Source organism: Phycodurus eques, chromosome 12 (assembly GCF_024500275.1).
Source record: "Phycodurus eques isolate BA_2022a chromosome 12, UOR_Pequ_1.1, whole genome shotgun sequence".
Taxonomy (NCBI): domain Eukaryota; kingdom Metazoa; phylum Chordata; class Actinopteri; order Syngnathiformes; family Syngnathidae; genus Phycodurus; species Phycodurus eques.
Genome location: NC_084536.1, coordinates 22,624,891 through 22,737,972, shown reverse-complemented (window position 1 = coordinate 22,737,972; position 113,082 = coordinate 22,624,891). Strand labels below are relative to the sequence as shown.

The following is a 113,082-nucleotide window of genomic DNA, read 5'->3' as shown; positions in this document are numbered from 1 at the left end:
TCTAATGTGGCCATTGAACACAAGTCCCCCCCCCCTTACAAACTACTGAACTTTAGATTCAAACCACAAAATCTTGGCAATAATCTGTCTTATGCTCTACATTGTTAAGTAAATATTTTCCTTCCTGTGTTGAGGAAATGTTCTGTTTTGATTGAGCAATTCCATCGAAGGTAGTTAGTGTAGCTTGACAATATGTTTAACAACATAAAAGCCCCACACAAAAAACACACTAATACATATTATTACATATATTTTGAAAAACAATATAACAGGAGTAACATAAACAGTGTGTAGTGGGAGAAGAAACTTTTTTTTTCCCCTCCTGCAGGCCTAGCATCAGCTAGAACTAGTGTTGAATTAGGTGAACATTGTTCAAGTTGAAACTATTTTAGCATTTAACTATGTTAGCTCGTTGAGAAACATTAGCATCAGCACTTACCTTTTTTAAATGCTCCTGCAGATACAGTAGCTGCCAACTGCTTTTCTGGCACTGTTGTTCTTCCTGATAATTTTGTACATAACATAGGTGTTGTTTTATCTTACAATTCTAATTTAACTAGCTTGTTTTTATTTGCCCTTCTGTTCAGCTCACTGGATTACATCACTTCCTGTGTGGACAGGAAGAAAGATTTGCCATTTTGTAGGCAATCCTTACATCTGTTGGAGTTCACTTGATTCTCCCGTGGAAGCAACGTATGCAAGTCTATTTTTTGTTTTATTTAATTGTTGTGGTGGAGTCAACCTTTAGTTTAAGATAAGACACTGAGAGGATATTTGTTCTATTTGAATCATCAGAATCTGTCATGAACGGAACAGAGGATAGGACCCAAAAATGCACGGCTCCAAAAACAAATGGACAGTTTCCAAAAAGAGAGGTTTAATAGACGGGCATAGGTTGGTACACAGGCAGGCAATCCAAGAAAGGCAACAGTATCCAAAAACATGAGGCAAAGTCGATAATCGGAACAGGGTCAAGTCTTACTGCGAGTCTGTGACGTGGAAACAAGGAATGCCGGAACGCGACGACAAGGTTCAACGGACTGGGGACGAGAGGGAATGAGACACGAGGTGAAATACAAGGGGTAATTAGGGTGAACGAGGCACAGGTGTGTGTGAAACAGGGGGAAGACAAAACCCGGCACACACACACACATGACAGAATCAGAATCAGAATCAGAATCATCTTTATTTGCCAAGTATGTCCAAAAACACACAAGGAATTTGTCTCCGGTAGTTGGAGCCGCTCTAGTACGACAACAGACAGTCACTTGACAGAGAACACTTTGGAGACATAAAGACATTGACAAAAAAAAACAGTCACTGAGCAGTAAAGGGTTGCTAGTGTGCATGTGTTGAGGCTTGAGGCCTTGTCAGTTTTGCCTGCACAATGCACAATATTTTGTCGTTCATACAGTCAGGACCACATCCTAAAAGGACACAATGGATTAGAAATGAAACTTTCAGCCTTAGTTTAAGAAGTTTAAAAATATATTTACCACTAAGGATTCATTGTATGCAGAGGACCACTATTTCCAGGGGCTCACGTGTTATTTATTGTCTAAGCACTTGTGGACCTTACTGTAAAGACATTTTTTTTCACCCTTCCATCCTCTACAATGTTTCTTCTCTTGTGGGTGACGGGTGAGCTGGTACCTATCCCAGCTGACTTTGAGCAAGTGACGGTCTACACCGTGTACTGGTCGCCACCCAATCGCAGGGCACAGATAGACTAACAACCATTCACATTCATTGTCTCCAATATGTTTGCATTTTCTCTCTCCCATATTCCAAACAAACATGCATGTTAGGTGAATTGAAGATTGTACATCGGCCATAAGTGTCCATAGGTTTGTATTTCTCCTCTCGATTGACTGGCGACCTGTCCAGGGACTCCATCTCCGCCTAAAACTCAGCTGGGATACACTCCAGTTCACCAAAGACCCAAATGAAGACAAGCACTATAGAAAATGGATGGATGTATTTCTGTATGCTGTTTCCTGATTTGTGTTTGAACAAAGTTTGCCCAACTCGAGCTGAAGTTTGAACACCTCACTGAACCATACAAAGTTTTTTCAGCGCAAATATATCTTATGCTTGGGGGGGAAAAACAAAACAAAAAAAAACCTGTCTTTGTGTCAAGGCTACATACGAAATATTGTTTTCCCGTTGGATCTTTGATATAAAAACCTACAATTTGGTCTTTACTGCATCCGTTCAGCACCATGGACAGACCGTTTCTGAGAAGCAGTGAGATTCAGTTTGTTTTTGTTTTCTGTTGTCATGTTCTTGCATCTCTGCACGCCCCTCTCAGCAGTCTAGTTGCACACTTCATAGGCTTGTCAGTTCTTTATTCGAACAAGCTGCCTGTCAACGTGTCGGGCTTACGTACCCTCGCCCGTTCACTTGCAGGGCTCGCCGCAATTCTCTTTTTGAGCATCCCGCCTGCCTTGCATTGTCTGATGGAGGATTAAAGCCAATCCAAACACAAATTTACTTGCTTCAACCAGGTCGACGGCGAGACCACCAGTGGGGAGCAGCTCACTCGGATACAGTAGGACATCAGATCGCCTCCTTTTTATGCGTTTGCCTTCCTGAGAGGGCACTCTTTGTGGCATTTCTCATAAACCATTTATTCATTTTATTGCACTGAGAAACTGAACATTAACTGATTTGTTTTGGTACTTCGAATATAATTTTCCTTGGCTTGACTTAGTTGTCACTCCAACTGATGGCGGGGCGTTCTTCTATATTTGTTGAGCTCACGCGAGGGCATTCTATGGCAACACACAGCAATTATATCATCATTGGTTAGATCTATGGCTAACTTTGAGAGGTTGCTGAATTTTGCAAGAATACAGGTAGGATTTTCTTAGTAGCTGAAGGCCTTTATTTACTCAACTGCAGAGAGGCATTTATTTGAATGAAGAGGAGGCCTTTATTAGTAGTGTTTGTTTAAGGGTGGAGCGGTTCTCCATTGATTGCCAAATCGTAAAGTATACCAACAGAGGTGTGTAGAAGAGCTAAAAATTGTACTTACTAAGTTTACTATTAATTTAGAATAATATGACTCCACTAAAAGTATAAAGTAATCCTCCAAATGATTGATCAAGAGAGTGTTTCTGATTTATTTTTTTTAAATAGCGCATGAATGTCAAATGGTGATTCAAATATTTCCCAACAGTATAACTTTTAAAACAATATTTTCTTTTCATAAAATAACATAAAGGTAAAATCATCCACCATAAACGTAAAACCAGCCCAATTACCACACAGAAATGATTATTTAATTATATCTAATTGGATTATTTTCAGCTTGGACTAGTGGAGTCACACATACAGTATTTATCAGCAATGTTGACATCTGTTTCATTATTCTTTTTCTTATTTATTTATTTGTGTTCACTTTTACTTTGTGTTGTTTTACTCTGCTGTCTGCAGTCCAGTCGGCATTGTAAATGATAATCTGTTGTCAGTGGCCTTACTGTACCTAGTTATATAAAGGTTAAATAAATAAATAAAAAATATAATCAATTTAAAAAGAATGTAAGTTTGGCCAACTTACATCTTTATCCTCAGACAGCGCTGTGGAAAAATAGCCTTTTCTCCCCGCTCCTTTTGAATGTGCATAACCGCTTCTACAGCGAAGAACAAAGGGCTCAAACTGGTCTGATTGGGTCGGACGCACCGCATTTGCTGAAATGCCAACATTCTAGGCAGACCCATTTGGCAGTGCATGACATATCTTTTCTTTTTCGAAGTTCCTCCATCCATTTTCTGTCACTCACGGGTGACCTGCAGCCTATCTGGAAAGTAAATATGGACTCCTGCCATGTTGCATGTAAATGTGTCACTGAAATGTTTGCTTGATTTGTTAAATGAAGTCACACGTTACTATTGGTTATATTGGATTGGTGAAACATGACATGACATGTGACCCGTCTCTCTGATGAACTAAAGTAGATCGCCCAAGCAACAGTAAATACACATACATAAAAATTCTGTACATGTAGTGAGCGGAATCTAGCTTGATGTAAGGGATTAAAAGTAGCGTTTCTTCTTAACAAAAATTATAAAGTGAAAGTAAAAAAAAAATTGTATTGAAACTACTCTAAGTACAATTTATCCAACAAGGTACTTAAGTAAATGTAATGGAGTAAATTGAGCTTGTAGCTTACAGTATCCTTTACTACCCACCTCTGCATAACAATCTACATGGCAATATTAAGTTGCAAAGTTTGGAGTTGCGGCAAGGCCGTAAGACCATGCAGTTTTGTTGTTACTGTTTTTGTGCCATTAATGGTCGCTAGAGAATCGGAGGCCCAATTTGAAGCTCCTAGAGCACCAGATGTAACTGAACAGGATTAGTTTTCATTAAAAGGGACACAAGGAAGAACACTGAAGGCTTTTCTTGATGTAAAGGATGTCCATTCTTCGCCTCGCTGGCTACTTGACAAGATAAGGAGGTAGCAGTAGTTGTACGATGTCTTCCGTTTAAACTGCCATGTCGACTCCTCTGGAACCAAATGAAATAAACTATTAGTATCTTGTCCTAATGGATATTTTAGTTCCTAATCATGTCCAAGCGCACATGTCCAAACAGTAAACAGGTTCTTCACCCCAAAAGCTATGGAAGATACTTTCCAAAAATAGATCCGTAATTTTAGGACGCAGATGCAGCTGCTTATGATTTTCATGGCAATCCAATGTCGCCGAAACACAATGTACAACATCATTTACATGAAAGTGAAAAGTTACCAAAGCAAGATGTACTCTGTTATGTGGGTGGTGCAGTTTGAATGTCCAAATGCTCTCCATATGTCTGGCATCTCCCCTGACCCCTGATTTCAACAGGCTGGAGTAGATAGTGCGTATTATTTTGAGTATTACAACAGGAAGGCCGCCTGTGAAACCGAAACAAAGAGAGATGAGCATCTCAGAAGATTTCAGCGTTACTGCCAACAGAAGACTTGTTGATGTATTGTTCTTAGAATGATGCTTATTGTTATTGTGGAAAGCACTCCCACCGTTAAGGCTTCCTCTCTAAGAGATTGACGACACCACCTTTGTTATAATCTCAAAGGTTTGCTTGCGAAGAGTTGTCGTATGGACGACAATGTTGTCAAGACCACCCCACTTCCCATGCCCCTGCACAGGAAACAAACACTAATAATATGCATGCCACGGCTGTAGGTGGCCATTCCACTTTGATAAGAAACGGCAATTGCTTGCCGTTGTCTTGTCTGTCAGCTCAGTAGTAGCACTGCAACCATGCCGCATTGAATTCTGCAGTTTGAATTCTAACAAACAACACCGATGGAGGAGAACAATGTTAATCTTGTATTTACTTCTCTGCATGTGCATGTTGCTCATGATGAGAAAATACATTTTGTTTCAAGAGGAAACTCAAGACAGTAAGAAAAAAAGAGACAGTGGACACAAGCCCAGCAGCAGGTGAATGTTGGCATTTGTTTGGATTCATTCATTTCAATACTGCTTGTCCTCATTAGGGTCGCTGGTGGAGAGACTTCGTGGTACACCCTGGACTGTCACCAGTCAATTGTAGGGCACAAACAACCATCCACACTAACCGACATGCATACCGATGGGCAATTTAGAGGCTTCAATGAACCCAACATGCATATTTTCTAAATGTGGGAGGAAGCTAGAGTAACCGCAGAAAAGCCATGCAAGCACAGGGACAACTTGCAAACTCCATACAGAAGGGTCTGAGCCGAGATTCGAACCCAGAACCTCCCTAACGCGCTGACAGCATGTGTTTATTTTTGTCGATTCTAGCAAAAATGTTGTCTGAGCAAAATGCTACCATGATGGAACTATGGCGAATCTGCTCAACCAAAGAGTAACCAGTAGTGGTTTATGTTACCCATATAATATCAGCTCAGTTGGCTGTTCTTACCCAATGATCATTAATAAAAACAGATCTGTGTCAAGCCAAGTGGGTATAGCATTAGTCCTCAAATGTATGCATCCCTCGGCTCCAAAAACAACACTGTTGTAATCAGTTTTTAATTGAAAATGGTGTCGCGTAAAGATCCCCTAAAGTTACATTATAAGAGTGGGACAGCCAAATGGTTTGTGTCTGCTCAGCTTGACAGCGTTGTCACTTCTGTTTCCCCACTCTGGTGGCAAGGGAGTGATTCATGTTGACAGCAACGCAGCTTGGATCATCGATTAACGCAAAAAGCCTAGGTGAGATTTTATGTCCGCTTGAATGTTTACAGTACGAGTCTATGTGTGCACCAGAACGTTTGTGTCTGCATTTACTTTAGGATCTGGCTTTCCACCCTTGGTGGGCCTCTCTCAGCCAGATGGATGGTCTCAGCCATGTGTCAGAGAGGTGACAGCTGGCTGGCCTGGCCTCCCCCGGCCGAGGTTCTGGATCCTGTCTTCTGACAGCCCCTGACAGCTCCTGATGTGTGACACATCTACTGCTCCTCCCCTTCCAAAACCCCACCCATGAGCTTGCATCACGGAAACTCCTGGTTTGCTGAAAAATCAATGATGTCTCATGTTGGGACGAAATGAAATGTAAAGGATATGATGAGCCACACCCTGGTGGGATGGCGCCTGTATTCAGAAGTGTGCTAAAAGAAGTAGCCAGCCTACCGATTAGGGCATATTTAATATTGAAAAAAAAAAAACAGCGTGTGATTTAAAAAAAAAACAAAAGCTTTCAACAAGCTCTCTTGTGAAAGTCATAAATTAGACCAGTGCTTCTTGTTTCACTGAACCCTCCAAAGCCTTGTTCCTGGGCTGTATCATAAATGGATTTAACTTTTTAGAGAGGTGCTGAAGCTGCATTAACCTGGAGAGTTAGTGGTGCAGAAACTGGGGGTTGTGCATGGTGGCTTTGTAATGTGTGAGTCATTAGTTTCAGCTCCCATGCAGCAAGTAGGATGCTTGAGCCCGGACAGAGATGCGGCTGTGCCTTAGCAAGTCTGCTGGACTCCGTGTTAATGAGACAGCTCTGCGGGGATGAGGGGGAACACACACAGAGCGACTCGGGAGATGTCTGCCGGCCTCCCGAAGGTAATTCCATTAAATGAAAAGCAGACTGCGTGCTAGTCATTGTTGAATCAACGGGCTGAGTATGAATAGTGACAGGGTTGCATTTCAAATCAACGCGCCTTCCCGTGCTCTTATTATGGTGCTGAAATGAGAAGAGGCGCTGGTACCTTGTTCAGATGCTCCCTGCCGATGCTCCCTCTCCGCCAATTATCCTAGATGGGAATGATTTGTGTCACACCGGCGACATCACGCAGCTTAGGAATGGATGTTTGGTCTTATCAAGGCCTTTTTCATTTTTTCTAATTAGGAGTTACTCTTGCTTCCAAATGCCAACATGGCCCAAGTAGGCCTACATCTGGGAAACATTAGGACACAGGGAGGGACCCATTTCAGGCTTTCGCTTGCTCACCTGGCACTTTAAGGGAAGATCATTTGTACAGATCTGTTTAAAATGCACACAACCCAGGCTCAAACATCAGATTGTGAGCGTGCCGATCCTGGGTTTGCGTCAGCCGTTGCTATCAAGCTGGTCCATGCTGGGATTTGGAGCTAATAGGCTTTCCAGATGTTCTCCCATGTATTTGATTGAATCCAACACCTTTTTCAGGCCACTGTCCAGCCATAAATCATAGTCCATGTGCTGCACGAAGAGAATGGGGCCGGATGCATAGGTTATATGCTTGATTCATGAGCTCACTGCGATTATATCGAGGACTCACACGGAACAATTAGCTGTTACCCTAACCCAAAGGCCACGGATCTCTTAAAGGGGTTTTAAGTATTCCCTTTATAAGAGCTGAAGCCCCAACACAAGCCTTGGGGACAGCAGAGCTTTATTAGAATGATTTTGTTTTATGTGGTATTTTTGGATGACAGTCACTGTGCAGTGTTAGAAACAGTTCATGGCTTTATTTGGTCGTGCAAAATGAGCACAGTTCCAACCGTCCAACTGTGGGCTGAACAGATGTTCTGATAAAATGCTGTCATCCATCTAGTGTGAATGTACTGTGTGACCAAGGTTGTTAATCTCTTTACTACATCAGCCAATGGCCTCTGTCCAATTGCCAAGGCAGAATGAGGTCTCACAGACAACCTATCGTCTTCTTCTTTTCCTTTCAGCTTGTACCTTTAGTGGTCACCACAGCGCGTCATCCTTTTCCATGTAAGCCTATCTCCTGCATCGTCCTCTCGAACACCAACTGCCCTCATGTCTTCCCACACGACATCCATCAACCTTCTCTTTGGTCTTCCTCTAGCTCTCTTGCCAGGCAGCTCCATCCTCATCATCCTTCTACCAATATACTGACTCTCTCTCCTCTGGATGTGTCCAAACCATCGAAGTCTGCTCTCTCTAACTTTGTCTCCAAAACATCGAACCTTGGCTGTCCCTCTGATGAGCTCATTTCTAATTTGATCCAACCTAGTCCCTCCGAGAGCGAACCTCAACATCTTCATTTCCGCCACCTCCAGCTCTGCTTCCTGTTGTCTCTTCAGTGCCACTGTCTCTAATCCGTACATCATGGCTGGCCTCACCACTGTTTTATAAACTTTGCCCTTCATCCAAGCAGAGACTCTTCTGTCACATAACACACCTGACACCTTCCTCCACCCGTTCCAAACTGCTTGGACCCGTTTCTTCACTTCCTGACCACACTCACCATTGCTCTGGACTGTTGACCCCAAGTATTTGAAGTCCTCCACCCTTGCTATCTATTCTCCCTGTAGCCTCACTAGTCCCCACTACTCTTTCCCATAACTTCATTGTGTGGCTCATCAACTTTATTCCTCTATAGTTCCCACAGCTCTGCACATCACCTTTGTTGAACAGGGGCGTCCCCCTGTAACTAACCTTTAGATTGTATTTATTCCCCAATTCTTGTTGAGCCAGAAGCTTCCCTGGACACCCTGTGGAGCCAGCAGTCCAAGGCCTTTGACGAGACGTGACGTTGAACACCACAAACAGCCTCTTGCTCCCACTTCCACTGGATAGTGCTTTGTGGTCCATCCACTTTCCCTGCACTCTGTCATCAGGTCAGTGTACTTTGCCCGTTTCCTTTCGTGAGCAGCCTTCAACCACTCTCCTTTCATTTCTTTACACAGAACAGCTTTATGTCATTAGCCATGTTGCAATTTCTGTCAACATAATAATACATTTGTCATCAAATGATACCAACCTCAATTCTGCTGTCAGCTCGATCTGTCCAAACTGGTACTAATTTGTGTTTGGAAAAGAAAGATATTCTGTCTCATTCAATTTTCTAGTATAGGCTAAATGTGACATTAAACAACATGAGGCATTGAAGGCATTGAAGTTATAGCAAAAGGCTGTTCATTAATTATTCATACAAACCTCAAATATTGAGTGTTTGTAGCACACACAATTATTTACTTGCATGAACATACTGTATTAAAGCAAGCTGACCAAATATATTGTGCTGTTTCCTTTTGTTTGCTTTCAGTGTCGATATTTGTTATTAGTGATTTTGGTGTTATTTATAAAAGATATTTATCATTTGTCCAGGTTTTTGTTTTTTGGGATGTGGCTCCATAGTCCTTCTTACCTGGGGCCTCCAGGTGGTCTAGAAACACCCTGCTCCTGCTCTGATCTCCCACTACTAAAGTGCAACTCATACAGCTATTGGCCTTCTGCCCACACACTGGCAGTGGAAACGCTAACCAAATTAGGATGTAGTGTATCCAACTGTACTGCTTGGTGGACATAGCTGTATTAAAGATAATTAAAACTGCCTGTATTTTTTCCTTTTTTTTTTCTTTTCTTTCTTGAGAACAAAAAAAGAGGCATCATCATTGGTGGGGTGAGGTGATATAAATTACAGTATCATGTTGTACTTTGATCCATGAACACCTATAGATCATTTTTTCCCCCTCATAATTCCATTGCTCAACAAGTTGATACGCCTTGGGTGTGCCAGAAAGTGAGCACTTTAACCTTCAGCTGTATCAAGCTTTTAGCGTAAAAAGCCCTCATTATCTAAAATGTCATGAATTCATTTGCAGAACAAAGCATAACAGACAAGTCAAGTCTCTACTTTGCCACCTTTGGGAAATCAGGCACTTTTTGAATTGCTCTCTCTCTTGAATGGATTTTGCCATGATCAGACTTGAAATCACCTAATATGAAATCCATCTGCTTTTGGCTCCCATGGAGGAAGTGAGCAGATTACTAATCTGTATCTGTACTGACATGATGACACGATTGATCAATCTGTCGCTCAGCAGCTTTCTGTTCAGTGCACGTGGTTGAGGGGAGTTTTGGGGGTGCAAGGATATCACATGGTGCTTTTATTACACGCACTCCCTCAATGTTATGAATCACCGAAGATCGTAAAAAGAGGGGGGGAAATGCTTCTAGAGACACTAAAGTTTACGAGACGTCGGTCACACACATTTTTCCCGAATAGCTCCCCGCCTCTCATGTGATGGTGTGTGAATTTGAAGTCCAGTTTAACAGTGTGGCTATTTTGACACCCAGCTCTTAACGTTTGCGGGCCGCTCTGATGCCATTTCTTGAGACTTCTCCTCTGAGATTGGAAATTTGTTGTTTGCATTATCCCATTCCTCCAACATATTGTACAAACTTCCCCACTCATTTTTTTAATAATTTGTTTTTAAGTAATTATTTTAGATTTATAACTTTTTCAGACATTAGCCAGACAAGTTGGCTGGTTTAATTTTCGGCTACCCAGACAGGAGGTTGCGGCAGTAATTGCCCTGTTTACTTTACTCTTCCAACATTATATAATGTATCTTAATGCACTCATCTTTGTTTGTGGGATTTAATGACATATATCTACTTCGGCCTAAAAAACAAAAGAACACGAAAGTCGAGGAAAAACATTCAAAGGGTGGGTGTCAAGAGCACACGTCTGTAGGGCATTCTCAGAAGCATTTGTGGAAAAGGCCACATAAAAACATGTGAGTGCGCTTGTAAGCGCACTCACATGAGTCTTTGAGTGCCATGCTTTAGCCTACGTGACACCTCAAGTCCAGATTGTTTGACTAGCATTACTACTACTACAGAAAAATTGAAGAAATGCAGTGCCACAAAATAAATGTATTTCAAGAATAAAATATTTTTGGAGTGAGATGTTAAAGTTCTGGGGGCAAAATGACCTAAATTCAGCCTTGTCGAAGTAAACGTGCTGAAGCACAGATGAGTGGAGCACAGTTTGAAAGCAAGTGAGGCACCGAGCCAAAGTATTGTGCGACAGAGCTTGACCAATGTGAGTACGGCCTTTTATATATCCATCCATTTTCTGAGCCGCTTCTCCTCACTAGGGTCGCGGGCGTGCTGGAGCCTATCCCAGCTATCATCGGGCAGGAGGCGGGGTACACCCTGAACTGGTTGCCAGCCAATCGCAGGGCACATACAAACAAACAACCAGTCGCACTCCCATTCACACCTATGGGCAATTTAGAGTCGTCAATTAATCTAGCGTGCATGTTTTTGGGATGTGGGAGGAAACCGGAGAGCCCGGAGAAAACCCACGCAGGCACGGGGAGAACATGCAAACTCCACACAGGCGGGGCCGGGGCTTGAACCCCAGTCCTCAGAACTGTGAGGCAAACGCTCTAACCAGTCGTCCACCGTGCCCCCTCCTTTTATATAAAATAGCAAATATAAAACAGAATTTAAGGAGACAAGCTAAAAAACACACCATTCCTAATCCAAACTAAGAATAGGAAAGTATTTACTCTGTTTGGATTTATTCAATAAGTCTATTCAGAGAGCTAAAATTGAGCTTGTGTTTGAGTAAAATGTCAAAATGCATAGGGAAAACAAAAATATGTTTTGTATCTGTGGCTGGTTTGTCTCGAAGCATTCTTGTCGTCGAACTGAACATTGTTTTCTTTCGTTTTTTAGTCATTTGGTCTTTGTTTCCAAATCTCAATGCATTCTGAATTTTTGTCCATATGGTTTGGGTTAGTGTATGGATGATCTGGACACCCCAACTTGATCAGGAGCATTCTTGTCTGCAACAAGGAGTCCAGTCTTCACCATCTTGTGTTTTTAGAAAATGGGCGAATATAAAGGATCGCAATTCAGCCGGTCTTTGTTCTCAGGGTTGCCCTGTGATTGACTGATGACCAGTCCAGGGAGTAGTCTGCCTTTCTCCCAAAGTCAGTTGAGATAGGCTCCAGATCCATGCCACCCTGAACAGGATAATCGGTGTATATAATGGTTTACCTGGACGTCACCACACAGTAATCACCTTGCATGATACCAAAACAAAATCACTTGAAATAAGACACAGTCAGAAAAGTTACAGTAATTATATTAAAAATAATAATAATAAATCAACATTGGGAGTTTGTGTGGTGGGAGATGGATGGATCCCAGTTTGTCCGTCATGCCAATACTGTATCCCGTCTTGAAGAACACTTGTCGAATGCCAATTTAACATAAATTATTCCTTATGGTCAATTTTATTTCTGTGTATTGTCAAGGCACCTGCAAGCGTCTTTGCCCATTTGTTAGCTGCCATAGTAAAGAACAAAGTCTTCTCCAAAGAGCTGGACAAGCTTACTTTTTCCATCATAAAATGGTGCAAAAAAAAAAAAAAAGATACATTTATGATGCCCGCAGAGTTGAAAGATGTGCATGGTCAGTGCTGAAAAGAATTTTCCATATTTTGATGATGTGTGCATAAGTACATACATGTGTGCATGCATGAAAGTGACACACTTGCATGTATTGGTTTAGGATTTGGATAGCGGACACTTTGAGGACATAGTGTAGTTAAATAATGGCTCTCGGTATTGGACTTACATGATGGCTGTAAGAGTGATGATAAATTATGTGTAGTACAAGCTAGAAGATAGAAATGAGGTCATATGTTGCTCTTTCTTCATCGATATGGAAACTCTAAGACTTGCCGGAGGGTTTCGAGCTCACGGGAAGACTCAATAACAACTTTTAGGCAGCAGTTTCAGAGGCACATGGCAGCGATCAGGCTGTGCTCCTGATATGCAAACGATACGCGTTTGTGGCTCATATTAGCCGGGCTGCGAGCCACCAAGGTTTTCAACACATGTAAGCTGAATGTGGACCGTAGCAAATCGAATAAGGTAACGCGAAGAGAAGTTAGATGTGCGCTCACCGCAATGAGAACGACTCTTGGGAATGACGCATAGTCGCTCTCACTTGAAACAGCAGATTTTTGAATGCTTGATTTCTGCGCCTCATAACCGAAGGGTGAACCGCATCGGTTGCTTGCGAAGACAATAATAAAGGAATACAGTGAGAATTTGGAACAAACACCAAAGAAAAACTTGACTAAAGTCTGTGGGTTTCAGCAAGACAACTTGGGAAATGTTTCATGACTAAAAGTATTCTGCAAAATGATACTTTGCCATATTTTCTGGTCAAACAGACTCAAAGCCGTTGTGCGAAGAACTAAAACAATTAAGGCACCCGTCATCGAAGCTAATCAATCACAGTGTCCAGTTATTTGTTAGCAGTCATAGTAAAATGTTCAAGCCATTAATAAAATAATAATAATTCATAAACTCAACCTTTATACCGTGGGAGTGCTGATAGGGCAAAGGTGCATGGCCATATAAAAAGGTAGTTTTATCACTAGATATGCATCTACTGTACTGTATATGGATTGTCCTTTTTGTTTTACTTGGACATTTGCAACTAATTGCTTTCATTTGCTGACTAACCGATACTGAACGACTATAAAACGGCAATGAGCGGTTTATATTAGCGTAATAATTCTTGGAGCTAGCCAGCAGTTGACAGTCCATCATTGACTCACTTCATCGGGTCAAACTGTTTTAGGGAATCCAAAACAATGGCGCGCTCATTTGCCCATGATCCTCTGGACATGGGCCTAGTCTATCCCTTGTAGCATTCCTGTCTCAAACAGTACATTGTGTGCCTGTTTTAAAACTTTATACAATATATCTCAATGCATTCGTAGTGTTTGTCCTTGGTTTACCTTGAAATCCCAGTTTGAACAGAAGCATTCCTGCATTTCAAAATCATACATGGTTGTTTAATTAAAGGCTATAAATATATATAATGGTCAATGGTTGTTTTTCTTTGTGTCTTGTGATTGACTGGCAACCAGTCCAGGATGTACACAGCCTCTCACCCTAAAGTCTGCTGGGGCAGACTTCAGCTCACCTGTGACCCTGAACAGAATAAGTGGCTGCCGTACTCGAAAGATTACCGGGCTTCTAGTAGGGTTGAGGCGTTTATACTGGCGGAGGTCTTTAGAAATTGGGCAGCACGATGCGATGGTGTACACCTAACATGTCTATAGGTGTTAATGTTAGTGTGAATGGTTGTTTGCCTATACTGTATGTGCCCTGGGATTGGCTGGTGACAAGTCCAGGGTGTAGGTCACCTCTCGCCCAGTCAAGGTCCAGGTCACTCGTGACTCTTTATGAGGGCAACCACAATTACAAAAAAATATTCGACTACAAATTGTCCATACTTTGCAGCTTTACAGATGCTACTTCTGCTCTGTGTGTGTTGTGTTAAAGACCTTTAAGGCGGCATGTGATAGCACTCATCATAAAGGCAATTACAGCTTCTTAGTGCCACCTGTCATTTTTTTTCCAGAGGGGAACGAAGGTGCTTATTGTAAGGTATGCCATTTACAGTATTTGTTCAATTGGACAAGACAGTGATTATTTGCGGCATGGCATGTATTCGAGCAGTGGATACCATTTAGGATATGCAGTGACTTCATTATTAAACAGTTTTGATACTGTGTGGTTCTTTGTGAGTCCTCTGTTGTTCGGAATCTTTTTCGACATGTTTAAACTGTGTTGTTTGTGTTTCTACTTCAGTCCTTGTCTTTGTTCTATCCCGATGAGATTGTTAACACGCTTTTTGCACCCCTGTCACTGCTTAACAACACTTCATCCGCTCTGTAGCCTCGTTAGCGTCCTAGCATTGGCTCTTTGGAAGGTGTCTCTGATGAAAACAAGGCCCCGTTTACTGTCATCTGCAGGCTTTCTCGGAATAAAGCTGACCTTTTTTTTTTTTTTTTTCTTCTTCAATAACAAATGCACTGTATCTCCTTAACTCTAACTCTGCTTGTGGTCCCGCCAGCACATGTGCTTCCAAGATGTGAGCGCCTCTTTTTGTCTTCCTCTCGCTATTCATTCCTCCCTGTCCTTGTCGCTGTGTATAAGGCTTCTCTGCAAAAGGACCCATTCTGTCTTCCATCTAAGGTCTCCATGGTGACAGGAGGTAGCATTGCCAAGGTCTTATCTGTTTGGCTGCAGCTTGAAGTTACTTGACATCTTCCATGTCCCATTATATATGTGTTCTGGAATAAATTTATCTATGAGATTGTGATAATGTTTTTCCATTAAGCCAGGTATCAAACTGGTGGCCCGGGGGCCAGATCCGGCCCGCCACAGCATTTTATGTGGCCCGCAAAAGCAAATCAAAATCCCTTATTGTGTTCTGGTGTAATACCATTGAAATATTTCCAAGCATTTCTTTGTTACCAATCCCCCTTTGAAAAGAAATTTAATCGTTGAAAAACATGTTTTTATAGGCTTCTGATTTCAAAACCGGTTATTCATCAATGTGTTGTGTTGACTGTAATTACAGTATATGAGGTAATCTTTCATTCATATAGGTCCACAGTCGTACGACCCTCCGAGGGAAGTGAGAACTGCGATGTGGCCCGTGACAAAAATGAGTTTGATTCCCCTGCATTAAGCCATCTTAGTCTATTCTGCACTCACAGCCTCTGTTGCTTTTTGTCCATGCAGCAGTGGTAGACTAAATGAAGATGTTATGTTAGAGGTCATGTCATGGGCTTTAACCCCAGAGAAGCCATTTACGAAATCTAAATTAGTTTAGCTTAAGTTTAAATGAAAGTAAAAGGATTGAAACCAACTACATTGTGTATATATAACAGAAAATTTTATTTTCTGTGAAGTTATGCATCCTAGCTTCTTGTCATTAGTATATGCCAGAAATATGCTGTTCTTAATTCCTTGACATTCTGCCTAATAACTATAAAGTTTAGTCAGAGTTTACTTTCAAGTCTTAATATGAGTAGGCTTATAGTAGCAACGTGACAAGTGGCTGCTGTCTTTGTGAAATTTTATAAAAACTAAACATGGAATGAACACTTATAACACCTAAAATTCTACCGAACAATTAAATTCACGGGAAAAAAAACTAAACTCCATGACCCATTCGGCTGCCCACACTGCTCTCACCTGTTCCACATATGAAATTCTGAGCTGGGACTCGAACCCAGAACCTCTTAAATGTGTGGCACATGTGCGCACCTAAAATAAGATCATTATGTTAAAAAAAAAACATGTAAAATATAATTTTTCTCAAAATTCAACTTTTTTTGTACAACCCCAATTCCAATTAAGTTGGGACCTTGTGTTAAACAGAAATAAAAACAGAATACAATGATTTGCAAATCATGTTCAACCTATATTTAAAGATATTTAATGTTCAAACTGATAAACTTGATTGTTTTTAGCAAATAATCAATAACTTGGAATTTTATGGCCGCAACACGTTCCAAAAAAGCTGGGACAGATGGCAAAAAAGACTGAGAAAGTTGAGGAATGCTAATTAAACACCTGTTTGGAACATACCACAGGTGAACAGGCTTATTGGGAGCACGTGGGTGCCATGATTGGGTATAAAAGGAGCTTCCCTGAATTGCTCAGTCATTCACAAGCAAAGATGGTGCGAGGTTCACCTCTTTGTGAACAAGTGCGTGAGAAATTAGTCGAACAGTTTAAGGACAATGTTCTTCAACGTACAATTGAAAGGAATATAGGGATTTCATCATCCACGGTCCATAATATCATCAAAAGGTTCAGAGAATCTGGAGAAATCACTGCACGTAAGCGGCAAGGCCGAAAATCACCATTGAATGCCCGTGACCTTCGATCCCTCAGGCGACACTGTCTCAAGAACCGACATCAATGTGTAAAGGATATCATCACATGGGCTTGGAACAAAACAAAAAAACAATGTCAGTAAATACAGTTCGGCGTTACATCCGTAAGTGCAACTTGAAACTGTACTATGCAAAGCAAAAGCCATTTATCAACAACACCCAGAAACGGTGCCAGCTTCTCTGGGCCCGAGCTCATCTAAGATGGACTGATGCAAAGTGTATAAGTGTTCTGTGGTCCGACGAGTCCACATTTCAAATTGTTTTTGGAAATTTTGGACGTCGTGTCCTCCGGGCCAAAGAGGAAAATAACCATCCGGACTTTTATGGACGCAAAGTTCAAAAGCCTGCATCTGTAATGGTATGGGGCTGTGTTAGTGCCAATAGCTTGGGCAACCTACACATCTGTGAAGGCACCATTAATGCTGAAAGGTGCATACAGGTTTTGGAGAAACATATGCTGTCATCCAAGCAACGTCTTTTTCACGGACATATGTAGCCCTCACTGGCAGTACTCACAAAACTGTTGAACCCTCAGTTCACTGGGGAAAAGAAACCCAAACCCAGTTCCGTAGGAACACGCCCTCAAAACGCTTCAGTAGGCACAGCGACTGGATCCCGTAGCGTCAAAGCGGCAGCCCGGTGGCGTTGAGCAGGCAGTACCCGCAGCGTCGAAGCGGCAGCCCGGTGGCGTTTAAAGAGTAAATCCGTTCGCGTTGAAACTGTCAATCCATTCGCGTGGAAACAGTCAATCCGTTCGCGTTCCAAAACCAGGTCCCGACCCCCCCCCCCAAAAAACAACTATTTTCCTCCCGCCGCATCTCCCGCTCTCCCTCCACGACCCACCTCCTTCTTCGAATCCCATTGGACCCACCGCCCCTTCAATCAATCATTAAAAAAACAAAATCCTGACATGTTCACAGACCCCTCGGAACGCAGGACACCCCAGTATCCATCCACACAAAGAACCAAACAAACTTTTAACTAGTTTTCACAACAGCAATTCAAACAAATACAGTTCAACACATTTTAGTCAGTACACTACACATGCCAAACCACATTCTGCACGTGTTACAACAGCGTGGCTTCTTAGTAAAAGAGTGCGGGTACTAGACTGGCCTGCAGTCCATTGAAAATGTGCGGCGCATTATGAAGTGTAAAATACAACAACGGAGACCCCGGACTGTTGAACAGCTGAAGCTGTACATCAAGCAAGAATGGGAAAGAATTGCACCTACAAAGCTTCAACAATTAGTGTCCTCAGTTCCCAAACGTTTATTGTATGGTGTTAAAAGAAAAGGTGATGTAACACAGTGGTAAACATGACCCTGTCATCAGCTTTTTTGGAACATGTTGCAGCCATAAAAGTCTAAGTTAATGATTATTTGCTAAAAACAATAGTTTATCAGTTTGAACATTAAATATCTTGTCTTTGTAGTGTATTCAATGAAATATAGGTTGAACATGATTTGCAAATCATTGTATTCTGTTTTTATTTATGTTTAACACAACGTCCCAACGTCATTGGAATTGGGGTTGTACATTGTTCCTCTAAATTCCTACTTTACCCAATCGCATGGTGTATCATAACCGTTACACCTGATGGCTAGCAGGTGTTAATGATCAGTGACGAATAATGAATACGTTAAGATATAACCAGGCTCAGTCTGATCTCCTAATGTGCCGCTCGTGGACCTCACATTTGACGCCTAACAGCTTGGCACAGTTACCTCGACAGCTCTTCCGAGCCAACAGCGAAGCCCAGAGCAGCTGACAATCATAAGATCATACCGCTATTTATTCTATACAAATTACTTGCACATGTTGAGCGCTGCCTCGCCCTCGGGGTTAAGCTCTCATCGGAGCCCGAAGTGGGACTGGTTGGTTGAGTAATAGATCTACTTTCAGTTAGCCGCCACTTCGTTACTTGCTATTTCTCCCGTGTGCCGTCTGTTGTGTTATCTCCCGGCGAGGTCTGGACACTGAGCCAAATGATTTCCAGAGATGGGCCATGTGTAATGTTTCTGCTTATTCTTTTGTCTGGTTTTGAGCACACCTTTAATGTCGGATTACAGTCAAAGCAAGAGTAACTGGACAGAGCACACTCACATGGCAAACAATTACATTCAATGTCATTTTGTCGACTTTGAGCTCAAGGGGAACCGCTGATAAATTGCGTTGTTTCCATATCAAAAGCGAGGCCTTGGTTTCAGGATCACTGCACATCAATGGTGTGTGTTGGAAGTGTGACTGATTAATGGGGAAACTGATAGGGGGAAATATTCCTGTGGCGCTACAAGGACACTCAAGCTCAAGGTCCAGATGTCTTTCTTGTTGCTGACACTTCAGGGGTGGGGTGCAAGACGCCGGACGGGCTTACACTGTGGCCTCCGCGGCACCCAGTGTGTGAGAAGATAAAACCTGCAGCAGCCATCCGCATTCATCACTGGCCTTGTAAATGTCAACGCAGGAACTCCTTGAGGCGTTCGGTGAGGTGAATTCAAGCAAAGAACAGGTCGTAACCCAGTGTCTCGCCTCATGCATCAGCAACTGGGCTGTTGTGTACTTGAGCACACATAATCCTTGTTCTAACAGCCCATGAATTCACAATATTACGGCCATTAGCAGGACGTGAATCACCTTCACTTTGGCTCGGTGACCACTTCATCGTGAACAATAGCATACACTTGGACTATGATCATGAGGAATATCAATGGAAAGTTGTATCGACAGTGGAAGCTCTAAATTTGAATACTCCCTGAGGCTATACAATTTGGAATCTGACAAACATCCTGGAGAAAGTACACATGTAAAGTCACACAAAAATCCAGGACATTTTTGTTTTAAACTCTCTGCATGCTTTGTCTTTATCAGAAAATAAGAAAAAATATGACAACTGTAGAAATGAAAAAGAAATGTATTGCCACGTAAGAAAGATACATACAGGTACATGTCTCCGTCCTGGCTTCTCAGTATAATATGGCTGAGACTAAACGCAGCTAACAAAGTGGTGTATGATCCATTCTTCTTTTATTATTGTCAACTAACTGTACTGAGCAGAAAGGATACAAACTGGTGTATCTCTTTCCTACGTCTCAATAAGTTTCAAATTTCCTGCCCTATGTTCTGTTTCCTCCGTGTGCTTGTGCAGGTTTAAGAAGTGACTACATGAAAATTGCATGCAATTGGTGCCTTGTTAGCGGGCGTATGTCAGATTTGTGGTCTATGTGACTGCACTCATTATATTTGCGGTATGTTGGAAAATAATTGGTGGCAAAAAAGTGTCTTAGTTTCTTTGGAGGAAAAGGTACATTCTCAAAAATACATCAAATATTTGGATTGTGGCCATTCAACTGGAGCCCATTCTTATTTTGAGTAGGCCATTTACTTTTTAACAAGCGTTCTGAGACACAATAATAATTTATCCAAAGGTTCTTTCAACTTTCTTCTCTCTCTGAATGCAGTAAAACGAAACAAATAGCCTCGTGAGACTTGTTTTACTGTGAAGCAACTATGAATGTGTGCTCATTCATATCCATCTGTCTTATTGCTAAATCCCGCCATCCTTTCATGTTGTTTAGCTCATTTCCTACGCGTAACGAGATTCCAGAATTCCAAGATGTAACGATCGACGATCAACACTTTGATGTTTTCTTTTTTGTTTGGAAATCCAGATCCATTATAAATGGACATCAGACAAACAAACACATGGCAGGCTTCCCCAGACGTCCTTGGAGGCTCACAGAGCTCTGACGGAGACAATGCTTCAGCCTTCATGAAAGGGAATCACAAATCCAAGAGCGTGTCATGTGCTCGCATCAGATCCACAGGCTTGGAATGGGTGAACGAAATACACATTTCCCAGCATTCGGACATGGAATAATTTAAGGCACTGCAGAGGACATAAATCCAACCCCATTCTAATCCTGCGATGACTTGTAAACAGTCTACCTCTCAGATGGCCTGCCTTGTAAATTGCTTTAAAAAAATATCCTTCCCTATAATCCTAAACTGTCCGTAGATTATTTTTCTTCCGCTGCACGGCGATTTTCACGTGTTGAGTGCCGCTTTGAGAGATGATTTCATGTGTGTGGGCTGTCCAGACAGCCTGGCTCGCACCTCCACTCGTTGCATTTGAATTATATTGTTATTTGATGAGAACTACGAGTAACAGACCTACTGGCCATGTGCTTAAAGAAAAAACCTTAAAGGAGTAACCTCCTTTCCCCACACCTCAGTAAATAACAATGGAAAGAGAAATACCGGTAATAATTTCCAAGGTCAAACTTAGGCTGTCATCAAACTTTTAATTGTACAGGCAATATTTTTCATAACATTCTTAGCAGTCATACAAGCATACAAATGTGTTAAACACTGTCAAGTAAAAAAAAACAACACAAAAAAAAGTGACAACACTTACACATACATACATATTCTCAGTATATTAAATGAGACACAGCAGCTAACGTTAACAGCAGTAAAATTTTAACATTATTTACACTCATACAAGTTTAAAAATAAATTAACCAGTGTAAAGGTATATAAAAAAAAAAAGCAGTATCTGCCAATAATTGAAGACACGTACACTAGAAGTCAAACGTTTAGACACACCTTCTCAAACCAACTTTTTCACATTTTTGAATGCTACGGTTTTGCAGCTCCCCACTTGACAACGAGCGAGCTTGTGCTAGCAGCTAATGTTAGCGGTTGACGACAGGGGCTCCTACGGCGGAGTTGCATTTCTACGGCAGCGGCGTAACCTAAAATGTGTCACAAATCTGAAATGCACCATAGTCACAAACCTATGCTAATATAGTTGAGAAGTCATCATAACATTGACACAAAAAGGTCAAGAAAAAGCAAAACATGCTCATTGTATCCATCTAGCGTACTACAAAACGACTCGGTAACGACATTGAGACACATTGTGAACTGCTTTACATGTGATTTTCTTTACTTCACATAACTTTGTGTGTGTTTTCTTCTCATGTCACATTCTTCTTCTCTTAACACTCCTTGTTGAAGCTGCTTCTTTTGGAATATGTTTAAAAAAAAAAAAAAAAACGAAGAAAAAACACTGGGACTCCATGGTAAACACCATTAGGACATGTTTGGAGTTTTACTATGTTGAATCTTCATGTAACTTCCTGTGTATATTCTTTGATTCTCATGATCTTCTTCTCTTAACACTCAAGGCTGCGCGCTCTTAAATATCCATCCATCCATTTTCTGAGCCGCTTCTCCTCACTAGGGTCGCGGGGGTGCTGGAGCCTATCCCAGCTGTCATCGGGCAGGAGGCGGGGTACACCCTGAACTGGTTGCCAGCCAATCGCAGCGCTCTTAAATATTTAAAAAAAATAAAATAAAATAAAATAAAATAAGCAAGCAATACTTGGTAACACCATTGGGACACACTAGAGTCTGAATCTTCATGCATTGTAACTTCCTGTGTATATTCTTCTTCCTTCCTGTATTCTTCTCTTGACACCCTTTGTTAAAGTTGCTCCTTCTTTTGGAATATGTCACAAAAAGCCAAAGGATAAGCACTTGGACTACTTGGTAACCATTGGGACACCCTGAAGTCTTCCTACATTGAATCTTGGTAAAACATTTTAAAATCTCTTAACACTGCTTGTTGAGGCTGTTCCTACTTTTAAAATGTCACAAAAAGCCAAACAGTTAATCATTTGAAGATGGCTCAACTTACGCCACACCAAATTTGGTAAGACATTTGGAGCACATTGTTCCTGAAAGTTCAGGTTGGTTTCCAAATTACATGATATTTGAGGCATTTACGTTCTGATGTTTTTGTGTATAACAGCTTGGTGGAATCATGGTTACCAGCCCAGGGTTTCAATTTATCCATGACCTGAATGTGCGCCATAGAAAATGGATGTATGACTGTTCCTGTATTTTCTCCATTTTCGTCTCAGGTACATCTGGAGAATACCTACAAATGACGATAAGTCTACAACATGAAAGCAGTCACAGACAGACATTCCGCTCGGTAGACTCTCACGATCTTTGACAACAAACTAACAAAAATAAAAGCGTCTTCCATACAATGACGACGGCACAATGTCACTTCGGGCACGCTGGTAGTGTTCTTCCTCTTTATATTTTCACAGCCGTCACAGCCGCGGCTCCTCCGCCCTCATAAACGCACCCAGAAGGGAATGATTACTTCTCAAGATGTGGAGAAGCATTTTTTTATTTTATTTTAGAAGCATGAAAGCCTGTTTGTTCTGTCTCATAGTCCTCTCGATGTTGTGAGCCTTCTCTATCACCTTGAAGCATCGTGCTGGTGCACCCCCATTGGTGCTCACACCCTCTCAATAGATCAGGTGTCCCCCGCCCCACACACCCGTAATTAGTGCTTGGGGTCCACGGTGACATGGCCATGCACACATTCCCTCGTGTTGCAACATCAGGAATGCATTTTCTTCCATCATAAGAGCATTTTCGCTGCGTTCATACATTTTTCAACAAGCCAATTTGTCCTCGGATTGTGAAACGTTGAGGATCTAATAAATCAGGACATTTTTGTGTTGATATTATTAGCGGTACCAAGCATGGGCTTTTGGGAAAGGATTTGAAAAAAGATTTATGAGGTCAATCAAAAGAAATAGTTTTATTTTCTATTTTGTGGTCATATCCTCTGGAAAAAAAGAAATGGTCCAAGATGCAGGTTTTCATTAAAAAGACATGACTCAACTGATTTGCTCTATGGCTTAAGAAAGCCTCAAAATCAGTCACCGTTGAATACTTTTATCTTACCTTGGTGCTATATCTATTGTAATGCATCCAACTTCCTAATATGGTATGGTAACGACTGAATGTCACAAGAGTGGATATGATGTGTACAGCTGCAGGGAGCAACAGTAAATAAGCATTTAATGTTAAATCGAAAAGGCATGCAAAGAACTTGCAAAGAACTTGACAGTGATCCAGTGCCTCGAAGAATTTCTCTTAAAGTCATTCCAGTTGTCATTGAGCTTGAAAACATTGGACCAGTGTGTTTTTTTTTTTTTATTCGTCTACCACAAATATATTGCAGTGGACGCCATTCAAAATCAATTGCTTTCTGGCTCTGACAAGGCATGGGCGTAGTAATCCATTAATTGGTCATTAAGAATTCAGTCACTTGTGCGGGACGGACTCTGGATTAATTGTTTCTTGACGCAATTGAGATCAAATGGAACACACTGCTGGGCTGCAACCAGCAGAGGCGCTGTTGATTCCTTCTCAATTAGTTTGCAGTCGAAATAAGTCAAATAACATCAAATTATTTTTTATTTATTGGGAAACTTGAGCTACAACCATGCAAAACTCAGAAGAGGAACGACTCCTTGTAGCATTGTTCTGATCAATATGACACTGGTGTGGAATCAGGAGTTTTGACATGCAGAGACAGCGTTTCACATCCCATTAAAAATAATATAAAAAAATATACAAATATATTAATCGATTAAATGAATTTAGTTGTGCAAATAAAAGTTGTCAGTCGCAGCCGACAACGAGGCGCTCTAAAGCAGCCAAGCCAGCGAAATATATGAAGAGAAGATGTATTTTTAAATCACAAATGCGCCTGATAACAGCTGATGCAAACGAAGGCACTCAGTTCTTAAACAGTGGGGAACAGGCGACTGATGCTGGCCAAGTGTGTTGTCGGTCTGTATTTTAGCCACACTAAAAAAAAAAAATCAGGAAAACCGAAATGGTGAAAATCGTTATACATTATTTCTACAGTTGAGTACTGCTACACAGTTCTTTGTACGTTTTCACGAATTATCTTCAAACATCGAAAAAAAATCCCAAAATTCACTTAACAGAGTCTTTACGGGTTAAGAGATAATGAACCAATTAGAAAACGGAGGGGAATGAGCAGCCACACACACTGTACGCACACATCACTATATCGCATCAAAACGAATGTCTGTACGTTTTACATAGGCGTTGCAACAAGCAAAGCAAAACATTTATCTTCAATCTATTTTGGGGATCCTTCCACGATGCACTCCTGTCAGCTTTGGGGAGGAATGCCTTGGATTCACGGGTACAGACCTCATGAGTTAAAACATGACAAATCACTCGCAGCGGTAAGAAAAATGTTCAACGATGGGACTGCGAACATGCCAAAGGTTTTATTTGATTGTTGTGCCGTCTCCAGGACTCCTCGAACAAACTCACACACTTGCTGGGTGATATCCATCATTCGGTAAGTGTTTGTGGAAAGAAAGATGAGATATCCCGTGCAGGAAAACTCACTTTAGCAGACAATTCAGGGACCTTTATTTTCTCAGCGTGGGCCGCAACCCAGATTGCGTTGGTGTTGTTTGGCTTAAAAGGAGGGTGAGTTTTGTTTCCAACAATGGAGTTTTTCTTTCCTGCAAAGAGGCTCCAGTGTTTTTTTTTTCCACACTTACCAGCTCCAATTGAAGCAGTGACCCGCTTTATACCAGCAAGTAAAATGCTAAATAAATCGTCCAGTGTTTCATACTTGAGTTTAAAGTCAGACTCGATGATCACAATTGCAACACAGTTTAGTAGTACAGTGGTACAGTTGAAATGGTTTTCTCGTGAAAAAATATAAAATTTTATCTGTGTTTTCGAGGAAATATTTTCTGAAAATTGAGTCCAGAACCCAAACTACTAGGGTTTATAGGACAATTTGATATGATTTTCCTGACTCCCTTGTCTCCAGTCCATAGTTTCTGTTTTCTATTTCTGTGTGTGTGCGTGATTGCGTGCGTGCATGTGTGCGTGTTCTCACAAGCGTACCATGATAAGCCAAAGAGGAAAATGATAATATAGCGGCGAAAGAACGAAAATCGACATACACAAACATTTATTACATTTCTTTTTGATGGCAAAAGTACAACCTTTGGTGCGTTCCATTAAAATAAAAAACACAGCTTGGTCAAAGGCCAAAGGATAGCCAGGCAATGGGTTGGGTATGGGCTCCAAGATTATTCGCTGTATTCCCATTCAGGGATGGGAATCGAAAAGTGGTTCTTTTGAGATCCACTTCCCAGTAATTTGATTCCTAGGAATTGTTTGCTTGCCTGACAATTCCGTTTATCAATACCTCCTATGTCCAAAAAAGTGATGACGTCACACGCAAGAAATGTATTTTGGTTCTGAACTTTTCCAACATGTTGTCAAGGCAGAAGCACACTAAAATTGGCTGGGGCTGTTCAACAGTCCCGGTCTCCATTGTCGTATTTTATGCTTCATAATGCGCCACACATTTTCAATGGGAGACAGGTCTGGACTGCAGGCAGGCTAGTTTAGTACCCGCACTCTTTTACTACGAAGCTGCACTGTTGTAACACGCGCAGAACGTGGCTTGGCATGGTTTTGCTGAAATAAGCAGGGGCGTCCATGAAAAAGAGGTTGCTTGGATGGCAGCATATGTTTCTCCAAAACCTGTCGGTACCTTTCAGCATTAATGGTCCCTTCAAAGAATGTGTAAGTTATCCATGGCATTGGCACTAACACAGTCCCATACCATCACAGATTGGCTTTTCAACTTTGCGTCCATAACAGTCCAGATGGTTCTTTTCCTCTTTGACCCGGAGGACACGACATCCACAATTTTCAAAAACAATTTGAAATGGTGACTCGTCGGACCACAGAACACTTTTCCACTTTACAGCAGTCCATCTTAGATGAGCTTGAGCTCAGAGAAGCCGGCGGCGTTTCTGGGTTTTGTTGATAAATGGCTTTTGCTTTGCATAGTAGAGTTTCAAGTTGCACTTACGGATGTAACGCCAAACTGTATTTACTGACATTGGTTTTCTGAAGTTTTCCTGAACCCATGTGGTGATATCCTTTACACATTGATGTCGGTTTTTGATGCAGTGCCGCCTGAAGGATCCAAGGTCACGGGCATTCAATGTTGGTTTTCGACCTTGCCGCTTACATTCAGTGATTTCTTCAGATTCTCTGAACCTTTTGATGATATTATGGACAGTAGATGATGAAATCCATGAATTCGTTGCAATTGTACGTTGAGGAACATTGTCCTTAAACTGTTCGACTATTTTCTCACACACTTGTTCACAAAGAGGTGAACCTCGCCCCATCTTTGCTTGTGAATGACTGAGCAATTCAGGGAAGTTCCTTTTATACCAAATCATGGCACCCAACTATTCCCAATTAGCCTGTTCCAAACAGGTGTTTGATGAGCATACCTCAACATTCTCAGTCTTTTTTGCTACCTGTCCCAGCTTTTTTTGGAACGTGTTGCAGCCATAAGATTCTTAGTTAATGATTATTTGCTAAAAACAATAAAGTTTATCAGTTTGAACATTATATATCTTGTCTTTGTAGTGTATTCAATTAAATATAGGTTGAACGTGATTCGCAAATCATTGCATTCTGTTTTTATTTATGTTTAACACAGCGTCCCAACTTCGTTGGAATTGGGGTTGTATTTAAGTGCAACTGCTTGCCTCAGACAAAGAACAACAACACCTTTAACTAGTCCGCTGAAGGTGAACTTAAATTTACTATCGGTTGCGTGCTATACACATGGGAATTGAATGTGTACAGAGATAAATTGGTACCTTTCATGCAGCAAGTACGGAATTGGTTCCTGACCAATACCATGAAACCAAGCCACTGCAAATCTTCGTATTCCATCAGCACTGGCGTCCCCCCAAGGATGTGTCCACTCTTTGCTGCTCTTCTCTCTCTACGCGAACGACTGCACCTCAACACACCCAGCTGTCAAACTTCAGAACTTTGCAGACGACACCACAGTCATCGGCCTCATCAACACCGGTGATGAATCTGTATCTCAACAGGATGTGGAGCAGCTGGTGCTCCGGTGCAGCCAACACAACCTGGAGATGAACACGCTCAAGACTGCAGAGATAATCATGGACTTCATGAAACATTCTTTGTCACAGCTGCCCCTCATGCAAATCAACTGCCCTTTGTCAACCGTCGAGACCTTCAAGTTCCAGGGAATTAATCTCTCAGGACCAGAAGTGGCAGGCCAACATCATCTCTCAGCAGCATTACCGCACTACTGGACTCTCAGCATCATTTTCACAATTGTCGTATCAGTATTACAGCAACTTCAACTAAACTTCTATTGAAAAGGAGATACCATTGGACAAAGGCTGAATTTACACTGCAGGTCCAAGTGCCAAATTCAATTAATTTTAATGCCTGTATCCATTCTTTTGGATAATTTCCATGTACATTTCAAGTGACACATAGCCAATATGGCTACGCTTATATTGACGAAACACATGAAACAACCCACATGCGCAGAAGACCAAATTGCATATACAATACTCCACAAGCATCAACACCAGTAAGTGATAACATGGAAGTAAACAATAATACGTAAACCATACAAGATTAATCGCAACATAGCATTTAGCTGGCCTGGGCTGACTCTTTCCCCCATTAAATGACGGTGTTAATCCACTGGCTACCATTGGTTATTACTTTGCTTAATGAGCGATCGTCATGCCTCTACTGTAGCATGTTTACACCATGTTTAATTTAGATGGGTGTGTATACGTCACCGATCGGTGTATTTGGATGATGTCAAGCTTGCATTTCCGGGGACTATCCGATCTGAGGCAGTTCTACACAGCAGTCACCAAATCAGTCCTGTGTTCATCCAGCACAGTCTGGTTTGGTGCTGCCACAAAAAAAGGACAAACTCCGACTGCAACGGGCAATTAGGACTGCCGGAAAAATTGTTGGTATCCCCCTCTACTTGTGAAAAATTGTTGGTATCCCCCTCTCTTGAAAAGGTGACCTATACGCAATGGCGGATTGAAGTGAAGTGAATTTTCCGGCTTCCACGGTAGGATTGGCAGCAGCCGGGTGAAAGGGGATATTTGAAAACTGGGACCAAAGTGTGAAGTTTAATAGCTGACACTCAACTCTCGTCTCCTGTTGTGTTGAATGTGATTGTCACTGTCCAAGTCCAAGTATTTTATACATCCCACCAGACACTGACACTGACGTTTTGGTGAATTCTGTCTGAAAAGCGCAGGCGAATAAATGATGGCTCTATTTTTACATCTCTGATCTGAATCCACGTTAAAATGTGTTGGTTTCTTCCTTTCATCTTGTGGGATTCTGAGTTATTAGGGCTGGAACAGGATCGCAGATCCTCAGATCGGAATCAGGCCTGTTCCAAAAGTACTGTTGTGTCTGTTATGTGCCAATTTGGATGGTTGTCCATCTCTTGTGTCAGTCCTGTGATTGAAAGGTAGTCCAGGGAGTACCCCGCCTCTTGCACCAAAGTGAGCTGGGATAGAATCCAGCTTCCCTGTGACCTGGCAGGGGTAAATGGTATAGAATTGGATGACTTGTGCTTTATTGCGCAGGGTTTACTGTCCTGTAGAATTGACAGTCCTGCTTTGATTGACACTTTTCAAGAGGGATTTGAATGACGCAAAGGAGAAACAGAGCCAAAGGCAACACAGCAACATGGGTTGCATGTTTCAAATGACACAGCATTAAAGTGATTTCTCTGAGAGGTGGCGAGGTAAAGTCCATAGAAAATTGAGTCATACTTCCACATGCTGTCAGTCAGGTCTTTATTTACCAAAAGAGTGATCTGATGGGAAATGTGTCTTTTCATTCCATGCGTGTAAGCTTGTCCTCACAAGCCAAACACACTTGGTGAGGTGGAGGTAGGAATGCAGGAGGCATGGTAGCTGCAAGAGCATACTTACTGTAATGAGAAGCAGACAGGAGGAACTCTTAGCCACCATTGTTTTCCACCAGATTCCCGTCTCAACCCCTGCAGGTTACAGAGCCATGAATTTATAAATAAGGACAGCACCTCCTCTCTACATCAGTTAACTCCCCTATCTGTTCAATTAGTGGTGATGTTCTACCTAGCACCTGAGAAGCTTACCCAGTTCCAATATTCCAACCATGTGGACAATGAGGTGAATAAAAAAAAGTAAGAAAGATGATAAATACAGCACACAATTCCCAGTAAAGAAATCAAATCCTGCTGCCTTGTGGAAAAAGAATGAAACTTTATTTCAATAGGTCAGCTCAGATTTAAGGCTTTATCTTATCCTAAACCTGCGACCCTATCATAACCCTATCCCTACCCTAGCTTATAAAGCCATAAACCTAATCCCTAAACCTATTCGTTAACCTGAAACATTAATCCTAAACCTTAATCTGTAAACATACCCCTTAATCATAGTCCCTTACCCTAAACCTGAAGTCAAACCCTACCCTAACCTCAAACCCTAGTCCCTAACCCACATCCCTAACCATAAAGGAAAAGTCAAAGAAAAACAAGACTGTCAGAAAGGTTTAGCAGTGTGTCATTTAGACAATCAGTGAGCGATGATGTGTTTTTTTTTTTTTTTCAAACCCCAACAGCATCAAGAGGCAGAGAGCGAGAGAGTGTGTTTGACGCTGACCTATCTGCTGCAAACATAAACCAGACGCATCAGACATCAGACTGCTATTCTTGGCGGTCCATGCTGGTCAGTGCTGAAGAGCAAATCACGCAGCAGTTCTTAGTCACTGCAAAGATTGCTTTTTGAATTGTGGACTGCGGCTTCCTGTTCATACTTTGACAGAAAATACCAGTAGTTGTTTCATATGTGAAAGGTGCTTGACTCATAGCACCTGTCTACTGTAGGGGAGTCTTCTCAACGATAAATTATCCTGGATGCAAAATTCAGATCCCTGTTAACATTTGTTGGTTTCATCCTTTCATTTTGTGTGGGATTCAAAGTCATTCAGGATGGATTTACACATTTTGGATTCCAGCTTTGTTTTCTCCAATCTGGCCCAATTCATACATGAATGACAGCAGCATGAAGAGGAAAAAACACGTAGAATCAGATATCCTCGGATTGGAATCAGGCCTGTTCCAAAAGTGGATAAACAGATCGGCAAGACCCTTTCAACGAGAGCCTTACGCAATCGAAATACACCGATCAATTATCTCCAAGCACATTCTTAATGTGCTTTCTTAGCTGTGGTAAAGCATAATTATTGCATAAAGTTATGAAAGTGCATTCATGATGCTGCACATCTGTTATGTTTCAATGCATCATATGCCTCCTGATGACACTAAATTTGACAGTGATCAAAAATTAATGTACAACTTGGCACAGTGATCAAAAGCATATTTATCAGCTCATGTTACTTTAACTATTTTTTCTGTGTGCATAAATTATAAGAAAGGCAAGAAGATGGCCGACAGGTAAGCACATCTGCCTCACAGTTCTGAGGACCCGGGTTCAAATCCGACCTCCCCTGTGTGGAGTTTGCATGTTCTCCCCGTGCCTGCGTGGGTTTTCTCCAGGTACTCCGGTACTCCCAAAAACATGTGTGGTAGGTTAATTGAGGACTCTAAATTTCCCGTAGGTGTGAATGGTTTTGGTTGAAGTTTTTTGCCAGTTCTGACGTTCTGAGGGTTCTTCCCCAAAATATTGCATGAATTCCGAATTGAGGAAGTCACTGCTGTATAAATGTGAATGGTTGTCTCTATATATGATTGATTGCTTGACCAGTAGCATTCTTGGCTTCAACAAGAAGGCCAACCGATCAACCATGTCCATTTATCATTGTCATCATTATTTATTTTTATAGGAGAAAAAAAAAAACACGGTTTGCAATTGATAGTCCACAAAAAATGAAAAACTGCAAGTAATTTGTCGATCATAATTATCTATATTTGACACAAGTCCAGCACACCAAACAACCATAGTAGTTTCCACTGACTTTAAAGCTCCCATATTTTGGCTATTTAGACCTCTCTAGTGTGACTCACTAACATGGATTTAAGTGTCAATTTCATTTCATACAACACCTTGGTTTTGTCATACAAGTGTCCAGAAAAGCCCCCTCTGAAAGCTACTTGTATTTGACCCAGTTTTGTATCTGCTTCATCCTTATTTGGCTAAGAGCCCCCCCCTTTTTCTCTGATAGGTTGCCTCTGTGTAGTAGACCCACTTGTGAGAGCATGCTGGCTTGGGAGCGGAAAGGGAAGGCAGACATCTTCCCTAGTGATGTAGATAAGGTAGAGAAATTCAAATTACTTGATTTAAGTCCTCTCGGCAGACAAGCGTCTGGAACTCAGGAATGCGTGGATGACTTTAATTCATATTTCACATGTTTACTGAGGCACGATAGAGACGATATTACATCCCAAATACTAGAAAAAGTTGGTTTGGCAAAATATGTTCCCTTTAATAACTACTTGAACATTAACTGTGACAGGTCACTTCAAAGTCAGGATACATAGCTGTCAACTTCACAGTCGAGAGGGTAATACTTTGAAGATTGGGAATATGTGTTGGGCCAAAGTCATGTAATGCTCACTAATCTATAGATAAAGACCAGGGATTCTAAGACTTCATTGTTGTCTTAATCGACAAGTCATAGAGAGCAGGATGGGGAAACTCACACTTCTACTTCTTTGTCTTTTTAGCAGAATCCCCAACAGCCATGGGGAGAGGCTCACAAACATGCTAAGGCAGAACTCGTGTTCGGAGGCAGAATGCTTGGCAAACAGCCACAGGAACTGGCTAACGTGATATGGCAGAACTCGTGGTTGTAGGCAGAAAGTTGAGCGGATTCATGGGGTAGTATTGTAGTGTCTTGCATAGATGACTGTCAAACAATTTGACAACGAGTGAGTCATCAACAAAGCCTTAAATAGCGGGTGTGGCTCACTGCGCAATACAATTCAAACTCACGAAGTATGGAGGATCCTGACCATTAGGGTTTCTGTAAGGGGCTGTATTGTACTTGTGGTTAGTCACCTTTGCCTGAAATAAGGCTTCTTCTTTGTCTGTCTTGACTTTTTCTTCTCGTTCTCATAATAAATAACATTGTTTGGCATGCTCTTATCTGCTTCTTAATGCACCTGCAGTCTTGTGTAACATTAGCCACATTAATGAGGCTTCGTTTTCCCATGATCTGGGTCATCCTGTTGCTCTCTCTTTCACGGCTTTTGTGCAGTCTGTCTTTCAAAGGCATAAATCATCACGTAAAAGCATTTGAAAGCCAATCCGGCGAGCCACTAAAACGATGACGGTAAAATATCGTCGGAGCTGCAAAGGAATCTGCAAAGCATTAAGGCGCTCCGGCTCGCTCAGAGGCGCAGATGAAAGACGTTGGCCCCATATTGAAAGAACTGCCAGGGAGGTGAAGGATTCTTCTTGGGAGAAATCAAAACCACTCTTTGGCCTCTGGCACACTGACAGTAACTCACCAGGCCGTCAATCGCTTTTAATCAAATTACTATGATCTATTTTAAAAAAACGTGATGACATAAATCTGAGGAATGGCTTGTTCCCGTGCTACGAGGGCTGGTTTCAATCTGTACAGGATCTCATTGTCTTCGTACCGTCACTTTATTTACTGTGAACGCAACGCTTGGATGCATTGTGGTGGGAGGGGGGGAAAGTTGGCACATCAAGTAATTAGAGAGGAAACGCATGTAGCTCAGCGCTAATTAAATTAATTAAGCAGTCATTTCCGCCTGATGAGCTACGTCTATCTGAAAGGAATGGTGTGGTTTCGCAGAAATGATTCCACTTTTTTTTTTCAAATTCTCTTGTGTGGAGTCATCAAACATCGATCAATAACACACACAAAAAAACACCCAGTTATGTCAGTACATTAAATACACTGAGTGAAAAAAACTGTATTCAATCAATTGAAACCAGACTTTTTAAGTACATGGAAACACTTCAGCGTGACGCCCCGACTGTTCGATTGGAAAAAACAAATTACTCTTGCATGTATACAATATCGAGCTATTTGTCTCCGTGGAGGACTAACATTCAATTCACAAATCATTTTTGGATGGGCGAGGATACAAATACACGGCAGCATCTGAATGAAATACATAATTTCAAATGCAGTGGTGCCTTGAGATTGACTCGATTTACGGGTTTTTCGAGATAAAAACCGTCGTTCAGACAATTTTTTTTGCTTTGACTTGAGATACAAGCGCTGTATGGTGGCAATGAATTCAACTCGACTCCCTTCACATTAAGCAGCACATTGGCAAATACTAAACAATTCTTCAAAAAGAGGCTCCAAGCTGTTCCTTGCTACGCTCAGTTGAAGTTTACTGTCAAACTAAACATAAAACAAACAAACAAAATGACACCTTGTGTATTTAAAACAATCACCTAGCCTTTCAGTCTGCTTGCTTAAAGCTGGAATCCACAACGTTTTTGTAAAAAATATATATTTTCACCCGAACCAATATTAGAGGAGATGACAAAATGCCGATTAAGCCTGTCAGGTCCTCTAACATCTTGCTGTATTCTTCAATAGTTTATGTTTTTATATTTAGTGAATGCCCGATTAATTTCCCGCGCTGGCCCAGTTGGTGGCGCACCGAAAATGACGGAGAGGGAAATGACGGCACGGAAATGAGGCATTTTGGCGAGCAATGGTCAGAGCGTAGTTTTAAAGCGCTCACTAAAAATATTATTTCGGGTTTCTGTAGCATAAAATAGTCACACAACAATTACTGTGTAAACGAAAACAATTATAAAAATTGCCACAGATGAACAGCTACCTCTTTTTGAGCAGTGGTGTGGATGGTCACGACTCAGCACTCGTCTCGTCCTTACTGATCTGTTTTTATTTATCTTGCCGATTTCATTTATTTTAATGTTTGTGGAAGTAAACTTGCTAGTGACCCAGCGATGTGGTTTGCGAGAACTTATGTCCACTAGATTGTAGCTTTGAGCTGCTGCCGCTTCACCGCCTGTCATGTCGTGGAGAGGTTCTCCCAGGCGGCTACCGCGATTTCTCGAATCGCCCTACAGACATCGATCACCGGTGACATACAGCTGAGGTCCGGGGACGTGACACGAAAAGCATGACCAAGATGGGAAAAGAGGAAGAAGAGCAGGACGACAGGCGAAAAGGGTCTCCCGGAAATGTCTCCACATTAACAGGTACTGTAAAACCACAGTGGTTAGATAGCGTATACGTATGATGGATATTGAACTATTGACAGTTTCTCTCACCTGTTTTAGTTTAGTTAGGTTTCAACAGCTCTATTATACACTATGGGGGGGGGGGGGGGGGTTGGGAGAGGGGGAGACGGGGACAGTTGGACTCGGCATGGCCTGAGTCATATCAAAGCGATGGACCGCTTTGTCGTAATGTTGAATTCCAGCGGTAGGGGACGCAAAAAATATCAGATTATATTTTTAATAGTATATTGCGGTTCTATAATCCTTTAGGCAATGAATTGGACGCAAATGGTTATTTTGTGACTTTATCCTATAGTTTTGTCACTATTATCAGATAGTTCTTATTATTAGTTCTTGAACAGTATGGAAAGAGGGAACTTATAGCCGAGGCCAAAAAATCAGGAACACAAACGTTCGTACCGGAGACCCTTCAGTCACTGCAGGACCCGCTCTACCAAGTGAACCATAGCTGCCATGTATTTAGAAACATGTAATAAGAATTGACTTTAAAGGCAGCTCAAAGATTTGTTTGACTTGAGGCCTATTATTTTATGATGGTTATCATCACATCTTGTCTCTCTTTCATCACTGTTACCCTATGTTGTCGTATCACAATAAAACTGAAAAAACAAGCTAGGTTAAGATTTTATCTGCATCCTGTTCTATTCTTCTGCATCACTTTCATATCTGGTACCATCTACCAAAAAGAAAAAGAAAAAAAAAAAGCAACATTTTAAAGATTTGCTGACATCACGAATAATGACAATTTGAAATCCCAGGTTTTGTTTGACTTTTGAGACTTATTTTTCTCAAGCATTTTGGTTGAACTCCAAATTGTATCACTTTGGGGGCCTTCAACCTTTTAGGTTCCACCATAGACTGAAAATAATGTGTTTTTATTATGTTAACCCATGATAACTAGGCAACGGTACTCGACATGTAACCGATGCATTCAAAATAATGGCCTTCGCATGTTTAACAGTAGCACATAGCCAAACAGTGCAAGAAGGACCTCACTGTGATCTATGTCTGTAACTGGATTCATGTGTGCATGCAAGGTAGTGAGTGAAACAAGGAGCCTTTAAAGTATGAGCCACGTTTGTGTCACACATGATGAAAAGCAGACTGTCCTCAAAAAGTATCAGATAATTAGCTGATAATGTCATTCATCCCGAAGACTGGGTGGTGCTTAACAGCCACTGGCCCTCAAAGTTGGCTCAAAGAAGAGGATCGTCCCAGTTTTTACACGCACGCCACATGTTTTTGCACCTCTTGAGTGTCATAAATTGTGTTACGGGGCATGCGTGGTCACAGTGGCCTACTCGGAATCGCCAGAGCCGTCCCCCGGCTCACCTAAATCTCAGAAGCACTCAACACCTCCGTGCAAACGGAACCGTTTGTTTATAAAACTGGGGGAAAAAGCCACACTTGCAGTGGCGCAATGGAATTTATAATGGGATGTTTCCCTGACTCTGCTTTGTGTTTGTGTATTCACGCTGTGCAGGTGGAACGCTAAATGCATTTACATGTGTTCAGACTCACTCGCAGGAACATAAAAGTATCCCTGTTGTCCCAGCAAGCATCACCGCTCACATAACGTTACAAGATTTATTCCTCCTCAATACATGATGTCTTCATAAGTATGAACTTATAACATTATTGATGCATTAAATCAAACGGAGACTCTTAAAAAGATGTAGAGATGGAAAAAAATAAAAAATAAAAAACTTTTGCAGTAGTTTGGCTTAAGGTTTCGGGATTTTTGGACAGGACAGAACATTTATTTGAATGTGTTTCAGCAACCACACCTGAAAAACACTGAAGGGGATAGCGGGTTGAAGACTCAGTAGGAACAAATGCAGCAGAAACTTTGTTTGGCCTCAGATTTGTTCAGCTTCAGAAGCAATTTTAAAACCAATCATACAAGTCGTAGCATTATGGTACTAACAAAAATAATAACAATAAGAGAACAAAAAGTAGAAATCATACATGAAACAAAATAAGACACAATCACACCCATAAATATCCAAACAGCCATGAGGAAGATAGCAAGAGTCACAGGATCTATTATGAAACCGATTGAGGAACCCAGGCAATGCAAGACCCCAACAGACCCAACTAAGTCCAGGGCTGATGTGAGATGGTAATAATGAGTAAATACATTTTAAAACACCAATAATTAAATAATACAATTATTTGAAAAAGATGTTTGGCTCCCGCTCTTTGGGATCTTAGTAAATCGGGGCCCAAGTATCGGTTGATAACAATAGAATAGTCCAAGGTGTCAAAAGCTGCACTGAGATCCAGCAGAATAAGGATCGAGCCCTGTAGCTCCTGTTAAAAGCAGGTCATTTTCACTTTTAGTGACCGGCTCTACAACCAGACTGTGAAGAACAGAATTCTTGTTTTGATATGTACCAATGACCTCTCAAATTTTGATGAACACTGCTATTAAAATTAGTGGGATGAGCATATCCAGTTTTACCTTTAATCTCAGCTATTTAGACCACCAAGTGTCTATCCATCCAGTCACACTTTCCTTTAACAGTAAATGAGGTGAATTGTTGCTTTGAAATACACAAGTGCCCAGATGCTTGAGTTAGTATTAACATTAAGACTGGTAAAGGCACATACTGTAAATAGAACCTCAAGCATCTCAAGTTCTTTCAACATATACACTGTCAGAATCATTCAAAATGAATAGGGCCCTTGCTTTGACAAATCCAAATAATGTTTAAAGATTGGAAAGTGCAGCGCTAACAAGAAACCAAATCCTATGCAGTCACTTTGCGGGGACTAGAATCACTTGCTCACATCCATTTTTGGACGCGAGTAAGAAGTTACAAAGCAGCATGACTCACAAATGTGAAAATGAAATAAGGTGAACTCTTAATCCGCAAAGGTTACTATTTATGGTTTTAGGGGTTAAGTGTGCGAAATTTAACTGTTGAATGACTCACACGCTTTTATTTTTGACTCTTTTTGCTGAAATCTTCCCAAATGATGGAGTGCAGCGAGCTGTCGCTGGCAAACACCAGAGGCTTCCACGCTTTCACTGTGTTTGACATCATGTTTGTTTTTAATGAGAACCACATGCCCACTGCATCGGCATTCGTCTTCATACCAGCATTAAATAAAAGAAAATATGAAAAAAAACATGAAAGTTAGTGCTTTAAACATGTCCAGACCCCTCGGAATGCCATGGGCAGAACGGGTCTAGTCGTCACCGTTACAATCAATGGGGCCTGTGATCTTCAGGCCTGGAAATCAGCTCTTACCCTTCTACTAGACCCTCACACACATACACATGAACAATTATAGATTATATATTCATCAGCCACAATATCAAATACATCTCTGTACGAGAGAGACGCAGGACTTTCTGTGGAACCATCAAAATTGAGACAACATTTTTGTTGTTGTTGTTGTTACTTTTATCTGTAAACTTCGAAACAGGCCTCGGGAGAATTGTATTTTTTATTGTATGTCATGCAACTTCGGAGCATGATGCTGAAACACAATCAGCATCAAATAGTCATAGCTTGCCGTCTTTACAGCCCCTTCGGACGGCAGGTGCGTTCTTTTATGAACATTCGCACTTGCAGATGCGTTCGCTGACAGGAAGTATCGATGATGAAAATGTCTATCGTGGATTCCCTGTGAACTCAACCCCTTGACCTTTCCCTCTTTCCTAAGGCCTCGAGCTGGCCCCTCGCACCATTGGCCATCTCCCCGCGGCGTGCAGGGTGAACTTTGAACTTTGTCTTGCCTCGGAGTCTTCGCTACCAGTCCCTGCAAACCACTACGAGAAATTAGATGCCTCATATTGACGCCTCGTTTTCCCAAAGAAGGCCAAGTTTTGTCAGTTAGTTAGTTAGTATGAAGCTACGGTATGTTGTGTTCATCGTTAGAAGAAAGCATTCAGTATTTGGTGAAGGTGCAGGTGCGGATTAAAGGATGTATTTTTGCTGTTACACTCTGCTTTCATTTAGGACAAGTGAGGCAGTTTGTCGCCGTGATTGAGCGCGACGAAACGGCTACCATACACCCTAGTTTGCCGTGGGAACCTAGACAAAACGTGGCAAAATGGGACAAAACACAGACCAAACGCAGCAGAACTTGACAAAACTTGAAAGGACTATGAGATGCGGGGAAATACATTCGCCTATGATGTGCTGTCAGGGTTAGCTGCATTCACCCTGTTTTACTACAGCCGACTGGGTTTCTCTTCCGCACCGTGACTGCTGTGGCAAATTTTCTGACTCTTTCAAAATCTGGTTTGCCAAATTATAGGATATCAAGTAGGTGACACTTAATACAGCACAAGGAAAGCATATGGCTGTAGAGAGGTCCTAACTTCATTAATTAGGGGCAGGTCACATGGGTCAAAGTGTGTTTTTTTCTCAGGAAAGGCACATTAAATGGATTAACACTAATCCGAGGGGATTATAAAGCATTACCAACCAGACTTTCCTGGCGGATCACCTCACTTTGTACGCCTGTGGTGTGGGATGTTTGCTTTGGAATCAGGGATTTGGATAACAGCTCCTCTTGTGTCGTTTTCTTTGTAAACACAAACATGGTGGACCTCTTGCTTACCTTTGACCTGCGCTCCTAAACCACAAGTGAGGAAACGTTTTCCTCTCAGGGACCAGTTCAGTTTGTGTAAAGTCCTCAGAAAGGCCCATAATAATGCTAATCAGATTCATTTGTTTGTTATGATATATGATGAGCATTAGTAAGTCAACGGTTTAGGGGATATTTCTCTGAATTATTTTTATCCGATATTTTTGCTTTTTCAAATTGCACGGCATGCTGTATCAAATGCTCGGTGGCCCACGGGTCATAGGTTTCCAACGCATGTTCCACATTGATGGATTGTGCGGTTGACTCTTTCACCGCAGATTTGTGCAACTGCTTTTATGCGACACTTACTCAAGGCTGTGGTTTTTCGAATTGCGGTTTTAATCCCTAAGTGATGATTATAAGTAATGTAATTAACATTCAACAATTTGAGGTTGTCTTTTACCCTTCTGCTTGTCAGTGGAAAGTAATTTGATTGTAATTCATTCATTCAATTCATCGTAATTAATTAGTGCTACGTAATTCAAACATTGTATAATTTGTACAATTAATTTATTGAATTTCAGTACCTCCACCAAAACACCAAAATACTGCTGATGAGTACACAAATGATAACACATCCATATAATAATTGTAATTAATCAAATCAGCTTTTCTGCAAGGGATATTTTAGGGAAATACAAAAACACCAATAACAATATGTATAATTAATAGTAATTATTTTTGTAATTTATGCAATTGTATTCTTTAACATAGTTGTGTTTATTTTATATTATTTACCAATTTATCCACAGGAAATCTTTATTTTTTTTTTTTAACACTACATTTATAGTATACCATTTAATAAACATTCACTGGCCACTTTTTTGGGTACAATAGCACAAACATCCACGAGCTGTAGTACTCATACTAAAATGTGTTTTAGACTGAAAGGTACAGCATTTAGCTACACGAGACAGATAATGTCTCAATATGTTTGATATAGTAGTCTTGTGCAGCTATTTCTCTGACAGCAACAGTCTTTGTAAAGGCTATTTTTTTTTTTTATTCCTCAATCGGATCTCATTAGATTTTGCGTTCCATAGAATTTTTAAGCATTTTAATGTACACTATCTATTTTAAGAGCATTCTTATGACAGTTTTCCTTCACATTTTTAACAGCAGAATTTCCGAACAAGAGAAGCATGATGTCGTGATTTTCTGCCTCCCACGTAACAGCAAAACACCTCTTTTCCTGCAGTGCAGTCCAACTTTATCTTCGCTGCCAAGAATCAACACCTCCAACAAGCTGTCTCTGGGAAAGAACGCTTGTACTGGAAAAATGCTGCCTTTAGTTCCATCACAGTCCAATGGAGTAGAGCATTTTTTGCCTAAAATGAGTGTTGTACAGTATGTTTTGCCTTTCATCCACTGCACAAATGCAGAAAAACAAACAAGCCTTTGCATTATGTATGTGTTTTGGGGGATTGTTTTTTTGTTTTTTTGTCTCTTTTATATTAATATTTATTTAAGTGTGATATTCAGGAGTAACTCCACTTTAATATCATCAGTCCACATGTACGATACCAAAGTTCCTCGATTACCCCCTTGTTGTTATTGGACTCACATAAGAAGTTAGAGGGCCACCTGTCACTGTACATTGGCATGGATGCCTTCCATCCATCCATCGTTCCATCCATCCCTCCATCCTTCCATCCACCCCTCCATCCACTTTCACTTATCTAAGGCCGGGTCGTGGCGGCAGCAGCTTTAGCAGGGAAACCTTGCCTTGCCTCTCCCCAGCCACTTCGTCCAGCTGTTCCAGGGCGATCCTGAGGCGTTCCCAAGCCAACAGGGAGAAATGGTCTCTCCAGTGTCCTGGGTTTCCTCCCAGTGAGACGTGCCCTCAACACTTCACCGGTGAGGCATCCCAATGAGATGCCCAAGCCACCTCATCTGGCTCCTGACCGAGCTTCTCACACTATCTCTAAGAGAAAACCCGGACACCTGTCTATAAAAATTAGAGCCCTCGGTCGGCAAATTGTTTCACGCGCCGGGCGGATTTCGAAAAACACACCCACGTTGCGTCGGTACGCCCATCTTGGAGCAGGCCGGTCTGCCAAATTGGCAAACGCTCCAGCGACCTTGCGCTTGCATACAAATAAAGATAGGCCAGGCCACCATTTACACAGTCTACGAAAATAGCGCACATTGTGTTGTGTGCTACGTTGTGTTACAATACGTTGTCTTGCATTGTAATATCCAGGAGCAAGAAAAAAAACTTTCACAACTGCGTTTTTCCCCCCATGAAAACACAATACAGATCAGACAACATCCTTTTGTGATCCAGTGGAGCCAAGAGATAACGATATTTATTTTGTTTGCCGTAGCTCTAATGACCGAGTCCAGCTTTAAGGAACAAAACGGAACATGAACACTAATCTTTTTGACAGTAATGCGTTGCAGAATGACGTGTCAAGCGCGTGCTCAGGTCGGTCCACGAGCTCTCTGGTCTTGATTAGACTTGCACCGAACATCTTTGCGGGCCAACACAGAGCACCTTTCATGTTGTCGCCCCGCCTGGTCCCACTCAACAGAGCCTAAGCAGAAACACGCTGGCGCCCCGGGCAAGGTCAGATTTCTCACCCAACCGCAGCATTAAAGGTACATTGCTTTCCCTAATGGTGGCAGGGGAGGAGGAGGAGGGGGAAAACATTGCGGTTATTTTTCATCAATCTCACAGACAATATATTCCATCTCATCACACCCAGAGAGGATGGCAAATGGATGGAGTCCATGTGGTTGTAATCTGCCGGGAACGTCTGGCTCTGCTTTATGACCTTAGAGTCACATCAGCGTTTCAAATCATTCAGGTTATGATCAGTGTCAAGAAAAAAAAAAAAAAAAAAAAAAAAGCAAACGTCCACCAAGGCTAAACAAATCCTAATTTGGATAAGCACCTAGTTCCGTGCCTATTGTTGTATCTTGTCATTAATCCTAATTGAACATTTTATTTGCTGCTTCCTTCCTTTTTTTAAGTAGCAGCATACTTACAACATTTGCACGTTTGGAAACACTTAACAATAATGCATCCCTTAGACCATATTTCAAAATTACATGAATGGGTTATTAATATCATAAGTCATTTGCAAATCATTTATAAACTACAATAAACTGTTGGCTCAATATTTGGCATGTTTAAGCTACAGACTTTATAATTACCCTATTTCCGCAAAGTCTATCAGGGGTAAGGCATACTTCGATGGGGAGACATTTATTTCTACAAATGCATGTTTTATCGTAATCTTTTATACTCTATTTATACAAACACAAATATATACACTGAAATAATGTGAATGTGGGCTCACTTTTTAATAAGCATGTGGTCACTCCCGTATTTGTAGTGACGTTCCCTTTTTTCCATTATAATTACTGTGTATATAAATAAAATGTATTATTGTTTATAATTGCTGAAAATTGCTTGGCATGCCATGTGGGGGGGGGGGGGGGGGGGCAGGGGGCAAATTTAGTACATTTTTTGAAAGCCGAAGTACTTTTATTATAATCCCCGTATCTAACAAGCAAATAAAAGGCAATGAAAACATGTCACAAATTTTCATTTTAGCCTCGTTTTCTTCACTTCTGTCTGTCATCAAATGTAAATTCACTCAGTATGAAGTTGAGTCACATAAACTCAATTTTGCATGACATGACGCAAATATTTGAGCTCAAGACACTGTTTCATTTATTGGACTTCCATTTGAGTCGCGTTACAGTCACAGTGCGCTATAGGCTGGCCCGTGTCTGGCCAACGGGAATGCACGGCTCATTGCAATGCTAATCTGCAGAAATGGCTGCTGGAGTGTGGTGTGTGTGTGTGTGTGTGTGTGGCGGGGGGGGGGTTACGTGTGGGAGAAACAGCGTACCTTTTGTTAAACACCGCTGAAAGAACTGGCTGCCTCTGTTCTCTTTATAAAACAAGCAGAATGGATGGATGTGCGTGGCCAATCCGCAACATGATGTGTTTAATTTCGAAAGCTGTATGCCCTGACTGACTCGTCCAATAGGAATGCAATGTCATGTAAAGTGAACAAAACCAGGTAACATCACACACAAAGCGTTTGCATTCACTGACCTATTATGGAGTTGTTGCACTTCTCCCCACTACCACTAACACCTCCTCCTCCTCTTTCTCTTAAAACTTCTGAGACTTGGACGTCTTGCAAGGTGCCTCAAAACAGGCTGGAGGCCCTTTTTGTTTTGAGCTTTTCACATTTGAAGGCCGTGCTGTGTGCTGTGGGGGGACTATGTGACAACGCTGAAAAGAGAGCGAGGCAGGATTGGCTCACACGGTCGGGGGGGGGGGGGAGCCTTGGCTAAATATTGGTCCCGCTCCGAGAAAAGAGAACGGGATTAGCATACGACGACCAAGTAGAACTAATCTTCTGTGACATAATAGAAGTGTACATAAACAAGATCCCAGGCGACAGAGTGGCACCGCCCAAAAACATTCATTGGAACACCATGTGACCTCTGATTTGATGAAATTTACAAACAATTTTGCCCATATAAAATAATATAAAGTGAATTAATCTGTTCAAGGGTCAAACTCTGGCCAGATTTCCTGAGCCCTCAGCTCCGCAAACATCTCAAGGATTGACTCCGCAAGTGTTTTGCTTATAGAAAGGACGGGGTCTTTAGGAAAACACTGGAAGCTAATTATAGTGACTCGCTCTGGTGCAAAGAAGCACACCGCAATGTTCTTTTGAGCCATTTGTTAAAAGTATTCCTCATATTGTATTGGCATTTCTTTCAGCCACTTAAAATCCTCAAGTTTTTGACTCCGTTCGTTTTCATGTTTTGAATGGAGAAGAAGGCAGAGTTGTATTTTTAATCACTTGTTTTTATTTGTTTCTATGCCTTTCCATCAACATATGTCTTTATGTGAAACCGGTTTGTGGTTGCCCAAAAAAGGTTGGGGGGTGGGGGGTGGGGGGTAAATATCAACGGACTATTCGACTGACTCGCCTTTCATCACATTACAAGTCCACCGCAAAATGTCTTTAGTCATTCATCCCGCATGGCTGACCTGAGCTTTCACAAACTACGTTCTAGGTTTTGCGTAATGCGTCCGATCTACACGCTCGTTGTATGAATATTGCAACTTTAACAGGTTCCACTGAAATACGGAGACCGATAATAAAAACAGACACCAATATGTGGTCCCTTGAACATACATTCATAAAAAAAAATTTTTAAAAATAAATTTAAAAAAAAAACACACCTTGGGGTCTTTCATATGTGCACAAACCTCTGCAGGCCACATGGAGTTGAATGCCAGTAGAATAATAGTCATTGGTTAGAAAATGTAAAGAACATTGGAAATGAAGGCTCACCAGGAAAAACTCCAAATGCAGCGTTTGGATACTTTCTACATGATTGCAAAGGATTCTGCGTAACGTCATCGTAGCGCTCCGTCGTTCTCGGAAGCTTCGTTTGGCTCCAGTTAAAGTCCTTCTTGGTTCACGGTTTGGCGCCGCTGTTGCGATGTTTGGACGCGTGTCTAATCGTTGTCACTTGGATTGATTTCTTGTGTCGACGGACTGTATATTTGTTGAAATATTCTAGCGCATTCTAGGTCGCACAACAAAGAAAAAAAAAACAAGGCGTCCTCCTCATGACCCAAATTCAGGTGCAGTGGATTTAACCCCGTATTTGCCAATTAAAGCTCCTTTTAGGCAATTCCTGAATTATTAGTTCATGATGCAAAGTGACGTCTCCATGGAGGTTGAATACAAAGCTTGTTCAGGAGCGTTGTGTAAAGAAAGCAGATTACATTACATGTCATGTAAACACGTTGATTACCGAAAGGTTGGGACACGACATGTTCAATCGAGTGCAAATATATTTCACGTTCAAATTGCTTAACCTCACTGTTATTGTGTAACTGCTCTCATTTTTAATGCATTCAATGAAGGTTGATGGGTTTAACAGTGCAACGGTGGGTCATCACCCTCAGTTAGCCTAAGAACTCTTACCATTATAGAGTGAATTTCTTTTTTTTCCATTTCCCAGCTCTCTGTTTATGTTGCCGTTTTTAATGGGGAGTCGATAAGGAAAATTGACTTTTTATTGTTTGTATACAAATAATTAATGAGGTCTCTGGAGTGCCTGCCCACCCGTCAAGTGTGAAATGAAACAACCACGTACTATATATCTCTGCTGAGCTTTTCCTACCTGTGTCGTCCATTGTCTGTTGTGTTTTTGTTTCTAGTCATCTTCAATGTATGAAAATGCAATGTTGTAGCATTCAAAGCAAATTTCCCTTGAGAATAATAAAGCTCATCCTTATCCATATCCTTATCTGCCTGTTTCTGAAAATGTGTCCATGAGCGAGCGGTTCTGCACTTCTATCGCCCTGTTACATAACAGTGGGGCTAATTTACATAATAAATTAGCATTGTGCTCCTACATAAGCGGCACTGAAGTTTAAAAAAAAAAAAATGGTCCCGGAAAATTCAACCCGTTTAGGACCTTATAATCAGGACAAATCCACTCTTAACACACCTCAGACCTAAGGATAATCTTATAGGATAATCTTAGAAGACTTGAAGATGGGCTGGCATTGGAAGTCCTTGGTCGGGAAGGGGCAAAATCGGGACAAAAACACGCTGATTGTCTTTCTGTGTGTACCGGGCCTAACCCGATACGACTTTGAATACAGGTATATAAGGACATGGCAATTGCAGTGCACCTTTTCTGATGGTTACATCTGCTTCTTTTTCTGAGCATACCGCAACCAGCTGTCAACTTGTGGCCGTTCCACCGTTGAGAGGGTCTTGTTCACAAACCACTGTTGTGAAACATCTTACCATTTTTACACCGAAAAGTCAGCCACACTACTCGTGCTCTGTCTGTCATAGCCGTCAATTGGGCCAAATGCTAACACTGACACAATTTGTTCCCGTATACACTACACGTACAAATATTTTAATCACGTCTCAATAACGTCCAGGGGAAACAACACACGATCGTGCAATGACTAAATTGGAGTACTGTACATACACCGTGCCGACATGAGCCTAATTATTTTTTCACCCCGATCAAAGTCATCGCAGGTCCAATTGTTGGAAATCTCTGATAATCCTAAACGATTATCCTGTGGTGTGGGGTGTGTCAAGAGTGACTTTTTTTCCCCCTGCGTAATATGCTTGAAAAACGGTCAAGGCCGACAATCCAAAATGTTGGAACCTGTTCAATTTTACGATAACGAATCTTTATGTCACCAACACTGAGTTTGACCCAGCCTCGGACTCCATGATTGTAATGTGAAACAGAATGATAGCCAATTAGGCAAATTAGGTGCTAATGCCTTATGGCACCATGCTGCCTCTCACCGGTCTGTCTTGGTACGACATCTGGTTAAGGAGAGGAGACTCACGATTGTCTGTGGCGATATCATTATATGTCTGGTGTGCTGTGATGATCATCTTGAGTACACCCCACACTATAAAAGCAGTATAATCACAATTTTTCTTTTTTTTTCTAATTGTGTGTGGGGTCCCTGACATTTAAAAATCGTTTAAGTTGCTAAAGATTGGTATGCGTTCGGTATTGGTATCGGATATGTCCCCCACTGTACTTTGGTTCATAAACTATTCCGGTCCCAACTCTCCTTGTATTGACCTCTGCAGTTGTCAACAATCGCAGTTTCCTTGAGAACCGTTTGTTGTCTTGTTTCTTCTGTTGATAAGATGTGTTAGGAAACCTGTTGAGTTGTGGTCATTTATGAGATTCATTTAGCATGTAGGATTCTGGCTCCATGAGTATCGTGGAAATAAGGTTTAGGCTAGATTGAATGCCTGTCTGTGAAGTAATCTGCCGTTATATTGCCTTCCTGTATCTCGCCACAATGGTGTGAGTAAAAGGCATTACAATTGAAAACCTGTTTGTGAAATGGCCACCATAGCAACAGGGTCAAAAAAATATCAAAATAGTACATTTTTGACAGGTGAGCATGAGAGTTGGGTATGAACTTGATACTTTTTATAGTAATGTGTTTATTGTTTTTTTTTTTTATATTTAATAACCCAAGAGTTTGGGGAATTTGACATATCAAAAGGCCCAGGTAAGCGCTGAAAACCAACAATAGATCTCCTGCTATCCGTCACGCAACACCGTATTAAAACTAGTCACGAGTGTATTCAGGATATTATTGCCTGGGCGCAGGAGCATGTTGGAAAAATGATGTCAGTAAAAAAAGGTTTGTTGCCGTATCTACAAACGTAAGCGAAGACGCCACCATCCAAGGCGAAGGCCATAAATCATCAGCGTCCACAAACGCTGTCGACGTCTCTCTGAGCCTGAGCTCATCTGAGATCCTCTGACACAAAATGGAAAAGTGTGCCTTGGCCTGAAGAGCTTACGTTTCAAATTGTTTTAGTGAGAGGTTAAATCAGGGTTGTCAAATGCTACAGGCGAATGGGGAAAAGGTGCATCCAGGTTATCCAGGCAACATTTTATCGTGTATCCAAGAGGTAAAGTCATGTTCCCAGTCGTCATCTTGGCAATAACAAATAACTGCAGTAAGACAAGGGAGTCTTCGTCACATTAATGTATCCCACACATGAAATACGTTGAACTAATTATTTGTTTTGCACCTCTCGAGAGATTATTTTTGTGCGCCAAATGCAGGTGATGGTTAGCCATAAGACCATTCCTGGGTTGCCCTGGTTCGGGGGAAGTGTGACGTTACGATGATTGCTCTTTGGTGTTGTGATCAGTGTACAGCATTTTCAACCCAGTAAACCTGGATTCAAATCAGCGGAGGGTTTTTACTCTTCAGACCTCCATGACAAATGTGATGTTGTAGAGGGAGGAGTGTGCAGGTTTTTCCACCCCAAAAATTCAGATGGTTTGAGGCTATTAATCCTCGGAGTTCCGTCACAAACGGGGGTATGGGTGAGCTCCAAAATAGACCCCGGAGGTAGGTGAAGCACAAGTGTGACTGGAATGGGGAATCTGTGTAAGACATGGGCTCGCCTGCAGAGGGGGTGTGAGAAGTGGGACAGCGAATCCACCATGTAAATACTATATTGATGTAACAGATAAACATGCTCCTGATGAAACATTGTATGCACCGTCTACAAACAAGTTTGATAGCGGGTCTGAGAATTTAAAACCCTCCTATGTTACTTGAGCAGAACTTTTCAGAAGAATTAGTCACATTAAATGTGAATGTTATAAAGGCACGATTCTGCATTCACTTCTGTGCTAAGGAGTCGCTATCATAAGGCACAGAATAATCTACAAATGGTGATTTAAATGCTTCGATCATACACGCACACACACACACACACAGACCAAATTAAAGTTTCTTGTAAACATTTCCACTCTCCAGGTTTACGAGGGCGACAGGCTGCCGAGCGTAGGCGGCCTTTAGCGCTTTTCAAACACACGTGATGTGAGAAGCGGGGGCATTTTGATGAAGGGGTGCCGGACCTCGGCGGCGCTAACTGCGCTCGGTTTGTTGGGCTGGATGACCTGTTTATTTGGACTTGGAGGGCACACGTCCTCGGGTCCTGGACCTATCTGTTAATAAGCTGCCATGGTGGGGGTTTTCGGTGAGCCAAAATAAGCATCAGCACCGGCCAAAAAGTTCAGCGCGGCGGGGTGGCGTGTGCTTATTTACCGCTCACACACTCCGACTGAACAAACAGCACCGAAGATCTGGTTGAGGATTATTTTATTACTTCGCAGTTTGTACAGTTTCTACCATGGAAAAATAACATGTAACATAAGACCGTATTTACAATTCCATTTTTACAAAGTGTCTTTACAAGATTTGAGTTGCTTCCAATAAAAAACAAAAGTGATACTAAAACACACACAACATCCACATCCACACACATCCAAATCAAATTGGACTACACACATAAATAAATATAGACATTCACTGACTGTTCCACGACAAACATTTCTACAGCCAAGAAGATGTACAATGCATTATTTCCACACGTTATGATTTAATTAATAAACATTACATAGTATTCCCAGTATAATTCTTTGTTAATCCATTAATGGAATATCGCTAACATATCGAAAAGGACCATTTAATTTTTTTTTCTTTCATGCCAACAGAATGCGAACAGTTGTCATGCAAAAAAAAAAAAACACTGAAGGCTCTCCAATTGAAGCACATTTTTTTTTTTTTTTTTTTTTTTTTTTTTTTTTAAGTCAAATGGACTACATGCAACGGAACTATGTGACTGACATATTCTGGGTTAGACAACCGTGACATCATCCATCGGTCAAAATAAATAGATCTTGTACCTTTCTTCAAGAATCGCCGACTTTTATCTTGTTTCTTTGTGTTGCGTGTTCTCTCGGCTCATCAAACTATACTTTGTTGCTGCTGTTTGTTGAGATTTTGGTACTGGCAAAAGCACAACAGTAGACGTAGGAAAACAGTCAGATGAAAACCGTACACACCAATCTGACGAAGTGAGTCAGAGGGGTTCTGAAGGGCTGACTTGCGGTGCCTTGAGGGAAGAGGACAGTTATTTCATAAATGGAAGGGGAGGTGGGCGGCGGTGTTGGCTTTTGGGACAGTGCACGATTCCACACTTTCTTCCCGGATAGTCTCTGACAGATACGGGGGAGGGAAAGAGCGACTAGATTTGCCTCACTTTGCGACTCAGTGTCTTTCGAGTGACGGTTTCTGATGATGGGTATGGGTATGGTGCTGCCGGAGTCTGGGCCCTGGGAAAAAAAAACAATACAAGCAAAAATTAAAGCTGTGAACTGCGACCAAAGTTGGGAGGTACGGAAGACAGAGGACCCTTTTATACCGAGTTTGAAGGACATTTGACTCGAGTCACAAACAGTCACTGCACTTATGCATATCTGCTATGAATTTCTTCAAGGCGGCCATTTTATTATACACAAAACGTCCGGTCCAGCTCTGAACTTGAGGAGTTATTAGTTCGTGTTTTATGGAACCATTGAATTTCACTATCATGCACCAGCATCGCACATTATTTTCACAAGTTAGCATTGTCCGTCTGTCTCTTAGAAGTTAAGAGTCAGTATACTGTCGAAAAACCTTTGAAGCTTTCATTCATTCGACAATTACGATATATTGTAGTTAGCGCGTCATGCTGCAGACTGATATGTGTAAAAAGTGTGACAACATCACAGATTTTTGGCATCTAAGCGGACTTGCTGTTCTTGTGTTTGAATTTTATATGACAGCTTGGAGTCATAGGGGAAAGCACTGTAGTTGATACGCACATGAAAATATGGATGTGCATTGTAATGTTTGCCTCTTTTTTTAGATAAACATTCTACATTATCTATCTATATGTATATACGATATAAAAAGTCTAAACACCCCTGTTAAAAGGCCAGGTGATAAGGGACAAAGATTAAAAAAAAAAAAAAAAGAAAAAGTTTTCCACAATTAATGTGATGTACAACCTGTACTCAGAATATTTTATTTTTTTTTTTACTTTTTCAAGAAGGGAAGTAAAAAAAATTACTGATAATGTTGTTGCACAAGTGTGCACACCCTATTATAAATGGGATGTGGCTGGGAATACCTCAAATAAATAAATACATTTCAGTTGTTCTAGAAGTCAAATAAATAAATAAATTTCAGTTATCCTAGAAGGCTTTTCCTGACAGTTAGTTTTTTCTAACATAAGCCTCAAGGGTTTGTGCTAACGCAGGTATTCTGAACTGTTCATAATTCCCTCCACCTTGTCGAAGGCCCCAGTTCCAGGTGAAGGGGGGGGGGGGCACCCAAAGCATGTGACCACCATGCCTCACCGTATGTATGGTGTTCTTTTGGCGATGAGCGGTGTAGTGTGTGGGAATTATTGTCCAAAGGTTTCATCAGCCAATAACACATTTTCCCACAAGTGTTTGGGAGCGTTTGTACAGAAAATGTGATGGCTGGAGGGTTCAATAAAGGGTATTGTAGTGCGTCATTGATCTGCTAATGTTGAAACAGCTTGAAAAGTTAATGACGAGAAGAGCCTCATGTGATTAAACCAGTGAGAATCGAGTCCAGAGTGACCTCATACTTACGGTGTTGATTGACTGGTAATAGTTCAGGAGTCTGGAAGGTCTTGACAGTGGCGGGGCCTTCCCCTCCGGTCGTCATTACTTGCACCTCGAGTCTGTAGTAGGTGGACGGGCGCAGGTTGGACACGACCAGCAGATTGTGATCCTGCCGAGGGACGACAGACTCACGCAATCAGATGAAATCCTAGCGAAAGTCGACTTTACCGTGTGAACGGGCTGCGAGCGGAGGGGACTGTCTCTGCACAAGACTCAGACAAAAACAAATCGCGGCTTTCATAAGACTGCCTCGCTCTTGTCTCTTCTGCTGATGTGATAGCGTGTAGTGGGTGGCGTTATTTATAGTCGTGCTCCAGAGGCTGGGAGGTGCAGATAGGCGCACAGTGTTGTTGATGGAATAGATGATGTCAAAAAGCTGTTTCCTTTTCTTCGCAAAGGATAAAAGGGAAAGTCGACGCAAAGGCAGATGAAACGATACCGCAGTGTGAGAGCAACGCCGTCTCGGAGCTTTTCCCCGAGTGTCTGTCTGCATGCAAGGTTCGTGCAAGGAGCATTAACCTAAAACCAGCCTCAGCACTGAGAAATAAAACATGAGAGATGGAGCTTTCATCTCAAGGAAACACAAGCGACCTGTAGAACAATTCATCATATGTTTTTATGCTGTAGGAATTTTAAACAACATAGTGAAAGACAATGAAAACAGCTCTTGGTTAATTGTATTCAGCAAAGGCATATATTTGAGCCATAGTCTCTGATGCTGGTCATAATTTTGCATCATGTACAAATTGTGTATGTTTTTAACAGTACTTCTCAACATGGGCCGAAAGCGTATCATTTTCCCCTTTATCGAGACTATTTTCCTCGTAGCTACAAAAGACAGTCCTGAATTATCGGAACCTGATATTAACCTATTATGGGCAGGCCAAATTTCCTAGCTTGACAAAAATACATTTTTTTTAGTTCAAAAATGTTTTTGTTTTTTTTAAAAGGACGGGTTACCGTCTCTCTTTCTCGGAATGTTCTGAACTCCTGTTTCCATGCCAACATCGTGCTGTGCAGCACAATAATATTGGAGTGCCAATGTTCCAATTTAGTGGGAAGGCATACAAGGAAACTCTGGAAGAACTTTGAAGTGAACTACACGAAACCACTATGATGTCAGCTGCAGTGTTGTTGGATGTGCAGATTAGTGTTCTTGCAATTTGGCGGTTTAGTAATGAAATGTCACTTCCACAAGTGAAAATGTGTGGATGTTTTTTTTTTTTTTATACCCTTTATAGCTGCTCGGATGCATTTTATGTTCACTTTTCTCTTCAAATGGAAGATTCTGATTCAGGCACGAGACCGGGCAGTGCCCCCCCCCTCAAAAAAAACTTAAGGTAAACACAGATGACAACACTTTGTTAGCCGACTGCAAACTATGCTCTGCAAAATGGCTGATGACTATGCCATGTTCAATAATTTAGTTTTCAAACAATACTTCATGAAAATAAAACACATTTTCACCACAATTGCAAAAAATAAGGCATTTTATTTTGACTTTTGTGGAACAAAAAAATGGCCTAATATGTCTCAAGTTCTCCAAGTGAGCCGCCAACAATAAAATGAGATGAAAGTGTTACCCTGGTAACCAGAGCTCTGCTATGTGACAAAGCGGTGTTATTTCTTACCGGAGGCAGGATTTGGGACTGGGAGATGATGCTGTTGGGCAGGCTGTTCTGTCGACTCTCAGTGGTGATCTCAGCCCAGGTGACTTGAAAGCCCGTAATGCGTTGGTGGGCCGCCACCCGGGACACGCGCCACAGGAAACTGCCGGTGATATTTCCTCCGCTGATGGAAAACGTAGCTGTCAGGTTTTCAGGCTTGGCCAAAACTTTAGGAAGTGCTGCAGCTGTTAGGAAAGAGGGGAAAAAAAAAAAAAAAAAAACAGTTCTTCGGTCTCTTGCCAAGTATTCAGTCGAAGATTGATACCATTCTAGGCTGGTATGCTATCTATAAAGCGAGGAGGAATCAGTAAATTACACTTCAAACCTTAATACCACCGCCAAGGACGTTGCTTTTTCATCCATATCTGTGACGACATTTTGCAAAACCTCCATCAATCATAGTTAGAATACATGTTTTTGTACACTGGCCTTGCAGGAGGTATGCGCTCCACAGAGATCTGTATAAACCGACACGTAGTACTTGTGTGGGGTGTTACGTGCCAGACTATTTCTTGGCCCAATCAGAAGCTTTTTTTTTTTTCAGTGGCGAGAATCCCAAAATGTTGAAATATTGTTTTGATAGTTTATGGAATTTTGTTTTCATTACCGTGATTAAATACACTTGCAGTATTTAATTGCTGTAGGAACAGTAATCAGATTGCTTTGTTAAATGTCTAAATACTTGCCTCCCTCCCCCGGGCAGTGGATGTGTTTGTGAGTCTTGCTCCGGATGGTAGCGCAGGACGGCGTGAGAAAGGTGGTGCTCTCCTCCTTGGAGCGTCTCTTGGACTTGAGCATGTGAACCGTGACCTTGTACTTGCAGGAGAACAACAGGCCCGGGAGGTTGATGTAGTTCTCCTGAGCCAAGAAACACACCATTGAGTCCCGCTGATGACTTTGACATGACACCGGGGGTCACGTCCCGCCGAGCCTCGGAGATAATTAAAAGCGCGGCGCCAAGGCGGATCACATTCCCGCTCGGGCTCAGTGAACATGGTGCGCATTAGGGAGCCTCACTTTTATTCTCTTCGCTATGATAATTCAGTGAGCAAAACCTGTTCATGTTCCACGCCAAATAACATGTACTTTGCACTACTTTCAGGGTGTGAATTCTGGTGGTTTGTTAGAGCCAGCGTTAATGTTATCAACCTAAACTTGGCGCACAACCAAAACAAACAGACTGAGGCCACTTGAGCAGGTCGGTCTCGGCCAGTTTGTAACCGAACTCTGGTCAGTTCAGCTGAGATGTGCGCACAGCACGAACCACAAGAATCAAAATGTACGCAAAACGGGACGTTACATCACTGAGCCACTGTTAAGAGGATCGTAGTAGAAGGCACATAGGCATGTCAGTGGAGTTTTGGTCATATACACATCTACAGGTGCATCTCAATACATTTGAATATCATAGAAAAGGCCACATATTCCAGTAGCTCAATTAAAAAAGTAAAACTCAGGTTATACACATACGTTAAACACATTCGATCTCATTCAAGCTTAATTACTTTGTTAGAAATCATTTTCATTGTTTCTTAGGTAATTCCTTAAGATGGTGAATTTTGGGTTTTCGCTAGCTAGCTTAACCCATAATCATCCAAATGATCAAAACTGCAATTATGAAAGATTTCGGTCTGTCGAGAGCGAGGGTGTCAAACTCATTTTTGTCTCGGGCCGCATTGTCGTTATGATTTCCCTCAGAGGGCCGTGAGAACAGTGAAATGTTTCATCACCAAATCATATTATTACCATTACACAACAAATTGAATGTTAATGTGTGACTTAGTGAGAACATTTACATCTATCGAGATGATTATCATACGTGTTTGTGTTTATCTGGCAGTTTTTTGGGTTAAAGGCCATCAAAGTATTAAAGTTAAAGGTGATACTTTTGCATTCTGCAGTTGTTTTGGCGAAAGTAGCATCAACAAATCAGAAACACTAATATTGCAATATAATGCTTTTCAAGTGACACTAACTGGTACACGTACAGTTCAGTCAGTATATTACATTTTGGGGGCCCACACTGTTCATTTTTAAAGTGGTAATGGGTCAAAACCATTATGTTTATGTTTTGCGCACCCTTTCGTCTGGGCACTGGTCACATTAGTATTATATTATATTTGTGTACGAGAGAACTTTTTAAAAATCCATTTCCGAAGCCTTGGGGATAGAAATATCCCCATACAAGCACAAATCCATTGGAGTTATGTATACGCTACAAGGTTGCGATTTTCACCCTATGCTTTTTATTGAACAACTTTTGGTCAGATGCTAAAGATCCAAGAAGATCAAATCACTTTCCGCTTCAGTCCAGACCAGAGAACCAAGTGATAAGTGTGAACACATTCAAACATTCACAATTTATTGGATGCTGCACCCAAAAAATGTACTTCTCATCTCTTTTTCAAGGAAATCTCGCTGACGTGTGAATTTCAATCTCTCATTGGAAATAGTGGAGCATCTGTAATAACGGGCGCTCCCTGGAGAGCCGGCGTGTACATTCTCTCTGATACTAAACAACTTTGATTCAAAGTGAATGAGGCGCTGCGCTCACATGAAAGCACAAGCCTGGAATCCTTCCCGGCCATCTATAGAAGCAGGATGTATATTTCCTAGCAACCACAGTCAGGCTCCCCAAGGAATGTGTTGATTGGCAAAGGTCTCTGCCATCCTGTATCAGCCTGAGCCCAAACAGCACCCCGGATCCCCCTCACCTCCCTTCACTCTCCTAAAACAAGCCTGGTGTGGAAGCACAGTCACTGCTGTCCTCCATTCCGGGAATATTTGCTTTATTAAAATGCCTCTTATTGGCCATCACCCCAATTGCCTGACCACAAGACTGAATCCGAGCGTTCGCAACAACAGCCATCGATTTGCCGAGTGCCACTGGGCTTTGGGTTCACCGAGTGGCGGATTTGTCCCAGTTAAAGCGTCAAAACAAAAAGAGGAGGCACGTGCTTTGCATAGCACAGAGTTGCTGATGATGAGGCTCTTTCTTTGCACTGCTTCAGCGAGGTTGGCCAAACCTTTTCAGCTCAAGACCAGAATTAGAATACTGGTTCCTTTCCGGGACCCAAACATGAACTTAAAAAGCTCTTTGGCAAGAACCCGCATGCCTGCTTATAAGCTGCTTAAAAACTGACCCACAACCCATTTCGGATCACAAACCAAATATTTGGGAAACCCTGAGGTTGGCTGGATTGATACAATTGCAATTTTTGGCTCCCGAGTGGCACAATTTGGATATGCGCCATGAGTGCATAACTAGAATGAAAACATAGACCATTAAATCAAGTCTAACTATGGTACATTAGAAGTACATGGACCATTAAATAAGGAAAATGATTGGAGATGGCAGGCAGTGTAGAAATGCTAACGTTACCTGCATTTACACCAGTGCTGTGAAGAGTCAGTCGAGGCCAACAAAATAGATATTGGAATAATTTTGTTACTACTGTTTACATCTGCGATGTCGCTGAACAATGTTGACGCTTGTGGATTTTGGGCACATGCAGGTTATTTCAGGTGTTCAGTAAATGTAAACCCTGATAACTGATATGGGTCACATATATGTAACGGTCAAAAATCCAAACTTTTCCAGACCTACACTACAAATTCTAGTTTGAAAAGGTGTTAAACAGCTGCTGTAAACAAACCTGCGTGGAGGATTTCTCTGGTCCCCGCGTCTCGTTGTGGTGGCAGTACTCAGGCATCCACTGGACGTGGTAGCGGTTCATTCCAGGCTCTGGAACATGAGACAGATACAAGGCAAACTGATTACAAATAAAAGTTGCAATAATACCATTAAAATGAAATATCCAAAATCACATAATAGTGTTGTTTGTCGTGTTCTGCAGTACTGTAGAACTGGAAATCGAAACCAGAGGGCATTTTTATGACTTTTCTATGGCAAAAAACATTGCCGTGTTAGTGCCACAAGTAGGGAAAAAACAAGGAATTTGTCTGTGGGAAAGAGTTGTTTTCACTATTTTTACTTTTAATAGAGTAAATGCTGAAGAGATTAGTCAATAACAATACCTTTCCTATTGCCCGTCAAAGTGGAAGTGGACAACCAAGAAAGTTGTGACTGAACAGTTTCTTCAATCCATGTATTGATGAACCTATAGATTGGTGGTGTTGTTGTTTTTTCTCTCTTTTTTCTTTGCAGCCAGGCTGTTTCTAGTTCCCTCGCTTGTTTTTTTCTGCAGCTGCATTTGGAGAAGAATCTATAAAAGGCCACTTTACACTGCTCGTTTGGCAGCAAACACACACAGTTAGCAGCTAGCTAGTAAGCGTTTAACAGCTAAAAATCGTTCCAGATACTTCCTCCGGGACTTGGTAGAGACTTAAAGTAGAGCTAACAGCGCGTAAATAGTGGACAGATGCACAGTCCGCATGGACAACGGCATTGCAGCTGTTTGCTATCAAGTCGGCAAAATGTCAGTTTGGACCCCAAGTGCCTGAAAAATAGTATAGTAATCCTGAGTGGAGCCAGAATGGCCTTAATAGGACACATTAGCCCTCGTAAATGCGCTCTTATGAGCTCATCATCACCACGGCACTCATCTTATGTTACCGAATTCATGATTCATTCAACGGTGTCGCTCGAATGTGTGCAAAAACGTATTCGATTAATAACTGAGTGACGCTCTGTTCGCCTTGCAGCAGGGGCCGGGGTTGCGGCGGGGAGATAAAAGGGGCCCTTTGAAGGCTTAGATGCAGCGCTGGCACCCGGAGCCCCTGAGCTCTTTGGAAGCAGAAGAGAGGAATTACAGGGTACCGGGAAGGAGAGGGGAGGGGAAAGAAATAAAGAAGATACTGTATGCTTAGCCGGTGTCTGGCACTGAGAGATGGTGTCATGTACAACAAGAAACAGGACAGGAAAAACAGGTAGCGAACAGAAGCAGCGCTGGATACATCTCGAGTCATATTGTAGTGGTTCACTGTAGTTCCAGTGCTGGTCAATGTGAGTGTGAAAGGTTGTCTTTGTTTATGTGCCATGTGATTGATTGGCAGGGTAAAATATACAGTGTATGCCTGATGCCCAAAAGTCAGCTCGGAACTTCATGCAATGCTGAAAAAAGATGGGCAGTATAGAAAATGGAGGCCATTTGCCATCGCTGCGCTTCGAGTTAAGACATTTTGTACTCTGGAGCAGAGTTGCGGTGATGTCAAACGGCGCATCCAAGAGGAGAAGGGTTGTTTGAGTGATTTCAGAGTGCCAACAGAAATAGACCAATCAGCGGGAAAAGCATCCATGTTACTTCTTGGTAGGCCGCTAAGCAACCGCTTCCAAATATGGGCAAGCTTGCGCTGTTGTGCAGTGTAAAAAAGGCCTTAAAATGTATAGAAAATGCATGAACAGATGGAATCAGTCAAAATTGTCGTTACCAGACTGCCGGCGTCCTACAACCTTTTGTCTGCTTGTCGGGCAGACGGCGATATAGCTGATCAAGTACAGAGTGCATTTTGCTTTCCTGTTCTAGAGACAAGCCAGAGGCCCAGCATGGGTTCAGTCCACTCAGGGACAGTGTAAATGTGCATGCGAATTGTAGTCTGTCTCTGTATATGTCGATGGTGACTGACTGGCAGCCAATCCAGGGTGTATTCTGCCTTCGCCCAAGTCAGCTTGGCGAGACTCCAGCTCACCCGTGACCTTGAGGAGGAGAAGCAGTATAGAAAACGGATGGATTGATGGAATCAGTCAGAGCGGTTGCTAGCAGACTGCCGCAGTTACCGCTGTCCTCCAGTCTTTTGTCTGCGTGTCGGACAGACAGCGATATGTTATCTGATCAAGTAACCGAGGCACTATGCTTTGGCGTTCTGGAGACAACCCAATGGCCCGAGCTGCTTTGGATCACGATGAATGAGAGTTTAATCACGGTCCAGTTAACCTGTCCCTTCATTTTGTCTGTCACACAAACCAGATGTCCTCAGACTCCAACTCCACGGCCCATCTTGTGTTTACAGTAGTAGAACCCGGCTTGCCGCAGCCAAAGACTAGGGTCATCCCTCAAGTCTAATAAATGGCAGCGGCATATACTGTACACTGCAGACGGGGAGAAACGAGGGTCCTGGAAGAGGATTTAAAATGTTCTCTAACACAGTGATTCTCCGGCCGTGATTGATTGCAGTTAGCAACACTTCGAGCCAACCTTTGCGAACAGTTTTGGGCCGGCTCCATCTCCTCGCCTCTCTCTTCTGATTCAGCAGTTGGTGTCTCACCAGGCCTTTCCCTTCAAGCCAGGCTTTGCATTCTTGACTAGGGGATGTAGAGTTTGGCTTGGCCCATGACATAGATTAGTAACAGAACATAGAGCAATGGGATTTGACAGGTTACCCTGAGAGCGTTGCTTTCAAGGCTTCCATATTTCCACCCAAGTATTAACCGAAGACTTGGGGAATGGACGGCGCTTTGACAGGCATGTCTACACGGGCAAATATTCGCGACCCTTCCTGTGCCGCGTGACATAAGCTCTTGCAAAACAAAATGCACCGCTTTATTGCCCAAGCGAGGATCTATTAAAGGCAGCTGTCAAGAAATCCCATCGCGCAGCTCCCGCTCGGAGTGTTTATTGTTCTTTACTAAACAGTGGCTCCGCTCTGCCAGCCCGTGTGCAGGTTTTACGCCATTTTTTCACCCTCAGCCCTCACACAAAGACACATTGATTCATTTAGTCCATCGACACAATCAGGTAACAGAACTATGAAGAGATTCTTCCATTGTTTGGCTGAGAAGAGCCAAGCATAACACATTAATATGGCATTCATCATTCGTGACCTAAACGCGGTGCTAAAGTGATTTTATTAAAGCTACAAATCAATGCAAATTTTGTTCATACCTCCGCGGTTCTTCCAGTAGACACGAACTTGCAGCTGGCCATCTTGGTAGAAGGGTGTGCCCACCTCCAGTGGGCCAGAAGGTCGCTTTCCTTTGGCCAACGTTGGTCCAGCAGGGGGTATCTCTTCCTTCTTTGACTTGTGCACTGATTTTACTAAGGAGAGAAATGAAAAATGTTTGAATCTGCAGCTGAAACACAACATGGACTCTCTCATGGCCAAAGCGTGTGGCGACACAAAGACAACAGTTTCCTTGTCAAATCCAAGCAGCTACAACATGCTCTTTATGCATGACTGTGCTGGAGCTGGATCTGTACCAACAGGCTTGATTCCCATTCCAGCCAACTTCTATACTGAAAAATGCGTATGCTTGTAGCACTGAGGCTTAGTCTGTCTGCTAACAGTCAATAAGGATAATTTAGTGCTAGCGGAATGCAAACAACAAGGAAAACTGACTTTAGTAATGGATCAGCGATATCACACAGAGCAGGCAGGACTTAATCTTCAGATACTAAGCCAATTCAGTTTGCTTTAAACTTGTCGTACTAAATTTCGAGTTATGTTGTATTTCATGCCATTTAATTATAGGAACAATCAACTATCCTTGACATACAATGGCTCTTTGTTTTTTTCATTCGTTCATAATTGTTGATTAATTGTGTCTTGCAAGCAATTGAGCAAAGTGGAGCGCACTACTAATTCCATGCTGATTAAATCCCGGCAGGTTTGCTGTCTATTGACGACAGCACATGAGCTACATCCACGCAGACGTCCACTGTGTTACATGTAAATAGTCCAAAACATTGACAGAGCTTCTCCCACGCTGTTATAAGTATCATTAAAAATTACCAATTAATTTATTGATCACTACATTTCCCTATACTGTACATGAGAAGGAAAATCCTTGGACTGCAACGTCATTGGCCGACTGTTTAGTCACTGTTGAGCAATCATCGTCAGTCGTTAGAGCAGGAGCATTCATCGATCGTGATGTTACTCAGCATGTGCACGCGTCAGTCATTACAGTCGCAAACTGAGCCAGAAAATGGTGGAGATTTCTTTTGGAGGGTGGAAGGAGTTAATGGAACTTGACATTTGAGCAAACTGAGTTGGTCACGTGACAATCTTAACTAGTAGGTCAAGGTACCAATGTATAGCACGAATTATTAATATTACAATACAATCATAAATGTTTTGATTAGATCATGAGTTAAGTAGAAAATAAATTGGATTTTATTTGGGTGCATCTCTGGAAATAGGTTTGTTTCGGGAACTAATATATTGTGACCCCATTTACCGCTGCTTTAAACAATGTGAATGTACAGTAGTTAAACAAACAAACAGCTGTGCTTGAATTATGCTATGCAATTATGTGTTCCTAAGTAGTGGATAATGAAGTATTTGACATGTTGATTAATATGTGAACATATGCCTCTCTGTGAAAAGCATACGAATGAATAGAATGAGTAGGGCTGTTGTTAATCCACTTTCTTAGACCAACAAAAATGCCACAGTGACACTTGGAGAGTCATACAAGCCTGGCGGCAGAACGAACGAGTAAATATTATCCAAGCCCCGTGGTGTTTACCTGATTCTGAATTCTGGGTGGTGCTGAAGTGCAGCAAGGCCTTGGAACTCTTCAGTCGCACCTGTCCCCAGTACGTCACGGCCTGCAGCTCCACAGTGTAGCTGCTGTTGGCCTGCAGGGCCTCCAGGTCCACCCAGCTCTGGGCCTGTGACGACAGACAAGAGGTTGGCATTTGAATAGTGTCGCTAGAGCTCTTTCTCAAATGCTTGTCACCATCTAAGCTCCGGCTCAGCCTGTGCCAGAACGAAGCCTGCGGGAAAGCCCTTCTTATAAAGAACACATGTGGAGGCGAGGAAGGCCCCCTCGCGGTGAGGAGGTAGCCTTCGAGGCCTCGTGAGGGAGCCGTGTTGTCAGAGCCTCCCTGGGATTCCGTCCCCAGCTTGGCCTGCTTGCATTCCACCGGTAGCAGTGAGCCTCTTGATGAGCTCTTGTTATTGACTGCGTGCGTGTTTTGACATTCTTCGACCAGCAGGGTGCTTTGGAAGCCCCCTAGGTGCCAAAGTGGAAACCAGTACTACATGTGTCAATAGGTGTCTGGTGTCTCTGCTCTCTGTGCCACATCTGCTCTTCATTTTGAAAAGCTAATTCAGGAGAAGACACTCTGCAGGTGTGTGCACGCTGTCTAGACTAGTAGGCTTTCTGCTTGCATCCCTAATAACGGAATGATTTCCACGGTAGGTATGCAGCTCTGCACAGTGATGCAGAGGATCACAACCCTGTCATTTGTGTATATACCATAATTGCAGGTCACTATTCGCAAATTCACCTGTCCGCGTTTTTTTCTGTGGAACCAATCCCAAGCTATTCACTAAAAAAAAAAAAAAAAAAAAAAAACGGACCGATTTGCGATATTTGTGCTCTTTCTGAAACGCCCTAACAAAAACAGCAATTGTTGTCATCGACTAAGAGAGAAGCTATGTATGTCGCGGAGGAGTTTAGCCTGGATTGTAACTGGAATTTAGGGAGAATATTCGCCTCATGTAAATGCACACTCACGCTGTATTATTATTATTATTATTATTATTTTCTTTTTTAAAGATATCATCTGTAAGCCATTAATTTTATGGGTAACAAATGAGATGAGTTTGAAATGAAACTGTTGTGGGATCATAGGTTGCGGTATATTTACAGTTTAAACTATTAATACAGGCAGTTACTGTTTGTTAATTTTTTTTAGTGGGGGTGTCAATTACTGGCAGGGGATTACTGTAATAAAAAATTATGTACAGTGTAACCTCCAAAGTGGAATACAATGACGCTATTGACTTCCAAGTTGTTCTAATTGCAAAATGATTTTCCCCATGACTTTACTACTGTGTCAGCGTAGCTTAGTTCGTGTTAGACTACGCCGTGTTCCGACTGACAGTATTTACAAATTCGCTAGGAACAGAACTCTGTTGTAAACCGAGGACCGCCTGAAATGTATTGTACTGCACAGCCAGACCCTTTTTCAATGTTGTACTGAGCAGCCAGTCTCTTTCCAATGTTGCAGTAAGTTCCATTTCTTGTCTCTGGATATCATCACACTTTTCCTCTTTGCTGTCACTGGTACCCTTTCTAGGGTGGCATCACAAAAACAACACAAAAAGCCAAAGAAAAGACAAGTTGATCCCTTGCATACATTTGGAGCGTGCCACAGTATTTATAAAAAAATACAGACTTCTTGGTCAAATTACTGTTAGGAGTCATTGTTGTGCAAACATTTCATTCCTTAAGTGGTTTGTCACAGTCCATTTGGTAGCCGCAACCAAGAATTCCAGAAAAAAAGAAGCGGAATGGCTTTAGCCAGAAATCTACACAGCATCTCGCCGGCTGTATAAATGTCAGAGAAAATAACAAATACTGCATGTCGCTATGGATTTATAGTTCTCGTTTACTAGAACGATGTTATACACAATACAATACCAGAGTTGTAAATCGTGAGGCCTGGCAAAATTGCACAAAAACATCCACAGTGATACACAATAGTAGGAGGAATGTGCTGTAGCATGAGCGAAGGATGTTCTTAATATCGGGGGAGACAAACTCATCTTTAAAAGGCCATAATCCATGAAGACACAGCAAAGTACGGGGGGTCCTCAGTTTATGACGGAGTTTCGTTCCTTTGGCGGCTTGTGCCTAGGTTGGAATGCGCTGTAGTCCCTCACGAACCTACACTAAAATAGTAGTGAGTTAGTATCACAGCATTGGTATGTAGCTGACGAACAGCCTTAAATCCTCATTTCAGCTGTCAGCTAACTCGCCAGATGGCAGACGTTCTTTTGAAACACTGAAAAGACAAGCAGCGATCGATCAATCACATCCTTATTGTGAAAATATGGTTATCGTCGCCAAACGAAACCATCCAACTCGAGTTTCTCTCAAACGTCAGCTTTGATCCCGCAAACATGCGCTTGCAAACAAAATAATCTACGCACCACGACTGCACGTTTGCTACATTACATTACTCCCCCCTCCTGTAATTGTTTTCATTGCATAGTTTTATTATATACTGCAGCTGTGTTCATGTTAATGCGAACGGATGAGCGCATGTCTAACTGTGATTGGATGGACGGGTCTCTCGGCCTCTGTAACCGAGGACGACGGTGAGAGTGAGTAAGCGAGCTTCTGTTTGGAGGCGTGCGCAGCGAGTTGACAACTGAAAGAAATCTCAATGGCGTCGTCGATTAATCAAAGTCCACCCGACTATCATCAACGTAGCGTCGTGGTTCAACGCCACGCAAACATTTTACTCAGGTCTTAATGCACAGTAGTCTATCGCTAATCTAGGCTAATGCATGAGTAAAGTCATACTAACAGTAAATATTTGTATCAAAAACACCGCTTGGCCATAAATATAAATCAATCCAATGAAAATGAGTATGTATGGCAGTGTTTTTACGCTGCTGCCCAAACTAGTTCTTTAACCGCCAGTCATGCTGAAACCGAGCCCGCCCCCTGTATTTCGATTTGGAATTGGAATAATAATTTGACATTACATTTGTATGCATTACTGTTACAATGACACACATTGAGGCTACATTCTCACCATATAGCCCGGTTTCATTCTGTGCTTTCTATTGTCTGCATTTATTCACACCCTAGTGGATACGCCAATCACAATAACATCGTCTTAAAATAATAATCTCTGTTTATACTTTGAATTCATTCGTTATAAAGTGTGACTAAAATGCTTACCTGTGATAAAGCCCCAGGAACAGACACCAAGAGCAACGCAAGGGACGGCTGCCAGTAGACATAAATAAAATGCTCGAGCAATTTTTAGCATCGTGGTAGCCTCAGCGTCTGAAGTACAGTAAATAATGACCCAATAATTTATCTTAGTGGAAATACTGTATGAATCACAATTAATGTGTCCTCCTTCAAAGCATAACCGGGTTGAAGGGTTCTTCAATCAGTCTGAGAAGGAGAAACAACAAACAGAATTGCTGAATTCGTTTGTGATTGATGGCTTCGCATGCAACATTGGAGAATCCCGAGGAGGGGACGCCGGGTGAGATAATGCTGGAAAGCGGAAAACGAAGAGGAGGGAAAGACTGGGAGGGAACCTTTACCCCGTTGGTGGTCTTTCTCCTTCTCTTCTTGGACGGAACCGTCGACTTGGTGGGCACGGTCCAGCTCCAGAACACTTTGTAGTGATGTATGGGAATGTCGGGCTCCTCTGGCAAGCTCCAGTTAAGACGAACTGTCACCAGGCCTTCATCTCCCTGCGTCACGTTGGTGACGCGGAGGCTGCTCGGGCGCGGCGGGGCGGACGGGTCTGCAGGACAAAGAATCAAACGCTGTCACGGGGGTGACAAATCTCACACATCTGCAGACATTTAAGACGCTGAGGTTCTTTCGGGCGAGTCTAATTCAAGGTGGAGTGCGTTTGCAGCCAGAACGCCTTTCAGCACTTTGACTTGAGGAGCGCAAGGTTGACTGGTATGACACTATGTAAAGTAATTAGCCCTCCGCTGACAATGCGCTGTGAGATGTTATGACAGGTGTCATATCACGGCTACGACAGCGCAAGTGGTCAGGGGTTAACAAACACATGGCGCACGGCTTTGGCATCCGCATTGGAGCGCTGTGAATAATGTGTGAGCGGAGTCAATGCGCTCCTGTTGCTGTGCTGCTGCTTGCCTCTGATGTAAGAGAGAAAGAGGCAAGGCCACTTGCCAGCAGTTTTTGTAATTTCACCGTGTACAAATACTTTGTGACTGTACTTTAATGGAATTTGAATCGGTGTCTGCACTTTATTGATGAGTCTGGCAACTGTCACTTTTATTCCACGACATTTACTAAATAAAATGTATACCACAGGTGTTTAACTAACGGCGCGGGGGGCAGATCTGGCCCGCCACTTCATTTTTCATGGCCCGCGAAAACAAATCATGTGCGTCGACTTCATGTCTCTTGCTGAAATACCAAAACTGGCTTCCCTTTTGATAATGTTGAGATATTGCAAGCATGTCTTTTGTTACCAATCACCCTTTTAAAATAAATGGAAAAATAGTTGAACAAACCATAACAATGGTATGGCCCGTGACAAAAATAAGTTTGACATACACTTGTAATCCAATACAACAAAACAAAATCCCCCCAAAAATAGTTCGTTGACCGCTGAGCACAAACTGGAAGAAGAAGAGCGAAAAAGTCCTTATTCTCGAAATGAATTGGGCATTCAAAAAATAAAACAAAAAATAAAACTAATACTGAAAAATACAGCAAGATACTAGAGGAGCTGATAGGCTTCATCAGCATTGTGTCATCTTTTCTAGTAGTGGCTTGGGTGAAAAGAACTTTTTTTTTTTTTTTTTTTTTTAAAACAAAAAAAAAAAAGTGAAATACGACAGGTTTAAGATACTTGTACTTTTACCCAAGTATCGATTTCAAAAACCTTATGCAAGACTGCGGCTGTGCTGCTCCTTGCTTCGGATGTCAGAGCGAGAGAAAGAGAGAAATGATTCCTCTCTCTCTCTCTCTCTCGCCCTCTCTTTTTCCCTCTCGCACCTGAAAGACATTTAAGCCGCTCCAAAAAACACAGATAAACCGACCCGGACACATGGGCTCTGCATACCAGCTGACGTTGGAGGCGGAAGACCAATAAGCCTCCCCCTCCTTACAAATTGCACGAACAAAAAGTGTAGCAGGAGCAAAATTGCAATCAGATCATACAGGGCAGGCTATGTAAATAGCAACGTTGTGACCGAACGTCCGGGAACTCATCAGAGCCATGACAGCGCCCATCAATCTATCAATGTCCTGCCACTGATTGGCCTGATTGGGGATCGCTTTCAATTCCCCCGAGCGGAATCCCTTTTTTTTTTCCCCACCTGATGCCGCGCTCTGTCGGAGCGCCATCCGCAACGCTCAGGGGAGCACATGCGTGATGAAGGATTGACAGTGCGGGTCAACACGCACACATGCACAAGCAACACACATGTAATACCAGACACATATGTACTAGTCTTTATCCTCTCTAAAGGATAGGGACAGACATATGACTTGTGTGTCTTTCGATTAATCGTTATTTTCAAAATATTCACAGTGGATTGGGACCAAGCCCTGCCAAAAAAAAAAAAAAAAAAAAAAATGCATGTAATTGACCCATCCCCCACAATGTTGCCTGTTTTTATCATTTAAACAATGCAAATACCACAAACTATGCTACTATGACTCCGTAAAGCAAGGGTGAAATCACGATTCAAACAACCACTACACATTACTAACCCAAGTCTTTATTCGCACATACTCTTGACAAATATAATCAAAAGATGGCAGTTGGCGATATTGAATGCATATTACAGCATTTTTGGTTGTTTTTGTAGGTCTGTGTGAACAGAAAGCAAAGAAAAAAAGCATTACATTTTTTACTAGCTTGTTCTTAGTGTACCCTCAGTCTCCCACTATGAAACATTTTTTTTCTCTGTGAATTCTAGCTTGCGAAAGCAACTTGAAGTGTAACTCAAAGTGCAGAATGCTAATCTACATGAAGTATCTCTATATAAAAATGTTCAGTGCGCAGCCCTGCCAGCATGTCAAACAAACTTGTTTAGTGTCATGCAACGAGGCAGCGACATGACGCTAATCTGGAGCAAAGATCTACAGCGGCAAAAAAAAGTTACGTCACTCTCTCTGGGAGCCAAGACTACACTTACATTCATTTGGGAGCTGAAATATCCCCTCTAATTTAGACATATTACATTTATCCATGACTTAAAGAAGACGGGCGGGGAAACCCCTCCTGTAATTGAATTTGGGTGCACTCAAATAAAAGGTTCAGAGCACTCAAATGACATACGGTAGATTCAACTTTGCTTTCAATTTGTTCATGTCATTGGCCACAACATTAGGTACACCTGCATAATCTTATGAGATCCAGTACAGTTTCTTTTACGTACAGTGGAGGCTTAAATGTTGAATACAATACAGCCCAATAGTTCCTATTGCAATATATATGTGTATATAATATTTTAAAATATTTTTAACTTAACTTTAAAAATGATTAGATAACTCCACGTTTTTAAAATGATTATTCAACAGAGCCCTCAAATGATTCCAATGAGTTACATTCTTAAGGAGTGCTTGATCATAACTAATTATTAGATGCCGAGATGGACCAAAATTGGCACAAACGTGGATTTTCATGCGTTACTTTTTGCAGTTTCAGAATTTAAAAAAACCAAACAAAACAACAACAACAAAACTCACACTTGAGCTCCTAGTGAAATTCTGATTCTGACGGCGTCAAATATCCAGTTGAAAACCAGTGAAAATGCCATTTTTAATCCTACATTTGTCTTAACATGAACATAATACAATCCTTCATTTTAAGATTTCAATTTGGGCGCCGAGCTTCTAATGTGTTTTTGTTTTTGTCCAATGAATGGCCCTACATTTTCCTATTTAAAGCATGCAGCAAAATTTCGCACATTTTACTGTTTTTGTCCACACTGTGCATTCTAAACCAATTCAACAATAACCATTTAAAATTGCCAAAAGAAAAAAAAATTGTTGACGTAGTTACACTGTATTTTAACCTAAAGAACTTTTTCAAATACTCTATGGTGAATTATTATTTTCATTGCACTTTGACTATTGTTAAATTAATCCCTTACTGACAGGGTCGAACTAACATTACTGTCTTTGGAAAGACAGATTTTTTTTAACAGTGCTCTTGTGTCGGATCTCATTCGATTGTGCATCTGTACTGGAGGATGTTTGTGGTTTTAATCGATAAACTATTTCACAAAAAAGAAAAGTGTTTTGATTAGATCTTAGCAATAGTAATTAAGATTTGGACATTTGCATAAGCAGGTAAATCAGTCCAAGCTCCACCTGCTCCGAGGTCTTAAACCCAACAAATGGAGGTCAGTGGGTGTCAAGCAGGAACTGACACTTTAGTGCGTGAGACCACACACAAGCACACACACACACACACACACACACACACACGCACACGCACTCGTACATACACACCTCGAGTGGAGCGGAAGTGTTTGCTTGGCGCAGTGAATCCGCGGGTCCCGTGCACGTTGACCGCGGCCACTCTGAACTGGTACCATCTGCTGGCCCTGATGTCGTCCAGTTGGACTCGCTCCTCGGCAGTCTGAGGGACAGATGGGGAGAGAGAGAACGGCAGGGCTCAGGGTTCACGCCGGGTCAGAGCCCCTTGTGCGAGTCTGCTGCCACATCAGTCATCCGGGTGTTTCTCCTCACCGAAACTTTCAAAAGACGCTGCGACTTTGAGGAATGAGCAAATCTGTGTGGAGGCGTCTGTTAGCGCAACGCCGCACTTTCACAGCTGCAGCATGTGGCACGTGATGGCATACATTATATATACTGGGACAACTGACCATTACACCGACAGGAACTCAAAATGGACGAATTGTTTTGCAGCCAAAACAAGCTTGCCCTCTTCTGGGATGACTTGTGTCTGTACATTTGTGAGGTTTTGTATATAAAACATCCATGTTTTCTTTCCATTCACAAGAGTACCACATGGACTAGCACCTTAATGAAGGGCTACTGACAAATGCATTGGTTTGTATATTTTGGGATGTTTTACAGTGGTAACGCTATGATACTGAAGCAAGACTCTTCGGTGGCCAAAATAGCACAAACTATGAACCCAAGATATTTTATCATCTTTTCAAATGGATGATTTGCGTTCTAAAAAATACACCTGAAATGTGCGCGGAAGACTCTCCGTAACGTCCACTGACAACCCAGGCTAAACTGAGCTCCTCCCCAACATTCAAAACTTGCTTCTCAGAAGAGATGTATCACTTCAACATACTTCCTTGACACCAATTCCTGTAGTGCACTACTTTCCTATTTAAACAATGTTTAAACTATGCGGGGGATTACTGTATAGGCTGTGTAGGTTAGCTACCTGTGCGACCGTCTCCCACTCAGTGGCGTCATCCTCGCTGGGGTGAATGCCAAAGTTCCAGCGCCGCTGCACGACGTAAAGGACGGGTTCCACCGAGATGTTGAATTTGGAGGACCAGCGGATCTCCAGCTGACCCGAGGACAGCTCCGCAAACACCAGCTCCTTCCTCGGCTTCAGGGGGACTCCTGTGGAAGACACGCCGGTGAGCACAGCGGTCTGGAAGTTAACGTTGCGTTTTATTCATTTGCGCAAAACACACTTAGAAAATACATAAAACCCAGCACGGACGTTTGAGGACGAGACATGATCTCACTACAATAGGTTGGATCCAGGCTGAGGGTCAACAGCAACTTCTCTTGACTGTGACACAGCGTGACACTTTTGGCCGCGGTGGTGGGTTTTAGTAGCTGCAAACGTCAAAGTTCACTCGCGTCACTGCACTTTGTAATCAACCTTTTAGATGAAGCCGCAGAGGGATTTTTATTCAGCGCAGGAGGTCAGACGAATGCTCATCCAAGACTGAATTTACTGCCTGATGGGAGCCGTGATAATGAGATAGAGCATGGACTCCTTGATCAATAAGCTGTCAAACAGTTGACAGCGTTACATTGGACAGTGCAAAAAAACCGCACCGTATTGAATTCATCAATCGGAACGATTAAAAGACAACAACAGATGAGAGAGACAGAGAAAATGAGGGTTTCCTCTATTTACTTCTCTGCATGTTGGCCACGGTGAGGACACACATTTTAGTTGAGACGAAACTGAGGACCGCCGCAGCAAAGTGGTGACTGTGGATTATACAACTGCAGTGTCTGGCTGTGTACAGTAAACCCCCCTCCATCACATGGGTTACATTCCAGACACCCCCCCCGCGATAAGTGAAAATCCACAATATAGAAATATGAAAAAACAAAAGTGTTTTAGGGTCTTCAAACACACTTAAAACAATACATTTAAACAGAATGTATTGAGCAATGGATGAGAAAAAAATGGCAAAAATATCAAAATTAATAACGCATACAGTACAGAAAATAAGGTGTTTGTGTCCCGGAGAGACTACTTGTACTATCAATTGCCTTAACTGCTTTTAAAGATATTGCACAATAATAACAAAAAAATGCAAAATAGCGAGACTGCAAAGATTTACTGTATCCTCAAAAGTTACAATGATGACTAGGAATCTGTTCAACCACTGAGCAACAAGATGTAGTTTTTATTACCCATGTGACATCAGTTCGACACACTTCCAACTCCACCTCGCAAGCCACTAGAAACAGTACCTGGTAGTAGACCTACCTGCTTTTTTTTTTTTTTTTTTTTAGTAAGTAGTGTCATGTTGATACGAGTAGGGAGTCCCTAGTCGTACCTCTGACCATTGACACATTGAGTATGATTAAGCCTTTGCTGGCCACGTTGGTGTGTTTTAGCAGCTGCTCACTTGCATCACTGCATTCAGCCTTGCACACGCCGTGCGCAAGAAATATGAGATTTATTAAGAGCAGGAGGTCAGCCCAATGCTCATCCAAGACTAAATGTGCTGCCATTAAGTAGAAGATGGGAGCGCCAGCTTCAGTGAAAATGAGATAGGATTAGACCACGTCGTCGATACGATGTCAAGCCCTTTAGAGTGTTATATTGGAAACTGCGAAAACCGCGCCCCATTGACTGCATCAGTCGAGATAAGAGGGTTTCCTGTATTTATTTCTCTGCAAGGTGGTCACGTTATGGATTTTTTTGGGACATTTTATTCAGGGGGAGACTGAGGACCACTGCAGCAAAGTGGAGACTGTAGTTTAATAATAGAGCATCAGCCAGAGCTAAGGCACAGCGACAGGGTAGGCTTGCATGTAGCATGGAGATTACGGCGATTATGGTGTTATAAGAGAACAACAGCATCTTGCAATGTATCCTCAAATGTTACAATGATGATTACGAATGCATGAGAGACAAGGAGTGGTTTACACGAGCGGTGCCCAAGGGTTTTTTATTTATTTATTTTTTTATACCGCTTACCGGTTTATATTTTGACGGACCGGCATACAAACAAACAAAAATAGATGATCAATTATACAACTCGCAATTATGCTGTATGTAGTTCTAATTAGCGGCAGCCCTGCGTTCATTTCTCTCTTCAATGATCCGGTCCCATCTTGGGGTAATCTTTTTTTTTCCATTTAAAAAAATTCAAATGTTTATTTATTTTTTTCATGCTGGATGCACGTGTCGAATCAGTTTTGATGTCTTCATTGCCTAATTTGCGAGGCTGTCACAGTGTATTACGCGGAGTGGGTTTGGTGCATGCAAGTCAACTGCTGTAGTCATAAACCCGAACCTTAAGTAGGACTGCCGAAATTGTCTCAGCTACAGCTTTCGTTTTCTTGGAAGCTTCTTCTGTCTCATTATTTGGCCTGTTTCCACTTTGTCGAAGAAGTTCTCCAAACACATTTGTATTTTTACACACTTTAGCTTGTGGCTTTACGGTTTTCCAATATGTGACTGCGATGAGTGTTTTGACAGAGGCACAGGCAGATGCACCTGATTTTTAGTTACTCTGTTCAACCCCATCCCGAACCAGTGGTTGGTGACCCCCTGGTTTACCGCACTTGTATGGCATCAGCTTGACACACTTGGAACTCCCTGCTACTTGTTTTTCGATAGCAAGTAGAGCAGTGTTTAGACGATTACAACGTACTACCGCTAGACCGTGACAAATTGAGATAATGTGGTGTGTTTTAGCAGCTGCTCACTTGAACGTTCACTTGCATCACTGCACTTTTGGTTTCCGTCTTGCAAAGGCTTCGCACAGTAAATGTGAGTTTTTGTGCAGGAGGTCAGCCTAATGCTCATCCGAGACTGAATTCGCCGCCTTTAAGTAGAAGATGGCAGCGCCGGCTTCGTTGATAATGAGAAAGGGATTGGACCGCGTCGTCAATAAGCTGTCAAGCTCTTTAGAACGTTATATTGGACCTCTGGCGTCCAAGGCACGCTCGAGGCTACCGCAGCGCTTGTTGGTGGGCAGCGTGATCAAGACGGCGTTTTGACTTCACAGCATTTCATCTAATTGCAACTCATAAAAGGGGATTGGATGAACATGCTGGAAGATGAAGAAAGGGCCCCTTGAGCGGCATGTGGAGTCTTTTGTTTTGTCCTTGCGATAACAGCATCGTACATGCGTACAGCTGGGGGTCATTGCGCTGCGGTTTCACAGCTCCGCGGCTTGTGTGTGTTTGTGTGCGCCAGCGGACCGACGTGTCACATTTCCTGCGCCACGACGTGCGCCTGGGTAACCGCAGCATTCCTCCCTTCCCCTCCGCCTTAGCTCATCTTCCCACAAAGTCACCCAAGTCCTGGTGCAGACACACAAAACCACACCAGCGCACATCTGCGCTCGCTGCCTGGCTTCTTCCGCAAAATGAGGGAGGGTATCAAATGCGCTTTCTCGCAGCTTTGCGCCTTCCAAAGATAACTTTCGAGTCGGGCTCGCTCCCAAGAATCACACAGCGTTCGTCTTTCAATGGCCCCGCATGCTTACTCCAGGCACCATGACGTAACCCTGCTGTCGGCGGGCGGCGGCGGGGGCAGGGAGGGGGGTGTGTCCATTCAAGTCTTGATCGCGCCAGCAATAATCATTTTCAGCACTAACACGCAAGCTGTCATTAGGACTGCGCTAATCACGGAGAGTGGAAGAAAAACACTATGTAGGCGGAAGGTAGCGGATAGGCTAATTAAGTTTCATTAGATTACATTTAATTGAATCATTCTGACGTCTACATTTTATGCTCCAATTCCCCCCCCCCCCATCGTATTAACGTGAGAGAATGATCGTTCGACTTGCATCAGTATCGGGCACACATTCCCAAACTGTAGTGCACGCACCAAGCCCTTCGCTGGATGCGTGAGATTCCAATTCTAATGGCGGTCTGTTATCGTGAGCCATCCATCCATTTTCTATACCGCTTTTTGTCGTCAGAGCGACACCCTGAGGTACACCCAATTGCCAGCCAATCACAGGGAACACAGAGGAAAACAACCATTCACCGTTCGTTTAGAGTCGTCAGCTAAATAACCAGGCGTGTTTTTGGAATGTGGAGTGGCGCCATAAAGAAATACGGTAAATGCTAATCAGGGAAAGCAACCGAGTGTTGCCAAATAAAACGTCTGAATGCAGATGAGTGTCGTGGTTCGTGCATGAATAAAATGAGCTGTCATGAAGCGCAGGATGATGGATGAAAACATCTGGCTGGGTTGAATGTGATATCCAAGTCAACAAACACAACACTCACATTCACACTTATGGACAATTTAGAGTCTTCAATGAACCTTAACATGCATGTTTTTGGAATGTGGGAGAAATCCTACTTCAGACCTGGGAGACCATACAACTCCACACAGCAAGGCTGGAGGAGAGATTCGAACCCTGAACCTCACTTACCACTAGTCCACCATGGTGCTTTGTTATAATGACGAATTATGTTTTTTTTGGGGTTTTTTTTTTTTACAAAATAAAAGGTTCAATTTGAGTATATCTCTATAAAACATTCTTTACCGCCACTTGATCACGTTCAAGGGGATGTGGGAACAAATTACGGACATTTTACTTTTGAACAGCTTGTATACAAACAGTAATCTATGCAGCATCTGTCCACCCATCAAGTGTGAAATTACACACGGATATGCACACTAATTGACACGTTTAATTTGGCGGCTCGGTGATGAAGTGCTTCCTCCTCGAGTAAAAATACAAATCGATGCTTTTACTTTGTTTTTATGTGGGCTTGAGTGCACTTAGTTTGCACTCGCTTTTTTAGACTGGGATTGACAAGTAGCCACCTACTAAACCCCCACCCTCAATCGATTACGGTAACAAAAGCTAGTTCTCGACCAGTGGCACATTTGCATTGGACAGGGACAAAAGATAAAAAGATATGTGCTGTATATTGCCACTAACCAATAAAACACATCGTGTACTTTTAACACTGCAAAATCCATCAATAAAATCTGTCAAAATGTCCAATTGAAAATGAATGGGGAGCCTTCCAAAACAGTATCACGTCCATTTTTCCATGGCCAGCTGCTGAAATTGGAATCGAAATCCTTATCAAGCTGCCGTAGAGCTTTCTCTATGTTGCTGTCTTGCTATTTGTTAGCGTGCCAACTGTTAGCATGTTCGCATTTTGTCAATTCACACGACAAAGAGTACCCAACTACACGGTAAGACGTAAACTCCTTATCTAGCTAAATGTGTGTTTTCTGTACTGAGGTGACTATTATATATATATATTAGTTTGATATGTTAGCATTGTTATAATTTCCATTTTGTTTGGGGTCATTCTCTACTCGGGGAGGTCCAAGCCGGTTGTAGCGTATTATATGTCAGCATACTAGCAGTTAGCATTCTTAGAATTGCCATTTTGTCTACAAGATAAGCCTGACTCCAAACCAGTCGGTCATAAATGCAGGTTCCAAATTTCTGTTGGGATTTTTCTACATTTTATTTTGGGTACATTTAAGTCGTGTTGTGACAAACTGCAGAGCTATTTCGAACAAGCCAAGACTGTGTCCTGATGTTTTCCCTTTTTTTAGTATCATACATTGTTATTTGTCATTGGTGTTTGTTCTTTCATGATATCAGTTATCGCACACTCACTGTATCGTTGGCAAAATACTGTGATGTGCTTCTAGATACAAAAATGGGCTTTGTTGCCTATCCCAAGCCCTGTGGGGGTCCCGAGATGCTCAGGCACATTTGGGCACATCTGAAAGTCATCTCACCGGGGGAAATGCTCCATTTCACTCTGCTTGTGTTTGCTAATAGCTTCCAGCATCACGGATCATCATGGCAACAACTGCACACGCATACACACACCCGCTCGTGCACACATAGAAACAATTATACCCTTTAAACCATGAGCGACTAATTAGACCTCTGACACAGAGAGGCCACAAGAGCAATTTCACTGGAACGTCGGAGCGAAATGTTGCCGTGATTCTGTGTAAACGCGGTGGCGACAGCGAGCTGTCACGCGCTCCCTTCAATGATAGCGTAGGCGGGCCCGCATGTGAAGGTCTCAAAAACACACTGGATGGTTTTCATTGACCGGGTCACTGGAATGTTCCAAGGTTAGCGCTCTTTTCATCTTTCCACATGAGCATTCTGTTCACCTTTTGGGGCATGACATCCACCATTGGAGGCTCTCTCCAGATCGTTCCACCACCTGCGTCCATACGCTCGCATTCCAGATTGTGTGCACTTGATGGTCATTACTGTGAAAAGTGACTACATGAATGTGTGTACTGCTGCCGCAGCGTGATTAAAAGCAGGCCGCGGCAGCCGGCGGCCGCCGTTCAGATGATCGATGCGGACCCGCTGTCCGCTGTGCTCTGTTTTGGCCTTGAGCGACCGACAACAGCAACGTGATGAGAGGGGATGCGCGATGGTGTTTTAGTTAACAACTCAGCATGCTCAAAACATAACTCACTCAGCCCACTCAAGTGGCACAACTCTACTGTTGGAGCAGAATGACAGCATCAAATAACAACGTGTTGATTTTAAGATCATCCAGTAATATTCATGGCTAGTGATGACCACATTTTCACAAATTGTGGCACCTATTCTAATAGAAGTTATGCCTCAATTAGGCTGGATTGGTTGAGTTGGCCAGGGGTGACTCCCCCTCCATCCCCACCCCTTCCCGATTGATTTAAATGAGAGTAATCTGCACATTACTCCATTGCCTGCCTTTGATGTACTTATTTTCCTTATTTAATGATCAACACGCCTCGAATGTGTCACTTTTAGATCATATTTGTCTATGCCCTCGCTGTAGTTTAAATTTACCAAGGGTGTTTTGTTTTTTTTATGTGTTTATTTGTGTTGTCTGGGAGACGTGATGTACGTCACGTGGATGGACAGGGCAAATCTGACACGTGTTTTTACGTCGCACTCGCATTGGCACATATCCAATACATGTCAGACTTTGATCCGCATTTTGAAAAGGCCTGATTACGATATGAAGATATCCAGATTCCATGCATTATTTTTTTTTCTATTTATGCTGTCATGACCCACATCCCAATTGCAGCATTTAAATATCGGAAAATACTGTAAAACTGATAAACTGATATAATTCAAATATATTTCCCATAAAGGTTTAATAAAATTGTTCCGAAATAAATGTTTTGTTTTGTATTGTACTTAAAAGTGAAATACAACTGAACTGTACTTAACAAAACTACAAACTGTACTGGATTTAAACAAGATGAAACTGCTGTAACTTTATGCAGTGTTTGAAGATTTAATTCAGTGATTCGTTTTCCGGCCACTAGGGGGAGCCCGATTACCACTAGTGGTACTCTTAATGCACTTGGAGAATCACTGAAGTAGGATGCTCGCTTAACTGACATTGTGGTCACTAAGTGTTTGAAGTAGCCCTTCAGCTCCAGCCAATTAGAGGGGAAAATTTCATTTTTAAAAAACAACAACTATTTATTGGAAATGTGTGCTACCAACCTCAATGTATGTCACTATACATCTTATGGATTTTTTATTTAAAATAAATGTTGCCATTAAAGAAAACAAAATTTTAGCAAGTTCGGGGTCAAAGAATCATGTAATCAAACCGTAGTCATGCTTGTTAGCGTAGCATCAACAGGAAGTCAGCTATCCCGTTTTCCGGTTTGGTCACGTGACGTTGCGTATTTGTTTGCTTTCGCTTACCTTTGTACAGGTTCTTGGGGAGCTGGCAGGTGTGGCCACAGCCATTGGAGCAGCATTTCTTGACGGCCGAGCACTCGCCATCCTCCTCGCAGCTCTCAACGCAGGCCGCCGCGAAGCCGCTGGCCTTCTCCGGGGCGGGACAGTCGCCCTGCTTCACGCCCTCGATGGACTTGAGGAACTCGCAGCTGGTGAGGCACTCGTAGTGCTTCTTGGGGAAAAGGGGCTGAGGAGGACGAGGAGGAGGAAATCATCTTTTTTGCATTGCATCTCAATGGAGGGATGAGGAAACAACTTTATTATGTTATTATTTCCTGTCGATTTGTTGACTTTAATACTCCACAGTGATGTTTAGGGTGTGATGTCAACTAGTTGCTTGTCACGTTTTTGGCAATAACGTTAGTCTGTGTGGAAAAATTAGAACTGCGAAGCTTCGATGCAGAAGTGTTATAATTTTTAAGTTTTTTCCACAATCAAATTATTCAAGTTATTCAATTAATCGTTGCGGCGCTACCTCAGGCTAATCCATATTGTGGCTTTTAAGTTTTCTAATCAAGACAACACAACTCCTGTATACGTCTACTAGTGATATACCTCACATAGATCCTGGCACTGGTTTTCCTTCAGGTCCCAAGATTCCTTGCAGGGCTCCAGGCACTGTAAAAAATAAAAAAATAAAAAGCAGTGGAACAGGTGGCAGTTACATCAAAAGATGTTTGATTCCCAAAGGCCACACACACACACACACGCCCCCTTTTGCTACAGATGCCCCGCATACCTTGAAGAGACATAAATAATCTCTACCATAAAGCAAACACGGCCGAGGTAGGTCTATTATGCGTAGACAGACACACCCTGTCTCTTGTAATCTTGTGCTGTTTGGATTCTTGTTGCTGTAGCCCCTGACAGATTCCTCCTTCATGCCTTAACAGCACGAGACATCCCTACCCAAACCACCCCCCAACTATCTGCACCTCATACTCTGCACTCTGCCACTTCACCTGCTCCTCATTTTCATGTCCAGGCCTGATTCTGGCCATCTGGCACCAGTAGCAAGCTCCTCCTCTTTACCAGCGCCTTCATAAACAACACACTTTGCCTTCAAGTTCTTGGGATTCCCACATGGAACGCATTGACTAAACATTTGGCACAAGTGCAGGATAAAATCGGCGTGGAACAAAGCCATTTTGACAAACATAAAGGGATAGTAGAATTTAGAATTTGGTTGAAAAGTATTTAATACATCAGCTCACTCCAGATGAATCACATTCAATAAGACTGCTTTTACCCAATAGAAGCTGGCAGATGTAGCCTAAGGGGAGGGTGTTCACATATGACCGAGATCGATGGGGAAAAGGGAGGGGAGTTGGTGGGTTCGGGTCTCTGGTACTGAGGCTGCTGTGAAATCACACAAAGCGATGCCAGACTGCATCTGCGAAGAGACCAGAGCCGCCCAAACCGCAGCAACCGCAGCCAGAGCCACTCAATATGCACATGCTTCATCTTAGCATCTTAGCGATGTGACACTAGGACATCGCTGCACACATTCTTGCTGCGTGACACTCCCGATCCTTTTGCATGGGGTGGAAACACGCTTGCTTTGTTAAAGAAAACTTGCATTTTTATTTTTTTGTTGGATGAAGTCAACCCAGCAATTTTCCGCTTTCGGGGGTAGGATCGCATCGGGGACATGCCTGCGTGAAAGGGTATTCCACAATGCTCCAACGACACGACTGTGAAGTTTATACCAGAAACTCACTTTTTTGAACGCAATTGTCGACATATTTTATGCGTCACACGAGACGCTGGATACTGATGCCACCTAATTATCCGGTTGCTGTGAAAGCCGGATATCCCTTAAAATCGAAAGGATAGTGACATATTCCCAGAAACGTTCAAGGCAGTGTTGGCTAGTGCTCTAAATAAAACACAGATTAGAGCTGATTTAATATGATTCTAATTTGATATTTTTTGTCAGATCTCAGCTGTCTCTGCCATCTTGTACCAAATCAGGCTACTTCTTTGAATGTGTCAGAATAAGTCTTCAAAGTCTGAAGAACATTAGTTCAGAACTGCACCTTGTAAAATGCTGACAAAGACCACGTTCCTGGCAATATAACCTTAGCTAACATGCCTTGTGGTCATGTGGTCAGATATCCCTCAAAGTTTGAAGATCAGTTGAAAACTGCTGACAGTAAAATATTTTTCCAGAAAACCTGAAGATGTGGTAACTAAAGAAACTCCATGATTTAAGTTGATTCGGACCAACCCTTCCTCAGCCATCATTTGACATACTGTATTACTCACGATCCGTCTTAGTAGTAAACAATACCACTCAAAGTTACGATACCCTTTGAAATCCATATGATCGTTACGAAGGTTTGAACATAGTGATGGCTAGAGGGCTGAATGTTGTTGTTCAAATTTGACTGCAGCTATCTCAGCCATCATTTGACATACTGAAGAATGAATATCATGTTTTAACAGAATCCAGTAGAACTGCCAGGTCCAGAGCAGTGAGAAAAAAATGGACCACGCCCAAATCCTGCACATGTCAGTCACTTGATGGTGACTACATGCAATCACAAGAAGAATGCGATATTTGTAAGGTACGGAACACTGACCATGGTTATAGTCAGCGCTTTTGCCAACACAGATTTTAAACTTTCTGGGATTCCTTTTGAATGAGGTCGCCTACTGTCAAAACTACATTGAACCCGGTGTTGAAATTTCACATTTCATTGAGGGGTGGCCGCAGCTCGTGTTTACGGCCCTTTAATATGCTCATTAGGTGTCTCTGTTGTTATTCTGCCTTTGACAGCGAAAGGTTTATTTGCTTTTTACGGAGTTGAGCAATGTGGGCGTATGACGAAACATAAATCTGGCTTCTGGAGTGCGAGCCCACGCCTGTCAGCTCTCGGTTCCACTTGACACACTGCTCTCTGTGGGCCCGATGGTGGGTGTTTCACAGATGCTTTTTCAACGAAGGATTTTTTATTTTTATTTATTTATTTATTTTAAATCAGCGACCTCATGACAATATAGATATATGGTCCTTTACATGATGTCATGCATGCTATGTGACTCAAAAGGACCAATGAGAGGAGGAGTTCCGACCTTGTGGGAGCTCCAAAGTAAACTGCCGTCTAGCCGCAAACCTTTGACATGACATATCAGCTTTTGGTTCCCAGAGTCATTCCTCTCCACCCAGGGTGCCTCTGCTGCTTTATCATCATCTGCTATCGATGATAATACGGTGAGCTCATAATGCCAAATCTGCAGCGTCCTCAGAAGGCAGCCGCAATCTCGCAATGGCGCACGGAAGGCAGCGTCTACAGGACACTCTGCCGGTAAGGCGTCCATATGCTAAAGCCCACCAAATCCCTCTAACAAATCACTGAACACACGCACATAAGCCCGAGGATCAGGCTCATTTTACTCATTGAAGGGTCTTGTGTGCACCGACTGAATGCATTCCTTTGCCTTTTTTTCTCCAGGATGAGTCTTCTTCTGGCTCCTCACAATCACATTCATACAAGTGAAAATAGATTCATCATTACTGCGACATGCTTGCGTGCCAACCAGCATGAATTAGCACCGGCTATAGCAACACGAGCCTTTTTTTTTTTTTTTTTTTTTTTAATTCTCCTTTTAGTCAGTCCTTTCAGTGCAAAAGGTTCCCGGGAAAGTTCACAGAATGGGCCTCCACTGGAGAAGAACAAGCCAAATTAGAATGGGCACCAAACTGTACACTGTCATTCAGATCAACCCCCTTTGCCTTTTAGTGAGAAAATCGGAAAACTGCCACAAAAAGGGTTGGCTTGATAACAAGTGACAAAATTATTGGACTAAAGTTTAATGGGTTCATCCTCAGAATAGTGCAGACTTTTTCCAAAGCCAAATAATCCTATTTTGGGTCAGCACCAAACTGAATACCTTCACATACCTCTTACATGAGCCATTTTCTTCCATCCATTTGCTGTAGCTGTAGGGTGAGCTGCAGCCCATCTCAAGTGACTTCGGGCAAGAAGCGGGGTATACCCTGTACTGGTCACCAGCCAATCGCAAAGAACAGATAGACAAACAACCATTCACACTCGCGTTCACCCTTATGTATAATTTAGAGACTCCAAGTAGCCTAACATCCATGGTTTCGAAGCCGGTCTACATGGCATGGTCGAATCTTGGCTCAAGCATTCCTGCATCTTCTGTGGGTTTTCTTCAGGACGTTTGACTTTTTGAATTGAAGTCTCTAAATTGCCCATAGGTGTGAATAGTTGTTTGTGTATATGTGCCCTGTGATTGGGTGAGGACCAGACAATAGGTGTACACTGTCTCTCGCGGGATAGGCTCCAGCTCGCCTGCGACCCTAATAATGAAGTAATCGTGTCACGGCTCATTAGCCAAGATCGATTTGCAACGCCCTGTTCCAAGTAAATTGTACACAATTGAATGTTTGTGATCACGAAGTGGCTCAACATTTAGTATGAGAGAGACATCAGCTCGCCCCACAGGTGTGCTTCAACCTGTCACATCTGTCAGCCGAAGTCCCGCCATACCCCACCCGCACCCCGGCCACGCCCCCCTCCCACAAGCCGATATTTAAGGGGGGGGTGGGGGGCAATCGCACATCGACGACAGATGTCCTGCCAAAGCAAATACAAAAGGCTTGCATATGGTTACAATAGGTGCTGTCATCAATCAAGTGCCTGATCGTTATTTACACAGTTCAGTGTGCAATCTAATCCGTGGCAACCATGCCAACAACAAGTTTGGGAAATGTGCCACAACATTAGTCGCCGCAAGCTCTGCACACCCTTGAAAAGCATTTGCGTTCCCACCTTGTTTAATGTTAGGCGGCGGGCAATTGATTGATTCAAGTATGCTGACTACATAGTGTCAACTTTATACTGCACTGCCTGTGATGAAACTCATGTAAGACTTGTGAGCCTAAATGTGGGGAAGACAAGGCAGAGAACCAGACTGGACACCGTTGTGTCTGACTCAGTGTTCCCCAACCTTTACTGAGCCGAGGTGCGTATTTAAATTAGAAAAATCATTATGTCAAGCAACACCACTAAACCAAAATGTCACAGAAAAGTATAAATATTGAAATAATGATGATTTCATCTCATTAGGTGAACACAAAGTTGATGTATTCACAGGACGCCCTGACTTACTGTATGAATGGCAACAGATGGATACGCAGGTTAATTGTACCTTCTGCCACCGAGAGGAAGAGCATTTCATGTTCTGCCTCTCACAATATGTCGCTGGCATAGATAGATGAACAAAGACGTATGGTGCTTTTCAAATAAACTCCCCATGCCTAAATAATGATTTTTGGACCAGTTAAGTGAAATAGGTTCATTTCCCACGGCCCACCTTTTGATATGTCTCACGGCATAATAATGTGGTTGGGAATCACTGGTGTATGTAGTGGCTTTGGGTGGCCCCATCTCAAGCAAATCGATACCAACAGTGTGAATAGCCCAGAGGAATGCGTTTAATTATCCAACGAGATTATGGCTGGACCAATTTGCCCCTAAATTTGGCCCCCAAAAATAAGAAAGGAACGTTGCATCTGGGAAGTAAACAGGCGCTGGATTTGTTTTCTGCAGACTTCAGCAGTTAAGTCTTCCCAAAAGCATGTGTGTTGCTGTGTGGCTGATTTCCCCTTTGTCTTCTTATCTGCCTCTCCCCACCAGTGACACGCTCTGCATGGTTAAGTAGGAAGTTCTATAGTGGTCTTTCAATCTGCATTTCACGCTGTAATAAAATGTTGTGATGGTTAAGAGGGCAGCGGGGTTCGACGAGAGAGTGAGACTGAATGGTCACCGGTGCCACATCCCATCCTCACATCGTCAAGGCAGACCGAAAGGGAACTATGGGGAAGAAAAAAAAACTCACTGTTGTGCATGGAACTCTTACTGATGAAGCAGTATCCCTACGTGAGTCAGAGACAAGAATTCAGACACACACAAAAAGTATCAGCGTTGATCTTAACCAATCAAGATGGTTCCAATGATCTTAATATAAGATGGATATTAAAACATATAATAATTTACAATGGTTTAGAACTAGACTGCACGATATAAACTGCTAGTATTGAGATTAGTCTTGCAAGAAGAGGAGAGATTGCATATAGCAGTATACAGTCTTCTAACTAAGGGTTGAACCGATTTGTCGAAGAGTTGACGTTTGAAGCTTGACGTCGATGAATCGCGAATCACGTCCTTTTGGCATCTCGTTTTCAAATCAGCTAATTTACATAGACCATCCTGCTAATTACAACAACTTCATTCAGGGTCATAGTGAGTTTCTATACCGGAGCATCAAAATATGTGAAACCGGTCTTATGGTGCCAAAAGGTTGGGGACCGCTAAATGTGCTGAAAAAACATCAATAACAGGAATGATTAATTAACTAAGATTCGACTTTCATTCAAGTCAACGACAACAAAATATTTTGTTCAACCCCTACTTCTAACACAGCTGCTGTCCCACTTACACTAAATACTGTCTCGTCATCACAAACATACAATTGTTTATAGTTACGGTACTTTGAACACAGCATGCAAAAATACTCTTGGCTTATGAACCACATGCTGCTTCACCATGTCTAAATGTAGCAGCTTGACTTGTGAATATTCAGGTTAAGGTGCTTTTGAACAGTGTAAGATTTTGTCGTCATTTCCAAGAATTATTACCGTTACGGTCCGCTGGCATTGGTGCCAAGTTGGACAGCTACCCACAGCAGACAAAAGTTGATTGACAAAAAAAAAAAAAAAAAAATCTACTGTATTATTTGCGGGTTTCAAGTACAATTCTGGGCGTGGCTTACATTGCAGTCCAACCAATAAGATCATTGATCATTAAGATCAATGATCCCATCCACTACCATACCATCCACTACTTTGACGGGTTAAACTATTTCATGTTTATTTCATACCATTTTTAATGTGCCTCAATGCCATGAAATAAAAGGCCATTAAATAAAAGGCTATTCAATAAATTAATAAGGCAATCCATAAATAAAAGTCATTATATAAATGGAAATATCATCAAATAAAATTCCATGAAATAAATATAGATGCCATTAAATAATGAAAAATTCCACTGATAAATGAATACACAATGACAATAAATAAAAATACACAAAATAATACAAAATACAATAAAATAAAGTAGCCTTTTATAGTCATTAAACATACAAATCGGTCATTAATAAATTCATTTTTAAATAGGTTATACAGTGCCGTGAAAAAGTATTGGTCCCCTTCTCAAATTCTTATATTTTTGCACAGTTTCCCCACTTTAATGTTAAAGATGATCAAAGAAATGAAAATATCCGATAAATGTAACCCAAATGAACTTAGAATGTTGTTTTTAAATGGTGATTTCATTTATTAAGGGGGAAAAAAATATTCAGTTACCTGGCCCTGTGTAAAAATTTAATGATCCCCTTGTTAAATCATGAATTAAGTGTGGCTAATTACAATTTTTGTTTAATTTTCACTGATCACACCCAAGTGTGATTAAATACAGACCTGTTCAATCAAGAAATCTGTCCCGGCAAAATCAAGTCTGACAAAAGATCTAAAAAAGCTGCAACAAAATGGCACGATCCAAAGAAATTCCAGAACAGTTGAGACATAAAGTAATTGACATCTGTCAGTCTGGAATGGGTTACAAAAGCCATTTCTAAAGCTTTAGGATTCCAGCGATACATCTGGAGAGCCATAATCCTTACATCGAGAAAACATGGAACAGTGGTGAACCTTGGCAGGAGTGGCCGGTCTACAAAGATTACCCCAACAGGAGGCCGTAAAGGAGCTCAGGACAACTTCTAAAGAACTGCAGGCCTCCCTTGGCTCAGTTAAGGTCAGTGTTCATGACACAACAATAAGGAAAAGAATGGGCAAAAATGGCATCCATGGCGAAAGGCGAAAACCACTGATGCCCAAAAATAACAAAGGCTTGTCTCGCTTTTGCAAAAAAAACATCTGAATGATTCCCAAGAGTTTTGGGAGAATATTATATGGACTGACAAGATGAAAGTTGAGCTTTTTGGAAGGTGCGTGTCTCGTCACATCTGGTGTAAATGTAGCACAGCATTTCAGAAAAAGAACTTCACACCAACAGTCAAAAATGGTGGTTGTAGTGTGATGGTCTTGGGCTGCTTTTCTCCTTCAGGACCTGGACAACTTGATGTGATTGATGGAAGCATGAATTCTGCTCTTTAACAGAAAATCCTGAAAGAGAATGTTCGGCCATCAGTTTGTGACTTCAAGCTGAAGCACATTTGGGTTCTGCAGCAGGATAATGATTCAAAACAGACCAGCAGGTCAACTTTTGAATGGCTTAAAAAAACAAAATGAAGGTTTTGGAGGGGGCTTGTCATAGTTCAGATTTGAATGATTAAAATGCAGTTGCATGACCTTCAAAAGTCCATTCATTCTCGAGAACCCCTACAAGTGTTGCTGAATTCAAACAATTCTGTAAGGAAGAGTGGGCCAAAATATACCCACTGAGATGTGAAAGACTAATTTCCAGTTGTAGAAAATGCTTGATTTCAGTTGTTGCTGCTGAGGATGGCCCAACCAGTTGTTAGGTTTTGTGAGCCATTATTTTTTCACACCGGGTCAGATAACTTTTAATAGTTTTTTTCCCCCTTAATAAAGAAAATCATCATTTTAAAACAGTGTCTGTCTGTAGTATCTTAATATCGAATGTTGCCCCCCCCCCCCTCCTAAATCCCTTCCTTGTAATCCTCAACCATTTAATCGATCAATTATTTCTTTAAGAAATTGCTTTTAATGGGATGGGAGAATCACTCTCCTGACTGTTCTGAACTCCTCTTTCCATTGCAGTGTTGACTCATGCTGCGAGGCGGCAGTGTTCTGCCAGAGCAGAGGTCTGCATGAATGTAGCTCAACTTCCCTTGGATGACATCATGTCGTACTTTTGACAGCAAACACTTTGAGACTGAATCCACAGTTAAGAACAGGAAAATGGGATCTGGCCTTTAGCTCAACGTCCACCTAACTATTAATGATCCAGTTTCAAGCTTGGCTGACATTTCCAAGGTGCCTTTGCCGAGGTCACGTCACCCCTCGGATGCGTCGCGTCGCTTTGTGTTGATCCCAGAAATTGTAAATCTCACCTTTAACCCCACTGAGTTAGGGCTATTTTCTACTGCCCTGGCACTTTTCACACTGCTGCCCATATACAATCATTCTTCCTATCTATTGACCCATCCAGAAGCCAGTGGCCTGCAGTCACTCCTGACTGTATTTCTTTTTTATTTGGCTGTCACTGAGACGATACATCCCTCATTCCCCACCCACCACAACACCCCCAAACCCGCCATTCAATCACACTCTCAGGCCACGTCCGCTGTAATCCCGTTTTAAAAACTCATCTTTCTCACCCGGTTTCATCCTTCCAACTGCATTAAGCTCGTGTCGAGAAAATGAATGTTTCCAAGCGTGGCTCCAGAAAACGATACATTTGACAACCGCAGGCTTGTGTTGCTTTTGCGAGCACATTTTCTATCATGTGATATATCTTTCAGAGTCACGGCCAAAGCCTTTTCCCTCGCCAGCTGCAGAATCTTTTTTTTTTTTTTTTTTTTTTGGACCCTATGGCAAGTCGCACCATGCTTAGGATATGTTACACACATGTTCTGGTGACACTCACTGAAAGAAGTTGTTCACAGTTGATGGAAAACCTTCACGACTGATGACATAGTTTGCAGCATTGTGTTACCATTTTGGCAGTTGACAATAGTCGTCACAATTTTGCCTTGGTTAGCACTTTTCCCCCCCGAAATGAACGTTTGCCTTGTTCTAACAATACAAGCAAAATAAGCAAGCCGCTGGGCGAGTGCGTCCAATTTGCGACGTGCAGATTGAACGAATGTTAAAGCGAATTAGAGAAGGAATTAGTTGTGCTTCAGCAGTGCAGCTGCAATCTCAGCCTGCCAGTCACTTGTTCCATTTCTCGCCGAGAGAAGCCACACTCGGTGGTTTTACTGTTTCTCTTTCACACTCAAGAGGCCGCATGGCGCGCTTCAAGCCGCCTTTACACGAGTCAGTCTCCATTTCCAACCGAAATGTCAGCTTGCCGTTTTTGCGGCTAAAAAAAAAAAAATGCCCTGAAATCTTTTACGCTCGCTGCAGTTAAATGACCGAAATGTATCGAGCGGCAAGTGTTCTCGAAGACGTGCGTGAGTTTAAAACGGCATGCTAGCGGAGGTGTTCCCGCAATGTCTCTCTGGAGTGCCGTCAAGTTTCAAAGGAGTTTTTTAGGAGAGAGAGTAAATCAGCGAGGCGATATCGCTGTGTTATAACGTCTAGACACCATTTCCTCAAACTTACGTGATGTTCAAGGTCCTGAGATAGCTGCACTTTCCACTCTGCGCAGGTGTGTGTGTTGTGTGTATGCGTGTGCGTGTGTCTGTGTGTGTATGGCCAGTGTTAAGCTCACCTAGGCTAAAAATGATTAACAGACCTGAGATGTGACTTTGCAACTCGATCTGGAAAAGCCTCATTCGGTTGAAAAGGAAAATTGATTTTCCAGCTCTGGACACTTCACTAGGTACTCCCCACATCCAATACATGGGCTTTATCAAAAAATTCTGCCGTCCATCCATCATATTTATACAGCACTTATACAGGAGCTTAACCCGGCTGACTTTGGGCGAGAGGCTGAGTAAAACCTGGACTGGAGGCCAGCCAATTGCAGGGCAAATATGGACAAATAACTATTCACACTCACATTCACACCTATGGACCGTTTTGAGTCTTCACTTAACCGAAGAAACATGTTTGGAGATGCAACCGGGGTTTCGTGGAGAGAACATGTAAACTCCACACTGAGATGGTCGAACGGAGATTCCAGATCCCCTGACTTTGAGGTGGACGTGCTAGGCACAACAAAACAAAAAATATATATATAGATTATATATATATATATATATATATATATATATATATATTTTTTTTTTTTTAATATAATATTTTTTTTCACTACACAGCACTAGGTACTGTGCTATATAATGCACATTAAGATTTATTCCAATTATTACACTATTAATCAAAATTATCTCCGGCCACTGGATCTGTTTGGTCAGTGCCCCACTTGAGCAACAATGCAAGTGGTTTGTATCTTTAAAAATATGACAAGTTCCTTCATCTACAGAAAAACATATTTATTTTTATTTTTTTTACCATGCGCTGCACATCTAGAAAGCTACATGGATATTGGTTATGACATTGCTTAATTTTACCTATGGAAAGCAAAACAGGCTTTCTGCGTGTGCCGTGGGGGAGATCATTGTGCCCAATTTTGATTGACAATATAAGAGAATGGGACGGGAATCACTATCAATTGGTCGATGTCTAGATTGATTATTGATTGTGGGAAAATGGAACGCATGACTGCTAGTATGCTAGCATAGATACGAGGGTTCGGGGCATTCTTGGAAAAATTCTCCCATGCTTCGAAAAACATAAAGGTTTGTTAATTTTAGCCATTTCCAATCAAGGAAATGTAGAACTTTCAGACAGATGTTTTTTTTTCTAATATATCTTGTTCATTAAGGGCTAAAATGTTCAGGTAGATATGTCCAGATTGTATGGAAATGTGTCTAAAACAGATCCCAATCACGTAGCAATATCCTATCAAAAAGCAGGCCTTCTTTATTGCTCACAAGCAATACAAGATGTAGATAACTAGGTTTAATAAATTAATTCACATTGAGGCTGCTTCCAATTTCCTCATGACGACTAAAAGCATTTACTCCAAATTGCCGAGTGATGTACAAGCGATTCCAGGAATGTTTGCAGTAAATTTTGACAGTGTCATAACTCTGCGGTGTTTACACAACAGTATATAATAAAAAATTGAGGAACAATATCTTGTTCCTCAAAATGCTGTTTTGCGCTGGGTGGTGTTTTCAGGTGGTGTTGCAGACATCATTTCGAGGATGGCTTTAATTGGGCCCGCAGCACTAGGAATTGATGGGTTTATTATTATTATTGTGACGAATGAATCGCCTCAACATGCCAGAAAATTGCGCTGTCTAATGCAAACAGAGTATGATGTCAAATTTTGATGATGATTGTGAGGAACCTTAACACCATTCATGGACGCAACATTGGGTGGTCATGTATATTACAACAGGACACATGAAAAAGTCTCCAGGACGCATGCCCAAAATTGAACAAGAAGTCAGCCATTTTGGTTTGAAACTGCCATTTTGGGGGAATTCCAGGGCACAAACTCCTACTAGGAAATTCAAAAGTAGGTATTGTAGACGCTAAATTGTGAAGCTATTATTTTTTTATTTTTTTTGTCCGTGCCATCTAATTTGGGTGGAGCATGAGTTTTATGACCATTTTGAATATTACACAAAGTTTGGAAAAAAAGAGTTAGCCACCAACACAAGTTTCAACAATTGACACGAAATTTGGTAAGACGTGTCCATCATAACAAGACGGACGAAGAAGTCTCAAGGACCCATGCCCGGAATTGAACAGGAGGTCGTCCATCTTGGTTTGAAGCAAACCTTTTGGTTGAATTCCGAGGCTTGGACTTTGATGAACTCCTACTATGGAATTTGCCCAAATGAGCCCCACTGGGAAGCTGATATCCTAGACAAATTGGTGTCGCTAAAGGTGGGCGAGCATGGCGTCAAAATGTGATCATCATTTCGGGAATTTGCGTTGAAAAAAGAGGCTGCGAGTGCCCGTTTGTCGTTGGTTTCATTTTTAATTGGCTTGCCGTGGAGGGGGGCAGACAACAGAGAGGCTGAGGCAGAACTTGAGGAGGACAAGAAGAGGTGGGACAGTGCATGAATTATACATTCGGCCCACAATCAGAGGTGCCTGCCTTATTTATGAGCAAGAAAGCCCACACAGCTCGGCCCCACCGCCGCTTTGTCCGCCACTTAATATTTCACCACTCTGAAGTTTCACCCGCACGCCTCCGGGGCGACTCCTCTTACAGCCATCTCGCAGTGTTATCATCAGCCTGGCGACAAGAGCCCACATCCATTGGCCGTAACGAGAGCCCGGCTTATCACCTCGCTCCGAGCTCAGTTTACATTTCGTGATAATTAGACTCAACAGTACGAATCAATCCCATGAGTTCAGATTGCTGATAAGGAGGCCACTGGGTGTTTGGCATGGGAACTCCAAAGCCCGTTTTACGCTGCTCGTCAGGAGAACCGCGTCAGATCTGCCATCGACACGTGATTTACGCTCTCGAAAAACATTGCGATGATAGATGCATGGGAGCGAGGGATGAAAACGATCACGTGGAAGACTTCCTTCTGGCCCGGGGCCATTTATTGAAACTGTCCAAAGCGTCGATAATGAACTGGCTCCATCCACGGCAGAGGACCAAATAAATGCATCACTGTCATGGCAGCCACTGAGGATTGAGCATATGGCAAACAAGATACACTGAATGGACATAATAGCTATTACGCCTACAGGGACTGAGCGTGGGAGGAAAGTAGAGCAGCTTCGACTCTTATCGCAAGAATTTCGACAAGATTTTGAAGTGGCTGTGGAGTATCTGTTCATGCAGAAGAGCGTTTGTTAGATTCGAGGTCACTAGTGCTACATTACAGGGCCTGGCTCTGTTCTAGTTTAATCGCGTTGGCCCGGGCTGTTGTACATCAGTCCTGTAGGTGGTGACAATGCAAACTGGACCTAAACGGCCACACAAAGCAGCTTCACCGCAACTCCGCCTTCTGGATTTGGTGGGTTGCTTCCCAAAGCAACCATCATGTAACAATTCCTCCATCTGCACCAATGCTTTTTCTTTTTGGAATGTCTACAGAAAAGTTGTCAAACCTAATCGAAACATCCTCTTACTGAGTGATTTGTGCTTGGAGGATGGAATGAGCTCTGTTTCATTGACACTGTTAGATATCGGTAATGGTTATAATAATTATCAGTTTAATTGATAGCGAAGAATACTGCTCGATTGTGTGGAAGTGATTGTTGACTAATCATGCCGCGGAGCAACTGAGGCAAATTGGAGTGCAATACTTGGTTGCAACCAGCGGAGGCGCTATCCATTTACTCTCAATTTTGTTTGTATGTTGACCGTTTTCTCTTGGTCCCTCCCACATTCCAAAAACATGCATGTTAGGACTATAACTAGGTGTTAATATGAGTGTGAATAGTTCTTCGTCTATATGTGCCTTGTGATTGGCTGGCGACTAGTCCAAGGTGTAGTCTGCATTTTGTACGAAGTGTGCTGGGGTAGGCGCCAGGTCCTCTTGACCCTGAACAGTAAGCGATGCAGCAAATGGAGGGATGGATGGAAATATTATTTTAAGTAACTGTTAATAGCGTGGGTACGGCTCCAGGCAAATGCATCATTACCCCGGAGATCTCCAGTGACAATCCGAAGTCCAGATAAATTGCAATGTTGTGTCATGCATAAATACAGAGACATACAAATCATGCCGGTTAGAAACACGACCCGCCGTTGCATCCCCTGATGGGAAAAGTTGAACGAGACCGACTGTCACCCCGTCCTCCGTCATCTAAAACGAAACGAGGCCTGAGGCTTCGGTCTGGGCAACAGCATGTAAGAAGACATGGAACGCTGCTGGAAGTAGGGGGGGCTGTGGGGGTAGTCTAATCCCACGCTGCAGACACATTCCATCACTATCTCCATTTGTTTATTCGCATCGCAGAAACACTTGGAATCCACTAATCCTACTTGTCCTCCCGAGTTCAGCGCCTGGCAGAAGTGGCTGCTCATATTGTCAGGATCCTTGTCCGAGCCGTTCAATGCATTCCATTTGCGAAAATGTTAAGACCATTTCATTTTCAGCGGGGTGCGCGCGTAGCAATAATCGGGCCTAATTTGAGCATTTTGCTGTGAATAGTGAAAGAAATACAAGTAATTGACGACTCCCCTAAAAATAAGCATAAACATTACAAAAGCTATGACACCAAAACAGCTAGACATCATTTTAAACTACTTTTACAACATTATCATTAAATGTGAATGGTTTAAAGATTTGATTTATTTATTTATTTTTAAATGCTGAAAGTGTGCATGTACATGCACATGTGGTGAAGACTCTCCGTAACCTCCACTCACAACCCAGGCTAAACTTAGCTCCTCCCCAACATACAAAGCTCGTCTCTCAGTCGAGATTCATCGCTTGGACTTATTTCGTGAACATAGGCAGGGTTTTGGTGGCGTCTGGTGGCATGTTACGGTGTTTCAGAAAGTGCACAAAAACTGTGAACAGTACAGTATATGTATAATAGTCGAGTATAGGTTCCACAGAAAGGGGGGAAAAAACGTGAATAGTTGAATGAGTTTACTACACAGGGTGAACAGTGATTACTGTGTAGGCTGTGTCAAGATGTATCACTTCAACATAGTTCCTCGACACCAATTCCTGTCTAGATGACTTTGGCGGCAATATTGCGCAATATTAGGGCGTTTCTAAAGCGCACACAAAAAACATAAATAGGTGAGTTTTTCTACAAATGCGTGGGAATCCGTTTCATTGGGGGGAAAAAACTGTGGAAGAAAGATCCAAATAAGTGAATTCCTCATTAGTGAAATGCGAATGTGAGAGGGATTACGGTACTGTACTATACTATGTTCTTTTTCTATATTTTCTAGCAGTCCGGATACCCTGTGGCACCATGCTGCCTCTCACAGGTAGGTATTGGTACTACGACAGAGGGCGGAGACTCGCGTTATGTGTGGCATGCTTGCGTTGGTCCTCACAAGTATACCACACACACTAAAAAAAAGTAGTAAGACGTCAGATTTTGTCCACATTTTTAAAAAACCCTCTTTATTCTGCTTTATTGTACTGGCAAAGCTGAGAATGGGGGCTTAAACGAAAGCAGCGAAGAACGGGGGTTAATAATTCAATCTCCTGCGACAGTCAACCTCAAGTCAAGGGTCGAGACAGCCGTCGATTACTGAGTCTTTGACACACACACACACACACACACACACACGGATTGTGGTTTTCCATGACCCTGAAAGCATCTCATACACACACACACACACTCAGCTCGGCGATGCAGCAGCTGGGATAAATCGATGAGCCCGCATCTGCTAAGCACATCAGCTTTAAGACCCTTACGATCTAATCTTCACTACGGCCAACGTGAGCATCGACGTCGCCGCTTCAATGGCAAAATATTAACAAACCAAGCAGGAGGAAATCATATTTTTGTTATTGAAGAGGAATCTGTGGACCAAAAACAGGAACCTGGTCCAGGAAGACGGGCGTCATGTGTGTCGGTATTCATCCTCCGAAGATGAATAAATACTCGGATGACAGCAGATTGTCTAAGCGACAGGTTCAAAAGAGGATTTCATTGTAATAATCCCACAAGGGAATTAAATCCCTTTTGACATGGAAAATATGAGGGATCGGGTCATCTGCCAACGGTTGATGAGCTCAGTGGGGTCTGTAAAGACACAAGCGTGTTGTTTTGGTCCACTTTCAGATGTGCGATTTGACCGGTGAAGAAGTCTAAACTGCAGTCGTGCCGCAGCCTTTTCACCTCCTCTCCTGTGGCCTCGTCTTTGCGTTTTTTTGGTTTTTTTTTTTTTGGTTTTCTTTTCTTTCCCGTGGGGGGTTTCCACTTTCTGCCACCCACCATGTGAATAATGAGCTCCACAGATAGCAGCCAATGAAGCGACCCCCCCCTTTGGCCAATGAAACTTAACAACCATGTCCAGATCAGCTCCTTCCTGCTGGGACTGACCAGCCCTACTTTACACTCCTCTGCTCACCCACCCACCCACCCACACACAATAACACGCACAGCTTTAAACGAACACAAATGAATCTAAGGCTGGATTCATACTGCATGTGTAAAGCGCCCAATTCCGATTTAATGCCTATATCCAATTTTGTTTTGGGGGGGGGGGGGCTGGCTGTTTCCCTGTACATTTTAAGAGGACCAATTCCAATATAGCTGTGCTTACACAAATTACACATTCATAAGTCCTCAACTAAACACGAATGCATACTGTAATGAGCACAAATAGTAAACGTCACATAATGATGAGTTGGCCTGCGCTGACTCTTCCCCCATTGATTTAAATGAGGGTAACCTCCACATTACTCCACTGGCTGCTGTCAGCTATTATTTTCCATTTAATGAAGGACATACCTCGAATGTAGCACATTTAGACCACATTTAATCCTCTACAGTTTGTCAGGGACCGGCGTGCCAATATAACAAACATTTAACCAATTGCTTCTCCTTACCTTTGAGCCAATTAAAAGCTCTGATGACTGCGACGTATCACATAAATGCGTCATCCCTGCATTAGTCGCATTACTTGTGAATCGCTTGGCGCGCAGCTTTTATAGCTACCGACAACGGATCAAGGTTTTCATACGTCAAAAGTGGTGCTAAACCCAAACCGGCAAAACTGAGAACATTTGAATATTTAGGTTGAAAAGTCTAAAGAATAAAACATTCCTATGGCATTTAGGGATATAGTTGATATATTTATTTTGTTTATTTGTGTTGTTTGGGCAGGCACGCGTGTTTATCTGCCACTAATCGGGGTACTTTGATGACTTCGCATTCACATCGATGATCTAAATCCAGTCTGAAGATATCAGATTTCTGCCATAACGTATTTCCCAACTGTGCCACTTGGGCGCAAGAAAATCTGAATTGTTTCACTTGAACCATGCGGTATAAATCCAGCCTTAAAGGAGAACAAACTCCACCATTAGCATTTACCCGCTGATAATAAAAACAAGGGGAAATGTTGTTGTGGGCCGACACGGCGAGGCGAGAGAGCCGTCCGGCCCCGACCGGACCAAAAGGTGCTTTAAAGTCCATTTAAGCGGCCACTGGTATGACACCTTCGCAGCGTGTCGCGGGATATACGACCGGCCCGCCAGAGACGAGCCGACCGCACAAACGTCTCGTCAACGGCGCTGACACGCTTTCCGAGCTGCAAGGTGTGCTTCCTTCTTCGAGGCTACGACGTCCCTCGGTCAAGAATAATTGAAGACTCTGCTCCTCACAAGACACTCAATGGGGAAGTTCAAGCTATTTATTTTGCCGTGAGAACACATGGGGGTTGGGACTATGGTGGGCTTTGAGAGACACGTCCTGAATGAGACACAGTAGCATTCCAAAGACTGTTGTTCAATTTTAAGCGCTCCCAAAGATGTTCTCACGGGAGTTTAGCAGGAAATTGGAAGGGGGAAAAAAGTTACACACTACTGAGCTCAAAATGCTTTAATGATGAACCCCAAAAAGTGGTGAGACCACGCTTCACAGACATGGTGGACAAGGTACACAAAAAAAGTCTACATTTTCCCACAAAAGAAAAGTGAGCTCTTGTCATTATTTTAGATCACTTAGGGTAGTCCTAATATAGAAAATGAATAATAATAATAATGGAAAAATGTCCATTTTCTACAAATACCGGTGGCTCATTTTGTACTAAATCCTCCTAAATTTAACATAGCATGCTGTTGGATGCATGTGAAGGCTTCTTATTTATAAATGGGGATGGGAATCTTCGGTAAAAAGTGGAACTTTGACATATCCCTGAAAACTGAGAGCAGACAATGTTCTCTTCTTAAGCTTCCCCCCCCCTCTGCGGACTCTTTGTAAATAAAATGCAAGTACGGTAAAGTCATCATCCCACAACTCAAGGTTAAAAACCGAATGATGTTTTAATTCTCTTCATGGCGACACAGTATAACTCACAGAGAGGCCAGTCTCGCCGGAGAACCAGCATGCCACCTTTTTGTTATGAAAATGTCAAATATATTCTTTATACAAGACAAATACAGCTTTGACGACCCCGACTTCCTCAGGAAAAGAAGTGGAAGCTGAATCGGACGTGTGCTTTTAAAAATATGCATTACTTTGGCGGAGGATTCGGCAAGCTTGGGCCAAGCGCTTTAAATTAAAAACAGGTCAAAACTGTGTCCTTTTGGTGGTTGATTTAAACAGCTCAATATCGGGCGTTAAGACGACATTCAAAACCAGAACCTTTGGACCGTGAGGAAAATGTGGAACCGCTACTCCGCGCTGCCCCGGAAGTCTGTTCATCCAGCAAAATGTACAAACGTATTTGAATTGAAAAATGGAGCTTATCGTGTCATATAGTTGCATATGATTCAAATGTGTAAGTTAAAAAGCATGTCATGTATTGTGTGTTACTGAGCAAATGAGGGTTGGGGACCACTTGCATATACGCTGCCCTAAACCTGTTGCCAACGTCAACTGGAACGAGCTGCAGCTCTTTGTGACCCCGCATAGGATGCTATGAGAGAGGGCTCGATGGACGTGGAGTCTAATATTCAACTTGGTGCCCCGGAGACCTCCAAGTTTTTGGTTGTCTGGAAACAGTTGGAGGAGACAATAGCGGCTAGAAAGAACTTTGGCCTCCTCGCGCAATAGACTTGGTGGTGCGCTGTGACGACACGATAAAAGACCCCGAACGCCACCTCGCCCCGCTTTGCACAGAAGGAAAATTAGCATGATAAAAGGGGAAACCTTCGGCTCGCTCGGACACCGCATGCGAGGTTGACCGTGATGACTTTGTGGAGCCGCGTGGAAACGAGAGGCTCGGAGTTGCTAAAAGGCAGACAGATGGAGCGGGGAGGTCACCGTGTCTTTGTCTAAATTATTAGGCAGCTCCTTTCTCACATTTGCTTCCCCTCTGTGGTGGCTGTTGGCCGGACAGGCCTTGTGCCCCCCACCCCTCCCCCATCCCCCCTCCGAGGGGAGCCACCGGCCTTTGTCCACTCTGTTTGACAGGGCGCTCTTCATGAAGTGGAGAGGCTAATCAGCGACTGCGGCGCTATTCACGGGGAGCCACTGTACCGCATTTGTCACGATTGTTAGCGCACTGGCCCTCATGCGCACTGGAGGCCCTCAAGTGTGCTCCTGTTTGCTAACAAATATTGAATCCTGGCCTTGAATGAAGTCCTGGCTTGTATCCTGATGGGCCCAGGATGCAATTAAACCCATTAAACCAGCATTTGTAGAGCACTTGCTTGTTTGAAACGCAGTCACAGGCTATATACAAAGCCGTGAAAAGTATTGGGATCGTCGCTTCGTTTTGTTCAACGTTCGCCGCGCTTTGGATTTAGCAGCTTGCAATAAAAAAACATTTTTTTTTTTTTTAAAAAAGCCCTTTCAAAAACAAAATTGCCGAATGACGAGGGGATGCAGAGTGCCAAGAGTCGATATCGGCCATGGGAGTGGAAAGCAGAGAATCGAGCGTCTTGACTGCGCCGAGGAGGTTGGCCGTTAAGTGTAAACTTTAAGGGTACTCGAGGGGTCACAGTAGGATTTGTTGAAGAGGCTGTCAGGCAACATGCTTTTCTTTGCTAAATTACCATTTTAGCCACCGATGAGGACAGTTTACTGGCGTGACACGCCGCACTAGGTAATGCGCACGATGTGTACTCGGCATACAGTACGTACACGACGAAAAGTCAATAGCACCACTCGAGCAAAGTCTCATCACAGTGGTGGGACGTAAAGTTTTTGTAGCTTTTCCAGCTATCCGTTTACTTTTCAGACAACGTTTTACTTGTACTCCCTATATATTTGGAAACAGACATGTACTTTTTGTACCGTTTACTCTCAAAATGTTAGTTTTTTTTGTTTTCAATGTCCGCGGATGTCGGCATAACGTAGAAAGAGATGTAAACACAGAGGCAAAGTCCACCAGGGTTGAGGTTCTGATTGATTGAGGTCTTGGGAGTCTTATAAAGTGGGAATAAACAGGGACAGCAGAGACAAGGAGGAACGTCAACCAGGGAGGATTAACGACGACAACAACAGATTCGGAGAAGCAAGATATTCCCCATCCATGGCCTTATTTGTTTGATGTTGTCGGCTCCAGGAATGATTCGTTGCAAAAACAGCTCCTGGTGTTAAAAAAAAATATATATATATATATATATATATATATATATATATATAATATATAATGTGAAAAAACACATACAAGGTGTATTTTTTCGCCCGTTATCATTAGCTTATTTTTTTAATTACTCATTTTACAACCATAGCAAAGCTATGGGGACATGTTGGTTTGATTAATTAAGGTCTACGCTAGTGAGCTTTTAAAATAGTGATGTCCTGATCCAATTTCTTGACACCCCCCGAGTCACTCGATTTTGAGTATCTGCTGATACCGAGTCCTGAGCCGATACCTCAGCGATGCACTATGAAGAAAAAAAGAGAGATATTGTCTCCAAAGTCTTCATCTTTATTTATTTGAACAAAGGTATCTCAATATCATCCCTTTTTTTATGGCTACATATAACCTAGTGCGTCAGTGGTTCAAACTAAGTCAACAAAATCTTATAGCATATCAGCAGTCCAGCACAAAGTAACGATGCAAATAATAAATAATAAACCTAAAATTAAAAAAAAAATACAATATCAGAAATTCTAGGTAGTGCAGTCACAAAATAAAGCTCTTAAGTGGACAAAGAATCCATTTCTTACAGTACAACAGAGGAAAAGAAAAGCGAGAGCGCTTAACTCCACTTCAAACAATGAACATCGAATGTAACAATCAGCCCCGATTTCCAGTCACATGATCGCATTGGGACAACTCCATCTTAAACAAAACCACGCAACATGTAACATCATTGTTTTTTGTTTTTTTTTTAATTTAATCAGCACTTCTACTTTTTGGTTTGTTTGTTTGTTTCTACTTCAGCACGGCGTGTGAGTACTTTTTCCTCCTCAGGTGATTCCAACGTTGATTTTGGGAAGAAAGTTGCTCCGAGACACTGACTGCGAACAACACGGTCACCTGCTGTGAGGCCATGTTTAAGCACGTAAACAAGCATGCCCGCCACTGCGCCTTTCCCTGCATTTTCACTTCATTAGCATCATTTATTGAGTTTCTCGGCATGCATGCTCTGGAGAGACGCCACTGAGGGTGAGAGGGAAATTTGTTTAAGGAAAATGAAATCATTCAGTATACTCAACGACTTTGGGTCTACCGCATACCGCGTGCAATGTGACGATGCAAAATGCTTAGCTTATTTGTACAAGAATTTATTAGGATTTTTTTACACCCCCCCCCCCCCCCCAAAAGAAAAATACACTGTAGTTAATTTTTGAAAAATGTTTTATTTATGAATGAAAATCATATGGCTTAAACGCTTTTCTTATACAGTATGTGTCGCACTCTTGGGGAGTGTGTTTGGGAAACTAATGTAGCTTTAAAATGGTCCCATTCAAGCATACAACAGTGGAATCTAGGGACGCGCCAACAGGTTTACTGTTGCCAATACTGTACATCTGTTTTCGTACCCGAACTCAACCAACTGGACTCGACTTTCTTCTTCGTCCCTTATCCGTGTACTCCTTTAACATACTGCCCCTAGTGTTCAGACCGAGAGACAGCAAAACGGAAACGCCTTGTGTTGCAGGCTATGTTTAAAGTGATATTTGTGGCAAGCCCTCCCGCCACCCTCATGAGGACGAGCAGTATAGAAAATGGATGGTTGACTACTACATTCACATAATAGCATGTTGAAGGGTGTCCTGTTTCATTGTGTTCTCACCGCGTATATTTTATACACGCCGCTCAGCGGACATGTATTTGTATAGATGCCCATTTATGGTGTAGCAAAACCGAAGAGAAGGACAAAACTCTCCTCAGCTAATGTGTTTATTTTCCACTCAGGCCAAACAGCATTGAATTCTGGTTTCACGCTGTGCGAGGAGATGAGCGGCTCTGACAGCTCAAGTGGGCATTGTTCACGTTTCATAAATTGGACCACGCTGTGCTGGCGTGGCGTTCTTAGTATTCTCGCTCAAAACATCTCCGAGGGCCCTGTCAACAATTCCAAACGGGCCTGTCAGCGCCATCTTTTCAGGCGAGCTGTCAGCAGCGGCTTTATATCAGACTTCTTTGGGACGAGGGCAAGAAACACAAACAAGCCCTGCGGGTGGGGGGAATGTGGAGGCCTGGGAAGCACAATGCATTCTTATCCACATTCCGAATAACAAGAATCCGAAAAAAAAAAAAACCCATGTTAACTCTCTTTTGAATCATTTCAAGTCTGAATTATGATTTTTATTTGTATTCTTTTTTTTTTGTCATGAATATGTCTGGGAGCAATTCCTGCAGGCATGACTAAACTAGTCCTGTCGTGACTCCTGCACTTTATGTTGTATTATGCCCCCCCAAGATAATGAGGCACGCACGCGTCGCGCTCATGACAGGAGTGTAACCACATTACCTTGGAGCACTGCTTGTGATTCTGGCACCACTCCAAGGATCCGTTGTTCTGTGGAGAAAAGTAGTACCTGTCATCACACTGCATGGAGTTATTAAAAGATTAAAATGCAGTCACAATATTAACACATTCTTCAAGGTGCGGTTGCCCTAATAGAGGGTCAGGGACGAAACGGATTCTAGTTTTCTAAATTTCAAATATTGATCATCAGGCCAGGCAAACTGTAGAATATTTAGAGATTGGTAGATGGATAGATAGGTAATTACTGTATTTACAAACTAAAACATTTGCTCTATGAAGTGAAAAATGCTTTCCTGTGAACAAATATTTCGTAGACCTTATTATTTTTTGAAAACTGCTCTTACTTCTGTTCAACTTCTAGCCTACCCTGTGAACCGGCCCACAACCGAACTATATTTCTTCTGCAATAGTGCTAGCTCCACAAGTGACGCGGCTTATGAGTTTTTCGAGATACGAGTCGTCGCTTCGCCGATTTTTGTTGTTGTTTTTAGGCCACTGAATGGTGGCAGGGATCAGGGTAGCAGATACTGAAAAAGTCTTCGAAAAAGAGGCCAAGTGCTTGCTTCAATCTGTTTATTGCCATTCCCAATTGAAGTTTAAACATAAACAATTACATGTTGTGTCTTTAATCAAACCACATGACTTACGTCCGCTAGCTTGGTGCTAATACAAAATGTAAAACACCAAAGATGGGCTAATGAAACTAGCATCAATGTTGCGGCTGCGACAGTATAACCCTTTAAGCCACTGATATTTGAACACAAACATGCCGCAACAAATGTAGACAGACAGTAAAGGAATACTCACAGGCGTGTGCTTTTTATCCTCTGTGAAAAATGTCTAATATTACAGCAGTTTACTGAGTCACTTAGTTGTGTACAATACTGTCGAATGCTATTTTTCTTATTCAAAAAAATCGATAAAAAACATTACTGGACCGGATTAATAGCATTTCCATTCGTTTCAATGCGCAAAAATTGGATTTTTAAATGGCGAGAGTTATAACAGAAGAAATGAAACTCAAGGCACCACTTGTATATGACTGTTTTTAAAGATATAAAGTCATTTTTTTCTGTATTTATATATTCTCATAAGACTATGATGTTTTCCCCGACTAAAAATAATTTTGAAAAAGACTTATGACATCTAAATAAGGCTGTACCCTGCTTTAAGCCATAGCCTTTTGTGATCTACTCCAATGCGGCACACACGCACACAAAAGAGGCGCTTTAAGTGTGTGTAACTCAAGCAGGAAAGTGGGGTCAGCACTCCAGGCCCCCGCAGGGCGAGCCTCTGGTCAGTTTCAGCCGAACGCGGCGACCTCAGCTCTTCTGACGAGCCGTTTGATCTCTCGACAGACGTCCCCGGGGTCACCGAGGCGGGAACTGATGTCAGCGCGCCTGCGAGGGCTGCAGATACCGACCACTTCCCTCTAATTGCGCTGAAAGTGCCACCTTGCGCTCGCGACGGCGGGGGTCCGACATTTGCTCCCGGTGTTGCCGTGTGCGTAGGAAATACGCGGAGCCGGCGAGTGAGGGAGCGGCGGGCCATTTCCTGACTTCTATCATTGTGAGGAATGATGCTGTCATGCTCGGCCATCTTAATTGCGTTTGCGTGATGAGTGCAAAAGAGGTTTCGGATGAAGCGGTCAGCTGATGTCGCACATGAAAGAGAAGGAAATAATGGGGGGTAAACATGTTTTCGGTCTCTCAGGATGGTAAACAGGAGCCGTAAGAGGATTTGTGGACGCATACGTTGAATCGATATTAGTGCAAAGCAGATTGAGAGCAGCGAGGGTTTTAGGTCACGCTTGTGGGCACTTGAATGCATGTTGGCGCTGACTCCCCTTCTTATCTCACAGTTGGTCCACACGAACTCGCACGTTTCATCTGAGAAAAAAAACACGATGGCGTGAAAGCCGAGTCGCACGTGAAGGCAGGAGGGGTAAATACAAAGATTTTCATGCGCGGTAGCTACCGCAAGCTTTTGTTTTGGGGTTTCTAAAATTACATTTGCAAGCCGCAAAACCAAAACAGTGCCGTTTCACAATACCAATAACAAGCATATCGTTGAATTTATAGCTCTCGCAAACCGAGCATGATTATCTCCCCACAGATCATTTTGATGAGTCAAAACCATTGTTGCCTTAAACGACAAGGAAGAAGAGTCGTCGTCTACCAACTGCAAGAATGAGGTGAGTTGTGCCAAACATGAATTAACTTCATGCAATGAATTGCATTCATCCATCCATTTTCCAATGCCGCTTATCTTCATTTGGGTCACGGGTGAGCTGGGAGCCTATCCCAGCTGACTTTGGGTGAGAGGCGGGGTCCACCTTGGACATACAGACAAACAAGCATGTACACTCACATTCACAACTGCTGTATGGACAATTTAGAGTTGACTTGCATGCTTTTGTAATGCGGGAGCAAGCCGGAGTACGCGGGGAGAACTTACAAACTCCACGCAGGGAGGCCGGAGCTTGATTTGACTTGACTTGACCCCAAGTCAGCTGGGATGGGTATTTTATGGCAGAAAAAGAGCAAGTACCTTTTCGGACAGGGCGGAGCAACACAACATTGTGGAGCTGCTGTATTGGTTAGCGACAGACTTTGAATGGGCTCAGAATTCCGACTCTTTCATTTAGTTGATAGCGTCTATGAACGGAGGTAATTACGGGGGCGTTTACATTGGTTCTGACGTTCCGAATGAACGAGCTGGCTCCGTCGCTGCCGTAAGAACAGAACTCAGTCGTACAACGAGGACCCCCGATACTATTTACGACTCTTTTTTTTCCCCGAGGGTAAAAGGAGGCATCTATTTGGGCAGAGGCGCTTATTGGTTTCAAGTGGAAAACACCCGAGGATTTAATAGAGTGAAAATAGGTGTTCTGTTAATGAAACTTGCTTTTGTGCCTCGAGGGAACAGCTGTAAATCTGCGTGTTGACACCTCATGAAACACTTTTCAGTCATATTTGGTTTTGCTCTCATGCAATGGTTTGATGGCATCCACACGTGCAGGCAAGTCTTGTGATAATTCTCTTGCCATGTAACACAAGGTCATTTGATCTACTGTTCAAATAAATTTCAGTCACTTCAAACTCAACAGCCTTATCTGTGTCTTTACAGTGGAGGAATAGGCCATAAAAAAAAAAAAAAAAGAAAGAAAATTACGAATTGAAGTCATAAAGGACTTTCATTCCAGTTAATAGCCGGGAACGTACGTTGACTTGCGGCCGCTCCGAGGCTGTGAGATGCGCCCAGACTTGAAGGGGTCGATCGGCACAAAGTCTGCTTAAGTTCAATGTCAAGTTCAAAGCTGTTTCCCACAATGTAATCCAGAGGGGGGGGGGAATCTCATGAGATCCTTTGGCGGGAATTTATCATTAAAGGGTTTTAATTTGACATCCAGTGCCAGTAAGTGCTGAGCTTTTAGAGTCAAGGGTACTGGTCAAATGGCTTGAAAGGAATTTGTGATTGTACAACCATGTCTCCAGAGGATCTCTTTCACACACAAAAACTGCAGATAAGGATGAAAAATGTATGAGCGAAAGCAGCGAGGAGATGAAGAATCTTCCTTTCATGGGGTAAAAATGAGCGCCAGCTTGGCCGGGGCATGCATCAGCTGCTTCCCATCCCTGTTGTGCGTAATAGAACATTCTGTTTGGCCAAGCGTTGATTAAAAAATGAATTATTCCGAGCCAGTGCATCATTTTGTGTAGTACGGGATGATTAAATCGCTGCGGTGCGCACTAACTTATGAGGAATGAGCAATACAACCGGGCTCAATCCAGTGTTGGTGGCAACCTGTAAATAAAACCTTGACAGGCAAACGCTTGCCGGGTAATTTATTAAGAGTGTCATTACGCTACACCACATCCAAAATCATCAATCCTGAATTTGTTTTTTGTTTTTTTGATTTTATTTTTTTCCTGACGGCTTCCCGAGTTCATCAATAAAACGTTTGACAGGTCCGCATCTACGGATGCACACAGGATCTAATTTGGTTCTGTGACAGCAGCCCTTGAGCAGAGAAGCTCGGCAGGATGTTGCCCCAGCTGTCCAGGGCCCGACCCCACCGTGTCAGGGACCGACGGGGAATAATTATAGGTCAGGACTTCATCGCCCTGACTCACCATGACATTCCTCCACAGTATGAACATTACACAGCCGTGACGACTGTCAAGGACCCCGACCAATGAATGTTTTCCAGATATCCTCCGGTGTGATTTGGAGGGGTCAAGGAGAAGGACTTTGTTTCTGGCACTGGTGGTCTCGTGTAAACAGGACATTTATCACAGAGGTACGCAGCAGCGCTTGTCAGCTGAGAAGTCGGGGCAGGTGGCCATGGGCGTGTTGTATTGTCTAGACAACTGAGGAACACGGACAAAACCTCTTTTATCTCCGAGTTCTACCTTTTGAGAAACGGTTGACGTTTTTCCCTCGCGGGCTTTCGCTTTGGATTGAATGACTCTCAGTTTACATCGGAAGGCCGTTATTTGGATAGGATTTATGTTTGTAGGTGTTAGCCTACAGATTATTTGCAGGAAGGAGAAGGAGTAAACGACTTCAAAGCAGCGGAGTCCAGTGTGTCCTTTGTCTTCTTCACAGGGGTCCTCAGGCAACACCAAAATAACACACTTAAGGGCACATATGCTGCACTTAAATAAAAGCCCTAAACGTTTAGAATTTGAGGAGCTTTGAAGTACTTTAAGGACGGTCTATCTATTACCTTATGGTATCGAATTATTCAACAGCTTGTGTCTTGTCTCAATCAATTTGTCCTTGGGTCTTACCCAAGCTATATACTACATTTAATTGAAGTCACTTCTCTAATTTTGAGTAACAGCCATGTTAAAAATTTTTAAAAATGTCAAAATCCCTCGAGTACGATCAAAAGTAATCAATTCATCCTTGGCTCTCACAAGCCCACGTTACACAGTTCAGTGAAATACACTCACAAATTCTGATGAAGTCCATGATAAAAAAGACAAAAAGATCGTAATCCACACCATGGATCACAGGTTCTCGGTTCATACAAAGTGGCTACCATTTTACACCTTTAAAATGAAAAAAGATCCAGATCCGACTCCTTGGGTCTCAAAGATCCACAGCAGTGTTTCATCGAAAGCCTTGCACAACTTTTTTTTTTTTTTCGTAACATCCATGTTTTATCATACTGATCTTCACTGCAGGTCTAGAACACGGTTAATGGGTTCGTCCCTTAATCAAACGCAAAAAAAAAAACTTCATATAAAAAGTCATTCACATTTTTTTTCAGAAATTTCCATGTTGAAGAATGTTACCCAGATTCGCACTGTTCCTCTAGAACTCAATCAGAACAAAATCAATTCATCCTTGCGGTCTTAACAAAGCTACATACCAAATTTAATTGAAATACATTCACGTCTGAGTTAGAAACAAGTTTTAAACAAATAATTCAGATCTTTATTCCTTGAACTTAAATCAGTTTGCCCTTGAATCATACCAAGGAAGCTGCAGCCCAAATTTCATTGAAATACCTTCCCAACTTTGAGCAAAATCTGTGCTTTGAAAAATCCAAATTGTGCATCCACAACATTGTCCAAAGTTAGTTGATTTGTCCTTGAATGAAACCAAAGAAGCGTTTCAGAAACGTTCACGGTAAAGAAAATGATCCACAGTGCGGATTCAGGACATGATCAAACGTTTTGCAATTTGTCCTTGGGTCTGACCAAATATCCATTGAAATCTGTTGACAATTTATTGAGTTGAAAAAAGTCCCAGATTCACACTGCAGAACACAGTCAAAAGTTAATCACTTCGTCCTGTTGTCCAACCAAAGTAGCTACAGAACCAAACATCACTGAAATCCTTTCACAACTTTTTGAGTAATGTCCATGTTATAAAAAAAAAAACAAAAAAAAACACCTTTGTTAAGTACACTCTGATGTTAAATTTTCATTTCTGGTCGTTTGCAGTATTAGGAGAAAACCTACTTCCCCCATTTCCATTAAACCATGTCAAAGGGTGGGCCATTAAACACCACATATTGTATTATAGATCAGGGTTTCGTTTAAAAAAGGTCAAGATTTCTGTCATCTCGCAATGAAGAATGCATGAATATTAATGATAGTATTCATCAATTAGCAGGTGTTTGATGTCTATGAATGCATAAAGTGCAACCCTACAAAGACATCCGGAGAATCGACACTAACTTGCGTTCAAGTTGTCTCCAGTAAGAATGAATGGTCACTGTCCAGTCAAGCACTTCAGTGTGACTCAGATTTACAGGCGCAAGTGTCATGCTTTTAAAGCACTTACTGTGGGTGGGGGGGTGGGGCGGGGGGGGCATGAGCTAAGCCACATAGACCGCCATGAAGACCTCCGCACGCGAGACTAGCCCTGGCGGTCTGATTTCCACTGTGGCCAATTTTATATCAAAAGCGCAAACAAGGACTAATAGTTCTTTCCGATGTGTGTTTATTTCTTGTGTTTTATTTACTTAAAGGCATAAAACATGAAATTTACTGTGTCAGATTTTTATGGCTTTAACAGGACCTTCACTGGACACACAAATAATCCACTACAAGACTGACGTTTTCAGAAAGCCCACTTAGCGCATGCCTCCCAGATTGCTCCCAAACATTTGGCTAATATTTACAGTACGCATGGGTGTTGCCTCTCTGTCGATTATATTGGGGGTGACAAACTCCCCAAATGTGGAGAAATGTGTCAATAAATCTGCTTCTCCAGACCGCTATGACATCACTAGCTCGTCTACAACGCTGGCAGGCGACGTACGAACTGTACTCGAGACGTCGTTCTGACATTTAAAACAAAGATTCAGTTTACCACAGTCGAAAAGAAAAAAAAGGCTCCTCACCGACATCTGCAAGTGCTAAATCCTCTGAGTGTCATTCCAGTGAAGATGATTCAGAGAATGAAAAACAGATCTTTAAATTACATGTGAGATATCTTATTCATCTGAAGCAGAACGAGTGACACTTTCTATAGATTAACAGTGACATTAAAGGAGACGGGTCCATTATTAATCATCAATAATAATAAAAGGTCTCTGCCATTCTTCGGTCGAAATACACAAAGGATAAAGAATTACAGGGAGCGCACTTCATATCCGCTTGTCACACTTCGGTTCAAATCACTCGGTTTTGAGGGAGGTGGTTCTGTGTCGTACCAAGGCTGGCTTTTGTTACCATGACAACCATAGCAAGCACTTTCTTTTTTTTTTTTTTTTTTTTTTTTGGGAGAAAGTGATTGGCAACAAATCTAGTGACTTTTGTGGTGTTATTGTAGACTTCGAGCGACTGAGATTTTCACCCCTCCACGTCCAAACTGCAAAAGAATGGCACCGCTTGCGAATTTAGCCATACACACCCTGTTACATAACACCGAGGCAGACGTGCAGAACGGCTCGCTCGCTGACTAAATAGTCACGTAAAAGATTTCCTTGGTTGTTGAATATCACACTTAATGAGTGGGAGGCCACTCGAGAGGCCCAACGATTTGTATACAAACAATAAAGTCCACTTTCCACAATATGGCTGTCCCCTTGAAGACAACTTTTAAGTGTAAGGTGCTCCCTTGTCACATATCGAGTGACCCCCAAATTAAGAGCTTAGTCATTAGAGCGGCGGTCTGCGCCGCTTGCACGCCTGTTACCGTAACGAGATCCCGTGCCGTCGGGAACGCGGATCCGCCCGCAGTTTGCGCCGTCTCTTTCGGCAACGGGGAGCTTAGCACGTTGAGCGCAAATCAGGCGCCGGCGTTTAGCGCGGACAGTGACCTCCCTGCGGGAATGACAGCGGTGGCCCTCCACAGAGCGACATTTGCTGCCATTTATTGGCCCAGGCCAAGGGGGTAGAGGGCAAGGGGGGCGGGGGGCGGGGGGGGCAAGTGCCATGTGTTTTTGCAGCTGAGCTGACCCTGAACAACACCCAGTACACATACACCATTCCCACATGAAAGCAGTGTGCATTAAACACTTGCATATTATCAACACTGGCGTTCTATTTTTAGAGGCGCTCGCGGTGCTTCGCAAATCCTCAATTGCTCTGAATTCCAATGCCTCCTTAGCATTTGCATTTTGACCCTAAAGTCGCACAAAAAACGTGATCGTTTGAACGGTGTCGTTCAAAAGTGTGAGTAAAAATACAGAACGTCCGCTTTAAGGTGGATTGTTTTAAGTTGTACACTGGTTAACTACTTTTACACTCGATGGACTCGCCTTCACAAAGTTGAGAGTTAATATGAACAGTGATTAACTATTTTTACTCTTGTTGCTGGAACGATACTTCAAACTTTGCCTCTACATGATGCCTTTTGTATCATGTTTTAATAAGAAATGTAGCGCTATAGCACCGGTGTCAACCTCAAGGGGCCTGGGGCCCAAATCCGGCCCGCCATGTGGCCCGCGTAGGCACATCATGTGCGTCTACTTCATGTTCTTCTGGACCAAATTTTCTTGAAATAACATTGAGAAATGGCAAGCATTGAAAAATGAAGTTCGGCGTGACACGGGCGGACAGACGTGTTTGGCTTTTGGACCATTTTCAACCGTGCGAAAATCAAGCGGATGGACGAAAAAAACAAAAAGGTCGAACACAGAGTCATACGAAAACAAGGGCATACTAAAAACGAGGTTCCACTGTATATGTGTATATATGATGAAGCAATTACATGTTTATATGGGTCCACATTTATTGTGGCCCTCTAAGGGAAACCATATCTGCAAGTCAGGTGGTTGTTTTAAATACACTGTGTGTCATTTTTAGTGTTTTTAGTTTGACCGCAAACTTCAACTGGGAGTGGCAATAAACAGCTTCTCGTCTTTTTGGAGGAATTGTTAACTATCTGCCAAACTGCTGCTTGTTTGAATTGACTCGAGTTCGCGACCCAAATCTCGCGCTCGTTTCTCAAATTTCTGCTCACAAGTCGACCCAAACATTGTCCGAACGGTGGCTCGTACCTCAAAAAAAAAAACGAATTGAATTGTGTTCCTCTGTAAAATATTTGCAGTGCACCAGGGGGGAAGATACAACATCAGCCATTGGAGCGTTGAGCCAGCTGGTGGCTGATTTAATGTCGTAACTTCGCAAACCCAAGGCAGCCATTAAACAAAAAAACAAAAAAACTTGGATAATCCCACGAAGAAATTCTTGACATTTCTCACCAAGTTGCGCTTTAATAAGAAACACAGTGTCCTCTGGATGTGCACCGCCGCTTGTTTTTCCCCTCTCCCCTCATTACTCAAGTGACTCCTTCACTCAACGTGTATATTATCTCGCATTTAGAACCGCCGCCACTTGTCCAATTAGCGCTTTCAAAGTGACGCCGAGGGGGGTGGGGGGGGAAAAAAAAAAAAAAAAAAAAAAAAAGAGCATTGACCTCTTGATTAATTGAGCCTCGTTACAAATGTGCCCAGGTCCGGCGACGCTTTCCCGACAGTGGCGGGCTCCGTCGGGGCCCTCGCAAATGCAAATGCGGCGAGAATAAAGAAGAGGTGAGCCCGGCGAACAGACAGCTGAAGGATCAGCGGCCGCTTCTTTTCTCCGCCGTCCCTTGGAGAGAACAGTGAGTCCGCCGGAGTGTGAAAAACAACTGGTGACACCACACACTGACTCATGTGCAGAATGTAGCTACTTTACACTGGCGTCCCACTACTGGGGCCGCATACTAGTCACAGCATCCCCCCTATGAATATACAAGGTGAGGGGAAGGGTCGGCGGGGGGGGGGGGGGGCTCACATCATTCTAATTGATTTTCGGTTGTTACAAATGAGCCTTTTTCCACAGCGCTCGTGTTGATAGGAATAAAACAAGACAAGCGTCTATTGGGTTTAGGCTGAAGAGCCACAGTTTCCTACTGTTGCTTTCAAGCGGGGGCTGCCCAAACTTGGGGTGGGGTCGCCGGTTGGGATCATCATCAAGTGGGCACACGAGATCATGGCAAAGCGCTTTTTCATTCACATTCGACATGAATTCATGTCTTTTTGTGTTCGTTGCCACTCACTTACTGTACGTGCAATATATGTCGATATTAAGGCAACGCATGATATATTTTCCCCAAGTTCGGGTTATTCTCATTTGGAAATTGGGTCTAGAGTGTTGATAAGTTTTGGAAAATTGGAGATAAATTGGAGAAACTCGAGAAAACCTGATTGAGTAACAATTCTTCCCACGTTGGCATCGAGTCGCAGGCCACTGAAAAGCGTGTATCTCCACATTTTGGTGCCAAAACCCACAGAAAAGTGCATACAATGTGTCGCCATTATGGCAATGCGTGGGATAGATCAGATTTACTCTCGAAAATCGGAATGACGTGAAATTTCAGAAACCCAGCGAAAAGCACGTATCTGAAAATGTGCCGGGAATGATCTTCGTGTCCAAAGTTTTACTCAATATAAAATCGATATTATAACACAGCATGATTTATAAGTCAAAATACTTGTCACCATAACACCGTCCAATGAAAAGCATGTATCTCCAAATTTTGCGCGTACAATACTAGCTTTTATATCAAATAGCAAACAAAAGTGCCTCCAATAAGTTGACATCATGACAATGCCTGATATATTTTCTGAAGTTTGGGTTTTCTCATTAGTAAATTGGATCTTGAGCGGGACGAGTTTGAGAAAATTCCAGAAAAACTGGCCCTGTGATTGACCGGCGACCAGTTGCGGGTGTACCCCGCCTCTGGCTCAAAGTCAGCTGGGATAGACCAGCTTCATCTCACCACAGCCGCCCTGACGATGACAAGCAATTGGGAAAAAAATGCATGGCTGCATCGAGAAATTGAATAATTTAAAAACCCTTGTATCTAAATATGGACATAATGTTGCTGTCCAATGAAGAGCATCACCCAAATTACAAGGTGTTGTTTTATAGATAGATAGATAGATAGATAGATAGATAGATAGCAAAGAAAAGTGATTTGAATTGTGTTTATGTATTTATTATAGAAGCTGTTCTTGTAGTTGCACTCTATACTATTTAAAAATAATAATCGGTAGATATGTTCCATACACAACAGCTAAAAACAAAAGGGTTTGTATCAGCAGTAGGAATGAATGCAATTGAATGGTTCCATTTAAAAAGGCGACTGTCATTAAGAGCAGTGACAACTTTGCTCCACTTTAATTGAGCTTGTTGCCAAAAATAAGACGAGTACCTGCGAGTGCTTGAAGAAGGCGGAGATGCGCGTGATGTGCAGGCTGAGGCATCGCGAGGCGCACCGGGCTCGGTACACGCTGGACGCCGCCGCCGCCGCCGTGAACGAGTCGTCCTGCCTCCTCGCGCCCTGCACGCCGCCGATCCGCGTGCTCGCCAGCGCCGTAATCCACACGCACAGGCCCGCGCACGCTCGCAGCCTCCCGGGGAACATGCCGGTGCCGGTGCCGGTGCCGGTGCTCGTTCTCGCTGCTACACAAGAGGCGCTCCGCTGTGCTCCCGCTCGCCGTGGTGGCTTTTAATCCCTCCGCGGTTCGCGCAGTACTGACGAGCAAGGCTGAGAGCCGGGAAACTAAACAAGAGAAACTTCAATTTACACGCCGGGGGAGGGGGAGGGGGAGGGGGAGGGGGCGTGGTCTCGGCCAGGCGTTGCTCGCGATTGGTGGGCTGCAGGATGATTGAGGGAACGCGAGGAGCGTCGGGCAGGTGGACTTGGCCAAACAGTCCAATGAGTTCACGCGCCGATGTCAAACTCAAGGCCCGGGAGCCGGATCCGGCCCGCCGTATCACTTCCTGTGGCCAGCGTATGCAAATCATGTGCATCTCCTTCATGTTCGACTGGACCTACATTTCAAAATGGATTCGTTTATTCCCCAAATAATTTCTTTTATCAGAATATAAAGTCATATTACAAACAAACATAAGTTGCTATATCACAAGGGAAAAATTCATAATAAAACGGATAAATGCACGGATAATGTTGTAATATGGGGGGGAGGGGGTGGTATTATGAGTTATAGCAGCATAACGTCAAAGTAATATG

The 113,082-nt window shown here is 42.5% G+C and overlaps 1 protein-coding gene across 2 annotated transcripts; it reads right to left on the bottom strand.

Annotated features, from left to right (window-relative positions):
- Window positions 1-49,211: 49,211 nt before the first annotated feature.
- LOC133410948 (anosmin-1) lies at window positions 49,212-112,593 on the bottom strand. Of its 2 annotated transcripts, XM_061692633.1 has the most exons (14): window positions 112,261-112,593; window positions 101,074-101,121; window positions 78,391-78,453; window positions 77,800-78,022; window positions 70,080-70,264; window positions 69,164-69,293; window positions 65,254-65,459; window positions 61,700-61,844; window positions 60,114-60,266; window positions 56,928-57,016; window positions 53,958-54,129; window positions 53,236-53,456; window positions 51,572-51,713; window positions 49,212-50,242 (listed from the first exon to the last, which is right to left on the bottom strand). In XM_061692633.1, the coding sequence occupies exons 1-14, from the start codon at window positions 112,471-112,473 to the stop codon at window positions 50,178-50,180; spliced, it is 2,055 nt and encodes a 684-aa protein (XP_061548617.1). In that variant the 5' UTR covers window positions 112,474-112,593; the 3' UTR covers window positions 49,212-50,177. The 2 variants fall into 2 exon arrangements, with proteins under 2 accessions (XP_061548617.1, XP_061548618.1); XM_061692634.1 differs by lacking the exon at window positions 101,074-101,121.
- Between the last annotated feature and the right edge of the window lie 489 nt (window positions 112,594-113,082).

Coding starts and splice junctions, on each gene's coding strand:
- LOC133410948 (XM_061692633.1), bottom strand. CDS start 112,473: ATGTTCCCCGGGAGGCTGCGAGCGTGCGCGGGCCTGTGCGTGTGGATT. Junction 78,454..101,073: donor ATCACAAGCAGTGCTCCAAG/GTAATGTGGTTA, acceptor TATTTTTTACAG/TGCCTGGAGCCCTGCAAGGA. Junction 78,023..78,390: donor AGTGCCAGGATCTATGTGAG/GTATATCACTAG, acceptor CGTCCTCCTCAG/CCCCTTTTCCCCAAGAAGCA.